We start from the raw sequence: 144,179 nt of genomic DNA, 5'->3' as shown, positions 1-144,179 counted from the left end.
CTTTCCAATGCCCTCTAGCTTATTAAATAATTTCTAAAATTCTTAGCTAAATGTCAGAGGCCTTCTTGATCCATTCCTTACTCTTAGTTTGGAATACTATAACAAAATATCTTAGACTGGGTAAATTATAAATAAGAGAAATGTATTTTTCCACAGTTCTGAAGGCTGGTAAGTCCCCGATCAAGGCATTAGCAGATTTGAGTCTGGTAAAGGCTTACCCTCTGGTTCATAGATGACATCTCTTGCTGTGTCCTCACACGGTGGAAGGGGCAAACTCTGTGTCCTCACATGGCAGAAGGGCAAAAGTGGGGACAAATGCTGTGCCATCACATGGCAGAAGAGATGGAAAGGCCAGGAAGCTCTCTAATGGACTTGTAAAAGGCCATTATTAATTCCATTGTTTGAGAGTTAATCACTTTCCCAAATGCCCCACCTCTTAATACCACCACAATGAGGATTAATTTTTTTTTTTTTTCAGCGTGGAGTTTCACTCTTGTTGCCCAGGCTGGAGTACAATGGCACGATCTCAGTTCACTGCAACCCCTGCCTCCCGTTTCAAGCCATTCTCCTACCTCAGCCTCCCGAGTAGCTGGGATTACAGGTGCGCGCCACCACGGCTGGCTAATTTTTGTATTTTCAGTAGAGACAGGGGTCTCACCATGTTGGACAAGCTGGTCATGAACTCCTGACCTCAAATGATCCACCTGCCTCAGCCCTGGAAAGTGTTGGGATTACAGGCATGAGCCACAGCACCCAGCTGGAGATTACATTTTGACATGAATTTTGGAGGGATGCAAATAGTCAAACCACAGCACTAGCCAACATTTTTAGTTTCCATATTAGTTGATTAATCTCAACAGAGTCAACCATCCACTCCACTCCATCTGTATCTACTAAACTCATTAAATGCCTTGTGTTTTCCTGCCTGAATATCTTGGCCGTGCCATTTTCTATATCTGGACAGCCTTTCTCTCTCTCTTCACTATCTCCTCCTATACATCTTCCTGTGGATTGCAGCACACACTGATGTCTCTCTTTTCTCTCTTTAGTAATTATTGTAAATCTCTCTTTTACTTCTCAGCAAATAACTGTCTTGGAATTATTTTTCCACTTTCCTATGTCTTAGTTTCCAGCTAGATTGTACATTCCTGGAGTCAGGGACTATGTCATTTACTTATTCATTCCATAGTGACTGAGTACCTCTGGAATGTTTTTGGCCCTGTGCTGGGGTTACAAATTGGTTTGTAGTGTGCTCACTGCTTTTAAGTTGCTTACATGGGGATGTAGACACAAAGGCAAATTATTACAATTCAATATGATAATGGCTTTAGTGGAGCCACAGACGGAAAAAGAATAGCTAACCTTACCTAGGGGAAATGAAAAGGGCTTATAGTTGACATTTCCACATTGACCAATGACCCACTAAAGAATCACATAAATTCCTTGTAGGTGATAACTCATGATTTTCACAATTGATTTTTCTGTCACTCTAGAGAAATCATTAGTCTTTTCATGAATTTGTCTGCAGTATTCACATGTGTAGATGTTTTTAAACTACTGATTGTTAGGAAAAATTGTCAGGACCTAATGAATTAGAATGTTTTTCCGCAATTCAAATTTACAGTGGGTACATATGGACCCCTACCTTGAAGACGGTGTTCCAGGAGTCAGGAAAGTGCTGCAGTACATGGTCTACTTCCCAAAGCCTGGATGATTGGTGAAGAATGGATGTTTGGAGAATAAAGTGATAGTATTCAAGTCCAGGCACAGTGGCTCATGCCTGTAATCCTAGCACTTTGGGTGATTCTCTTGAGCCCAGGAGTTCAAGACCAGCCTGGACAACATGATGAAACTTCATCTCTACAAAAAATACACACACACACACAAAATAGCCAGGCATGGTGGCATGTGCCTGTGATCCTAGCTACTTGGGAGGTTAAGGTGGGAGGATTGCTTGAGGCCAGGAGTTGGAGGCTGCAGTGAGCTATCATTGTTCCACTGCACTCCAGCCTGAGTGACAAAAAGAGATCCTGTCTCAAAAAAAAAATACATAAAAATAAATACATAAAATAAAAATATAATAAAAAGAGGATACTATTCAGGTAACACCCAGCACTCAAAAGAAAAGATGGTAAAACTTTTAAAGATTATGTTATTTTTGATGGGGGGACGTGTCTTGGTGCATTCCTGCTGCTATAATAAAATGCCACAGAGTAATTATAAATATTAGAAATTTATTTCTCCTAGTTTTGGAGACTGGGGAGTCCAAGTTCAAGGCTCAGACACATTTGGTGTCTGGTGGGGACCCACTGCCTGTTTCCAAGATGGCACCTTGTTGCTATATCCTCCAGAGAGGATGAACGCTATGTTCTTACCTGGTGGAAAGGATTGTAGGATAAAAGAGACTAAGATGCTCTCTTCAACCTTTTTTATAAGAACACTAATCTCATTCCTAAGGATGGAGTGCTTATGACTTAATTGCTTCCCAAAAGGCCCCCACCTCTTACTGTTATCACATTGGGTATTAGGTTCCAACATGAATTTTGGAGAAAACACACATTCAAATCATAGCCAAGTGGGAATCTTATATGTAGATATTTTCATTTCTCTTCCCTTCTCATAAGGGCCATATCTCAAAGGCTGCTGATTTCATCTGTTAAAGAAGGAAAACCCTTTTCTGCCTCTGAAGACTTTTGCCTAGAGTTCAGTTAATTAGGAAAGGGGAAAAACTAGTCTTGAGAATCTGCCCCTAATGGGATGACATCCCAGCTCTTTAATGCTGCATCTATGATATTCCTCATGTGTACATCCAGTTAAATGAGACCATTTATTGCTTTATTCAACAGTTATTTGTTGAAGGTCTATTGACTGCCAGAGGCTCAGAGTAAATCACTGTTAGTCCATTTGTGCTGCTATAAAAAAATATCCAAAACTGGGTAATTTATAAACAAGAGAAATTTATTTCTTACAGTTCTAGAGGCTGAGAAGTCCAAGATTAAGGTGCTGGCAGGGTCAGTGCCTGGCGAGGGCTGCTCTCTGCTTTCGGATGGTGCCTTGTTGCCCTATCTTCCAGAGGGGATGAATACCATGTCTGCACATGGTGGAAGGACAAAAAAAGGGGCTCTGGAACTCACTTGAGCTTTTTTTTATAAGGAGATTTATCCTATTCATAGAGCCCTCATGACCTAATCACCTCCCCAAAGCCCCACCTTTTTTTTTTTTTTTGAGACAGGGTCTCACTCTGTCAACCAGGCTGGAATGCAGTGGCATGATCATGGCTCACCGCAGTCTCAAACCCAAATGATCCTCTTACGTCAATTTCCTGAGTAGCTGGAACTACAGATGTGCACCATTATACCTGGCTAATTAAAAAAATTTTTTTTTGTAGAGATGGGGGTCTCACTATGTTGCCCAGGCTGGTCTTGAACTCCTGGGCTCAAGCAAACCTTCCACCTTGGCCTCCCAAAAAATGTGGGAATTACTGGCATGTGCCACCAAGCCTGGCCCAAGCCCCACCTGTTGATGTCATCACCTTAGGGGTTAAGTTCCAAGATGAATTTTGGAGGGACACATACATTCAAACCATAGCAATCACAGGAATGGTGTTTACCTTTTTGGAGCTGACGCAGATAAAATAGAGTCACAAACAAGAATTAATTAGAAACAGTGATAGGTTTTATCAAGGAAGCACAAACATCAGCAACAGAGAAAAATTAGGTAGGACTCTCCGTGTTTGCTCAGAGAAGTGTATTCCAAGGAGGTGACATTAAAGTTGGCAGGAAGATGAGGAAGAGCCAGGCAGCCTTAGAGTAGAGGGAGTGTCCCAGGAAAGAGAGAACTGTGTGTATGAGAGGGTCCCAGGATGGGGGGACAGGGAGAGAGGAGGGCTGGAGAGCACTAACCCCATCTAACTGGCAGGGATATGACATGGGAGTTAAAGAGTACAGACTCAGGAACCAGACTGACTGGGTTCAAGTCTCCACTCTGCCTCTGCGAACGCTGTGATTTCATGTAAGCTTCAAGTTCCATTCCTCAGTTTTCTCATCTATAAAATGGAGGTTAAACATAATACTTGTCTCATAGGGTTTCAGGAGGAGCCATAATCCCACATTTTTACATGAACTCTCCCAATTTTTAAATTTTGGTCACTTATTTGGAAAGATTAAAAAAAAAAAAACTGAGTAAATTGGCCAGGCCCAGTGGCTCCGGCCTGTAATCTGAGCACTTTGGGAGGCAGAGGCGGGTGGGTCCCTTGAGTTCAAGAGTTCAAGATTAGCCTGGGTGGCCAGGCGTGGTGGCTCACGCCTGTAATCCCAGCACTTTGGGAGGCCAAGGCAGGCAGATCATGAGGTCAGGACCTGCCTGGCCAGCATGATGAAACCCCATCTCTACTAAAGATACAAAAAATTAGCCGGGCTTGGTGGTGCGCACCGGTAATCTCAGCTACTCGGGAGGCTGAGGCAGGAGAATCAGTTGAACCTGGGGTGACAGGGCAAGACTCCGTCTCCAAAAAAAAAAAAAATTAGCCTGGGCGACATGGCGAAACCCCGTCTCTACAAAAAATACGGAAATTAGCCAGGTGTGGTGGCATGTGCCTGTGGCTGCAGCTACTTGGGAGGATGAGGTGGGAGGATTGCTTGAGCCGGAAAGGTTGAGGCTGCAGTAAGCTATGATGGCGCCACTGCACTCAAACCTGGGTGACAGAGTGAGACCCTGCCTTGAAAAAAAACAAAAACGAAAACAAAAAAACCCAAACTGAGTATTTAACTCCATTTGTGAACTCCTTATGACTTGGGGGGGTCACTAGTTTACAGTCTTTTATTTGGTGCCTCATATGGCCCATAGTTTGGATTTTTTCCCTCAAGTTGTATGGGAATTCATTGAGGTGACATAATCTGACCTATGTTTTAAAGATGATGTGACTGCAGACCAGAAAATGGATTAGAGAGGGCAACGGGGAAGCAGTAAGACTGTTAAGACTTGGATGCAATTTCTAGAATGACCCTAGAATGCTTTAATGACTCAGCTCAGCTGTTTAGTTACTTCCTTTTCCATTTGCTCCCACCCCCAAACTCCCATTAGTCCAGAGTCATTCTGAGACTTTCTTAAGGCTTCATCCATTTACATTTGGAAGCCTCTGCCCATATTATCTATGTATTTGTTCATTCATCCATTCATTCAAGACACTTATTTAGTATTTTTCTCTGTGGCAGGTACTGTTCACTGTTCTAAGCACTTGACATTTACTTCTCACAGTCTTCTAGAGGTAGGTACTATTATTATCCTTTTTTTTTTTTTTTCCGAGACAGAGTCTTGCTCTGTCACTCAGGCTGGAGTGCAGTGGCACAATATCAGCTCATTGCAACCACCACCTCCCAGGTTTGATTCTCCTGCCTCAGCCTCCCAAGTAGTGGGGACTACAGGCGTGTGCCACCATTCCAGGCTAATTTTTGTATTTTTAGTAGAGACGGGGTTTCACTGTGTTGGCCAGGCTGGTCTTGAACTCCTGACCTCGTGATTCGCCCGCCTCAGCCTCCCAAAGTGCTGGGGTTACAGGCATGAACCACCGCGCCGGGCCTATTATCCCATTTTACAGGTGTCTTGTCCCAGTCAACACTGCTAGAATGAGGAAGAGCTTTTAACCGGGCAGTCAGACTCTAGAGTCTGATTAGAGTTTGCCTTTCATGGTGATCTTTTGCTGCCATGGCATCCTGCATTAAATAAAAGTACACATAAGCCTGTTAGGGAGAAATGGTGGGGATTGCTATGACTTTGCCTTTGAAAATATTTATTCCTGAATCTTACTAAATTTATGGCAGACCTTGAGTTTCTCAGCAATCACCAGGCATAATACAAAAATCTTGCAATTCAAAAAATCTAACCTACAACTGATTTTCAAATGTGGTGAAATGTTTATGAACACTAATTAACAGTGGGCTGTGTGAAGTGGCTCATGCCTGTAATCTCAACACTTTGGGAGGCCGAGGCAAGAGAGTTGCTTGAGTTCAGGAGTTCAAGGCCAGCCCGGACAACATAGCAAGACTTTGTTCTCTACAAAAAAAATTTAAAAATTAGCCAGGTGTGGTAGCACACACCTGTAGTTCTAGCTACTAGGTAGGCTGAGGTGGGAAGATTGCTTGAACTCGGGAGGTGGAGGCTGCCAAGCTGTGACTGTACCACTGCATTCCATCCTGGGTGACAGAGTGAGACCCTGTCTCTTAAAAAAATAAAAATAGGTCGGGCTCGGTGGTTCATGCCTGTAATCTCAGCACTCTGGGAGGCTGAGACAGGTGGATAACAAGTCAGGAGTTCGAGACGAGCCTGGCCAGTATGGTGAAACCCCGTCTCTACCAAAAATACAAAAATTAGCCGGGTGTGGTGGCAGGCGTCTGTAGTCCCAGCTACTCGGGGGTCTGAGGCAGGAGAATTGCTTGAACCCAGGAGGCAGAGGTTGCGGTGAGCCAAGGTCACACCACTGCACTCCAGCCTGGGCAACAGAGCGAGACTCTGTCTCTAAATAAATAAATATAAATTAATAGTGGGTGGGTGTGGTGGCTCACACCTGTAATCCCAGCACTTTGAGGGGTCAAGGCGGGCAAATCACCTGAGGTCAGGAGTTTGAGACCAGCTTGGCCAACATGTAGAAACCCTGTCTCTACTGAAAATACAAAAATTAGGCAGGCGAGGTGGTGGGCGCTTGTAATCTCAGCTACTCGGGAGGCTGAGGAAGGAGAGTTGCTTGAACCAGGGAGACAGAGGTTGCAGTGAGCTGAGATTGCGCCACTGCACTCCAGCTTGGGTGACAGAGCGAGACTCTGTCTCAAAAAATTAAAAATAAAATAAATTAATAAGTGAGTGACAGTGACATAATGCAATGTGTTTTAGACATTTAATTAACCATTTATTAATTTTGATTTTGCCAATTAAAATTTGTTTCCATGTCTTAAATTACTTCCATGAACCCTGGAACCCCTAAGTATCTAAAGTCCTGACCTCAGTGGCCTGAGGGATGGGCTGGCCTCACAGTGCTCCCAGTCTCTATCGTCCACCTCTGATCCTTTCCTGTCTGTATCTGGGATCCTGGCCCTTACTGGTTCAGGCCCTGCTGACTGAAACCCTGCTGTAAATCCCTGCCCAGAATTGAGCTCCTGCTGCTTTGCTTTTCTCTTGCCAGTCCTGCCATAGGGCACTGGAGTTTTGCCCTGCAGATCAGGGGATTGAGTTCCAGATCCCCTGGCCTCACCTGCCCTCTGTGTACTGTCTGCTGCTGGATTCCCTCTCATTTAACCTACCTGGATTGGAAGTCACAGGAGCTGACCATTTCTGAACAAAGCCCTGAGAGCCAAATCTGTTGTGTTTCTTGGACATTGTGCCAGCCCAGTCAGTACCTCATTAGGCAGCTCTGTCGTGTCAGCCTCCATTCCACCCTGGAACTCAGGGCGGGTGATGAATCCACTTTGTTGGTTTTTCTGCCTTTTCTCCCACTGTCTCTGATGGACCTTCTGGGTACTGAGTAGAACTTCCTTTACATTTGCTTATGTGATTATTTGGATTATTTATGTCTTCCTTGTTACTCATAAGTTCTGCAAAGGTGGGGCTCAACACTGATTTTGCACAGCATTGTATCCCAGAATCTAACAGTGCCAGGCACTTAGATGGTGCTCCGCATATTTTTATTGGATAGATTAATGACACTGAGGTGCATTTTCTATTTACCCTTCCTGTTCTGTTCCCTTTTTTTCTCTTCCCTTTTTCATTTTTTCCTAGTTCCTCTACTCTCTTGGCTTCTTCAAATTCTTAATCTTTTTATCTGATAAGAGATGGTTCTCCTTTCCCTGTTCATGTATTTTGAATCAAAGGGCTGCTATTTCCCATTTCCATCTTCATTTTCAAATGTGTGGTCATACAATGCTGTTCCAAATATATATATCTGGAAGACCAAGTTAAAGGCTCAGACAGATTTGGTGTCTTGTAGGAACCCTGTCTCTGTTTTCCAAGATGTTGCTTGGAAACAGCAGCCTTGTTGCTACATCCTCCAGAGGGAATGAACACTATGTTCTCATGCGGTGGAAGTGATGGTAGACAAAAGAGACTAGGGTGCTCTCTTCAACCTTTTTGTTTTTGACAGAGTCTCCCTCAGTTGCCCAGGCTGAAATCTGAAGGCGTGATCTTGGCTCACTGCAAACTCTGCCTCCTGGGTTCAAGAGATTCTCCTGCCTCAGCCTCCCAAGTAGCTGGGATTACCGGCGCCTGCCACCACACCAGGCTAATTTTTGTATTTTTAGTAGAGACAGGGTTTCACCATGTTGGCCAAGCTGGTCTCGAACTCCTGACCTCAAGTGATCTGCCTGCCTCCACCTCCCAAAGTGCTGGGATTACAGGCGTGAGCCACCGTGCCCAGCCACCTTTTTTTTTTTTTTTTTTTTTTTTTTTTTTTTAATAAGAACAATAATCCCATTCATAAGGATGGATATGGCCAGGTGCAGTGGTGCATACCTATAGTCCCAGCTACTCAGAAGGCTGAGGCAGAAGGATCGTTCGAGCCCAGTAGTTGGAGACCCAGCCTGGGTAACAAAGCAAGAACCTGTCTCAAAACAACACCACCACAAAAAACAAGCGGCAGCTTCAGCAAATGGAATTATAAGGTGGATGTATAGTACTCTCAAACACCATAACACTGAAAAAAAAAATCAAAGGAAAAAGAGAACAAAACTCTGCACTGGAAAAAAGGCAGTAGGTAGTATTTTTCAAATGTCTTGACATTCTAGAAGTCTCTCAACAGTTAAATATGATTTTCTTTGGAAACTGCCTGTGAAATATTTTCATATTTAAGATTTGTTTTGGTTATTAAGCTTATGTAACATGCCAAGGCAGAAATTAAGTTACAAAATTCTTGTCACAGTTGGATATGACAACAACCCATTAAGTCTAGACCTTAAAATGAAACTATTTCATACAGTAATTTTTTTTTTTGAGACAGGATCTTGCTCTGTCATCCAGGCTAGAGTGCAGCATGCAATGCCAGCTTACTGCAACCTCTGCCTCCTGGGCTTAAGCCATCCTCTCACCTCAGCCTCCCGAGTAGCTGGGACTACAAGCGCATGCCACCACAACCAGCTAATTTTCTTTTTTTTTTGATGTTTTGTTGAGACAGGGTCTCACTATATTGCCCGGGCTGTTCTCTAACTCCTGGGCTCAAATGATCCTCCTGCCTTGGCCTCTCAAAGTGTTGCAATTACACGCGTGAGCCACCACAACCCACCCATAATAAATATTTCTAATTTCTACGATGCTTGTCATCTGCAGCCCTCCAATGACCAGCAAACACAAATAGTCTTATTTTCCTGTGGGTGAATACATTTCATAACACCTGGTAGCCAAGCTTACTCTCAGCCCCATGAGACAGGAAGGGAAGTATGTACTTAGATCAAGACACTTTGTATCTTGCAAGAAAAGAAATGGATGCTAAAAGGTCAAGTGACCTGACAACATTTCCTAGAGAAATGCATGAGGTATGGGGAACTCTGAGTAGAGCCCAGATTTTTCTTCTGGGAATCATCAGCTCTGAGGAATTAAGGGAAAGGTGAAATCATGGTTTGTCCTATGTTGAAAAGTTTAGTAATCTTTCAACTCACATATCATACTGGACTATTCCCTACTTTTTTTTATTTTTTTATTTCTTATTTATTTATTTATTTATTTTGAGACAGAGTTTTGCTCTTGTTGCCCAGGCTGGAGTGCAATGGCATGATCTTGGCTCACCACAACTTCTGCCTCCCAGGTTCAAGCAATTCGCCTGCCTCAGCCTCCAGAGTAGCTGGTATTACAGGCATGCGCCACCACGCCTGGCTAATGTTTTGTATTTTTAGTAGAGACAGGGTTTCTCCATGTTGGTCAGGCTGGTTTCGAGCTCCCAACCTCAGGTGATCCGCCCACCTCGGCCTCCCAAAGTGCTGAAATTACAGGTGTGAGCCACCACACCTGACTTTTCTTTTTTTCTTTTCTTTCCTTTTTTTTTTTTTTTTTGAAAGAGTCTCCTTTTGTCACCCAGGCAAGAGTATAGTGGTGTGATCTCTGCTCATTGCAACCTCCGCCTCCTGGGCTCAAGAGATTCTCCTGCCTCAGCCTCCCGAGTAGCTGGGGCTACAAGCATGCACCACCACGTGGGCTAATTTTTTGTATTTTTAGTGGAGACAGGGTTTCACCATGTTGGCCAGACTGATCTCGAACTCCTGACCTCAGGTGATCCGCCCCTCTCAGCCTCCCAAAGTGCTGGGATTACAGGTATGAGCCATGGTGCCCAGCCAGTTCCCTACTCTTTTATACCATTAGGATATAAACCAACAGACTGGTTGATTTGCACATTTGGAACAGCTTTTCTGGTACTTAGTGTCTGTCAAAATATGGAGAAAACAATGTAACAGAATCAGTGGTCAGCTGAGTTCACTTGAGTCCTGGCCCTGCCAACAAGTTAGCTATGTGCCCTTGGGCATATCTCACTGTCAGACCTCAGAAGAGGAAGGAAGAGAGGGAGAGAGAGAGAGTGATTGAGAGAGAGAGAGAGGAAAGGAAGGAAGGAAGGAGGGAGGGAGGGAGGGAGGGAAGGGCGGGTGAAAAAAGAGAAGTGAGGGAAAGAAAGAGAGAGTGATGAAGGGAGAAAGGGAGTAAAGGAAGGAGGGAAGGAGGAAGAAAAGAAAGGGCGGGATGGAAAAAAAGATGGAACAAAATGATTATGAATTTCTATTTCAGTTGTAATAGTCAAAACCACGATTCTTTTTTATTTCCTTTTCCTTTTTCTTCTTTACAACACAAGAGCAACTTCACAAGAAAAAACGCGAAGTCACAATTGATAGATACACATGGCTTTCTCCCATCTGGTTTTGGCAGGACATCCAATGATTCCTTTGTTCTAAAAAATTATTTAAAATCATAGATGATAAAAACAAATGGAAAAACATTCCATGCTCATGGATTGCAAGAATTAATATCATTTGAATGGCCATACTGCCCAAAGCAATCTACAGATTCAACACTATTCCTATCAAACTACCAATGTCATTTTTCACAGAATTAGAAAAAAACTATCCTAGAATTCTTTTTTTTTTTTTGAGACGGAGTCTTGCTCAGTGCAATGGTGTGATCTCGGCTCACTGCAACCTCTGCCTCCCAGGCTCAAGCAATTTTTCTGCCTCAGCCTCCCAAGTAGCTAGGATTATAGGAACCCACCAACATGCCCAGCTAATTTTTGTATTTTTAGTAGAGACGGGGTTTCACCATGTTGGCCAGGCTGGTCTCGAACTCCGACCTCAGGTGATCCACCCACTTTGGCCTCTGAGGCTGAGGCACGCTTACAGGTGTGAGCCACTGTGCCCGGCCCTAAAATTCATATGGAACCAGAAAAAAGAAAAGAAAAAAACAAAAGCTTGAATAGCTACAGCAATCCTAAGCAAAAAGAACAAAGCCAGAGGCATCACATTATACAACTTCAAATTATACTATAAGGTTAAAAAGAACCAACACAGCATGATACTGGTATAAAAACAGACACACAGACCAATGGAACAGAATGAAAACCCCAGAAATAAAGCTGCACACCTACAACCATCTGATCTTCAATAAAGTTGACAAAAACAACAATGGGGAGAGGATTCTCTATTTAATATAATAAAAGGTGCTGGAATTACTGGCTAGCCATATGCAGAAGAATGAAACTGGATCCCTCCCTTTCACCATATACAAAAATTAACTCAAGATGGATTAAAAATTTAAGTGTAATACCTCAAACGATAAAAATCCCGGAAGAAAACCTAGGAAATACCATTCTGGACATTGGCCTTAGCAGAGAATTTTTGACTAAGTCCTCAAAAGCAATTGCAATAAAAAAAAATTGACAAGTGGAACCTAACTAAACTAAAAAGGTTTTGCACAGCAAAGAAATTATCAACAGACTAAACAGATAACCCACAGAATGGGAGAAAATTTTTGCAAACTATGCATTTGACAAAAGTCTAATATCCAGAATCTGTGAGGAACTTAACAAGCAAAAAACAACCTCATTAAAAAATGAGCAAAGAACACGAACAGACGCTTCTCAGAAGAAGACATGCAAGTGGCCAACAAACATATGAAAAAATGCTCAAAACTACTAATCTTCAGAGAAATGCAAATCAAAACCACAATGAGATACCACCTTATACCAGTTAGAGTGGTTACTATTAAAGAGACAAAAAATAACAGATGCTGGCTGGTTGCAACGGCTCACGCCTGTAATCCTAGCACTTTGGGAGGCTGAGGCAGGCAGATCATCTGAAGTCGGGAGTTCGAGGCCAGCCTGACCAACATGGAGAAACCCCGTAAACACTAAAAATACAAAAATAGCCGGGCGTGGTGGTACATGCCTGTAATCCCAGCTACTAGGGAGGCTGAAGCAGGAGAATCGCTTGAACCAGGGAGGCAGAGGTTGTGGTGAGCCGAGATCATGCCATTGCACTCCAGCCTGGGCAACAAGAGCGAAACTCGGTCTCAAAAAATATAAAATAACAGATGCTGGAGAGGCTGTGGAGAAAAGGGAATGCTTATATACTGAAGGTGGGAATGTAAATTGGTTCAGCCTCTATGGAAAGCAGTTTGGAGATTTCTCAAAGAACTAAAAATAGAACTACCATTCCATCCAGCAATCTCATTACTGGGTATATACCCAAAAGAGAATAAATTGTTCTACCAAAAAGACACAGGCACTTGTATGTTCATTACAGCACTATTCACAATAGCAAATATATGGAATCAACCTAGATACCCATCAGCAGTGAACTGGACAAAGAAAATGTGATACATATACAGCATGGAATACAATACAGCTGTAAAAAAGAATGAAATCATGTCCTTTGTAGCAATATGGACGCAGATGGAGGCCATGATCCTAAGGAAGTTAACACAGGAGCAGAAAACCAAATACTGCATGTTTTCACTTTAAATGGAAGCTAAACATTGGGTAGATATGGACAGAAAGACGGGAACAGTAGACACTGACAACTGCTAGAAGAAGGAGAGACGGAGGGAGGCAAGGCCTGGAAAATGACCTATAGGGCACTATGCTCACTACCTGGGTGATGGGACTATCTGTACCCCAAACCTCAGTGTCATGCAATATGTCAAGTAAGAAACCTACACATGTATCTCCTGAAAATAAAATAAAAGTTGAATAAATGCTTTGCGTTGTGTTTCCTCACAAGAAAGAAGCAGCTAACCAGTCTGGGTCATCAGAGAGTGCCTCTCCTACCCAGTGGAAGGAAATCTTTTCGCTCAGCTGGGGCAGAATTATTAGCTGGCAGGTACAGAAACTGCAGGGGCATCTGGACATTGCATTCTCTTATCTCATTTTTGCACTTTGCCCGTATTAACCAACTACCTAGACCTTCACTGCATACCGCATGGACTGTGAATGGCTGCTTTCACTTGCTTTGCTGTTAAGTCATATTAATATATGTGTATCAAGTTTCTAGAAAATAATGTCCTTGCAGTATAGGGAATATGCTGAAACCAATGGCACTGTCCCTACCCTAGTGAGATTTGAACGGGCATAGAGAAATGTGCTCTTTCTCTTCAAGGCATGCAACTTGGCCTCCCCTTTCCTTCTCTTTGTTTGGATTCTTGTAGTTGCAAAGGCCAGAAAAACTCTATTAATAAAATTTCCCATAGCAAAATGGGGAACTCTACTGGCTTTTAACACAGACCAGTTTGCACACGGCCGGATTTCGGGATTCAATTATGTCACTGAGTCAGGTCCATCTCTTGGCTAGAATTTCCCTCATGTACACTTTACTCTCTGGAAGGTCCTTGTCAGAAAGGTGAAGGCCAGCAGAACAGCTGGCCTAATCTCCACAACTTTCATCCGGCAACAAAAAAAATAATACCTGTTTTCTGGTCCCTTCAGCAATAGTTGTGGGATTGGTTCAGAGTGGGTCTGATTGGATGGGTGTCATTCCTGAATCAGTCACTGTGGCTAAGGGAAGGGATGCTCCTATTGGTCTGGTCTTAGTTAACAGTCAACAAAAGGAGCTGAGAATGTGGTTGACCCCACTCACTCAGCTACAGGGACTGACAATGGGCAGGGGGTAAAATTTCCCAAGAGAAAGGAAGGACACCTTTACTTAACTCCAAGAAGAGTGAATGAATACTGGCCAGGCTATGTGAACCAATATCCACATTATCCCATAACATGAATCTTCTGAATCTCTTCATTCAGAAGTATAAGGGAGACTAAGCAGGCAGAGGGACGATGAGATCAACCAGGTTGAAGTTGGATACTTGACCAACCCCAGTATCATTTTATCCTAAGGACCAACTGAAGCAAGTACTAAGTAGACTGTCCACTTTTCTGTTTATCTTTGTCATATATATCACAAGTTAGAATTCTTACAAATCCTTAGGAAAGCTGCTCCTTACAATGTACACAGGGTTTTGCTACATTATTGTTTAAATGTTGAAAAGAGTTTCTTTTTTCATCCCTCATTGCATTTTGGTTTTTCATAGTGTGTAATTTTGCTGCATTTATAATCATTATGTACTTTGTTTCGGGAGAATGCATTTTATCATAAAAGCTCTTCACACAGCAAGAGGAATGATCAGCTTCACGATCAATATCCCAGGACAACCTGTTTTTTTTCCTCCCTAAAAATATTTAAAATAAGTTGTAAAACTATATGTATAGAAATTGAATAAAGAAACTGAAACCAATTTGATTCTTTTAATCAAGAAATAATTAATGTGTGCATGACAATATTAGAATATTATTTTTAAAAGGCTGGATGTATTTCTTTCGCTTTTCCTTTCACAAAGTTGCCATTTAAATCTAGCTTTGTTTGTGATATAATAATGCAGCGTTTGTGCACAAAGTGCAACAAAACTAACAGAAAGACTTTTCTTATGAATAGGAAAAATGAATGTTTTTTAATTTAAAGGAAACTGTATTTAAAATTCAATTTTTGAAAAATATAATAAAGTCAAATATAAATATTGTGAACAGATGTTTCTTAAGAAGCTTCTGAAATGAATAGTCACCATCTGGAACCATTTACAAGGAGAAGAAGGTAAGCAAGCACCTGTTTCTTTCTTTAAAAAGATGTAATCTCTGTCCCAAATTATAAAGAAGTATGGCAGTTACCATAAAAATATAATATTCAATTTGTCAAACTGTTTAGAAAAATATTGATAAGAATGTAGATGGTTTAGAAAAGTGTGCTTCTAAAAGGCTTAATCTGTTTTCAGATTTGTTTATAATTTTTTAAAGATAAAACTCTTTAAAGTGGATGCATGTTCTAAGTTTCAAAAAATACGCACAAAACCTCAATAGACACTATCACTGCTGCTGCCACCACTATCATCCAAGGTATCTATTTGCCCATTATTACATTTTAGATACTCCACAACAAAAGTTGAACCCATATATTCCTTCCAGTTAATGTGATTGATTGCATTAGTGGCTTTAATTAATGCCCTTCCTGTATCCATGCCCTTTGCAACATGGTATTGCAGCAGCTTTCATCAAAAAACGGAGTTTTTGGCCGGGCGTGGTGGCTCACGCCTGTAATCCTAGCACTTTGGGAGGCAGAGGCCAGTGGATCTCCTGAGGTCAGGAGTTGGAGACCAGCCTGCGCAACATGGAGAAACCCCATCTCTACTAAAAATACAAAAATTAGCTAGGCAGGGTGGCGGGCACCTATAATCCCAGCTGCTTGGGAGGCTGAGGGGCAGGAGAATCACTTGAACCTGGGGGGTGGAGATTGCAGTGAGCTGAGATAGCGCCACTTCACTCCAGCCTGAGGGAAAGAGTGAAACTCTGAAATGGAGACTTGTTGCCCATCCTTTGTGTCTGGGCTGAACTTGTAACTGGCCAAGAGAATACAGGAGAAGAAACAGCATGCCAGTTCCAAGACTAGATCTCAAGAGGTTTTGTACTTTCTCATTCTCCCTCGTGGAGCCTTGCTACTCCCATGTAAATAAACTTGGACTATTCTGCTGGAGGAGGAGAGATGACACAGGGGAGAGCCTTGCAAAGGCCATCTTAGAGCAGTAAGACAGCAAGCCAAGATCAGCAGAGCAGCCTTACTTAGCTGTTTGCCTGCAGCAGGAGGCTTTTAATTTCTCCCTGTCTTAGGATTGAGAGGGTGATACAAAAGTTGCTAAAAGATTTTGGGAACTTCTGGCTACTGTCCTTGAACTGTAGGGAGGTAGGCACAGTTGCAGGGACATAGTGCAAAAGAGAAGATGCTGGGATTTACAGATAGATCTTGATTTGCAGATTGGAGGCTCTAAATAAAATAGGAAAAACTCATGGGGTTTGTATAGAATTACAATTAACTTATTGAGGAGGATAATCTATTTTAAATAATTTTGGCCTATTTTTAATATAATTACAAACGAGGCTAATCTCTTTATCAAAACTCTTCCTTCCTATAAACGAATTCTTCTTGTTCAATAGTTAGCTCCACATGCTGTATGTTCTTCTAAAATACTCAACTACTTTATCTGTAAGTTAATTCAATTTGTTTCCTAGCTAATTCATCTTAATTAGAATACTTTTACCATAAGTGAATTAATTGAGTTGTATTAACACCGTTAGTAAATTTATCTGAAAGTTCTTGAAACAAAATTTCAAAGAGTGAAGCAATGAAGAGTTACTTTTCACCGGGTGCGGTGGCTCACGCCTATAATCCCAGAACTTTGGGAGGCCGAGGTGGGCAGATCACGAGGTCAGGAATTCTACACCAGCCTGACCAACATGGCGAAACCCCGTCTCTACTAAAAGTACAAAAAAAATTAGCCCAGTGTGGTGGCGGGTGCATGTAATCCTAGCTACTTGGGAGGCTGAGGCAGGAGAATCGCTTGAACCCGGAAGGTGGAGGTTGCAGTGAGCCAAGATCATGCCATTGCACTCCAGCCTGGGTGACAAGAGCAAGACTCTGTCTCAAAAAAAAAAAAAAAAAAAAAAAAAAGAAGAAAAAGAAAAGTTATGTTTCATATTGGTAATGATCATTTATTGGTTACTTCCCTGGCATCTATCTTCCAGTTTTCCCTTTACCTTTACTCCACAACGTGAAAACCTCCACAATGTAAAACCCTCATTCCTGGTCATGTGATTTGGGTGGAACCAACTTTACTCCAAATGACAGAGGTGGGCTCTGATTGGCTTATGTCCCATGGTCGCTTGTGTTGGTTCTGGGGTGATATGCTGCACAGTCAGAGACAACAAGATGCAAGGAGATGTTTGTTGGCCTTCTGTTGTGGAAAAGCTGAGCAATTTCCCTGCATGGTATGAGAACTAGAATTGCGCCGGGCGCGGTGGCTCACGCCTGTAATCCCAGCACTTTGGGAGGCCGAGGCGGGCGGATCACAAGGTCAGGAGATCGAGACCGTCCTGGCTAACACAGCGAAACCCCGTCTCTACTAAAAATACAAAAATTAGCCGGGCGTGGCGGCGTGTGCCTGTAGTCTCAGCTGCTGGGGAGGCTGACACAGGAGAATGGCGTGAACCCGGGAGGCGGAGCTTGCAGTGAGCCGAGATTGCGCCACTGCACTCCAGCCTGGGCGAAAGAGCGAGACTCCGTCACAAAAAAAAAAAAAAAAAAAAAAAAAGAGAACTAGAATTGTGGAAGTTTCCTTCCTTTCCTCCCTCCCTGCTTTCTTTCTTTCTCTCTTTCTTTCTTTCTTTTTTTGACTGAGTCTTGCTGTATCACCCAGGCTGGAGTGCAGTGGGACGATTTCGGCTCACTGCAACCTCCGCTTCCTGGATTCAAGCGATCCTCCTGCCTCAGCCTCCTGAGTAGCTGGGATTACAGGCATGCACCACCAGGCCCAGCTAATTTCTGTATTTTTTTAGTAGAGATGGGATTTCACCATGTTGGCCAGGCTGATCTTGAACTGCTGACCTCAGGTGATCTGCCCACCTCGGCCTCCCAAAGTGCTGGGATCACAGGTGTGAACCACCAGGCCCAGCCAGAAGTTATTTTTCTATAAGCAGAGGAGAGGAGATCCTAGAGTTGCCAGAGAGCCACAAAGTGGAGTCTAAGGGTAAAGCCAGACCATAGAAGGCAGAAAAGAGACATATAGAAAAAAAATGGATCCTTGGAAACATTATTCAAGCTGCTAGATACAGCCTTGCCTGAAGTTAACATTGCCTCTGGAGTTTTCGCTGATGGGACCGATAAATTTCTATTATTATTTAAACCAAATTGAGTTGTTTTCCTTACTTGCAAGTGAAAGATCACTGAAACAATCTGTACCTCTTAATTTACAGGTTTGCCTCAAGCACCCTAGTTCAGGCTCTCTTTCTTCTTGCCTGGACTACTGCACTCTCTTAACTACAGGCCCTATTTCAAGACTCTACCTTCAGATCTCTACTTCCCTACTGGGTTAGTATCTTTTTTTTTTTTTTTTTTGAGACACAGTCTTGCTCTGTCGCCAAGGCGGGAGTGCAGTGATGTAATCTCTGCTCCTTGCAACCTCCGCCTCCTGGGTTCAAGCGATTCTCCTGCCTCAGCCTCCTGAGTAGCTGGGACTACAGGCACACACCACCACGCCCATCTAATTTTTGTATTTTTAGTAGAGACAAGGTTTCACCATATTGGCCAGGCTGGTCTTGAACTCCTGACCTCATGATCCACCCGCTTCGGCCTCCCAAAGTGCTGGGATTACAGGCGTGAGCCACTGCGCCAGCCCATGGGTTAATATATCTTGAGCACATCTGCAGTCATATCCCCTTGCTCAAAGACCTTCAGTGGGTCTCCAGTGCTGACTGGACTGTACTAAAAACAAACATCTTCTTTTGACATTCCAGGCCCACCTCCGTGTTTCCCAAACATTCTCCTTAAGGCTTCCCATGATCTCCATTCAATGTTGGTAAGTCAGAAAATATCTTTTCACTTTTTCTTTTGCTTTTTTTTTTTGAGACGGAGTTTCATTCTTGTTGCCTAGGCTGGAGTGAAATGGCGCTATCTCGGCTCACTGCAACCTCCGCCTCCCAGATTCAGGCGATTCTCCTGCCTCAGCCTTCCTGAGTAGCTGGGATTACAGGCATGTGCCACCATGCCTGGCTAATTTTGTATTTTTAGTAGAGACGGGGTTTCTCCATGTTGGTCAGGCTGATCTTGAACTCCCGACCTCAGATGATCCGCCTGCCTCGGCCTCCCACGCCTGGAATTACAGGCGTGAGCCACCGCACCGGCCAACTTTTTCTTATTTGACGTCTCATTAGTGTTTAGCATTGTTGATGGCTCTCTACTAAGATATTCTCTTCCCTAGTGTCTGTAATACAGCACTCAGATTGTTCTTCTCTACTCAAACATTAAATGTTGGACTTTTTCAGATTTGTATTCTAGTATTGCTTTCTTCTGAGTTCACATACATCACATTTTCTGGACATCTCTCATCTATTCCTATGACTTAAAATTCCCCCTTTTTGTCTTTTCTTTCTTTCTTTTTCTTTTTTTTTTTTTTGAGACGAAGTTTTGCTCTTTGCTCTTTTCATCCAGGCTGGAGTGCAGTGGCGCGATCTCAGATCACTGCAACCTCCACCTCCCCAGTTCAAGCAATTCTCCTGCCTCAGCCTCCCAAATAGCTAGGATTACAGGTGCACGCCACCATGCCCAGCTAATTTTTTGTATTTTTAGTAGAGACAGGGTTTCACCATGTAGGCCAGGCTGGTCTCAAACTTCTGACCTCAAGTGATCTGCCCACCTTGGCCTCCCAAAGTGCTGAGATTACAGGCGTGAGCCATCGCTTTTCCTTTTTTTTTTTTTTTTTGAGACGGAGTTTTGCTCTTGTTACCCAGGCTGAAGTGCAGTGGCACGATCTCAGATCGCTGCAACCTCTGCCCCCCAGGTTCAAGAGATTCTCCTGCCTCAGCCTCCTGAGTAGCTGGGATTACAGGTGCCTGCCACCACACCCAGCTAATTTTTCATATTTTTAGTAGAGAAGGGGTTTCATCATGTTGGCCAGACTGGTCTCGAACTCTAGACCTCAGGTGATCCACCCGCCTTGGCTTCCCAAAGTGCTGGGATTACAGGCATGACCCACCGTGCCCAGACTTTTTAAAAAAAAAAAAAAAAAAAAAAAGAAGATGAGGCCTCACTATGTTGCTCAGGCTGGTCTCAAACTCCTAGGCTCAAGTGATGCTCTTGCCCCTTGGCTTCCAGAGTCCCTGGGACTGCAAGGTGCACCACCACACCTGGCTAAAATACCTTTTAAATGCCAATGACTCCTAAATCCAAGGCTCCAGCTGAGACTTCTCTAAGTTTCAAGTCCCAACATCCATTTTTTCCATTGGACATCCTCATCTCAGCCTTTCCACGTTACCCTTTCCTACTCCCATAGTTATCACCACTTATCTAGGTGCTCATGCCAGAAATTTCGAAATTATGCTGGTCTCTTGCACCTTTTTAAGGTGCAAATCTAATCAAACACTTAATCCTCTCAATTCTACCTGCTAAACGTCTCTTGTCTTTGTTACTTCTCTCTGTTCCCTACCGTCACCCTCTAGGAAAAGCCAAAAAATCAACTGTCCTGAACTATTCAATAGTCTCCTAACTGGTTTCCCAACTCCCACAACCTTTCAACATTTACTGGGGGGCTTAATTAAAAATACTAAACACAAATTGGGCTGGACGCAGTGGCTCATGCCTGTATTTACTTTTTTTAAATTTAAATTTAATTTCTTTTATTTTTTTAAACAGAAATTCACTCTGTCACCCAGGCTTGAGTGCAGTGGTGTGATCTTGGCTCACTGCAGCCTCTGCCTCCCAGGTTCAAGCGATTCTCCTGCCTCAGCTTCCTGAGTAGCTGGGATTACAGGCACACACCACCACCCCTGGCTAATTTTTGTATTTTTAGCAGAGATGGGGTTTCACCATGTTTGACAAGCTGGTCTCAAACTCCTGGCTTCAAGCGATCTGCCTGCCTTGGCCTCCCAAAGTGCTGAGATTACAGGCATGAGCCACCATAAAATACTTCTTAAAATTTTAAAAATACAGAAGGAGTCTCACTATGCTGCCCAGACTGGTCTCAATCTCCTGGACTCAAGCAATCCTCCCATCTTGGCCTCCCAAAGTGCTGGGATTATAGTTGTGAGCCATTGTGCCAGCCTCATGTCTGTAATCCCAGCACTTTGGGAGACTGAAGTGGGAGGATTGCTTGACGCCAGGAGTTCAAGACTAGCCTGGGCAACATAGCCAGACCTTGTTTCCACAAAAACAAAAAACTATCCAGGTGTGGTGGCGCATGCGTATCATCCTAGTTACTCAGGAGGCTGAGGTGGGAAGATCGCTGGAGCCTAGGAATTTGAGGCTGCAGTAAGCTATGATTGCCACCACTGCACTCCAGGCTGAGCAACAGAGTGAGACCCTGTCTCTTAAAAATAAATAAATAAAACAAACACAAATTCTGTCTTTCCTTTTTAAAATGTCGTGCTTACATGTGCGTGAAGATTGAAAATAAATTAAAAAGGAAAGTAAATGTTTTGCATAAAATAAATTTCTCAAAGTATATTCCTAGCTTGTGAAATAAAGAAGCGGATACAGATGCCCCTTTTAAAATAATATTTTAAAACTATTATTTAAATAAGTCTCTTACAAGGGAGTATATTTGAGAAAGAAAGAAGTAAAAACCCTCAAACCTCTTAGCATGTTTCTATCTTTGTATCTATTTGCTACAGTGGAGAGAATTGCTGACAAAAAAAAAGTTAGGTATTATAGGTCATGTAAATAGGCAGTTGCTAATGACAATGTTACAAGTTAAAAATTTGAATTATAAATGTTGAGTTAATTTTCATTGCATGTGGTTTCTTTTGATAAGATCCTTTTAAATGTAGTCTAAATTTTAATTTATTGCACTTAAAAATAAAATCAATGCCATTTATTAAAAGAAAATGTGGGCTGATTGTTAATTCAGCCTTTGTGTTTGGGGTAAATGAGTCAGAACCTCCTAGCATCTAAGCTTTTCTTAGGTGGTAAAGGGAAATTCTTGGAAACCTTTATTAACTTTTCCTAGCCACATGAACATGTTCAAAAAGCTACAGTTCGAAAGCTGTGCTAACAAAGAAGAATGCAGGGCCCAAACTCAAACTGATTGCACTGTTCAGTTCACTCAGTAAACAGTCATTTCCTACATTAGTCAGTTATCAGAGCTTTAGGAGATATGCCAAATACAGATAATTAGTTTTTGAAAACTTAGTACATAATAACTGCATTTAAGGCCAAAAATATACTAAACGTAATTTTAGGTATTTGTGAACTTAATAATTGATACTGTTCATAGCATTATGCTACATGCCCTGCATGCACTATCTCATTTAATCCTCCCAACAATTCAATGTGATATGTACTATTATTCTCTATTCCCTTTACACAATGAAGGCAATTGAGGCTCAGAGTGGTTAAGTAACTTGACCATAGCCACACAGCTAGGGGGAGCTAGAATTACGGGCCATGGAGCTGGGTGTGGTCGTGGGTGCGTATACTCCCAGATGGGAGGATCCCTTGAGCCCAGAAGCATGAGGGCAGCCTGGGCAACAAAAATAAGACCCTGTCTCTGAAAAACAAAACAAAACAAGCCATGTTTTCTGACTCTGAAGCCAGTAGATTTAGTCACAATCGTGTACTACTTCTTTTTAGATTACAAATTTGAATATTCCTGTCCTGTAAGGCGTGGAAATGATAATACCAATTTCTGATTATACAATAATGAAAAGCTGAATTCGATGTCATATTTAACTTTTCAGATTTCTCACAGGAAATATATTTTTCTCACAGAGAGAGTTTTAGCCATCAAAAAACAGTTCTTCCAGGAAATGGGTGGACTTCTCTTATCTCAGGACACTTGGTGGCTTATCAGTATCAACTTGATTTCCCAATACTTGTTTTAGAGTAATTTAAATTCTATTAATGCTGATAAGCCCTGCCCATCTCCCTATCAGTTACAGGATGGGACATCTGGGAGGCAGGCTCTGTTTGATGGGGACAGCCCAGTGGGGATTTGCCTGGGGGAAGAGGAAATAAGTGCACCTTAAGCAGAGAATTGAGAAAACTAGAGTCCAGCTCACTGCAAGTTTGTTTGTTTCTTGAGACAGGGTCTCACTCTGTTACCCAGGCTGGAGTGTGGTGGTGCAGTCATGGTTCACTGTAGCCTTGGCCTCCCTGGCTCAAGCAATCCTCTCACCTCAGCCTCCCAAGTAGCTGGGACTACAGGCACACAACACCATAACCGACTAATTTTTGTATTTTTGGGGTTTCTCCATGTTGTCCAGGCTGGTCTCAAACTCCTGAGCTCAAGAAGTCCTCCTGCCTCAGCTTTTCAAAATGCTCAACAGTTATTAAAGGTGGAGCATCCCTGACCTGAAAATCCAAAATATGCGATGCTTCAGAATTTGAAAACTTTTGAGCACCAACATGATGCCACAAGTGGAAATTCCACACCTGACCTCATGAGATAGGTAGCACAGATTATTTAAAATATTGTATAAAATTACCTTCAGGCTATGTGTCGAAAGTGCATATGAAACATAAATGAACTTTGTGTTTACATGTGGGTCCCCTCCCCAAGGTATCTCATTATGTATATTCCAAAATCTGAAAAAATTCCAAATTCAAAATACTTTGGGCCGGGCGGGGTGGCTCACCCCTGTAATCCCAGCACTTTGGGAGGCCGAGGCAGGCAGATCACCTGAGATCGGGCGTTCGAGACCAGCCTGGCCAACATGGTGAAACCCCATCTCTACTAAAAATACAAAAATTAGCCAGGTGTGGTAGCACACATCTGTAATCCCAGGTACTCGGGAGGCTGAGGTAGGAGAATCGCTTGAACCTGGGAGGTGGAGGTTGCAGTGAGCTGAGATTGTGGCACTGCATTCCAGCCTGGGTGACAGAGTGAGACTTCATCTCAAAAACAAAAACAACAACAACAACAACAACAAAAAACCCACTCCAGTACCAAGCATTTTGGATAAGGGAATAAGGGACACTCTACCTGTTCCTGTCATGTGTTAGGCACTGTGCTCCTCATTTTTATCTGGTAATATTGGCTTTTACAGTTGAGGAAACTGAGGCCCAGAAAGGTGTGACAGCCACAGTCACAGTAGTGCAGAACCCTAATGTGTCCGACTTTTATCCAACACTCTGCTCTGCAGTACTGTCGGGTGAAGGCATGCACAGAGGCTGGAATCCAGCACTCACTGCCTGTTCAGAGTCCCAGGACAGGGCAACTCCAAGCCAGCACTGTGAGGGCTGTAAGAAACATGGGACATTGCTGCCTGCCTTTCAGAACAATGCAGTTTTGCTTCCTCTGGGATCAAGCCCAACAACGACTGTACTTCTCAATCTCCTCTCCCAGTTTATTAACAGACTCAAGTTTTCTTATCCAAAAAAATAAAAAACCTTTCCTTGACCTTGCTACAATTGGAAGCAACCCCCTTATCTTTCAGCTCTTCCTTGCTCAACCTCTCTTAAAAGGGGTTTACACCAAGGCCAGGCGCCATAGCTCATGCCCGTAATCCCAGCATTTTGGGAGGCCAAGATGGGCAGATTACTTGAGGTCAAGAGTTCGAGACCAGCCTGGCCAACATGGTGAAATGCCATCTCTACTAAAAATACAAAAATGAGCTAGGCATGGTGGCACATGCTTGTAATCCCAGCTACTAAGGAGGCTGAGGCAGGAGAATCACTTGAACTTGGGTGGTGGAGGTTGCACTGCACTCCAGCCTGGGTCACAGAGCAGACTCTGTCTCAAAAAATGGTGAGGCCAGGGGTGGGGTGGTTACACTAGCTGCCATGGGTAGGGTGGCCCTGGGTTACCCAGGACATAGGAGTTTCCTGAAATGTGTGACTTTCCGTGCTAAAAAGGGGACAGTCCTAGATGTATTAGGACAGTTGGTGACCATAATACCAACAGGATCCTCTCCTCACTCTGGGCTTATGTTCAGATTTAACCCTGGGAATCTGCCTTTCTCCTCCATCCACTGAAACCAACACTAACACCTAAACTCAGTGGGTTTTGTTGTGTTTTCTTAGGTCTGCAGCATTTGACTGGTGAACTTTTCCTTCTTGAAATTCCTTGGTTTCTTTCTTCGCCCTCAGTAGCCCCACAACATTGTAATTTTATTTCTTCTAGGTGGCTCACGCCTGTAATCCCAACACTTTGGGAGATTGAGGCGGGTGGATCACTTGAGGTCAGAAGTTCGAGACCAGCCTGGCCAGCATGGCAAAACTATGTCTCTACTAAAAATACAAAAATTGGCCAGGTATGGTGGGGTGCTTCTGTAATGGTATGGTGTATGGTATGGCCGGGTAGGGTGGGGTGTTTCTGTGCTACTCGGGAGGCTGATACACGATAATTACTTGAACCTGGGAGGTGGAGGTTGCAGTAAGCCGATATCACACCACTGCACTCCAACCTGGATGACAGAGTAAGACTCTATCTCAAAATAAATAAATAAATAAATAAATAAATAAATAAATAAATAAAATAAATATATAAGCTGGGTGTGGTGGCTCACGCCTGTAATCTCAGCACTTTGGGAGGCCGAAGTGGGTGGATCACGAGGTCAGGAGCTCGAGGGCAGCCTGGCCAATATGGTGAAACCCTGTCTCTACTAAAAATACAAAAAAAAATTAGCCGAGCGTGGTGGCACACGCCTATAGTCCCAGCTACTAGGGAGACTGAGACAAGAGAATCACTTGAACCCAGGAGACGGAGGTTGCAGTGAGCCAAGATTGCACCATTGCACTCCAGCCTGGGCAACAGAACAAGACTCCGTCTCAAAAAAGTAAAAATAAGATAAAATAAAATAAAAATAAATATATAATTTTCTTTCTCCTAACAACTTCTCTGTCTGTTTCATTGACTCCTTTGACTACCAAATTCTGACATCAAACAGCATGGCATCAGGTGGATCTGGGTTCAAGATCTAGTTCTTTACTTGTGAGTTCTGTGAACATGACAAGTTATTTAATTCCCCTGAACCTTAGCTTTCTGGTCTGCAATATTGAGTTAACAACACTTACTTACACTGTACCATAACGACTGGGAGAGAAATATTTAGAATATTTAAGGCAGCTGTTGGAAGAAAGCAAGCCTTATTAAAAGGAAGTTATAGTTATGACTGTGGTTCATCATATCTTAGGGCTTCAACTTTCATTTCCATGCAGCTTGACAGACTGCAGCCTCAAGTACTCTTTCTACTTCTATGACCTAATTTCTAATTGCTGCCTTTCCCAGGTTGTCTTCCAGCTCTATCAATGAAAAATACTAGAGGATAAGGTGGCTCACATCTCTCATCCCAGCACTTTGGGAGGCCAAGGTGGAAGGATCCCTTGAGCTCAGGAGTTTGAGATTAGCCTGGGCAACATAATGAGACCTCGTCTCTACAAAAAATTAAAAAATTAGCCAGGCATGGTGGCACACACCTGTTATTCCAGTTACTCGGGTGGATAGCAGGACCGCATGAGCCCAGGAAGTTGAGGCTGCAGTGAGCTGTGATCATGCCGCTGCACTCCAGTATGGGTGACAGAGTGAGTTCCTGTCTCAAAAACAAATTTAAAGAATTAAAATTAAAAATATTTAAGGCCAGGCACAGTGGTTCACACCTGTGATCCCTGCATTTTGGGAGGCCAAGGCAGGTGGACCACCTGAGGTCAAGAGTTCCAGACTAGCCTGACTAACATGGCGAAACCCTGTCTCTACTAAAAATGCAAAAAATTAGCCAGGTGTGGTGGTATGCACCTGTAATCCCAGCTACTTGGGAGGCTGAGGCAGGAGAATCGCTTGAACCCAGGAGGCGGAGGTTGCAGTGAGCCAAGATGGCGCCACTGAACTTCTAGCCTGGGCAACAGAGTAAAACTCTGTCTCAAAAACAAACAAAAAAACAATTTAAGGCCAGGCGCAGTGGCTCACACCTGTAATCCAGCACTTTGGGAGGCTGAGGTGGGTGGATCACGAGGTCAGGAGTTCAAGATCAGCCTGGTCAACATGGTGAAACCCCATCTCTACTAGAAATACAAAAAATTAGACAGGCGTGGTGGCGCATGCCTGTAATCCCAGCTACTCAGGAGGCTGAGGCAGGAGAATCGCTTGAACCCAGGAAGTGGAGGTTGCAGTGAGCCGAGATCATGCCATTGAACTCCACCCCGGGAGACAGAGCAAAATTCCATCTCGAGAAAAAAAAAAAAAAAAGCAATTTAAGACCAAAGCCATCATCTTCCCCTCAAACTAAATCTAAGAAACGGTGTCTCCTCCTAGGTAACAGGATTCTCAGGAATCCAGGTTGAAACACTCCTGGCTAGCTTTGACTTATTCTCTGATTCTTCTCTCTCCCCATCCACATCTAATCAGTTCCAAATCGGACTCATTTTCTATGGTATGGTTGTTGATTTTCCTTCCTCTTGTATTGATTCCCAGTGCCACTGCTCTTCCCACTTCTGCCCACCCCCTAATCCCTGGCTCCCGTCTCAGTGTTTCATAAGCTCGTACCCAGGCTATTCCAGTAGTCTTTTTACTGACTCCTCAACCCCCAAGATCTTTTGTGCCTGCTTTTGCCGGATTAATTTCCTAATGCAAGACTCAAAAAGACCTTCAGAAACAAATAAGGCACAAACTCATTAGTCCGACTTTCAAGGCTTAAAGGTTCAAGACTTTCAAAAATGACTTAGCCCACATCATTTGATTGCTTAATAAGTGCTTCTTGAGTATTCAGATTCAAGCAATTCCTTGAGAAATACTATGATTATTTCCTCAATTCAAATCAGGATTGGCTGGGCATGCCTGTAATCCCAATACTTTGGGAGGCCAAGACAGGGAGGACTGCTTGAGGCCAGGAGTTCAAGATCAGCCTTGGCAACATAGTGAGACCCCCATATCCATAAACAATAAAAATTAGTCAGGTGTGGTGGTGCACCTGCAGACCCTGTTACTCTGGAGGCTGAGGCAGGAGGATAGCTTGAGCCCAAAATTTTGAGGCTACAGTGAGCCATGATTGCACCACTGCACTCCAGCCTTAGTGACAGACTGTCTCCAAAACATTAAAAAAATCAGGATTTTGTCCCCACCCTCCAATAACATTTCTGTTTGCAAGTTCACCTATAACCTTACACTCCCAAACCCAATGCTACTCTTTTTTTTTTTTAGACGGAGCCTCACTCTGTCACCCAGGCTGGAGTGCAGTGGTGCAATCTCAGCTCACTGCAACCTCCACCTCCCAGGTTCAAGTGATTCTCCTGCCTCAGCCTCCTGAGTAGCAGGGATTACAGGTTCGAACCACCATGCCTGGCTAATTTTTGTATTTTTAGTACAGGTGGGGTTTCAACATGTTGGCCAGACTGGTCAGGTGATCTGCATGCCTTGACCTCTCAAAGTGCTGGGATTACAGGCGTGAGCCACTGTGGCTGGCCCCAGTGCTACTCTTCTTTGCATTCAAGCTATCCCACCTCTTGACTGTAGGGCCTCACCCTCCTTTACACATTTCCTCTCCTCTGCCACAAGGAATGGATTAAGAATGGTTCCAAAGTGTTTGATCTGAGCAACCAGAAGAATGCAGGTCTGAATATGGGAAGGAATGAGCTGGAAATATAAAAATGGGATGCTTGATTGATGCTATAGAAAAAGGCTTAAGAAAATGTTAAGAACGACAAAACCTAGAGAGGGCCATGGGAGTGTATGGTTAAGATAGAGTAGAGACAAAATTATTAAAGGTGAGGAGATTAAGAAAATGAGCCATGTGTGGTAGTATATCCCTGCGGTCCCAGTAACTCCAGGGGCTGAGGCAGGAGGATCCCTTGAGCCCAGGAGTTCAAATCCAGGGGTTTGAGGTCAGCCTGGACAACATAGCCAAGCTTCCACCTCTAAAAAAAAAAAAAAAAGAAAAGAAAAGTAAAGAAAAAATGAGGCTGGAGGCTGGGTCCAATGGCTCACACCTGTAATCCCAGCACTTTGGGAGGCTGAGGCAGGCAGATCAGTTGAGGTCAGGAGTTTGAGATCAGCCTGGCCAACATTGTGAAACTCCATCTCTATCAAAAAATACAAAAATTAGTTGGGCATGGTGGCATGTGCCTATGGTCCCAGCTACTCAGGAGGCTGAGGTAGGAGGATCTCTTGAGCCCCAGAGGTGGAGGTTGCAGTGAGCTGAAATTGCCCTGCTGCACACCAGCCTGGGTGACAGAGCAAGACTCCATCTCAAATAAATAAATAGGCTGGGTGCATGGCTCATGCCTGTAATCCCAGCACTTTGGGAGGCTGAGCTGGTAGATCACCTGAGGTCAGGAGTTCGAGACCAGCCTTGCTAACATGGAGAAACCCGTGTCTACTAAAAATACAAAAATTAACCAGGCATGGTAGTGGGCAACTGTAGTCACAGCTACTCAGAAGGCCGAGGCAGGAGAATCTCTTGGACCCGGGAGGCAGAGGTTGCAGTGAGCCAAAATCGCACCACTGCACTCCAGCCTGGGTGACAGAGCGAGACTCCATCATCAGAAAAAAAAAAAAAAAAAAAAAGATGAAATTAATATTGACGTTGCTAGTATCTCATATTCACACCCTATTCAAGTTTTGCCACTTAGATCAAAAGGATTCAATTCCAAATCAAGCATTACGTTTCGTTTATCATGTTCCTTTAACCTACTCCATTATAGAAAGTTTCCTTGGTCAGTGCCTCTGCCTGGCTGCCAACCGTCTGGGAAGTGAGGAGCGCCTCTGCCTGGCTGCTGCCCCGTCTGGGAAGTGAGGAGCGCCTCTGTCTGGCCGCCAACTGACTGGGATGTGAGGAGCGCCTCTGCCTGGCCGCCAACTGTCTGGGAAGCGAGGAGCGCCTCTGCCTGACTGCCAACCGTCTGGGAAGTAAGGAGCACCTCTGCCCGGCCACCCCATCTGGGAAGTGAGGAGCGCCTCTGCCCGGCCGCTGTGCCACCTTCCAAGTGTGCAGTGACAGCCTTGTGTGTGATCTTTTCTGTCTTCCCCAAGTTTGCATTTTCGACATTAAAGTTTACTTTTTAATTAAAAGTTTTAAATTGGAGAATATATATATATAAAAGAAAGATTCCTTGGTCTTCTATTGACTTTCATGACCCTGATAATTTTGAAGTATGTAGTTAGCTTATTTTGTAAAATGCCCTTCAATTTGGGTTTTTCTGATATTTCCTTGTGATTAGATTTATGTAGCAGGATGATCACAGAAGCGATGTCGTGTACTTGTCATTGTACGGTACCAATGGTGCACAGTTTCAATTTGTCCCATTACTGATGTCAAAAGACAAAATCGTGAGTTTAGTTATAGACCTAATTGGCTTTTATTTGGAATTTATGAGTTAAGATAGCCTCTATTCTACAAAATAGAAGAATAGATTGGCAGGGGGCAAAAGAGAAGTGGGTTTTGTAAGGTGAGAACAAGGAAACAGAACAATAGAAATAAAGCTGATTGACCAATGTCAAGTTACTTCAGGTTACTTTTTTCCTTTTTCTTTTTTTTTTTTTTTTTTGAGACAAAGTCTCACTCTGTAGTCCAGCTGGAGTGCAGTGGCATGATCTTGGCTCACTGCAACCTCCTCCTCCTGGGTTCCAGCGATTCTCATGCCTCAGCCTCCACAGTAGCTGGGACTACAGGTGTGTGCCACCACACTCGGCTAATTTTTGTATTTTTAGTAGAAGTGGGGTTTTGCCATGTTGGCCAGGCTGGTCTCAAACTCCTGGTCTCAAACGATCCACCCACCTCGGCTTCCCAAAGTGCTGAAATTACAGGCGTGAGCCACCACACCCGGTCCAGGTTACCTTTTTGTAAGGGTTAAAGCAGAGGGGACTTCCTTATCATGCTGTATAAAACTGGCCTGTTTAGGGATTTGGCTATTTTTCTTTCCTGATTTCTTGGAAGGTCAGACAAACAACTTAGTTTTGGCTTGGTTTAACTCCATTTTGTTCTGTTAGGCCTAGGGTAGGAGCCCAGTATGAACCAATGCCCTCCTATTAAGTTTTATTTAATTAACACCGATGATGTTCATTTTGTATAATTTTTTTTAACACACTCTAAGAAACCAGAATAATGTTGTTGTTTTAGAGATAGGATCTTGTTCTGCCACTCAGGTTGGAGTCTAGTGCCATGATCGCAGTTCACTGCAGGCTCAAACTCTTGGGCTGAAGGAATGATGATGTTCAGCTGGATCACATGATTACTGTGGTGTCTGCCTGATTTTTCACTGTAAAGAGACTCTCTTTTCCTTTATAATGAATAACTATGTAAATGTCCCATCCCTTCAAACTCTTAATTTACTCATGTTTTAATGCACATCTGCATGGGCTCATGATTTCTATTTTAGCAAATAGATTATAATTTGTTACTATAATTATTTAATTTAATGTTCAAATCCTGACCACACCGGCCAGGGGAAGCCCATTCAAGTTCAGTTCTGTGTCCTTTGACAGATCCTCATCATTGTTGGAGTACTGTCTTGATTTCTGGTACAAGATGTTCCAGGCTCATCGTGTACATTCTCAGTCTTAACTCTAGAATCTGCCAGCTCTCCAAGAAGTCCTCGTTCCTTTTAGTGAAAAACAATATTTAGAAACCAGATCTGAGCACTAGGTGTGTTCACTGCTCATGGGGTGTCGCTGCTCTCAGCACACGGAGCTAGGGAATAGAAATGTATATACATATATACACATTTAAAACTATATTATTCGTTGATCTCTATATATGAAAAACTTTAAGTTTTCACCAACACATCTAATTCTGGTTCAACAATTCAGAATTTATCCTAGTTTTCTCTATTTCCATAGAGACCTGGCTGTCATTATTCTTATCACATTTATTTATTTGATCAATCCTCTGGAGTATGGCTAATCTCCCATCTCATTCTCCCATGTGACAGGCTTTCTCTCCTGTTTGAGTCCTGACTCCCCATGCCAGAGGCTGCCCTGCTTCATGGACAACTTGCTCACCTCTCTGGGTGCTGACACTCCACATCCCTTCACCTGGCATCCCACTTATGCATCCTGCCCAGGCTCTGCTTCCTTATGCTGGGCCACTGTGGATTCCTCTGTCTCCCAACCTTGGAGGTCTACCATGCTCAATTTACCTAAAAAATAGAGGGAGGGGGAGAAGAGAGAAGGGAGGTAGAAGTGTAGGGAAGTGAGAAGTGGAAGGCAGATGAAGGAGGGAGGGGAGGGAATAGAAGAGAAGTGGGGTGGGTAGAAGGAGAACGGAAGAGAGGAGGAAGAGGAGGGAAAAGAAAGAGAATGAAGAGGGAGGGAAGGGTAAAGAGAAGGGTGGAAGAGAGGAAAGGTGAGGAAAAATGTGTAATTTTTAATCTCTTTAAAAAAGGCAATGGCTAGGCTGGGCATGGTGGCTCATGTCTATAATCCCAGCACTTTGGGAAGCCAAGACAGGTGGATCACTTGAAGTCAAGAGTTCAAGACCAGCCTGGCCAACATGGTGAAACACTGTCTCTACTAAAAATACAGAAATTAGCTGGGCATGGTGATGCATGCCTGTAGTCCCAGCTACTCAAAAGGCTGAGGCAGGAGTATTGCTTGAACTAGGAAGGCGGAGGTTGCAGTGAGCCAAGATTGGGCCACTGCACTCCAGCCTGGGGGTGACAGAGCTAGACTCTGTCTCAAAAAAAAAAAAGGCAATGTCCAGGTGCGATGGCTCATGCCTATAGTCCCAGCACATTGGGAGGCCAAGGTGGGACGATCACATGAGTTTGAGACCAGCCTGGGCAACATAGTGAGACTCTGTCTCTACAAAAAAAATTTTTAATTAGCCTAACATGGTGGCATGAGCTTTAGTCCCAGCTAATTGGGAGGCTGAGGTGTGAGGATCCCTTGAGCTCAGGAGGTTGAGGCTGCAATGAGCCATGTGGGCCACTGTACTCTAGCCTGGGTGATAAAGTGAGAGTCTGTCTCAATCAATCAACCAATCAATAAAAATTAAAAAGGCAAAGGCAAATAGGATAAAATGTTAAGTTTTGACAAAGGCTGGGTAATGGCTAAATGAGCGTTGGGTGGGTTTTTTTTGTTTCTTTCTTTTTTTGTATCGTCTGTGGTTTGCTTGTCATACTATGTGTGATAAGGTTTCCTTCTTCTTGAATTATTTCCATGCCATTATGGACTGATATTCTTATAAATATACTAAAAATGAATAACTAGAAAAGTGAAATAGCAAACCAAAGACATGTAAAACATAGGCTCCCCAATTTTTATTATTAGATTCAAGAGACATAAGATTATTCTGTGAAAACGCTATGAAATTTTCTAAATGCATTCTCTCAATTTCTTCGTTTCTCCACTGACCAGTAGTAAGAGCCATGAGGAGCACTGTCTGTTAGCAACCCACAGTTTGAGTAACACTGTAGTTTAGATTTTCTCTTGCCCGACATATGACTTTTAAAAATAAGATGAAAAACAGGCCAAGTGTGGTGGCTCACACCTCTAGTCCCAGCACTTTGGGAGACTGAGGTGGGCAGATCATGAGGTCAGGAGTTCAAGACCAGCCTGGCCAAGATGGTGAAACCCCATCTCTACTAAAAATACAAAAATTAGCCAGGTGTAGTGGTGGGTGCCTGTAATCCCACCTACTCGGAAGGCTGAGGCAGGAGAACTGCTTGAACCCAGGAGGCAGAGGTTGCAGTGAGCCAAGATGGTGTCACCGCACTCCAGCCTAGGCGACAGAGTGAGACTCCATCTCAAAAAAAAAAAAAAAGATAAAAAACAAAGACTAAGAGCCTGGCTTCTGCTTTGAAAAGTCACAGCTGTGTTCATGAATTTGTGGGTGACTAGGTGAGGCCTTCTGCAGGTATTCATTCTACTGCCAAAGCATCCTGCCAAAATAATGGTGTTTAGGGACTGGTAAGCTGCCATGACCTTGACTTCCTGGAACCTAGGGATGAAAGAAACGAAAGAGACAGAGAGTAGACTGGGAGAACCAAAGGGACGGAAGCCCAGGCAGACAGAAGCCCATTAGAAGGCTCCTTACAGAACACAAAAACTTCTAAGCAGAGAGAGGAGATGGGCAGGCCGTTGTAGAGATTACTTTCAAAAAATTGCATCTGTGTGTCTGGATCTTCCCCAGACAAGGCAGTCTCCTTTCCAGTCATTCCTGGTCCATGAGCCTGAGTAACTTGGAGTGTTGGCAGCTACTCTGAACACCACGCCTTTGGCTCCACGTTTTGCAGACAGTGACTACCCTCTGAGAGCCTTGTCTCCTGTCATCTGTGTGGAGATTCTGCAGTCCCCATTGTTCTGGGATTCTGTAAACAAAATCACAGTGGAAGAGGGGAGATAAGGAACAGATGTGACCAGCACATCTGAAATACAAAACAAAGCACAACAGAAAACAAGGGTGCTGCACAGTTTTCTCCACAGTGGGGATCAGGTTTCTACGGGGTTTGACTTCGCCTTGGCACAGGGCGCTCCGAGTGGGTAGTGAGCATGCTCAGCACAGGAAGAAAGGGGCTCTCTGCGGTGTTCATTTTGAAGGTTTATGTTTTTAGAGCAGCCATTTTGATTTGAAAAATGTGTCAGCTTAATGCCCTCTCCCCAGGGGCCTGAAAGACCATTTCTTTAAGTGTGAATTTCCCAGCAAAATATTTACTAGATTTTTGGGCTTTTTTTTTTTTTTTTTTAAGTACAGTTAACCTGGAATTTTCCCTAATAGTTAGAAGTGTTTTTTTCTTTAAATGAACCCTTTAGCGCAGTCGTGTAGAAAATATTATTCTTCATATTTCCGCGGCTAGAAGGCTTTAGGTTGTATTTTCCTTCCCCCGATGGCATTTTTATCCATGCCTGACAAGCCACTTTGACAGGTGGCCCTGGGAATTCTCTAGAGGCCAGGATGAGGTCTGGATACCATTCTGGGTGGTCTGAGAGCAGGGTATTTAAAGCTAACTCTTCACATTCTGGGTCTGGAATTGTTTCTGAATCCATTCCTCAGAGGTCTGCTGCTTGTTCTATGAGACTTTTCCTTCCAGTGTATGAACTGGGATTTTGGCTGCATGTGCTCATTAAGAAAACCATGTCACTTGTCTCAAGTGTAAAAAAGAGTGTTTCAAATGTTCCTGGAAAACTTTCAGCTGGTCTACCTCCATGCCTAGGTCCTTCTTATAATTTCCCGTATTCCTCCCTGCCCGGGTTGTCCATCAGAGTTATTTCTGAGGCAGAATGACTGCCACGGTTCAGCCAGGCAGACTGGCTGCCTGTAGGTGATGGGTAAAGTCATTGATTTGGATGACTGACTGACACTGTAGAGTTCCTTAGGGAAGGGGCTCGGGGGTGAGGGAGGTGTTCCTAGGCTGGATTTCTATTAGTTTGGCCAAGACATAAGATTTATAACAACCCTTCAAGGATTTAATACCCTTTTGTGGATATGATCCCAGAGGATCTTATTAATACAGAGGCTCATTCTGAAGTGAAGAAACTCAATAGACATAAAAGCAGGGGGGAAGAAACCTAGCCTTTATTCCCAAACATTTACTTAGGATGGAATTTTTTTTCTTTTTTTTTGAGACAATGTCTCGCTTTACTACCCAGGCTGGAGTGCAGTGGCACGATCTCAGCTCACTATAACCCCACCTCCCAGGTTCAGGCAGTTCTCTGCCTCAGCCTCCCAAGTAGCTGGGATTACAGGTGCCCACCACCACGCCTGGCTAATTGTTATATTTTCAGTAGAGATGAGGTTTCACCATCTTGACCAGGCTGGTCTCGAACTCCTCACCGCGGGTGATCCACCCGCCTTGGCGTCCCAAAGTGCTGGGATTACAGGCCTGAACCACCGTGCCTGGCTAGGATGGAATTTTTTTTAATGAAGCCCCATTCACGTGTAATTTCTTAAATGTTTTTGAGCCTATTTACCTATTTTATTTTATCTTCTATTTTTTAATTGACAAATAAAAATTGTATATATTTATGGCATACAACATAATGTTTTGAAATTTGGAGTGGCTAATTCGAGCTAATTAGCATATGTATTACCTTACGTTATTTATTATAATTTTTAATTAAAAAATGTTTGGTGTGATCCTTTTACATTTGTTGTCAGCATCAGCATGGCTATGAACATACACAAGTAAGCACTTAGAGACTGTTATGAGGTCTTCAGGATATTTTTTTCTGTTTTTTCTTTTCTTTTCTTTCTTTCTTCTTTTTTTTTCTTTTGAGATGGAGTCTCGCTCTGTTGCCGAGGCTAGAGTGCAGTGGTGTGATCTCGGCTCACTGCAACCTCCGCCTCCCAGGTCCAAGTGATTCTCCTGTTTCAGCCTCCCAAGTAGCTGGGACTACAGATACCTGCTGCCACGCCTGGCTAATTTTTGTATTTTTAGTAGAGATGGGGTTTCACTATGTTGGCCAGGCTGGTCTTGAACTCCTGACCTCAAGTGATCCACCCGCCTCAGCCTCCCAAAGTGTAGGGATTACAGGCATGAGCCACTCTGTTTTTTCCTTTCTCATCTATTTTGTGAAAGAAGGTAGTCCTAAAGCTATGGCACTGGGCAACACCGACCTCAGGGAATTAAGGACTATTAACCTGCATTCAAAACAATATCACTCTTCTTTAAAATAAATAAACAAATAAATTGAAACAGGGTCTCACTCTGTTGCCCAGTTTGGAGTGCAGTGGCATGATCATGACTCACTGCAACCTAGACCTCCAGGGCTCAAGCAATTCTGCCCCCTCAGCCTCCCGAGTAGTTGGGATTACAGGCATGTGCCACCATGCCCGGCAAACTTTTGTTTTTTGTTTTTGTCTTTTTTAATTTTTTTTGGTAGAGACAGGGTTTTGCCATGTTGCCAAACAGGTCTTAAACACCTGGGCCTAAGCAATCCATCACCTCAGCCTCCCAAATTGCTGGGATTAGAGGTGTGTCTGGCCACAGTATGACTCTTAAGGGAATGAAAAGACAAGACTGGGAGAAATTCTTTGTAAAACATGTATCTGATAAAGAATTTAGGCCAGGCTGAGTGGCTCATGCCTTTAATCCCAGCACTTTGGGAGACCGAGGTGGGTGGGTCATGAGGTCAGGAGTTCAAGACCAGCCTGGCCAAGATGGTGAAACCCCATCTCTACTAAAAATACAAAAATTAGCCAGGTGTGGTGGTGGGTGTCTGTAATCCCAGCTACTCGGGAGGCTGAGGCAGGAGAATTGCTTGAACCCGGGAGGTGGAGGTTGCAGTGAGCCGAGATCGTGCCACTCCACTCCAGTCTTGGTGACAGAGCAAGACTCCATCTCCAAACATAGATATATCTATAGATCTATAGATCTATAGATATATCTATAGATCTATAGATACATAGACATATCTATAGATCTATAGATATGTCTCTATAGCTATATAGATATATAGACATATCTATAGATATATAGATATGTCTATATAGCTATATAGATATATCTATAGCTATATAGATATATCTATAGATATAGATATATAGATATATCTATAGATATAGATTTATAGATATATCTATAGATATAGATTTATAGATATATCTATAGATATAGATATATAGATATATCTATAGATATAGATATATAGATATATCTATAGATATAGATATATAGATATATCTATAGATATAGATATATAGATATATCTATAGAGATAGATATATAGATATAGCTATATAGCTATATCTATAGATATAGATATATAGATATATAGCTATATCTATAGATTAGATAGATATATAGATATATAGCTATATCTATAGATATAGATCTATCTATAGATATAGATCTATCTATAGATATAGACATATAGATATAGATCTATCTATAGATATAGATCTATCTATAGATATAGACATATAGATATAGATCTATCTATAGATATAGATAAATAGATATAGATCTGTCTATAGATATAGATCTATCTATAGATATAGATAAATAGATATAGATCTATCTATAGATATAGATATATAGATATAGATCTATCTATAGATATATCTATATCTATAGATCTATCTATAGATATAGATCTATAGATATATAGATCTATCTATAGATCTATATCTATAGATCTATCTATAGATATAGATCTATAGATATATAGATCTATCTATAGATATAGATCTATAGATATATGGATCTATCTATAGATATAGATATATAGATATATGGATCTATCTATAGATATAGATATATAGATATATGGATCTATCTATAGATATAGATATATAGATATATGGATCTATCTATAGATATAGATATATAGATATATGGATCTATCTATAGATATAGATATATAGATATATGGATCTATCTATAGATATAGATATATAGATATATATATGCATAGATATATCTATAGATCTATAGATATATCTATAGATATAGATCTGTAGATATATCTATAGATATAGATCTGTAGATATATCTGTAGATATAGATATGTAGATATATCTGTAGATATAGATAAGATATATAGATAGATATAGATATATAGATATATATATCTGATAAAGAATTTGTATCCAAAATATACCAAGAACGCTTAAAACTCAGCAATTAAAGATTTTAATTAAAAATGGGCAAAAGAGCTGAACAGACACCTCACCAAAAGTGATATGCAGATGGAACAAACATGAAATGATGCAATACATTATATGCCATTAAGGAATTGCAAATTAAAACAACAATGAGATATCACTGCACACCTATTAGAATGGTAAAAATATATTTAAAAAAACACTGACACCACCAAATGCCGGGTGAGGATGTGGAACACCAGGAACTCTCATTCATTCCTGGTTGTAAATGCAAAATGGTACAACCATTTTGGAGGACAGTCTGGCAGTTTCTTACAAAGCCAAAGTCTTACTACATGATCTAGCAATTGTGCTTCTGGGTTTTTACCCAAATGAATTAAAAAATTATGTCTACTCAAAAAGTTGCACATTGATATTCATAGCAGCTTTATTTATAATTGCCCAAAACTGGAAACAATCAAGATGTCCTTTGAGAGGTGAATGAGTAAATGGTAGTACATCCATAAAATGGAATGTTATTCGGTGATAAAAAGGAAATGAGCTATCAACTCATGAAAAGACATGGGGGAAACTCAAATGCATATTTCTAAAGGTAGCTAGTCTATAAAGGCTACATATACATACTTTATGATTCCACATATACGACATTCTGGAAAAGGAAAAGCTTAGAGGCAGTACAATGATCAGTGGTTGCCAGGGGTTGGGGAGGAGGGAGGGAGGAATGGTTGTGGGTGAAGCATCACTATTCTGTGTGATATTACAGTGGTAGATATATGATGGTATGCATTTGTCAAAACCCATAGAACTGTACAACACAAAGAGTGAATCCTAATATAAACTATGGCCTTGGCCAGGTATAGTGGCTTACACCTGTAATCCCAGCATTTTGGGAGGCTGAGGCAGGAGAATCACTTGAGGTCAGGAATTTGAGACCAGCCTGGCCAACATGGTGAAACTCTGTCTCTACTAAAAATACAAAAATTAATCAGGCATCGTGGCACACAACCTGTAATCCCAGCTACTCGGAAGGCTGAGGCAGGAGAACTGCTTGAGCCCAGAGGCGGAGGTTACAGTGAGCTGAGATTGCACCACTGCACTCCAGCCTGGGTGACAGAGCGAGTCTCCATTAAAAAAAAAAAAAAAAAAAAACTATGGCTTTTGTTAATAACAATATATTCATATTGGTTCATCAATTGTAACAAATGTACCACATTCATTCAAGATGTTAATAATAGGGAAAACTAGGGGAGGTGGGAGTATGTGGAAACTCTTCGTACCGTCTGCTCAATTTTTATGTAAACCTAAAACTGCTCTAAAAAGTAAAGTCTAATAATTTTTTTAAAAAGAGACTGAAAATGATCAGTTTTCATGATGAAGGGAAACTCTATCTTCTACTATATCTCATATCTTTGCTGGTTCCTCAAGGGCCCTGGTCTAGCTTGTTCACCATCGTATCCCCAATGGCACATAGATGCTCAATAAAGACTGCTAAATCAGTATGTTCAAAAGGCTTAGCCATTAAAACCTGCTCTTGGCTGGGAGCGGTGGCTCACTCCTGTAATCCTAACACTTTGGGAGGCTCAGGTGGGTGGATTGCTTGAGGTCAGGCGTTGGAGACCAGCCTGGCCAACATGATGAAACACCATCTCTACAAAAAAATACAAAAATTAGCCAGCTGTGGTGGTAGCCACCTGCGGTCTCAGCTACTTGGGAGGCTGAGGTGGGAGGATCGCTTGTGCCCGAGAGTTCGAGGCTGTAGTGAGCTGTGATAACACCGTGATCAGCCTGGGTGACAAAGTGAGATCCTATCTCAAACAACAACAACACTTTTGTTCTTATCACTTTATACTCTGTTTCACAGACAGACCTGGACCAAGCACAAACCACTGAATTAATTGTTATTATGTATGGAACATTTAATGTGTATCAGCCGTTTTTCTAGAATCTTGACATGTAGTACTTAATAATTCATTTATTCCTCATGAGAACCCTGTGAAATAGTACTTGTTTTACAGATGAGGAAACTTGGCCATAAAGAGTTTAAATAGGCCGGGTGCGGTGGCTCACACTTGTAATCCCAGCACTTTGGGAGTCTGAGGCAGGTTGATCACTGGAGTCAGGAGTTCAAGACCAACCTGGCCAAATGGTGAAACCCCATTTCTACTAAAACACACACACACACACAACAAAAATTATCCAGGCGTGGTGGTGCATGCCTGTAATCCCAGCTACTTGGGAAGCTGAGGCATGAGACTCGCTTGAGCCTGGGAGGCAGAGGTAGCAATGAGCCGAAGTCACATCACTGCCACTCTAGCCTGGTCAACAGAGCAAGACTCTGTCTCCAAAAAAAAAAAAAGTTTAAATGACGTGTTCAAGGTTACAGAATCTGTGAGTTATAGAGCCAGGATTCTAACTCAGAGTCTAGCTCCAGAGGCCACACTTTTTGACAACTCACTACAATAAAGCTGTGAGAATAAAGACGTGTACCTCCTCACTTAAGGAGATTTCAGTATACCAGGATAGTGAAGCATGAAGACTACAGACTATTGTACAGAGGGCTGATCTCTGTCCTCTGGAGGGCTCACCCAGCACAGCTCTAATGGATACACCTCAGCGGGGTGGCTAGTTTATCTGCATCCTGAGCCTAGTTTTCCCTTCAGACACTATCACAGTTGACATTACTTACTGATCCTTTCTTCTGTGTTCATCATTTCCCCCAATTAGACTCAGACTCCTTGAGGTCGGGGATGACTTCTTATAATTGGCTCTCTACCTGCATGGTGAATGGTTGTCTTAGTCAGTTCAGGTTGCCATAACAAAATACCTTAGACTGGGTAATTATAAATAACAGAAATTTATTTTTCACAGTTCTAGAGGCTAAGAAGTCCAAGATCAAGGCACTGGCAGGATCCCTGTCTGGTGAAGGCTGCTGTTTGCTTCCAAGATGGCACCTTGTTGCTGCGTCCTCACATGGTGGAAAGAGGGCAAAAGACCCAGGGAGGTTTCTGAAGCCTTTTCTATAAGGGTATTAATCATATTCATGAGGGCTCCATCCTCATGGCCTCCTCACCTCCTAAAGTCTCTAGCTCTTAATACTATCACATTGGCAATTAAGTTTTGACATATGAATTTTGGGGGACATATTCAGACCCTAGTAGTGGTTAATAAATACCTTTGGATTGATTCACTGTTGGGAGAACACTCAATAAGACAACAAATTCAAGTCCAATTTTGAATAAAAATAGAGTTCAAAATTTATTGGGTTTGTGTTTGTTTTTTAGGATGTTTGGTAGCAGATTTCCACTTTGTTTACATTTGGTTAACTGTGAAGTCATAGTGTTTGATGTTAGCCATACCTTTGATGGCCCATTAGGGGGCAAATGCTTGTGTAGACCATTCATACAAAAGCAGAGAGGGGTCCCCACTGGATCCCAGAGTTAAGGGGTCAGGAATCACCAGACTTGGTGGAAGGGGTCAATCTTCGGGGAGTTGGAGAGCTATGTTTTAGCCTAATATCGTCATTGGTGCTGTCTCTGGGGTAGGTCATTTAACTTCTCTAAGCCTCAGTTTTCCCATCCATGACATGAAAGTTCACTTTTTTTGGTGGGTGGACAGAGTCTCGCTCTGTCGCCCAGGGTGGAGCGCAATGGAGTGATCTCAGCTGACTGTAACCTCTGCCTCCCTGATTCAAGCGATTCTCCCGCCTCAGCCTCCAAGTAGCTGGGATTACAGGCACACGCCATCATGCCTGGCTAATTTTTGTATTTTTGTAGAGACGGAGTTTCACCATGTTGGGCAGGCCGGTCTTGAACTCCTGACCTCAGGTGATCCACCCGCCTGGGCCTCCCAAAGTGTTGGGATTACAGGTGTGAGCCACCACACCTGGCCAACGGGAAGATAATTTTACCTGCCCTGCCTACTTTTCGTGTCAACTGAGATTTTGGTAAGTAAAAGATCAGGATTTTATGTAAATTTAGAGAGAACATGGTAGAAAAGGATAGTGATTGAATATTTTGTACTTCATTTGACATTAATTCTGCATTAGAGGCTTATTGTTTGAAACAGGGCATTGTATAAACACCTTTTTTTTTTGCTGTTGTAGGATATGTTAAGAGCTTCTGAAAGAGGGTTTTGGTCATCTGGGTTAGCTGTTGAGGAACACCAACTGAATGTCCTCTTTTCTCTCTAAATAAATTTCCCTCTGCTGTGAATGGTGGCTCATGCCTGTAATCCCAGCACTTTGGGAGGCAGAGATGGGAGGATTGCTTGAGGCCAGGAGTTTGAGACCAGCCTGGGCAACATAAGGAGACCCCCATCTCTACAAAAAAATGAAAAGAAAAATTAGCTGGTCTTCGTAGCACACATCTGTTGTCTCAGCTACTTGGGAGGCTGAGGTGGGAGGATCACTTGAGTCCAGGAGGTCAAGGCTGCAGTGAGCTGCGATCGCACCACTGCACTCCAGCCTGGGTGAAGACGAAGACCTTGTCACACACACACACACACACAAACATAAAAATAAATAAAATAAAATAACATATATAAAACATCCAGCCCAGTGTCTCACATGTAGTAAGAGTTCGCTGGTTGTTATTATTTCACATGACAGCCATGTTAGGGTTATTTGCATATATGCCAGTCAGTCCTATTTGATTATAAGTCCCCTGGGGGCAGGCTCTGAGTGTACTTACCTTTGTCTTTCTTCTTCTGGAACTGAGAACTCCCTGAAGGCAGGGACTGTCTCTTATTCTTTTCTTTTTTTGTTTTTTTTTTTTTGAGATGGAGTCCCGCTCTGTCACCCTGATTGGAGTTCAGTGGTGCCATCTCAGCTCACTGCAACCTCTGCCTCCCGGGTTCAAGTGATTCTCCTCCCTCAGCCTCCCTAGTAGCTGGGATAACAGGCGTTTGCCACCATGCCCGGCTAATTTTTGTATTTTTAGTAGAAACAGAGTTTTACCATGTTGGCCAGGCTGGTCAGTTCAGGTTGCTATAACAAAATACCTTAGACTGGGTAATTTATAAATAACAGAAATTTATTTTTCACAGTTCTAGAGGCTAAGAAGTCCAAGATCAAGGCACTGGCAGGATCCCTGTCTGGTGAAGGCTGCTGTCTGCTTCCAAGATGGCACCTTGTTGCTGCGTCCTCACATGGTGGAAAGAGGGCAAAAGACACAGGGAGCTTTCTGAAGCCTTTTCTATAAGGGTATTAATCATATTCATGAGGGCTCCATCCTCATGGCCTCCTCACCTCCTAAAGTCTCTAGCTCTTAATACTATCACATTGGCAATTAAGTTTTGACATATGAATTTTGGGGGACATATTCAGACCCTAGTAGTTGTTAATAAACACTTTTGGGTTGATTCACTGTTGGGAACACCTGACCTGAACACCTGACCTCAAGTGATCCGCCCTCTTCGGCCTCCCAAAGTGCTGGGATTACAGGCATAAGCCACTGCACCCAGCCCATTTCTTATTCTTGTAGATATTTGTTCTTAGCAAACGGCAGGCACATGGTAAGCAACATAAGAACTAGGTTGAATGAGTGAATGAATGAATGAAGGAGTAAATGAATGGATGGAAACCCACAAAAATGAAGAGAATGGAAACCCAGGAATAGAGTGTGATTCCATATGCCTATTATTTTTGCTTGAAATTAATTCTCAGATCTTCTCTGCTGGGATCTTGGCTGACATGCATTTGCTGGAGTTGACTGGATTATATAATTGCTGTTTTCTGTCTCTACTGTGATTATGACTGAAACAGTGGATACATTTACGGTACTACATAAATAATAATTATTTTAATTATGGTTTGACCTGTACAACACATTCTAGCAACGTAGCTGACTGTGCATTTGTGTATGTGCTCCCTTGAGAGTCCTGGAGAAGACTCCTATTGTGAGGGTACAAAGGAATCTCCCCTCTTTGCACATGGTAATTTTACAATTATAACATAGAGAATTACAATACCACTGTAATTATAGCAAGTTTTCAGAACAAAATGGCTTTGAAATAATATATAATCTAACTGTATTGTACATATGTAGTATAAAATTTAACAATGTTTTATTTTTGGTGCCAGGAAAAATGGATGTATGGCCATTTTTCAGGCTTCCTATAAGAGTACAAAAGTGACTTATAAATTTTAAGTGAGACTTAAGCAACATGGTTTGTGTAACATGCTTAACTAAGTGCCCGGCATGTAGTAAGTGCTCAATAAGTATTAGGTAACTGAACTTAACTAACAACAATGATAAAAAAAAATAGGTATCATTTGGTCATAGTGTATCTAAGTAAGCATTTGATATAAATGATGGTGTCTCTGCATTTTAAAAATGATCCTAGGGAACTCAGATTTGGTCCACATGCCACCTGTAGACCCTCACCAATTCAGTGAACTTTTTTTTTATCCCACTTGTAGCGCATGGGGGATCATGCTAGACACTGGAGGGCTTGAAGAATGGTTTAGGCCCATGGAGCCCATGGGTAGGACACAAAGATAAATATGATAAGAACTGCTGCTATGAAACTGACAATGTAGTGAAAGAGACAAGACAGTCATGGAAAAATAGAATTCTCACTGGGCACTTACTACATGTCAGACAGTGCTCTATGATTTTACTCATGAAAAATCATTTAATCTTCACAGAGATGAGGAAACGGAGGCATAGAGAGTTAAATAGGGTGTTACAGATAAGCAGCAGTTGAGATTCCAACTCAGGCTGTCTGATCGGAGTCTACACTCTTGACTGCTACATTATGTTTTCCCCTTTACACCTCACACTTTTAGTGTGCAGATAGCAGTTATATAAATATAATTTGCAGAGAGGGGTAAGAGAACTACTGTGGGAACATTACAGCCAAGATATTGGGACTACTTCTCCAAGGAGTGGCATTGAGTAAGAAAGAACAGCTGCCTAGAGGTTTTGACTGACACTCCCCATTTCCATCAAGTCTGGGGTAGACTACTCCTATGGGATCCCACAACAACTATAATTACCCCTATTGGAGCCCTAAGTACGTTTTACTGCAATTGCCTGTTTATCTGTCTCTTGGCCATTAAATATATAAGCTCTTTGACCTGCTTGGACATATTTGTATCCTGAGCATCCAGGAGACCCTTAAGAGTTCACTGAGGGCTGGGCAGAGGGGTTTGCATCTGTGATCCCAGCACTTTGGGCGGCCCGGGTGGGAGGACCTCAAGCCCAGAAGGTTGAGGCTGCAGTGAGATATGATCATGCCACTGCACTCCAGCCTGGATGACAGAATGAGACCCTGTCTCTTAAAAGAAAAAAATTTACTGATATGAACTGTCACCATTTTTTTCCCTGAAATTAGATATTTTACACAATAAAATGAATACGTTTAATATAAAAGACCAGATGCCTTGCAGAAATGTTCATTTATATAGTGCTAAGATTTGTTGAGCGTGTAGCTCAGGATTTGAAACAGTTTTGTGGCTAAAAATCAGTAGGATTACTGGAGCCAAAGTAAACCTTTTAAATGCATATGTCATGGAGAATGAATATTTCCCAATTATCTGGAAAGTTAATATGGCATTTTAAATGAAATAACAATAAATCCTGCTCCTGTTCTCATTCGAATGCTCTGTGCTTTTCTATTCTATTCACACATAGAGGATGTTCAGCCTTTCCAGTCCAGTAGGAAATACATAGCCATGGTTGCCAGATGGGTGCTATTTAATTGAGTAGACAATAGAGGGAAATCAGGTTCACACAAGAGAGGATGACCATATTTCAGAAATGAACAAAATTAACAATTTATGATAATTAATGTATTCTCAAATTCCTTCCAAGGAATACTATTTTTCATGTTATCAAATTCTGTCTCCATTGTTATTGAAACGTTAGAATATTAGAAGCATATTCTTTCTCACACCAAAGTTACTGGCTTCAGGATCTGAGCCAGCTGATTTCTAAGGGCACTCTCTCCTGGAAAACATTAGGGTGCTTTTTGGAGACATGGAGGGCTATGTCTTTAGTTTTAAAAATTCATTTCCTAGGCCAGGTGTGGTGGCTCACACCTGGAATCCCAACACTTTGGGAGGCTGAGGCGAGTTGATCATCTGAGGTCAGGAGTTCGAGACCAGCCTGGCCAATATCGTGAAACTCTGTGTCTACTAAAAAATACAAAAAATAGCTTTGTGTGGTGTCGCACACCTGTAATCTCAGTTACCTGGGAGGCTGAGGTAGGAGAATCCCTTGAACTCGGGAGGTGGAGGTCACAGTGAGCCGAGATCGCACCACTACACTCCAGCCCCAGCAACAGCATTAAGACTCTGGCTAACACAAACAAACAAACAAACAAACAAAAATTTATTTCCTAGAAGACCCAAACCCTCCCCCAGGACTTAAGCCATACTCTGCTTCTTCAAGAGCCCTCTTTGGGTTCCCCCTGATGCTTTTTTCTCGAGGCTCCTGGCTCACAGACAAGCTCTGAGCTGCCTGTCTATGCATTGCTTGGTCTGCCACTCAGGCCCTTACCATGTCCACTTTTGGCCATTTTTTCATGCATCTTCAGTGAGTGTCAAAACTCCATCCCCAAAGGTGATATTTGACATTATTTTGGCTGGGCACGGTGGCTCACACCTGTAATCCCAGCCCTTTAGGAAGCTGAGGAGGAAGAATCGCCTGAGGTCAGGAGTTTGAGACCAGCCTGGACAACACAGTGAGACTCCCGTTTCTACAAAAAAAAAATAATAATAATAATAATTAGCTGGGCATGATGGTTTGTGCCCATAGTCTCAACTCCTAGGGAAGCTAAGGCAAGAGGATCGCTTGAGCCCAGGAGGTCAAGGTTGCAGCAAGCCATGATCACACCACTGCACTCCAGCTTGGGCGACAGAGCAAGACCCTATCTCAAAAAAAAGAAAAAGAAAGAAAATATATATATATATTACACATTGTCTGAAATAGACTGTATTCATTCATTCATTCCTTCAAAAAACATTTGATGAATGCCCAGTATATGCCAAGCACTGTCTGGCAGGCACAGGCACTAGAGTGGCTTATGAAGTAGTGAGGCTCCTTGTTTTCATGAACTTTATACTCTAAAGAGAGGAACAAACAAACAAACCAAGCAGATGAATATGTACCTATAAACTGTGATCAGTGCCATGTGGTAGCCCTATGATGAGAATAAGAACGGGAAGGAGGGGTCAGGGACTTCCTTCCTAAGGACAGACATTAAATCTGAGATAGGAGTGGTTGGGAGGAAAGCTAGCGAAAGGGTGGGAGAGAACGTGAATGGAGAAAAGTTTTCCAGGCAGAGGAAAGCAGTGTGCAGATCCAGAGGTGGGAAAGAGCTTGATGGATTTTAAGAAGGAAAAGACCATTGTGGAAAGGAAAAAGAGTGGTATGAGATGACATCAGAGAAGGTAGGCAGAGCAACATTTAGGTGTCTGGGTTTTGTTCTAAATTCAATGGGAAGCCATCGAAGTCCACTAAGTAGGAAGTGACACTAATCAGATTTACGAAAGAGCACACTGCCCATGAGAATGGCTAAGATTAAAAAGACATCAAGTGTTGACAAAAATACAGAGCAAATGGAACATTCATATCTTTCCAGTAAGAGTATAAATTGGTATAACTACTTGGGAAATTGGCAATATCTACTTAAGTATGCATATCCCATGCCGAACAATTTCATTCCTAGGTATATTTCAACAGAAATGCATACATACACTCACCAGAAGAAAGGCATGAGAATGCTCATGGCAATATTATTCATAATAGTCAAAAACTACTTGAAAACTACTCAAGTATCCATCAAGAGTAGAATGGGTAAATAAATTGTGGTAAATTCATACAATGAAATACTTCCCAGGAATAAGACTAAACAATCTACAACTATAAGCAACAACAAGGATGAATTTCATCAACAAAATGTTGAATAAAAGATGCCAGGTACAGAAGAGGATGCATGGGATGATTCTACTTACATAAAGTTTTAAAGCAGGAAAAACCAGTCTTATGGTGTTGGAAGTTAAGATAGTGGTTCCCCAACCCAAACGCTCATCAATAACAGACTGAATAAAGAAAATGTGGCACATATACACCATGGAATACTATGCAGCCATGAAAAATGGTGAGTTCATGTCCTTTGCAGGGACATGGATGAAGTTGGAAACCATCATTCTCAGCAAACTAACACAGGAATAGAAAGCCAAACACCACATGTTCTCACTCATAAGTGGGAGTTGAACAATGGGAACACATGGACACAAGGAGGGGAACATTACACACCAAGGCCTGTTGGGGTCTGGGGGGCTAGGGGATGGATAGCATTAGGAGAAATGCCCAATGTAGATGACGGGTTGATGGCTGCAGCAAACCACCATGGCACGTGTATACCTATGCAAAAAACCTGGGCATTCTGCACATGTATCCCAGAACTTGAAGTATAATAATCATAATAGTAAAAAGATAGTGGTTCCTTTGGAAGGAGGGAGTGTGGAAGGGGCATGAGTGGACGTCTGGGATGCTGGTCATGTCTTATGTATTGATCTGGCATTGGTCACATGAGTATGCTCTTTTATGTAAAACCACTGAGTTATACAATATGGTTTGTGTTTCTTTGTATATAAGTTATATTTCAATAACATACATATAACTTGCATAAAAATAAGACTTTATTATTATTATTATTTTTTGAGATGGAGTTTCACTCTTATTGCCCAGGCTGGAGTGCAATGGCGCAATCTCGGCTCACTGCAACCTCCACCTACTGGGTTCAAGCAATACTTCTGCCTCAGCCTCCCGAGTAGCTGAGATTTCAGGTGTGCACCATTACGCCCAGATAAGTTTTGTATTTTTAGTAGAGACGGGGTTTCAACATGTTGGTCAGGCTGGCCTTCAACTCCTGACCTCAGGTGATCCATCTACCTCAGCCTCCCAAAGTGCTGGGATTACAGGCATGAGCCACCACATCCAGCCAAAAATAAGACTTTATGTTTTAATAAGGGTACCCTGATTGCTGTGTGGAGAATGAATTGACAAAGGCAGGAGTTGATGTAGGTAAGCAATTGGAAGGTGACTCCTTGAGAGAGGAACCTCTTGAGATTAGGTGGACGCCGTGGAGCAACAGAGGAGTGCACAGATTTGAGAGACTCTTGGAAAGTAAAAATCAATAAAACTCGCTATTGGCCAGGCACAGTGGCTCACGCCTATAGTCCCAGCACTTTGGGAGGCCGAGGCAGGTGGATTGCTTGAGGTCAGGAGTTCGAGACCAGCCTGACCAACATGGTGAAACCCAGTCTCTACTAAAAATACAAAAATTAGCCAGGCATGGTGGTGCACGCCTGTAATCCCAGCTACTTGGGAGACTGAGGCAGGAGAATTGCTTGAAGCCAGGAGGTGGCAGTTGCAATGAGCCAAGATCATGCCGTTGCACTCCAGCCTGGGCCACAGAGTGAGAATCCGTCTCACACAAAAAATTAAAAATTAAGGCCAGGCACGGTGGCTCACACCTGTAATCCCAGCACTTTGGGAGGCCGAGGTGGGTGGATCATGAGGTCAGGAGATCCAGACCATCCTGGCTAACACTGTGAAACCCTGTCTCTTCTAAAAAATACAAAAAATTAGCCAGGCATGGTGGTGGGCGCCTGTAGTCTCAGCTACTCGGGAGGCTGAGGCAGGAGAATGGCGTGAACCCAGGAGGTGGAGCTTGCAGTGAGCCAAGATCATGCCACTGCACTCCAGCCTGGGCAACAGAGCAAGACTCGGTCTCAAAAAAAAAAAAAAAAAAAAAGAAAAATGAAAAAAAATTAAAGTGGCCGGGCGTGGTAGCTCACACCTGTAATCCCAGCACTTTGGGAGGCCGAGATGGGCGGATCATGAGGTCAGGAGATTGAGACCATCCTGGCTAACACGGTGAAACCCCGTCTCTACTAAAAATAGAAAAAATTAGCCGGGCGTGGTGGCGGGCGCCTGTAGTCCCAGCTACTCGGGAGGCTGAGGCAGGAGAATGGTGTGAACCCAGGAGGCAGAGCTTGCAGTGAGCGGAGATCGTGCTACTGAGCTCCAGCCTGGGCGAGAGACCAAGACTCCATCTCAAAAAAAAAAAAAAAAAAAATTAAAGCTTGCTATTGGCCTGAATGGGAGTTAAGAGAAAAGGAAGAAGAAAGTAAACTACTAGATCTGGGGCCTGGGCTACTGAGTGGTGGTGTTATCATTTGAGATGGGAAAGTCTCGGGGATAATCAAGCTCGGGTAAAAATCTACAGTTCAGGACTCAAGGCTTCCCATCATGTCTATTGGTGCAAGGCAGATTTTAGATGAAATGGAGAAAATCAAAATGACTCAGAACACCTATAGCTTTGCCAGCTTTGACAAGGACTCTCTGGACAAAAAGAGGGAACATTCACATTGAAAAGAATTTTCTTCCCAGGATTTCACAGTCTCTCCTCCAACTCTTCTCTACTCCTTTAGCTCTGGATCTGACAAGCAAACTCCTGCCACCAGAAAAGTGGTGAGGATATCGTTGCATTCCTCTCTCGGCCAGAAAGTGGAAAATTCCCATGTCTTCTTTTTAGGTCAGAGTGTTGCAATTAAAGAAAAGACTTTTCCTAGGATAAGAAGGAAAGGAGACAAAAGTACCAACCAAAGAACACAAAGTGGAAGGAAAACGAAGAGTGTTTTCTGAGCTGCCCGGGTTCTGACCCAAACAACACAATGTTGAAAGAGCTTCGATGCTGGAGCTGCAGGGTGCAGGCGGGGGTGTCCACGGCAAGGCAGGAGAGGGCGTCAGGGATCCTATATTATATGGTAGGCATGTTAGGCTCTGCAGAGGATTCCGGCACTCAAGCTTATAGTCATTGAACAACTTTGAATGACTGAAATGTTCAACTTTGAACACTGAAATGCAGTGTGGTCTGCATTTCAGAAGGATCCTTATGGTAGGATTGTGGCGGGTGAGGAGAAGAGGTGAAGGTCGGAATTGGGAGATGCAGTTAGGAGGCTGTGACCATAGTCTGGACAAGAGAAGGAAAGGACTTGAACTAAGGCCCTGGAGGCAAGAAGGAATGAAAGAAAGACTTGGTGCCAAGAATGATTTGGGAGGTCAATCTGTAGATTTCCCAGTTTAGGGAACTGGGCAGATTCTGATGGGGAGGGGGATGGGCTAGTCAAGGACAACGTCCAGGCTGAAGGGACCCTTGGAACTGTGACATCAACAACTGAGATAATACAGGACAAGAAGGAGGTTTACCGGAGCTTGAATAGGATTTGTTGACTCCTGTGATCTGGTGAGAGCCTAAATCCTGTTTCTGCAGAAGTCGTCATTGTTCTGGTCAATTGATGCCCCACCCAGGCACTGAGTCACTGGTTCCATGCATTTGTTCATATGCTAACTTGTTCATAAACTTCTGGGAAATTACTTTCTATTTCTTATCTCCTTGCTGTTTCTTCCTGGTCACCAAATACTCAGCCTTGCACGTAGAAGGTACTGTATCCAAATTACCTTTTGAATTTAGTGGCTTTTATACAGTGTGAACCATAATGCTAGGAAAAAGACACAGGAGGCCAGGCATGGTGGCTCACGCCTGTAATCCCAGCACTTTGGGAAGTGGAGGCCAGCAGATTGCTTGAGCTCAGGAGCTAGAGACCAGCCTGGACAACATGGCCAGACCCCATGTCTACAAAAAATACAAAAATTAGCCAGGTGTAGTGGCACATGCCTTTGGTCCCAACTACCCAAGAGGCTGAGGTTAGAGGATCGCTTGAGCCCAAGGGTTGAGGCTGCAGTAAACTGTAATTGCACCACTGCACTCCGGCCTGGGTGACAGAGCGATACCTTGTCTGAAAAAGGAAAAAAAAAAAAAAGACAAAGGAACACTAAAGCCCACCCCATTTAGATGAGAGGAGAAAAAGAATGTTTTCCTTTGAGTTCTTTGGTTAGCAACTCTGTCCCCATTATGTGCACGTAAGTTATTTCAAATGGCAAAGAGCACAATGATGTTTGAGATATCATTGCTGGGAGCCAGGAGGGTCCCTGTTCTTTCCTTATCTGAGTATGACAGTAGCTTGAGTAAATCAGTGACCTCTCCTACTCAGTTTCTTTTTTTTTCGGAGACAGAGTCTTGCTCCATCACCAGGTTGGAGTGCAGTGGTGCCATCTGGGCTCACTGCAACCTCTGTCTCCCAGGTTCAAGAGATTCTCATGCCTCAGCCTCTTGAGTAGCTGGGATTACAGGTGTACACCGCCATGCCAGGCTAATTTTTTTTTTTTTAATTTTAGTAGAGACAGGGTTTCACCATGTTGGCCAGGCTGGTCTTGAACTCCTGGCTTCAAGTGATCTGCCCACCTCAGCCTCCCAAAGTGCTGGGACCACAGGTATGAGCCAGTATGCCCAAACTTCTACTCAGTTTCTGTGTGCAAATGGTGATAGATTGCTGCCCTTTCTTTCCGTGGCTGTCAGGAGCATGAAATAAGCTCTTATATTCAGATATGCTTTGGAAGGAGTAAAATGGCATTGGAAATACCGGGGCATATAAAACGGAAGAGCAAAACTAAACTGAAAGGAAATGACCTGTATACTTCTATTGGTCCATCTGGATTTTGGAAGTATCAGGGTAATTGAGATACTTATTTTTCATTCAACCTTCAGGTAAAATGTAGAGCCAGCTGGTGTTTATCCTCTAGGTGGTGTGTGTGATTGCACGTGTGACACAAGGATGAGCTATTTGTCACACAGCTTTAGAATGAAACTTGAAAAGGTCACAGAGAGGGCTGTGAATTTTAAGCTGTGCTCCATGATGGAGTACTAAGCAGCACCTATCAGAAAAGCTCTTCCTTTGTCCTCCAGGTGGGGTGAAGAGGGAACTCTTGAATCTCCAATGCCACTTTCTCAGGTTCTATTGGTGGCTTTAATGAAAGCAAACAGGACTCAGACAGGCAGATAAGATAACCACTATCTGAAGTGTGAGCCTGCAGTTTTAAATTGCCTTTTATTTGGAAATACCTTCAATCTCATTTGGATGCTAAGGGCAAAACTTAAATCTATCACACATAGCCCTAGACAACTTGTTTATTAAATGTGCAGAATAAAGATTTGATGCGAACTTCTATGGCAATAAACTAGGTTCATGGGTGGGTATTAGGTTAAACCAAACGAATCGCTGACATTCAAGGAATTTTTGGCTGCAACAGTTACATAGGCCAGAACTGCCTAATCTAATCCAGGTTCTGACACTAGCAAATTCGAATCACCTACAGGAATCTTTGATGGAATTTATATTAGTCATTCCTTACTTTTTGTGTGTGTGATAGTCTGGTGTGTCTCTAATTATCTCAAAAAGTATTGAAGTATATCTTAAATCAAGTTTACTTTCATGTATCTTTACAAATAAAAATATGTCAATGCACTCTTATTTAGTACAATATGTGTTAGTGTTAGAGAATGAACACAAAGCTTGGAAATCATCACGATCATGCCTGAATTTGACCAGAATAGAGACAGGCATTAAATCTGAATTATCAATATTGTGGGTGTGTGTGTGTGTGTGTGGTGCTACTGGTGTCTGTAGCAACATAACTCAACCACAAATACATGAATCTTGTAGTTGGATAAATCATTTTGGTTCAGCCAAACTTTATTTTCTCAAGTGAACAAAATGCAGCTTCCCTCAACAATATCAGGTTTTTCACAGGGCTGCCATAGGATATTATTCGATAATAAATATTTTCTATAATGCATACTTGTTTTAGAATGTTATTTTTATGGAAGAGCCTCAGAAAGTTAAATCTTTTAATTCCACAACGAAGGCTAGTCTGTCAAAATACTGTTTTTGTGATAACAAATGCAAAACCTACTATGCCATTTCTTACCAGCAGCCAAGATTTTTTTTTTTAAATGTTTGAGAATTTCAGCAGTTGATGCAAAGTGGACATTATGAGCCACGGATCTATGTTACAGGAGCCAATTTTAGACATTTTAATTTGAGTGGAATTTAAGTTCAGCTCCTCCCTTATCTCTTTGAAGTTGTTGGGGCCCTGTTGCATTTTAAATCTACTCAAAAGTGCCCATAGGAGCAAGACTCACCGGTCGCAGCCACTGATGGAGTTCATGGCCACCCCTCTCCCTGCTCTTGTCCCTATGCCTTTGTTCATGCAGTTCCCTCCAGAAGAAACACATCTCTGGTCGTTCTTCTCTCTCTCTCTCTTTTTTTTTTTTTTGAGACGGAGTCTCACTCTGTCGCCCAGTCTAGAGTGCAGTGAAACGATCTTGGCTCACTGCAACATCCATCTCCCAGGTTCAAGCGATTCTTGTGCCTCCAGCCTCCCAAGTAGCTGGGACTACAGGCATGCGACACCACGCCCGGCTGATTTTTATATATTTAGCAGAGACGGGGTTTCTGCATGTTGGCCAGGCTGGTCTTGAACTCCTGGCTTCAAGTGATCTGCCCACCTCAGCCTCCCAAAGTGCTGGGACCACAGGTATGAGCCAGTATGCCCGAACTTCTACTCAGTTTCTGTGTGCAAATGGTGATAGATTGCTGCCCTTGCCTCAAGTGATTCGCCTGCCTCGGCCTCCCAAAGTGCTGGGAATACAGATGTGAGCCACCTCGCCCGCCCCGTTCTTCTTACTTTTTTTTTTTTTTTTTTTTTTTTTTTTGAGACGGAGTCTCCCTCTGTCGCCAGGCTGGAATGCTGTGGCTCGATCTCTGCTCACTGCAACCTCTGACTCCCTGGTTCAAGCGATTCTCCTGCCTCAGCTTCCCAAGTAGCTGGGATTACAGGCACGCGCCAGCATGTCCAGCTAATTTTTGTATTTTTAATAGAGACGGGGGTGTCACCATGTTGGCCAGGATGGTCTCGATCTCCTGACCTCGTGATCCGCCCACCTCGGCCTCGCAAAGTGCTGGTATAACAGGCGTGAGCCACTGCGCCTGGCCCGGTTCTTCTTACTCTTAAAGACAGCTCAGACAGCAGCCCAAGAAGCCCCCCGCCCCGCCCCCCAAATCTCTTAGTTTGGGTAAAGTGCCCCGATTCCGTGTGGTCATGGCTTTATATTTGTCCCTCTTCCTGTTCAAATAACTTGTGCGCCTATATAGGGCCTGGCCCGCGGTGCAATGGACGCGGCTGCAGCTGGAATCGCATCACTCCCTCCTCCCCTCCCCCAGCACTGACATACGAGCCCCAGTGTCCTGAGGATGACTCCAAACAGCGTCGGACCTTCAAGTGGAACTTCAGACTTGTTGAGGAGTGGCTGGAACTGCACCAGATTTTAGGGGTGCCTGGGGAGGCTTAGAGATGGGAGACGCCCTGACTTGGTTCCTTTCCAGAACATTTGGGAACACTTGGCTTGGTTTCAGTCACCAAATGCGGACTCGCCCCGAGTGGACTTAGTTCTGAGGTGGCCTCTTGCTCCCTCTAGTGGTGTAGAAATTACTGCAGGCGGGTCAAAGACGGTTCTGGTTTTTCTCCGAGGAGGAATCCGCATTAACCATTTAGACATCTGCTGCGCAGTGAAGTCAATTCATGACTACGTTTCTGAGCAATCCAATAATTAACCAAATGCACACACAATAAGGACTTTGGACCGTCTTGTGGATCCTTGGAGGACCTTGGGTTCATTTTATAATGCAAACCTAACAGGCTGTAAGTACCCGAGGGATAATTGAAAATATGCTTTAATCAAAGGCAATCACCCTGTCATTGTCAGCCTGTGAAACATTAGCTCGTGGAGCGGGATGACAGCACGCAGTTCTCTTATCGCTCCAAGATAACTCCACCAGGATGACAGAAAAGCATCAGATTTGGAGATGTCACCAGTCTGGAGTCTCAGTTACATTCAAATTTCATGATAGCCTATCCTTGGGGAACTGAATTGTCTCTTTTGAACAAAGACAATTTCTTAGTTGAGTGAGTTCAGTCATTTTGTGATTCAATATCAGATCATTACAGTTCCTTTGGGACACAAAAACTATCGTTTCCAGAGACAGAGGAGTGTACTTTGCTATGTTTGTACCTGCCCTGCACACAAACTTCTTATGTGACATACGTTTTCTGAATGACTTAAAAATAATAGCTGAATATGGCATCTTTCTTCAGAATTGCACGAAGCTTTAAATATCACCTACTGTGGGGTGCAGCGGCGCATGCCTGTAATCCCAGCACTGGTAAGGCTGTAGTGGGAGAATTAGGCTTGATTTTCGGAGTTTGAAACCAGCCTGGGCAACATAGAGAGACACTGTTTCAATTATAAATAAATAAATATCACCTCCTCAGAGGAGATTTCCTGAGGCACCAGACCAGCTTGGGCTTCCCACAGTGACGATGGCCTCCCACAGCACTGGGTGACCACAGAGCACTAGTCACGCCTGCCATTTAATGAGGGCCTGGTTTGTTTTCTGTCTGTCTCCTCTGTCCAAAGCTGAGCTCCATAGTTGGTTGTTTGTCCATGACAGCATCCCAGAGTTTAGCACAGCGCCTGGTATAAGAGGTGCTGAATAAATATTTGTCAACTGATACAATCTAGGGGGGTAAATGCTGAGGAGACAGAGAGCAGAGGTGAGCTGGTGCTGTTTTTGTTTTGTTTTGTTTTGTTTTTGAGACAGGGTCTCACTCTGTCACCGAGGCTGAAGTGCAGTGGTGCCATCTCGGCTCACAGCAACCTCCGCTTCCCAGGCTCAAGCGATTCTCCTGCCTCAGGCTCCCAAATAGCTGGGATTGCAGGGGGTCACCACCACACCTGGTTAATTTTTGTATTTTTAGTAGAGATGGAGTTTCACCATGTTGGTCAGGCTGGTCTTGAACTCCTGACCTCAGGTAATCCACCTGCCTCAGCCTCCCAAAGTGCTAGGATTACAGGCGTGAGCTACCGTGCCTGGCCTGATTCTTATCTTAGGGCTGTGAGGGAACCCTTCATTCAAATTATGAGCAGAAAAAAATACCTGATTAAAGACTCAGGAATAGTGAGGTGAAGGGCTGAGATTAGCACCCAGTTGGCCAGTACACATCTGTAACCACAGTGCAGCGAAGAGGAGAAAAGCCCAGAATTCTCCCATTCAACTCCCAAGTCAAGCAGGAATCACCATCTCCTGGCTTGTGGAGCTGCATTTCTTTGCCAACAGCCTGATGGAAACTGGCCTAAGCTCTGGGGGATGGTTTAGCAGCAGGACTGTCCTATTATCTTAATATGTGTGGGATGTTTACCTTTCCAAAGGCATTTTTTTTTTTAAACAGGCTGGAGTGCAGTGACATGATCTCAGCTCACTGCAACCTCAGCCTCCCGGACTCAAGAGATCCTCCTTCCTCAGCCTCCCGAGTAGCAGAGATGGCAGGTACATGCCACCACACCCAGCTAATTTCTCTACTTGTAGGTGAAACGGGGTTTCACCATGTTGGCCAGGGTGGTCTGGAACTCCTGACCTCAAGTGATCCACCCTCCTTGGCCTCCTAAAGTACTGGGATTACAGGTGTGAGCCACCATGCCTGGCCTCTAAAGGCATATTTTTAAAGCACTGAAAATTAAACAATAACGAAATACCTGGAAGCTCTGGAGGCAACAAAGACAGAAGGCCAAAAGTGTGCAGACTGTAAGAATAGAATACAGAGTAAGGGTAAGACTATAAAGAGGAATGAAAATATGAGGCCAGGAGAAAAGATACAGAAAAGAGAACGAATGTGTTCCTTCTTGTGTGTCCTTCAGCTTTCCTTCTTTATCACTGACTATCCCAAGAGAAATTTAGTTAAACAGGCAGCAAGTATGAATTGAATGCTGGGAAAGACACACATACATTTAAAATCCCACAGGAAAATTATAAATGTGAGTAGGTCAGCAGGGAGGCACCCAGCCTTGGTAGGCCTCCTGGGATGTCATGTAGCTGGGTGTGTGTTTTCAGCCCTGCTATACCCCAGATTTCATTTTTGAGTGAGGGTGATTGTATTTGGAGTTAGAATGAGTAAACCCTTTTTGACTTTATTAGTCAGGATTGTTAAGGTTGGCCGTAAGTAATAGAAAAAGAAAATCAAAATAAGTGGCTTAACAAGACAGAGAGAAGGTAGAATTTTAGGCCAGGCACTGGCCTAAATTTGTGGCTCACACCTGTAATCCAAGCACTTTGGGAGGCCAACGCAGGAGCTCAGGAGGTCGAGGCTGCAGTGAACCATGATTTCACCAAGGCACTCCAGCCTGGGCAACAGAGTGAAACCCGGTCTCAAAAAAAAAAAAAAGAAAAAGAGGCCCGGTGCAGTGGCTCACGCCTGTAATCCCAGCACTTTGGAAGGCCGAGGCGGGTGGATCACCTGAGGTCGGGTGTTTGAGACCAGCCTGACCAACGTAGAGAAACCCCGTCTCTACTAAAAATACAAAAAAAAAATTAGCCGGGCGTGGTGGTGTGTACCTGTAATACCAGCTACTCGGGAGGCTGAGGCAGGAGAATTGCTTGAACCCGGGAGGCAGAGGTTGCAGTGAGCCGAGATTGCGCCATTGCACTCCAGCTTGGGTGACAAGAGCAAAACTCCATCTCAAAAAAAAAAAAAAAAAAAAAAAAAAGACGATTTTCTCTCTGCTGGCATGGCCGACTCACGAGGGCATCTCAGAAAGACAAGAAGCCCAAGAGGTCAACCTGGAAGTTTAATTTGGACCTTACTCATCCAGCAGAACATGGAATGTTTGATTCTGGAAATTTTGAACAATTTCTACGGGAGAAGGTTAAAGTCAATGGCAAAACTGGATATCTCGGGAATGTTGTTCACATTGAATGCTTCAAGAATAAAATCACAGTTCCTTCTGAGAAACAGTTCTCTAAAAGGTATTTGAAATACCTTACCAAGAAATACCTTAAGAAGAGCAATCTTCACGATTGGCTTCGAGTGGTTGCATCTGACAGGAGACTTACAAACTTTGTTACTTCCAGATTAGTCAAGAGGATGAATCAGAGTCAGAGGACTAGGCAAAGGCTTCCCTTATAGGGCTTTGCTGATTAATAAAATAAATGAAGTATACGTGAGAAATACCAAGAAATTGGCTTTTAGTTTATCAGTGAATAAAAAAAATTGCACTCTTAAAAAAAGAGAGACAATTTTATTTGTGCTACATTTTCTTTTCTTTTTTTTTTTTTTTGAGGCGGAGTCTCGCTGTTGCCCAGGCTGGAGTGCGGTGGCGCGATCTCGGCTCACTGCAGGCTCCGCCCCACGGGGTTCACGCCATTCTCCTGCCTCAGCCTCCCGAGTAGCTGGGACTACAGGCGCCCGCCACCTCGCCCGGCTAATTTTTTTTTTTTGTATTTTTATTAGAGACGGGGTTTCACTGTGTTAGCCAGGATGGTCTCGATCTCCTGACCTCGTAATCCGCCCGCCTCGGCCTCCCAAAGTGCTGGGATTACAGGCGTGAGCCACCGCGCCCGGCCTTCTGCTACATTTTCAAGAAGGCAGGAGGTAGCTTATCGAGGTTTGTTTGGGGCTTAAGGGTGAGGGATCTTCTACTTGATAGTACCACAGTGTGCAGTTTCCCTTTTCAAGGTGGCCTCGTCGTCTAAGTTGGCTGCTGAGGCCCCACTCACACACCTGCTTTCTACTCAGCAAAAAGACCAGACTGAGAAGGATGCATCCTTTATTTTAAAGACGCTTTTTAGCAGTTGCACCCACAACTCGTGCTTATGTCCTGTTGGCCAGAACTTTTCTTCATGACACATTTACCTGCAAAAATGGTGAAAGGAAGACTTTTGTTCCGGGGGGAAAAAACAAACTAAAATTAAAAATCGAGGACTCTATTACTGAGAAGGAAAGGAGAATGATTACTGGAGGACAATATGCAATATGCAATCTTCTTCACTGGAATCGAACATATTTTTTTTGTTCCTGAAAATGAGTCTTGCCTCAGTCTCTCCAGGGCATGGTGAGGGGTGGGAGTGGTAGCTGGTAGAAAGCTAGTGTCCTTAAGACAAGGATTGGCTTTAATGCTGCTTTGGGTCTTTGGATGATCTGAAATCCAAATGTGGATACAAATGTCTACTTTTTTTGTTTGTTTGATTTTGAGACAGGGTCTCACTCTGTCACCCAGGCTGGAGTGCAGTGGCACGATCTCGGCTTACTGCAGCCTTGACCTCCTGGGCTTGGGTGATTCTTCCACCTCAGCCTCCCCGTGTAGTTGGGACTACAGGCGCTCGCCACCACGCCCAGCTAATTTTTTGTATTTTTAGTAGAGTTGGGGTTTCACTATGTCACCCAGGCTGGTCTTGCATACCTGGACTCAAGCAATCCACCTGCCTTGGCCTCCCAGAGTGCTGGGATTACCGGCATGAGCCACTGCACCTGGCCGCAAAAGTCTATTTAAGAGTACAAATGAGGGAAAAATAATCTAGTTTTGCCAATTATATTATCACTAAAGCTCTTACGTTGTTGTAAAATCACCAGACATGTTGTATAATGTCACATCTTTCTTTCTCTTTCTTTCTTTCTTCCTTCTCTTTCTTTCTTCCTTTCTTTCTTTCCTTTCTTTCTTTCTTCCTCTCTCTCCTTCCTTCCTTCCTTCTTTTTTTCTTTCTTTCCTCCCTCCCTCCTTCCCTCCTTCCTTCCTTCCTTCTCTCTCTCTCTCTCTCTCTCTTTCTCTGTAGAGACAGGGTCTTACTCTGTCACCCAGGCTGGAGTGCAGTGGTGTGATCATAGCTCACTGCAGCCTTGAACTCCTGGGCTTAAGCCTCCTCCCGCTTCAGCTTCCCAAATAATGTTGAATTTAGATGATAAGTTTACACAGGTCTTTAAATTCAACCAACTCTCATCCTGTGGATTCAGAGACAACAGCTGACTATCCAGGAGATAAAGATTCCTGGCTGTTCCTTCTCACAATCTTCTTTGCTTATTGGAAAATGCTGGAGTTACCCCAAATTCTGTCCTGTTTTTTTTTCTTTCTCTCATTTTAATCCTTCTTGAGCTTTTTCAAATGTGTCATGTTTAAAAGTGGACTCATCCTTTCTTTTCTTTTTTTTTCTTTCTTTTCTTTCTTTCTTTCTTTCTTTTTTTTTTTTTTGAGATGAAGTTTTGCTCTTGTTGCCCAGGCTGGAGTGCAATGGCGCGATCTTGGCTCACCGCAACCTCCCGGTCCTGGGTTCAAGATATTCTCCTGCCTCAGCCTCCCAAGTAGCTGGGATTACAGGCTACCGGCTAATTTTGTATTTTTAGTAGAGATGGGGTTTCTCCATGTTGGTCAGGCTGGTCTCCAACTCCCGACCTCAGGTGATCCGCTTGCCTCAGCCTCCCAAAGTGCTGGGATTACAGGCATGAGCCACCATGCCCAGCCCATCCTTTCCTTTCTAACCCACTTCCTGGTTGTCCCCCTGCTGAGTAGACAGCACCAGCCATGGCCTCAGCCAGGCACCCCACTCTCCCTTACAGTTCACATTTTCAGTGAGTGCTAGGCTTTCTACTTCCTTCTCTCTAATTCACTTTTCACTTTCTCCAAACTCCTGCCATCCCCAGGAACAGGGAAGCATCCTCTCTTGCTAGATTATAGCAGGAGCCTCCCTATCTCCTCAGATCATCCAGGCTGATCTTGCTAAATGTTCAACTCTGTTCCTGTCTTGCCCCTCTTTAAACCATATACTTCCATAGAATTAAGCCCAGGTTCTTTTGTCAATTGTTTTCCTTTTTATTAATTAATTAATTTTTTTTTGAGATTGAATCTCGCTCTGTTGCCCAGGCTGGAGTGCAGTGGTGCGATCTCGGCTCTCCACAACCTCCGCCTCCTGGGTTCAAGTGATTCTCCTGCCTCAGCCTACTGAGTAGCTGGGACCACGAGCACACGCCACCATGCCTGGCTAATTTTTGTATTTTTAGTAAAGACGGGGTTTCAGTGTTGGCCAGGCTGGTCTTGAACTCCTGACCTCGTGATCTCCCCAACCTCAGCCTCCCAAAGTGCTGGGATTACAGGTGTGAGCCACTGCACCCAGCCTTATTAATTTATTTTTTAGAGATGGTGTCTTGCTGTGTCTCCCAGGCTGGAGCGCAGTGGTGCGATCATAGCTTACCTCAGCCTCGAACTCTTGGGCTCATGCATTCCTCCTGCCTCAGCCTCCTGAGTAGCTGGGAATACAGGTGTGCACCACCACATCTGGTCAATTTTTAAATTTTTTGTAGAGATGGAGTCTCACTATGTTGTCCATGCTGGTTTTGAACTTCCGGCCTGGAACCTTCCACCGATCCTCCCATCTCTGCAAGCCTAGACATTTAATATGGTCTAGAAGGCCTCCATGAGCTCCATCTCACCTCTTTTTTGCTCCTTCCCCTCCAGACCTTTACAAGTTTCGGCCATTCCAAACTCCTTTCACTTCTGATTATCTCATGTTCTCTCTCACCTCCCCGCCCATGCAATGAGGTTCCTCCCCAAATAGATTCTTATTCCTCTTAGATTCTCAGAGAAGCCTTCCCTGAAAGAAGCCGTCTCCCATCTCCCAGATTGGGTTAGGCTTCTCCTGTGTGCTGACTTCATTGTCTCTCTCCAACATTGCTTAGAATGCTAAGTTGCAACTTTATGTCTAATTGATTGCTCCACTAGTCCATAAAACCTAGGAGGAAAGGGCTGTATCCTTAGCCCTTGACACATGGCCTTGTACATCTTAAGTTTGCATATGAACCGCTTTATTTACCTGGGATATTATCTTATTTAATCCCCAAGACAACCCTATACGTTGCGCATGATTATTCCAATTGTTGTCATTGCTGTTATTTTAAATAGAGATGGGGGCTCACTATGTTGCCCAGGCTGGTCTTAAACTCCTGGGCTCAGGTGAACCTCCCACCTTGGCCTCCTAAAGTGTTAGGATTACAGGCGTAAGCCACCATGCCTAGTTGATTATCTCCCTTTTAATGGATGAGCAAAGAGTTGAGGTTCCACTGGTTTTCCACTGCAGTGTCTCTGCTGAAGGATTAAATAAAAAAAAATCACAGGGCTGTGCTGGACTCCTGGGACTTCCAGAGGACAAGGCCCTCTCTTCAGTGAGGCTGACCTACACAGAGCCAGCCCTCCTTCCCCTCCCAGCCACAGCTGTGTGTTGGAAAGCTGGAGGCCTGGGCCCCTAATAAAGAGCAGACCTCCCAATCTCCTCGTTCCCTCCCCCTCCCCTCATATGGTTTTTCAAATTAAAAGCAACTAAAACCAAAGACCCAAGGAACAGGAGAGGGCAGAGGCACAACATCCCTAAACTGAGGAAGGGGGCTCTCTCGCGAGGGAAGGGGTATCCAAAAGCCAGATCCAGAGGGTTCCAGTCCTACCAGTCTCTCCCAGGCTTTAAGGAGTGTATGGCCCACCGGGCTGGGCTGGACCAGGAAACAAGCTCTTGTTCTCAGGTCTGTAAACAGGCTGTGGTGTTAGGAACCCTCTGCTTCTACTTCCTGAAGAGCAAGCCCCCCAAACCCAGAAGAGAGGCCGCACCTTGAGATCCAGCCAGCAAGGTGGGTGCGGAGTCCTGGGGAGGGTAACTTTCACCTCAAGCTGCACACACCCATCTTGATCTTTTTGGAGAATTCCTCCTTTTCCAGGACGAGTGCCGTTCTGAATTCTGAGCGTGCAAAGAGACTCCTTAGAGCTAGCTTCCGAGCCTCAGCTGGGGCAGACCAGAGGCCAGGGCGTCGCTCTCTCTGCGGGGACCCCCCACATCTGTGCGTCACCTCCACCACCTCCGGGCAAAGGACCCTTCCTCGCTGGACCCAGGGAGGTGGCTATTCCAGATGCAGCCAAGGGTTAAAGGGGGTGGGAGAAGGAGCTGTTAGCACCGTTTGCTTTTGCAAACCACCAAACAGGCCCTTCATTTTCAAATTGTGAAGCCAGAAACATCCCCCGTTCCCTTGCCCCGCCCATCACCATTTGAAAAAAAAATTCACAAGTTTAAACGTGATTTTCACAACTAACGGCTTTGATAACTGTTAAATTCGTACGGCTTCTAGAGCAAACGGACCTGAATTCTTCAAGGAAAGTAGAATTGGCGGTGGAGCTGGGGGGCAGAGGAGGAGAAAACACAAAAAGTCAACTCAGTGGGAAGAGCCCTCAAAGCCAAAGGTGTGGCGCTGGGAGCTGCGGCCGCCCTCGCCCGGGAGTCGGGGCCAGGAGAACGGGCCCTGGAGGCAGGGCAGGGCAGGGCGAGATTTTGTTTTTGTTTTCAGTGACCGTTTTGATCTGGTTGTAAAAGGTTTACGAGGCCCTCTTTCTGAAGGTCAGCTCATCGACTGTACCTTTTTATACCCTTGCCCCGAATTTCATGTCGCCTGCTGGCTAGACGCGCAAGGCCGAGGACAGAATTGTCACAGTCCCTACCCTTTTCTCCCAACTTCCCGGCCCGGCGCAATTCGGGAGTTGGGCCTCCTTCCTCTCGGCTCGCAGCCTCCCCGACTCCCACTTTGGGGAGAAAACCCACATGCTTAACCCCTTGATAATCCCTCAAGGAAAAAACAAAACAAAAAACCCCAAGAGGTTGAAAATTAGAATGCGGGAGCGGGTTGAGATCTGCGCAGAGCTGCCCAGGCCGGTGCATGTCGCTCCTCTCCTCCGGGTACATATGGTGGCCTGGTCCCCTCCCCCCACCCCCCACACGTTGCCCAGTGAGAAGCACAAGAAGGGGAGAAAAGACCCGCAGCCCGCCTCAGGAGGGCAAGGTTTCTCGCCCCCTGCGGCTCCGGGACCACCCAGGACCCGGGGCGTCGAGGGACCGATCTCGAAGGATCTTAGAACAACACTGGGAGAGCGCGGCAAGAACTCGCCCCACCTTCCCCCGACGCCCCGGTCTGACTGCCGGGCGCAGACCCGACTTCTCCCGAACCAGCCTCGGACCAGCCTTAGAAGGCGGAAAACAGGATTCAAACCCGCCTATGAGCAGTGGTAGGGGCGGGGGCTGTGGGGGCAGGACTTGGTTTAAGGAATCAACCGCCTCGGTTCGAGGGCCTCCTGTCCGGAGGTTGCTTCTGACCACTGGGTTTATTTTGCTTTTGCAGAGGAGGCAGATGTTGACCTCTCTTCTTTGCACACTCTCCGCAAAATCTTCCCCCAACCATTTGCTTTCTTGCGCCACCCCCCACCGGGGCACTATCCCTGGAGTCAGCTCCTCAGGCCTTTAAACCTTCCAGAATGTCACACATGGAAACCTTTAGCAAATGTTTGTTAATGATCATAACAAAGGCATCATTCAAATTAGGCAGGTAATTACTACCAGAAGGACAACTGGGTGCTCGCTTGCTCATCCATTGCTTTCTGCTTTAAACTCCCGAGGAGTCGCTGCCTGGAGACACTCCCGCCCGGGCTGCTTTTCGGGCCCCATTAAACGGCTCTGAAATGAACTGTGAAGTTACCATTTGTGGGCGGAGAGCGCTGGGGCCCTGCGGACGGAAGACCCTGGCTTGACCGGGCTAGCAGTGTCGCCGAAGCAAAGCAGCCCCTCTGGGTAGGCTGTCTGTCTCGCCTCCTACCCTCTGGGGCAACTAGCCTAAAAACCCGGTTCTCAACTTAACAGCATGTGACCCAGCACCCGCTTTTGCCTTTTATTCCGCACTCTGATTTTTGGGAGGATCGTTTGTTCCCGCTCATTTTCTACAAACATTACGGTATCCTGTTAGCATTCCGAACAAGGGGCTGTTCATATATTTGCCTTCAATGATTTCCTGAAGGAACATGTGGAAGTAATAGCGAGCGGTGCAGTCACCCAAGCTGAAGATGCACGACAGCGGGTCGCGTAGAAGAGCTGGGGCAATGGGGCCCCCAGCGCAGCCCCAGGGGCCTTGTTTTCGAGGCTGACACCCCAAGATCCTGTCCTGGTTAGGCACAGCACCGCGCCCGTTGGAGTACTTCTCTGTGACTCTCCTCTGTCCACTGCACTGTGTCCACCCTTCTGGTGAAGGAGGAGACGGCTGTTGGACATGCCAGTCCCAACCTGGCCACTTTGGCCATTTTCAGAGTGCGTGTGTGGGGGTGGGGTTGAGGGAGAAGGATGAAGAATAACCCCCAACCCCAACAGGAGAATTCAAAAATCAGAGAGCGAGGAAGGTGAACGCTCTCCCCTCCCCCGCTGTCGCTGGGAAGCCCCACTCTGCCCAGGTCTGGTTCCTGGAGCATCAGCGCCCCCTTTCCCTCGCCGGCAGGATCGTTTGCTCCCGACACTGGCCTCTCGCCTTGGGCTCAGGGTTTGGGGCTCAGCTGTCATTTCCAAGGCATTCGTAGGGTTCGACCCACGCGGCGGGAGGGAACGGAGGGAGAATCAAAAGGCACCCTCCCCCACGACGCGGAGGCGATGGCACGATTCCTCAAACGCCCAAGCTTGAGCTTTTTTGTATGCGAGATAGAAGCCAGGGCAACCTCGCCCAGATAACCCCGAAAACAAAGGCACGACCAGATAAGTGACTTCAAGGGAGTAAAGGTCGTTCTATCGGAGAACGTTCCAAACCTACACAGACCCTCTTTTCTTTGTACCCTATTTCAGACCACCCAGTCTTGCGCACACACACACACACACACACACACACACCACAAAAAACAAAAACTCATCATTGTCATATTGGACTCAACTGTTAGCCTAATCCTATTAAATAACTAGCAACTATATAGCCCTTCCCCTAAAAGACCCCTAGTTCAAAACGGCGCAACCGCTTGGAGATTTCTCCCGAGGGCCCTATTTCTAGTTGGGCCGAGTTTGTAGAAGGGACATTTCTTGATTCTAGATTTATATTCTCTCTGGGTATTAAATGCAATTTTGTATGTTCCTTTTCTCCTTTTCAAAGAGAATACATAACTATAGCAGTCTAAGAAAATAACCCCAAAATGGGGAGGCAAACTCATTCTGGAAATGATGGGCTGTTTGTAGTTTCACAAAACCTCTTTCCCGGCAGAGCACCAACACCTCCCCCTTCCACCCCCCCATCCCATCTGGTCTGCTTCTCCCCGCCCCCCAGTTGTTGTCGAAGTCTGGGGGTTGGGACTGGACCCCCTGATTGCGTAAGAGCGAAAAGCGAAGGCGCAATCTGGACACTGGGAGATTCGGAGCGCAGGGAGTTTGAGAGAAACTTTTATTTTGAAGAGACCAAGGTTGAGGGGGGGCTTATTTCCTGACAGCTATTTACTTAGAGCAAATGATTAGTTTTAGAAGGATGGACTATAACATTGAATCAATTACAAAACGCGGTTTTTGAGCCCATTACTGTTGGAGCTACAGGGAGAGAAACAGAGGAGGAGACTGCAAGAGATCATTGGAGGCCGTGGGCACACTCTTTACTCCATGTGTGGGACATTCATTGCGGAATAACATCGGAGAAGAAGGTAAGGGAAAAGAAAAAATGATTTTATGTTTATAAGGGAAGTCCCTGATCAGACTCTGGGACTGGAGAAAGCGAAGTAAATTCAAACTTTGGGCGACAAGAAAAAAAAAACGGAGCTGGATTCCAGTTGTGTGTCCAGAGAGTAATTTTTTTTTTTTTCGGAATAAACTTCACTTGGGGATGGGTGGGAGATAACCATAGAGTTAGAAAGTCTAGGTATTTTTTTTAAACACACATTTTCCAGACCTATTTTTAAAAACAATGTTTTTCTAACAACCCTATGGCCTCCCAAAGAAATTGTTTAGGCTTACATTTTTGAGGTTTCTTTTGGGAGTGGGGGTGGTGTTCGTGAATACTGGGCCGAACACCAAGGAACTGGGGGGGTGGAGGCAGAGGTGTTTGCCCTCTTCTTGGCAGTGGGTCCTGGAAGGCGACAGGTTTTAAATGAGTGTTTTCATTCCTCGCCTGCGGTTTGGCGGGACAGCGCTGCAGCCCGTGGTGTGGAGCGCGGCTGGGGGAACAGGGGAGGTGGGGAGAGGGGAGCGTGGAGGGGGGCGCGGGAAGGGGTTGCGGGGCGCAGGAGGCGGTCAGGGCTCGGCTGGAGACCGGACCTCCGTGCTGGCTTGCAGCACATGGAGTCGGCCGAATGCGCTTGATTACTGGACGGCGCTGCTCTGGGTGAGAGTCGGGGCCAGATTTGGCGCGGCGGTGAGGCGGCTGCGGGACAAGCAGAGGGGCGCGGGCGTGGGCAAGGGTTTGGGGCGCTCTGGAGCGGTTTGTTGGGTCAGTGAGGTGCCAGGGAGAGCGGGTGCCTGCGGGGCAGTGCGCTCGGGTTGCACGCCCTAGCGCGGGGGCGACAGCGGCGGCGCGGGCGGGCGGTCTGGAATAATGACAAACACATTTGGCCCTGAGTGAAGAAGTCGTCGTCGCCTCGCATTCCAGCAACTGGGATTTGAGGAATTTCGAACCGCACACCAAGGGGCCCTCATTGTGCGCCGTGGCCCCCGCCCCCGCCCGTCTTCCCGCGCCCCCTCCTCGGTGGAATCATTTCTGCTTTGCCCCGGGGCTCTGCTGCCGCTCAGTTCTCGCCACAGGCAGGAAAAGAGGAAAGGTCTCCAGGAAAGTGCCGAACTTCTTGTGAGGAAGTTAGGGACGACTTAGAACTGGGGAAACTTGTTTGCAGGTAAGACAGAAAGGTGGGAGGTTAACCACATTCTCCCTCCGGGCACCCGAGCCCTGGACCCCCCCTACCCGGCGCCCTTCTCCGCGCGGGGGTGCGTGGCACTTGCCGTCTGAGCTCGACCAGCGCTGCTCTGTCCTCTCTAGTTGCCCTTTTTTCCATTCCTCTCCCTGCCCGCTTCAGAGCCGTCTGTGCGTACTTCTCCTTCCTCTGCTGTTTACCCCCATGGAAACCAGCTTTACACACGAAATTAACTCCGCCCGGCTGCGCCCAGGGAGCGGGCGGCGTCCATTTGGCATTGAATATGTGGGATCAGCTGTTCTATTCCGGGAGGGTGTCGGCCAGGTCGGAGCGACGAGTGTGGCCCAACCCGAGTACGGTTGCCGGAGGGAGCCAGGAGCCGGGGCCGGGCCAGGTGTGCGAGAGCTGCCGATGGCCTGGCCTCGCGTCTTGGTCGGGAAGGACTTGCTGGCCCGGCAGGCTGTCCGTTGTGCATCCCTCCCGCAGCCGGAGCGCTGGTCCCGCACTTCGCTCCCCGAATTGTGCTAAGACCTCAGGATGTGCGCAAGGAGTGCCTGGAAGAACTTGCCACTCACTCCATCTCCCTGGGTGGGAGGCAAGCATGGATGGGGCCCCTATCAGGTCCCTACCGCCCCACGTCCGAAAAGCCCCGGGCTGGGCGGTGTGGGAAATGGCTTTTTGGCTCCGAGGCCGAATTGCTCAATGTTTTGGACCGACTCGCCTTGCCGCGGTCGCTCCTGACAAGAACTAGACAGATTTTTGGAGCAGGGAGCATCCAGGGCAAACGCACGACAGTCCTCCGCAGTGCATCTCACCGGACAAACATCCCCGGAGCCACAGGAGGGGAAGAAGGGGCTCTCCGGGCGTGCGCACCTCCCCAGCCGCCGCGCTGTCCCACCCCCGACCCCTAATCTGGTCAACCTGGACCCCGGCATTGCTGAATTGCATCCGCCTCCCTCTTCTCCCTCTCTCGTCGGCCTCCTCCTTTCCACAACCCTCACGATGAGGAGGCCCTGCCTCGACTCCCCGACAGGCGCAAGGCCGACCAGCCTCGCTTTGACGTCCTGGTCAGGCCCTGCTTCGGAGCTTGCAGTTTTGGGTTGACCCAAGTGCAGCTGGACCTCGTTCACAAGAGTGAGGGGACACCAAGAATGAACCCGTCGTTAGCCCCCGGTGCCCTGGCTCTTGTTTAAATCCTTAGATCGAGAAGGACTTGAAGGAGAGCCCAGGCTCCCAGCTCTCCGCCCCTGGGCCAGTTTCCTCTTGGGACGCGGACTGAGGGATGTAGGGGGAGGGACATTGGGCTGGGCTTTCCAGCTGCAAACACGTCTGGCGCCGAGGCGGGCCCATTTTGTGCCTCCTGGGGACGGACCGTGGGCGGCGCGCAGCGGCGGGACGCGTTTTGGGGACGTGGTGGCCAGCGCCTTCCTGCAGACCCCGCAGGAAAGGACTCCCTCTGACCTCCGGGGAGCTGCGACCAGGTTATACGTTGCTGGTGGAAAAGTGGCAATTCTAGGAAAAGAGCTATAAAAGCCGGATCGGTGACCGAAAGGTGTGGGTCTCAGGGTACCCCGGGTCTAACTCGCCGGGTCCAACCGCAGCATCAGCCTTGGGGCGGCAGATGATCTTTCGGTCTCGCCTGGGGCGCAAGATGCAGGATCGGGGGCAAATGGCTTCTCCCAACTTCTCCCTAATTCGGGTTCTGCCAGATGGTTGTCGTTTGCTGAAGTGGCTCGGCGGCATTTCCTTTTGTTTTAAACTGATCAATGAGCGAACCCGGGATAGGCTGAAAAAGTAGATTGTAGGAGGGAATAATGGGAAACCCGACTTGGGGCGCCTCTTTCCCTGCCTCCTACTGCAGTTTCTCGGTCCCCGCGAAAGGGGAGCGACAAGGGGGGGTGGGCGCGGACTCGTGAGTGGGCAGAGGAGACTATGGCGCGTGTCGGGCAAGGTGGCACCAGAAGGCACTTTTGTGTGTGTGTGACAAGAGTCTCGCTCTGTCGCCCAGGCTGAAGTGCAGTGGTGCGTTCTCGGCTCACTGCAGCCTCAGCCTCCCAGGTTCAAGCGATTCTCCTGCCTCAGCCTCCCGAGTGACTGGGACTACAGGTGCCCGCCACCACGCCAGGCTAATTTTTGTATTTTTAGTAGAGACGGGGTTTCACCATGTTGGCCATGCTGGTCTCGAACTCCTGACCTCAGGTGATCGGCCTCCCAAACTGCTGGGATTACAGGCGTGAGCCACCGCGCCCGGCCAGGAACGGTTCTTAAATGCCGAGAGAGCGCAGGCTAGCTCTCCCCAGCATTCCCGGTGAGCCGCTACCCACGGTCGTGCGGCTCTCGTGCCCATAGGAGGCGCTGGCGAGCGCCTGTAACCCTAAACCCCTCGGCCCCTTTCCCCCCACCCGCCCGGACTCTCTTCCCGCTCTCCCCCCTCTCCCCACACCCCGCCCGGCCCCCTCTCGGGTCTCAGTTGAAAACAATGCAAACGTCGAGCGTCGTGCCTGGGGCGCGGCGGCCTCTGCAGCTCTGAGGTTCAGAGCGCGGCGCGCAGGGGCGCAGGGGCGCAGGTCTCCGAAGCGGCTGGGCATCGCCACCAACCCCGGGACAACCGAGCCGCCGAGGGCTTGGTGGAGGTGGGAGGGAGAGCGGACCGCGCAGTGTTCCTCTGGGTCCAGGGGTCAGAAACCGGACAGTGGCGGGGGCTGGACCGTCCGAGCGCAGAGCCTCCCGGGCGAAGTCTGCGCGCAGCACTCCCGGCTGCGCTGTCGGGGACCAGGAGCCTGGGCTGCGGGCGAGCTAGCTGGCGAGCCGGGTAAGATTCGCGGGGCTGTCGCGCCCTCTAGTGGCCTCCGGGGGCGCATCCCGCTTTCCTCAGCCCCGGGCGGTCGGCGCCGCAATCTCAGTAGAGCGCAGCGCTGGAACCCCGGGGGCCCGGAGCGGAGGATAACCTGGGTCACCTTTCCCCTCCTCCGGGCAGCCAGTGGACGCCTTGCAGGCTCTGTGTGGGCCCGGGAGGCGCCGGGTGGACAAGAGGGGGCCGAGGTCTCTGGGTTTGGATTGAGAATGGGACGTCCTTGTAATTCAATGTGGGAGAAGCAGGGGAGTGTGGAGGAGGACGGGTCCCGTGCGTTCTTGGGGGGCAGGCGCCGTCTTCTGCGTTCCAGCCCCTCGCCAGCTCCCTTGCCCCGCGGGCGGCCTGTTGCTGTTTGTTTGTTTTACGACCCTGCGTTATTGTGCAACGGGAACAGTCGTTTCCAATCAGCTGCGCGGCCGTCGCGGCCCTCGCCAGGCTAGTTTATGGGGACGGCGGTGGCGCACGGACAGATAGGACAGCGCGGCCCGGGAACGGCGTCGAGGCCCAGGCCGTCCCCCCGCCCCGAGGGGGCGGAAATGCTGAGGTGGCGAGAGCGTGGGTTGCACAGAACCCTAGTAGCGAGTCCGGCTGAGCCTCTGCGGCCTAGCCCAGCAGCGTCGTCTTCCCGGCTCTGAAGACGTCTTCCCGAAGCCCGGCTGCCCCGGCGCACCCGCTCCCGGTGATGGGGATGATGATGGGGATGATGAGGATGATGAGGATGATGGGGAGATGTCCCCGAATTCTCCTGGGGTCCCGAGGAGATTTAGCCATTTTCAACAGCAGTTTTCCTATTTCTGCTTAAACCCCGCGGGCTTTCAACTGAGGTCACCACGAAAGCTAAAAGTACAACCTAAGGAAGGAAGAGACTGGAAGTTAACATTTGGGGTAGTGGAGCTCAGAATTCCTCGCAGCGGCGTCTGTGTCGCAACCCCTGGACGCACGTCCTTGGACCAACACTGCCATCTGCTGGCCACTCTCAGAACTACTGCGACCCGCTGTGTGAGAATGGGCTTCGCGGAGACCATTAGGAAGGTGCTTTTTTTTTTTTTTTCTTCTCAGTAGGACCGTAATAGGTGACTGATTTTCTTTTGCTGTGAGGCTACAAGAATTGCTGGAAGACAACATTTTTATTTCGTGGAAATTTGTGTTGTGTTTCGCCTTGGTTGTTAATGCTTTGCATTTACATAGTGAACATCTTATCAGAGCTGGCCTGTGAGGAAGGTAGTGGGGGGTATTGATGTTCCCGTTTCTGAGTGAGGAGACCTATGTCGGGGCCTTGGTGACCTCAAGCCGAATGCTCAAACTGCTACTGCTACTCCTAAGGTTGTGCCATTAGGAGTCACACCCGTTTGGTGACATTCAAAAGGATATGTCATTTTATTCTCCCGTGGTTAAATATCTGGTGAAAGGAGAGCAGGCATGTTTATGAGCCCAGATTGTCCCATAAAACGCTCCTGTGTAAAAACACTCCAGCCCCCTCCCATTACTGGAATGTCTGATGGAGCTCCGGGAGATCAAAACAACAAAACAGGCTCTGGTAGGGTGCAGAGGTCCTGGTAAACACACCCTCTGCTGGAAAACAGGGAGAAGTTTCCACCAGTGTAGACCTGCACTTGGTTTGCCTGGGCTGAAGTTAGGAGACTGCGTAGAAAAAGGAAGATGTGTAATTTTCACAGTTAGAATTAACTTAGGAGAGCTGAAATTAACTGAACCTCGGAAATCTGAATCTTGAAGTCACCAGTGGCTTTTGGGGCTGTGAGAGAGTCTCCTGTGGTCTTTAATCATGTGTGGGTGGGGTGAAATTCAATATTCAGTGGTTCTGCAACGGGATGCGCTGTGCAATTGGTGATTGAGAAGCCAGCTCTCTGGCTTTAGGAGAAGAATGTCTTGCTGTTAGTCCTTCTGGAAATAAAGCCTTGCATTGCCTGCTGTCTGTTTACACTACCTTTGCACATTGCCGTTGGTTATAGAGTCACGTCCAGTGGCTCTTTACTTCTGTTTGCAGGGCAGGAGATGGCACCCTGTTAAAGAGAAAGGATAGTAGCTGCAAAATCATTTGTTTCTCTGTTTCTGTGACTGTATATATTGGCTCATCTTTGAATGGTCTTTATAGCCACACCAGGCTGGAGGTAACAGGGTCATGGGAGTGGACTGCTGGTGTAGGCTGAATCAGAGTTCAGATCCATGTCTCCAAGAGGTAGGAAGTGCAGGGCAAGTCATGTGGCTTCTAGGGCATCCCTCACTTTCTTAGTTAAGGAGAAGTTGAAGTAGTCATTCTGAAATATTATGGGAGTCTGCAGAAAAAGTCATGAAAATCAAAGCACTTTCAATTAAACTATATAATTTAATCCTTACAATAATGCCACAGGGCAAGCAACCAGTCAGACCTTACTAGTCGTGCTTCCTACAAGAAAAGACTGAGGTTCAGAGAATTGGATAGAGTGTCAGATTTGGGATCAGTGGCTAGTCCAATGTGATTTCCATCCTTTCTTCTGAGAGAAAGCATAAGAAGGCCAAGAGGATGGCAGAAAAGCACAAGTCACTTGCCTGAGAGTCAACAGGGCAGGGGTTCTCTCTCAGTTTGTGTCTCTAAGTTATGGCAAATGCTTTTTGAGCTGTGATTATTGAGAATGGGGGCTGAAGTTCAACATGTAGTTGGCATGAGGGAAGTAATTATGATTGAAGAAAAGATTTGGATGAAATCCATTGTTCTTCCCTGCAAAGGGGGTTGTTCTCACTGAACCTTATAGTGCCATGTTTCTCAGAATTTGTAGCTTCAATTACTTATATTTGCACACCTGACTTTAGATGAGCTCCAGAATAGCAGTTACTAATTAAGGATGAGCATTTAGAGTAGATCAAAGTGGCAGGAACAGCAAGACTCACTCCCAGAGAGCCTCACTACAGGTCTAATAGGTGAGGAAAGTCCCCATCTTTCCCATTTTTCTTCATTACCTCCCTGTGGGGCAAGCACTGCCATTATTCATGAGTAAACTGTCTGAGTTATAGATAAGTAATGACATGAAACTTCACAAACACGCTGAGCACAGTGGCTCACGCCTGTAATCCCAGCACTTTGGGAAGCCGACGCGGGTGAATCACGAGGTCAGGAGTTCGAGACCAGCCTGGCCAACATGATGAAACCCTGTCTGTACTAAAAATACAAGAAATTAGCTGGCCATGATGGTGGGCACCTGTAATACCAGCTACTTGGGAGGCTGAGACAGGAGAATCGCTTGAACATGGGAGGCAGAGGTTGCAATGAGCTGAGATCATGCCACTGCACTCCAGCCCAGGTGGCAGTGCGAGACTCCATCTAAAAAAAGAAAAAGAAAGAAAGAAAAAAGAAAAAAAGAAACTTCACAAACAGGCCTAGATTTCTACCCAGGGAACCACTGTTATCAGAGATGGGAGTTTGGAATCTTAAGCAACAAACACATGTTGGTTCTCTTCCCTCCTGATGGCTTGCTCAGAGGGTCTGTTTCCATTGCCCACTTTTTTTGAGACGGAATCTTGCTCTGTCACCCAGGCCGGAGTGCAGTGGCGAGATCCTGGCTCACTATAACCTCTGCCTGCTGGGTTGAAGCCATTCTCCTGCCTTAGCCTTCCGAGTAGCTGGGATTATACGTACCTGCCGCCATGCCTGGCTAATTTTTTGTATTTTTAGTAGAGATGGGGTTTCATCATGTTGGCCAGGATGGTCTCGAACTCCTGACCTCAAGTGATCTGCCCACCTCAGCCTTCCAAAGTGTTGGGATTACAGACATGAGCCACCACGCCCGGCCTCATTGGCCACTTTATATGTCAGTAAATAATCTTTCCTGGCAGAGGGTCCACTGTATCTGGAGGCACTGAAGGAAATCTGGGAGTGTCTGGCCAGGGCAAAGCACTGCTTAGAGCTTGCACAGGAAAAGCAGTGAGTCCTTCTTTTAAGCTGGAGAATGCTTTAAAGATGCATCTTTGGCAAGTCTTGCCAAAGAAATATGGGATCTAAATGTGATAAAATCAAAGACATCAAGCTGGCTCTGGAGGCGTTCTTTGAAGTTTGCTGAGTGGATTGTCAGTGGGAGGCTGATATTTATATGTACAAACACACAAGCATTACTGCTAATTGTGGTAAATCAGGCTGGCCAGCCTGGCTCTGGGGCCCACTGTACCTGCCACCGCAGCAGTGTGGAAGCCTTGCATCCCAGGCACATGTCAGGATCCTCAGAGGCCATCAGCCAGCCAGCCAGCATTGTGTGAATTGCATTTGGGTTCACAGCACTGTAATTGTGTTTCTCCTGCTGTGGTGAGCAAAGGAAGAAAATGAAAGGAGGAGGTGTAATTTGCCCTAGGAAATAGTCAGGCAGGTGGCACACAGGGGTGGGATATGGCTAAAACACAGACCTTCCCTTGAGAGAGACCATATGGTGAAGGGGAGAGGTCATGGCCTTTGTATCACACGACCTTGTGTTCGAATCCTGGCTCTGTCACTGGCTGTGTGACTTTGGGTCATTTGCAAAACCTCTCTGAGCCTCAACTGCCACTTCTTAAAATCAACTCTAAGTAATCACAGGGTTATTCTTCACAAACACAGCATGCACATGCAAACTTTGGCTTAGTAAATAATGGTTTCTCCTTCTCTTACTTTGTTTTCTACGTACCCCACTCCCCTTCCTGTTAGGAGCCTTCCACCTTTTACTCTGTGTTCTCTTCCTCTCCCATTTTCCTGGTAGCATTCAATAAAACAGAAATCTGATTTCTGCAAAGTAGGCCATCTTACAGTAGAAATACATGATTAGGCCCCACCAAAAACTTTGTTTAGGCTATTATCTTCTGGATCCTGGATCCCCTCCAACCAAACCAAACCCAACTAGGGCTAAACACAGCAATATATGAATACATTGAATTTCTCTCTCACTCTTTCTTTTTTTAAACCAGTTTACTCAGGAATCACATGCACACATATTTTAGTTTCCAAAGTCAATGATGGAACAAATTGTGTCCCATTAGGGTCACTCCATTGTATGAGTTAGCATCAGAGGAGTTCATACCAGAGTGACCTCATCTTGAATAGGGCCTAGGTAAGAAGAGGATGAGACCTGCTGGGCTGCATTCCCAGGAGGTTACGCATTTGTAGTCACAGAAGAGAAAGGAGTTGGTATAGGAGTTGATAGATACAGGTCATAAAGACCCCAGTGATAAAACAGGTTGCAGGCCAGGTTTGGTGGCTCATTCCTGTAATCATAGTACTTTGGGAGGCCAAGGCAGGAAGACTGCTTGAGCCCAGGATTTCAAGACGAGCCTGGACAACATAGTGAGACCTTGTCTCTACAAACAATAATTTTAAAAACATGAGCTGAGCATGATGGTGCAGGCCTATAGTCCCAGCTACTGATCTGAGAGGCGGTTGGGGGGCAGGCTGAGATGGGAGGATGGAGGCTGCAGTGAGCTGAGATCAGGCCACTGCACTCCAGCCTGGGTGACGGAATAAGACCCTGTCTCAAAAATAAATAAATAAATAAATAAGCCAGCAAAACCAGGATGTAGTGAAGAAGCTGGCCAAAACCCACCAAAACGAAGATGGTGATGAAATTGACCTCTGGTCATCCCCACTGCTTATTACACACTAATTATAATGCATTAGCATGTTAAGAGACACTCCCACCAGTGCCATGGCAGTTTACAAATGCCATAGCAATGACCAGAGATACTCTAAATGGTCTAAAAAGGGGAGGAACCCTCAGTCCTGGGAATTACCTGTCCCTTTCAGGGAAAACTCATGAATCTTCTACCGCTTGTTGAGCATATAATCAAGAAATAACTATAGGTATACTCACTGATGAAGCCATACAGTTGCTGTGCCCATGGAGTAGCCACTTTTTTATTCTTTTATTTTCTTAATATATTTGCTGTCATTTTACTCTTTTGGCTTGCTGTTGAATTCCTTCCTGCATGAAGCCAAGAACCTTTGTGACCTCCCAGGCCAAACCCCAATTTCGAGGTTCACCCTATGACATTTTTCTGGTGACCAATGAAGGGACAATGGTAACCTCCCGTTGACTTTAAATTAAAACTGATTGGCACTGTTTGGGCTTCATTGGTGGGTGAGTCTCTCTTTGCCCAGATTCAACTTGCTAACATTTTATTCCCTTCAATTTTGGCTCCTTTGTCCTTTCTAATGTTCTTTATTTTGGACAGTTGGGAAAGTGGCTGTGAGGCCTCTGGCTTAGCAGCCTGATAGCAGCCTCCTATTGTCTGGGTGCCCCAGATGGCAGCACGCCTGACTGGCCACATCTTTTGCAACCCACCTTGTCATCCCTTCTCTGGGACTTTTTCTCTTAGTTTGTTTTTTAAAAAATTTTTTAATTATTTATTTATTTATTTATTTTTAGAGATAGCATCTCGCTGTGTTGCCCAGGCTGGAGTGCAGTGGCATAATCATGGCTCACTGCAGCCTGGACCTCACTGGCTCAAGTGATCCTTCCACCTCAGCCTCCCAAGTAGCTGGGACTATAGGCATGCACCACCACGCCTGGCTAAATTTTGTATTTTTCTTGTAGAGACAGGGTTTTGCCATGCTGCCTAGACTGGTCTTGAACTCCTGGGCTCAAAAGATCTGCCTGCCTCAGCTTCCCAAAGTACTGGGATTATAGGTGTGAGCCACTGCACCTGGCCTCTCTTTAGTTTTTAATGACTGGCTGTTTGACTTCTCTGCTCTTCAGGCTGAAATTCTTATTTCATGTTTGTAGTCTTTGCCTTGGCTATTTGGCAACTGTTTAAGGCAAGACACTTGGTTGTGAGAGTTCTCCCATTGTGTTGACCCTGGGACACCAGGGTCATTGTTCTGTAGCTCCAATTATGTTAGGTCTCATGCTTTTGGGTTTCACTATTGGCCACCCCCCAGATGCTCTGGGGTTTTTGGCATTTGGTGTGGGGACCCTTGTTAGCTGATACTCTGGGTTTTTTGGCATTTGGATGCTCCAGGGTGTTTGGCACTGACATTCCCCTCTAGCATTGTGGGTTAGAGTCTCACCCAAGGGGAATCTTGGTCTTGCCTTTTCTTGTTTTCTACTCTAAAGTTATCATTTTCTGTAAAAACATTTTCTTTTCTTATTGTCACTTTGTTTAATGCTTTGCTCCAGGAGGTGGGAATTTGCTGGGGAAAATAATTGGGCTCTCCCTATACTTAGAAAAACTTCTGTGTCTAGTAGAGATCCTTGTTAGACAAAGGGACAGTGGTGAGTCCCAGAGGACTCGTCACTAGGGTGCCTTTTAGGCAATTGGAGCAAATTCAAGTTAGCAAACTAAGTTTGGCCATTTGGATAAGTGCCAGTTTTGTCAGGGAAATAATTTGGGTCTAGCTATCTTTTATAGAATAGTGCGTTTGCGTTCCTATATTATGGCTAGAGCTCAAAGATAAAAGCTATTAGATCTTTGTTTATGTGTGTGTATAAATGTCTAGATGTGTTTATGTGTATGTACATTTATTATGTTATATATTGTGTCTACAGGGTACCAAATTGGCTTATAAATAAAAGAGTGCTCATAAAAAGAGTAAATAAGTCCAAGCATTTCTCAAGCTCATGTAACTTAAGTTTACTGAAATTTAGAGTTACTAAAAATTCATATATAACTCTGTATAAATGTGCCAAAGAAGATATGCTCTTAGTGAAAATAAATTCTTTTTGGCCAGTTCAGATGTCATTTATATGTGGGGTTTAAAATATGAATTTAGAAAGAAAATAAAAACAAGTAGAAAGAAATAAACAATAAGCAGTGGAGAGAGATGTGAGGAAAGTTATGAAAATGAAGATGTATTTTTGGTAAGGAATGTTATAAAGAAATTTTATGAGAAAGAATCTTATATGATAAATTCTTGTCCTGAGGTAGAATGACTGATTGTTTAGAAAAGCAGGAAATATAGGACAAGTCAGAAAGTCCAAGCATGTTGTAGATGACCTATGTAAGTCACAATAAAGTTTATAACAGAATTTATTAAAATTTAGATGTAATTAGCCATAACTGAAAGGAAATTTATTTATTTATTTATTTATTTATTATTTATTTTGAGAAGGAGTTTTGCTCTTGTTGCCCAGGCTGGAGTGCAATGGCATGATCTTTGTTCACTGCAACCTCCGCCTCCTGGGTTGAGGCGATTCTCCTGTCTCAGCCTTCTGAGTAGCTAGGATTACAGGCATGCACCACCACGCCTGGCTAATTTTATATTTTTAGTAGAGATGGGGTTTCATCATGTTGGTCAGGCTGGTCTCAAACTCCTGACCTCAGGTGATCCACCCACCTCGGCCTCTCAAGGTGCTGGGATTACAGGCATGAACCATCTTGTGTGCCCAGCCAGGAAATTTATTTATAATAGTCTATCTAAATTTTGGTGCCCTATGTTAAAACAAGTTTTTCTTCAAGTATTGGTTTGCTTTCAGTAAGATTGCAAGAAATATTGACTTTTAATTCTAGAATCTGTTTCCTTTGAAGGCCTCTCAGATTTATATCTGTTCCTTTTCCCTTGAAAAGGTATGTCCTTTGCAAGTTCAAAACTGACTTCCCTAGACTCCTTTTAGGAAAAGCAATACAGTGCTTGTTTCAGGCAGTGGCTCAATAGCTAAGCCTTTGTTCTTTCATGGTGGTGGCCTGGGTTCAGTTCCTGGCTTAGGGAATGAGAGGTTTGCAGTTTGCTACTTCTGGGACTTTTGTCATTTATTTATTCTTTTTGTCTCCGTCGACAGCTTCTGATTTTCTCACTTGAATTTTTTTTTCTGTGAGCTACCTTAAGGGTAATGCTGGATCTTGTAAAAATTGCTTGCCATCTCTTTGGAGACACCTCTTTTGTCCATGGTTAAGTTATAACCTTGGTTAAGGCCTGTTGGTTTCACTAGGGAAAATACCTTTAAAAAAAGGCTTAAAAGCCAGAGATGTTGGCTGTTTGTCCTGGCTAGAGTCTGGTATTAAGGAATTTAAAAGGATTTTTTAAAAGGACCTCTATAGTTATAAATCAGCTTAATTAAAAATGGATATTCCATATTCATATATATATATATATATATATATATATTTAAAAGACCTGTATGATTTTTTTTTCTTCTTGGAACTTATTTTTTTGAGAGAAAGTTTTTTGTGTGTTTGTTGTTTGTTTGTTTTTCTTCTCAGTGGACTGAATTATTTCTCCATTCTGTCTTTTTACCCCCTTTAATGCCCGTATTAGAGGACCTAAGATAATTTCTGACAGCCTGGGACTCCTTGGGAGGAAACAGAAGGTTCCACAGACCTCGTTTTGGAAGAAACCTCTGTTTTCTTCATGGAACCCCAAGAACTGTAAGCAGACAGGTCTCCCTCAGAATCCAAGGCTCTACTCTGTTTTACCTCACATTACCTGACCTGTGTGACTTTTGGGGGCATCAGAAATTACTTTGCATTATGAGAGAACCTTTAGCATTGGTGTGTATTACCTAGGTAGGATGTGTACTTTTAGGGATTGCAGTTGCTTACATGAGTGGTTATTACTACAGGCCAATACTTCTTTCTTCTCGCATTTAAATGAAAAAAAAGCATGCTCTTGGGCATCCACCTATGAATGGAGGATGGGCTGATTTGCTTTAGGTTGGCCACCAGCCTTTGGGGAACATCCTTGCAGTGAAATGCTTGGTGAAAGCATTGTACCGTCTGGTCACATAGTGTTCTATTTTGGGGGATCCAGTATTTGGTATAAATATGGGATTCTTGATTTTTGGAGATCTGTTTTGCCTTCCAGCTGTGCCTCCTTATTTGGACCTAGAAGCTGCATGCTTGAAAGAAAAACTTAAAAACTGACAAATGAAAAAAAAAATCCTATAACTACTGGATCTTCTTCTGTGTATTTATATATGTTCTGTGTGATATTTTTATAAAAGAGCTCTAATTCATTGGTTTAAGGAAAAATAAATGCTTAAATCAAATACAGTGTCAGAAAAATTGAAACTTTAATGCCTTTGAGTTCAAGTGACTTTAGTAATCTTTGGGAAATAAAGACAGTTTTAAAGATCATGGTAAAATAAAAATGTCTTCAAAATTTGGACATGTGGTCCAAATTAGGCAGGTTAGATACTGTTTTTTACCAAACAACATAAACTGCTTCTCTGAGTTTTGATAATTGTTCAACTTACCTGATTTGGAGCATTAGATGCTAGGTAAGGCCTGGGGACATGTGGAGTTAACTATGCCTCCTAGCTATGCTGGAAGGAGACCTTATATGCACTTCTGTCTGGTGTCCTAGGCTCAACACCTGCTACATAATTAAGATCACTTACTTACCAGGTTTTTAATCAAAATGAAATATTGCTAAGAGTTAACATTGTAGCATATGTAATTGAGATTATTGGAGAAACAGTTTTACCTATAAGATATGTAAGGAAAGCAAAATGTGTTTTTGGTAAAAGATTATAGGAAGGCGTGGGAGTATAATTTTTTATTTTGCTTACTTTAGTGGGTTAAAGGATTGTTTTAAGTTTGATAGGAGAAAGCTGAAGCATGAGCAAGTTGTGGAAGGTATATGAAAGATTAACATTTTAAAAGAAATTCTGTGTGTAAACTTTGGCTAAAGTTAAAGGGATATTATTATTATTATTTTTGTAAGTTAAACATTAGGATTAAAAAGCACAACAGAGTTTTCTAGAGCACTGATCTGCTCTGTAACAGAAAATTGTAAAGGGTTATAAAAGGTTTATGAGAATCTTACCTTATGGTCAAACTGATTAAGATTGGGAAGATTTGTCTATAAAGTTTTATTAAGAATTGGGTTTGACATTAATAATACACTAATGCAAAGGTGAAATTTGGCTTTCTCTCTTGAATAAGATTTTCATGTATTATTACAAGATAATGAAAGATTTTTGTTTGCTTTTTAAATAAACTATAGGAAAAATAAGGGAGAGAGAGGTGACAGATCATTTGGAAATCCAAGTCTCCCCTATAACAATGAGTAAAAGTTTTTACCTTTTTGAAATATTTGAGTTATCATTTTGGCTAAATAAATGCTTTATGGTGACCTGGGATTCTATTTTGTAATATCAACTGTTTAAACCTTTTGTATTTGACAAACGTTCCAAACTGAAATTCTAAAGTAAGTCTTTTTCTGACCTGATTAGTCTTTCTTGATATTAGGTCCCCTAAAGTCCAAAAGTGACATATTTGGCTTATTTGGTATATTAAAATCATACAGGATGCACTGTTAAATATAAAATACTATTTGGCTTTCTTTGGACTATACTTATATAAATGTGTTATTGGTATGTGTTCCAAAATTATGCAAAACTCCTATAATTCTGATATGACTTAGTGTACATTATCAGTAATAATTATAGTTCTTATGTTACATTATTGTGTGCTACAGAGTTAACCAAATTTCTTTGTCAATTGCATCTTTAATCGGCTGTCCTAAGACTTTTGTCACCCACAGACAATTGTTGTCTTGTTTTAATCCTTTTCAAAAGGTGGTGGTTTATAATCAGCTATAGGACTCTGATGGGTACTCTAAAAGGCAAGCCTCTGATAACTTTGAAAATTGTGCCATTGGCTGGGCATGGTGGCTCACAACTGTAATCCCAGTACTTTGGGAGGTTGAGGCAGGCAGATCACGTGGGGTCAGGAGTTCAAGACTAGCCTGGCCAGCATGGTGAAATGCCATCTCTACTAAAAATACAAAAATCAGCCGGGCATGGTGGCATGCACCTGTAATCCCAGTTACTCGGGAGGGTGAGGCAGGGGAATCACTTGAACCTGGGAGGCAGAGGTTGCAGTGAGCTGAGATCGCACCATTGCATTCCAGCCTGGGCTACAAGAGGGAAACTCCGTCTCAAAAAAAAAAAAAAAAAAAAAAAATAGAAAAAGAATATTGTGCCATTGAAATAGAAAAGAAAACACAAATAAACTTCCAGGATCCTCATAGAAACTTAATATATTCATAAGGAATGTGGCCCAATATCAGGCAAAACAAGAGTTAACAGCATGGACTAAACTAATAAGAGACCAAAACAATCTTTTAATGACTTTTTGCTTAAAACATTGCACATCCTTTCTGTTTTGCTTTTCAGAGTCAAGAAAACTTTTCCTTTGGAAAGTATTTACTGCTTTTAACAATTGAAAAAAGTATACTACTATAGACAAAATTTGGAGCATATGTCTTTCTTTTTACCTGATTTCTCCAGAATTTGAAAACTATTTGGGAGTATTCTTAACTAATGGCAATATAGTTATTTGCATAAGTGCAGTAAGAATCTTTTCTTTTGTAACAGGACACAATTAAAGAAACTGCTTATTTTATGAAGGCTTTGACTAGAATGGTGTGCTTTCAGATACAGACAGACTGCTTTAAGGGATCAAAGTTGATTTATAGAGCCAATAAAAGCCACTATGGAAAACTGGCCTCATTCCTTGTCTATGCAGTCTCTGTATGGAGTTCCTGACCTGTGGTAAGTGAAGAATGTCACTTTCTGACAGGCCCAGGAGCCCCAAGTTATCTTGGGACATCAAGAAGAAAGGAATGCACCCAACTTATACAGGTATTTGCAGGCACAGATAAATCTGTGGCTGGCTCAAGGCTTTAAGAAGCCTAATGTGAGATTCTTTATAAATTGAAGTTCCATTGAAACCAATTTTAAAAACAGCCTATGTGGCAAATAATTATTTTTGCCGCACTTTATACAAATAATCAGGCCAAATATAATAAGATTAAAACTTTATGGCAAACAAATTTGTCCCACTGTGATTTGTCTTTGGTGAAAATGGAAGGTAGGGAGAGAATTTGTTTCAAAAACTATGATACACCAGTTATTAGATTCTAGTCTCGTCTGTTGTTTTTGAGTTTCTTCTGCAATTTAGGCAGACCCTGCTTATTCCTGAGAATCAACCAGTGATCTATGGCTGTTGCTCAGAAGAAATAAGAGGGATGGCTAACGTAAAGATCTGGATTAGTATTCTAATTCTGGGCATGTATCAGAATTGGCTAGTGACCCCATATCAGCTTGGTTTTAACAATTACCCAGTTTATGGAAAGCCTTCTTATTTAGTTTACCTGGGATAATTGTGCTGATTTTGCTTTACTGTTGTGGAATATATTGCTGTTATCCTCTGTGTAGGAATGCAGGATAAGCTTATTTACCATTTTCTTAAATTGAACACTTATTAATCTTCCAGATTTCACCTTTTGTCAGAACTCAGAGTTATGATTTGCCCTCACTGTACTGACAACAGGCTCTGGTAGGGTGCAGAGGTCCTGGTAAACACACCCTCTGCTGGAAAACAGGGAGAAGTTTCCATCAGCGTAAACCTGCACTTGGGTTGCCTGGGCTGAAGTTAGGAGACTGAGTAGAACATTTGCTGCAGAAAAAAAAGAAGATGTGTAATTTTCACAGTTAGAATTAACTTAGGAGAGCTGAAATTAACTGAGCCTCGGAAATCTGAATGTTGAAGTCACCAGTGGCTTTTGGGACTGTGAGAGAGTCTCCTGTGGTCTTTAATCATGTGTGGGTGGGGTGAAATTCAATATTCAGTGGTTCTGCAACGGGATGCGCTGTGCAATTGGTGATTGAGAAGCCAACTCTCTGGCTTTAGGAGAAGAATGTCTTGCTGTTAGTCCTTCTGGAAATAGAGCCTTGCATTGCCTGCTGTCTGTTTACACTACCTTTGCACATTGCCTTTAGTTATAGAGTCATGTCCAATGGCTCTTTACTTCTGTTTGCAGGGCAGGAGATGGCACCCTGTTAAAGAGAAAGGATAGTAGCTGCAAAATCATTTGTTTCTCTGTTTCTGTGACTGTATATATTGGCTCATCTTTGAATAGTCTTTATAGCCACACCAGGCTGGAGGTAACAGGGTCATGGGAGTGGACTGCTGGTGTGGGCTGAATGAGAGTTCAGATCCATGTCTCCAAGAGGTAGGAAGTGCAGGGCAAGTCATGTGGCTTCTAGGGCATCCCTCACCTTCTTAGTTAAGGAGAAGTTGAAGTAGTCATTCTGAAATATTATGGGAGTCTGCAGAAAAAGTAATGGAAACCAAAGCACTTTCCATTAAACTCCATAATTTAGTCCTTACAATAATGCCATAGGGCAAGCAACCAGTCAGACCTTACTAGTCGTGCTTCCTAGAAGAAGAGACTGAGGTTCAGAGAGTGGGACAGAGTGTCAGATTTGGGATCAGTGGCTAGTCCAATGTGATTTCCATCCTTTCTTCTGAGAGAAAGCGTAAGAAGGCTAAGAGGATGGCGGAAAAGCACAAGTCACCCGCCTGAGAGTCAACAGAGCAGGGGTCTCTTTCTCAGTTTGTTTCTCTAAGTTATGGCAAATGCTTTTTGAGCTGTGATTATTGAGAATGGGGGCTGAAGTTCAACACATAGCTGGCATGAGAGAAGTAATTATGATTGAAGAAAAGATCTAGATGAAATCCATTGTTCTTTTCTGTAAAGGGGTTGTTATCCCTGATTCTTTTTTTCTTTTATCTTTTTTAGATGGAGCCTTGCTCTGTCGCCCAGGCTGGAGTGCAGTGGTGTGATCTTGGCTCACTGCAACCTCTGCCTCCTGGGTTCAAGTGATTCTCATGCCTCAGCCTTTCCAGTAGCTGGAACTACAGGAGTGTGCCACCATGCCCGGCTAATGTTTGTGTTTTTAGTAGAGGTGGAGTTTCACCATGTTGGCCAGGCTGGTCTTGAACTCCTGACCTCAAGTGATTCACCCACCTTGGCCTCCCAAAGTCCTGGAATTACAAGAGTGAGCCATTGTGCCTGGCCTGTTCTCACTGAATCTTATAGTGCCATGTTTCTCAGAATTTGTAGCTTCAATTACTTATATTTGTGCACCTGACTTTTAGGTGAGCTCCAGAATAGCATTACTAATTAAGAATGAGCATTTAGAGTAGAAAAAGTGGCAGGAACAGCAAGACTCACTCCCAGAGAGCCTCACTACAGGTCTAATAGGTGAGGAAAGTCCCCATCTTTCCCATTTTTCTTCATTACCTCCCTGTGGGGCAAGCACTGCCGTTATGCATGAGTAAACTGTCTGAGTTATAGATAAGTAATGACATGAAACTTCACAAACAGGGCTAGATTTCTACCCAGGGAACCGCTGTTATCAGAGAAGGGAGTTTGGAATCTTAAGCAACAAACACATGTTGATTCTCAGTATTTGCCTCCTGATGGCTTGCTCAGAGGGCCTGTTTTCATTGCCCACTTTATATGTCAGTAAATAATCTTCCCTGGCAGTGGGTCCACCATGTCTGGATGCACACAGGGAAATCTGGTGGGGTCTGGCCAGGGAAAAACACTCCTCAGGTTTTGCAGGAAAAGCAGTGAACCCTTCTTTTAAGCTCGAGAATGCTTTAAAGATGCATCATTGGCAAGCCTTGCCAAAGAAATACGGGATCTAAATGTGATAAAAGCCACGACGACATCAAGCTGGCTCTGGAGGTCTCTTTTGATGTTTGCTGAGTGGATTGTCAGTGGGAGGCTGATATTTACATGTACAAGCACACAAGCGTTACTGCTAATTGTGGTAAATCAGGCTGGCCAGCGTGGCTCTGGATCCCACTGTGCCTAACACCAGCCCTGCATCCCAGGCACATGCCAGACTCCTCAGAAGCAATCAGCCAGCCAGCATTGTGTGAATTGCATTTGGGTTCACAGCACTGTAATTGTCCTTCTCCTGCTATGAGGAGCAGAGAAGGAAAATGGGAGGGAGGGGTGTGTAATTTGCCCTAGGAAATTATGGGGGAGGGACAGGCACGGGGGGCGTGACATGGCTAAAACACTGACCTTCCCTTGAGAGAGACCATATGGTGAAGTGGAGAGGGCACAGCTTTTGCATCACACAGGCCTTGTATTAGAATTTTGGCTCTGACACCAGCTGTGTGATCTTGGGTCATTTGCAAAACCTCTCTGAGCCTCAACTGCCCCTTCTTAAAATCAACTCTAAGTAACCACAGGGTTATTCTTCAGAAACACAGCATGCACATGCAAACTTTGGCTTAGTAAATAATGATTTCTTTTTGTTCTATCTACTCCATGCTCCTTTCCCATTAGAAGCTTGCTACCTTTCACTCTGTGTTTTCTTCCTCTCCCATTTTCCTGGTGGCATTCAATAAAGCAGAATTCTGATTCCTGCAATGTAGGCCACCTTAGAGCAAAATACATGATCAGACACCACTAAATTAGGCTATTATCTACTGGATCCTGTCTAACCAACCCAAACCCAAATCAGGCTAAATACAGGAATACATGAAAACACTGAATTTCTCCCCTTTCTTTCTTTTTTTTTTTTTTTTTTTGAGACGGAGTCTTGCTCTGTCGCCCAGGCTGGAGTGCAGTGGCATGATCTCGGCTCACTGCAACTTCCGCCTCCTGGGTTCACACCATTCTCCTGCCTCAGCCTCCCGAGTAGCGGGGACTACAGGTGCCCGCCACCACGCCTGGCTAATTTTTTGTATTTTTAGTAGAGATAAGGTTTCACCGTGTTAGCCAGGATGGTCTCGATCTTCTGACCTCATGATCTGCCTACCTCAGCCTCCCAAAGTGCTGGGATTACAGGCGTGAGCCACTGCGCCCTTCCCTCCTTTTTTTTTTTTTTTTTAAAACAACAACAACAACAACAACAACAAACAGTTTGTTCAGTAATTATGTATATGTATTTTAGCTTCCAAAGTCAGTGATGGAACAAATTGAGTCCTATTAGGCCCACTCCGTTGCATGAGTTAGCATCAGAAGAGGTCAAACCAGAGTGACTTCATCTTGAATATGGGCTAGGTAAGAGGAGGATGAGGCCTGCTGGGCTGCATTCCCAGGAGGTTAGGCATTTGTAGTCACAGGATGGATAGGAGTTGGGTAGGAATGGTTTCACAAGATATAGGTCATAAAGACCCCAGGATGCAGGCTGGGTGTGGTGCCTTATGCCTGTAATCCCAGTACTTTGGGAGGCCAAAGCAGGAGGATTGCTTAATCCTAGGAGTTCAAGACCAGCTTGGGCAACATAGTGAGACCTCATCTCTACAAATAATATTTATTTTATTTTATTTTATTTTTTGTGATGGAGTCTTGCTCTGTCACCCAGGCTGGAGTGCAGTGGCACGATCTTGGCTCACTGCAACCTCTACCTCGTGGGTTCAAGCGATTCTCCTGTCTCAGCCTCCCGAGTAGCTGGAATTACAGGGGCACACCACCACGCCCGGCTAATTTTTTTGTATTTTTAGTAGAGATGGAGTTTCACCGTGTTGGCCAGGCTGGTCTTGAACTCCTGACCTCAGGTGATCCACCCGCCTTGGCCTCCCAAAGTGCTGGGATTACAGGCATTAGCCACCGTGCCCAGCCTCTACAAATAATTTTTGTTTTTTTTTTTTTGAGATGGAGTCTCAGTTTGTCACCCAGATTGGAGTGCAATGGCACGATTTCGGCTCACTGCAGCCTCTTCCTCCCTGGTTCAAGCGATTCTCCTTACAAATAATTTTTTAAATATGAGCTGGGTGTGGTGGTTTCACAAGACACAGGTGATAAAGACCCCAGGATGCGGGCCAGGTGTGGTGGCTTATGCCTGTAATCCCAGCACTTTGGGAGGCCAAGGCAGGAGGATTGCTTAAGCCTAGGAGTTCAAGACTAGCCTGGACAACATAGTGAGACCTCATCTCTACAAATAATTTTTTAAAAATGAGCTGAGTGTGGTGGTGCAGGCCTGTAGTCCCAGCTCTTGGACTGGGCATGGGGGTCAGCTCAGGTGCGAGGATTGCTTGAGCCCAGGAGTTCAAGGATACAGTGAACTATGATTGTGCTAGTACACTCCAGCCTGGGCAACAGTGCAAGACCCTGTTTCATAAATAAATTTAAAAACCCCAAAAACCCAGGATGCAATGAAGAAGGAAGCCCAAACCCACCAAAACCAAGATGGTGATGAAAGTGACCTCTCGTCATCCTTACTACCCATTATATGCTAAATTATAATGCATTAGCATGCTAAAAGATACCACCAGTACCATGACAGTTTGCAAATGTTGTATTAATGACAGGAAGTTACCCTATATGGTGGAATAAGGAAGGAAACTTCAGTTCTGGGAATTTCCTCCCTGTTTCTGGGAAAATCATGAATAATGCACCCTTTGTTTAGCATATAATCAAGAAATAACCATAAGTATACTCAGTTAAGCAGTGTGCCTGTTCTGCCTATGGAGTAGCCACCCTTTTTAATTCCTTTACTTTCTTGATAAATTTGCTTGAATTTCTTCCTGGGTAAAGCCAAGAACCCATGTGGCCTCCCATGGTGATCTCCAATTTTGGGATTCACCCTGTGACATTAGGAGCAACTTAGGGATCCAGTGCATCCCAGGCCAAGACTAATGTGGTGATTTTTGGGGGGTTATGTTAAAACTGGGGGCTCTGCCCAGGCCCCTCAGCGTGGCTTCTTGAGTCAATACCTGGGTACTTACTGGCCCTAGTGCCTACAAGTTCATTCACAGTTCCTTCTCACTGACTTCACCAGTGACCGCTATCAGTGACTTCAAGGGAGAAATGAGGGGGGAGATAAAATAAAGTGAATGGGGAAGAGAAAAAGAAGAGAGGTCTTTTCGCAGTTTGCCAGAATAGTCCCTTCAGTGGTTTTACCCCAAGTGCAACAGGGGCCCCCTTTTAATTTCTTTCTCTCTTTTAATTTTCTTTTCCCTTCCCTCCTTTCTTTTTGCCCATTTTTTGCCTTATTTGTGTCTCACTCAATTTCCATCTTTTTCTCTACTTCGTCATTCCCAGATTTGGCTGTAGAAAATTAGAAAGTTCTTGAACTTGGTTTGCACGGGTGCTTTTACTTTAACATGAAAATGAATGATCAGCCTCCTTCTAATTTTATCCTAGTCTACTGCATCCCTCCTACTCCCTGCACAGGAATTTAGTTGCACTTATCTCTCCCACTTTCTCTCCCTTCTTCACTTTCTCTATTGCTCCTCCTTTCATGCCTGTACCTGGTTTTCCATGCCCTGTTTAGCCTGGCTTGGGATCCAGCAGGTTCTCCAAGGGTTCCTGCAAGAACCCTGGCTGGGTGCCCAGGTCTGAGCCTGGTATGTGCCTCAGTATCACAAAGTTCCTCCTGTAAATGACATCCATTGTTGGAAGTTTCAGAAATTCTAGGTCAAAATGGCACTTAAATATTAAGGTATTTACTCCAACCCAAGCAACTTTTCTAAAAGTTGTAGAGGGTGTGACCTCTTTATTAATTGAAACGTGAAAATCAGCTCTAGTTTGGAAGCTGAGAAAAAAAATATATATATATATTTATTTCTTTGTTGTTTGAATTCTTAATATAAATGGTTTAAAGGACCATTGAAAACTGCATGCAATCACGGAAGGTTTTGGCTTCAGGCAGCTCCCGTCATGATCTTGGGGCCCCATTGATTCTTTCATCTTTCAGGCGTCTTACTGTTTGAACCTTAAATTTTAACCTGGGACATGTTTGACTAAAATGATGCTGTTAATATTTTCTATTGTGCAAAACACAAAGAGAACTAGGCTCCAGGGTTGTTTCTATTTGCTAATGCTCTTTCTGTTGACTTTTGACTTTTCTAGTTTCCCAGAGCTATGGGGACTTCCCATCCGGCGTTCCTGGTCTTAGGCTGTCTTCTCACAGGTACGGAGCCCAGTCCTCTCTGAGTTCCTTGTTTGGGTGTCTCGTTTTCTAAGCTTTGTGCTGCATGGGTTTATTACCAGTACTCTGCATACACAGTCCAAAAGAGTGAAAAGAAATAGAAAACTATAGTACATTATCCAGAATGACCACAAACCTTCAGTTCCCTTTGCTGTATTGCACTTACTCCATTTCAAAAGGAATGCTCTCCAGTGGCAGTTTTAGTACATATATAATGTTGGCATTGAAATGTTGTTAGTAATAATGTCTAAATTTACTTACTACTCTCTTCCTTTTCCTAGGACAAGGCTTCTATTAGAGCTGGATTAGATAAATTCAGGAATGGTCAGCTGTGGGAGGTGGCACATCTGTCGTCCCAGCTCCTTGAGCAGCTGAGGTGGGAGGATACCTTAAGGCCAGGAGTTCAAGGTTGCAGTGCACTGTGATTATGCCTGTGACTAGCCACCACACTCCAGAAACATAGCAAGACCTCATTTTAAAAAAATGTTCAAAGGAAATAAATAATAGAAAATTCTTGCCCAAGAAATCATACTTGTCTTAAATCATAACTCTCTTGATGAAAGATGCTTACATTGCTTCCAAATCTCAGAGTCAACTTTATCTTCTCTAGGAATCAAATTGATAGATGAATGTTTGGCTCTTGAAAAATCTTAAAAACTTTCCCACCAAAAGGATCATTGGGGTAATTTGTTGAAGTGTGTATTGGACTGTCTTAGTTTTCCTCCAGATATTTATGCACTGCAGATGTTCGCCATGAAACCAGTGCTCTTCTATTCTGAGGAGTTAGCTCAGCCCGTTAGTGTCTTTGTCTTACCTATTTGGATATGGTAGAATTGAGCAAGACCAGAGATTCAACAGTTCTAAGCTCCACTAAGTATACCCCATCTACAGAGTAATAGGTGATCCAGATGTACTTACAAATCCTATCTTAACAAGCTTTAGGAATTATAGTGGTCATATATTGAAGTTGGGTGGGAGTCTCACACCAGGTTCCAAGGGAGATTACAAATCATTAATTAATAATTAAGTCATAATATCTCTTCTGTCAGTCTTAGGTTTCTTGTTTTCTAAGTTCTGTGCTCCATGGGTTTATTATCTGTACTCTGCTTACACAGTCCAAAAGAGTGAAAAGAAATAGAAAACTACAGGACGTTATCCAGAATGACCACAAACCTTCAGTTCCTTTGCTGCACTGCACTTACTCTGTTTCAAAAGGAATAAGTGCAATTTCAGTCTAAATAAGCGAGACTGAAATTTGAGCTTCAAAGATGAACTTAGAGTTTTCACTCTTGGGTTTTACTTACCAATTGTGAATTAAAATCCATATCATCTGGCACCACTGCACTCCACCCTGGGTGACAGAGCAAGACTCCATCTCATAAAAATAAATACATAAATAAACAAATAAATAAATCCACATCATCCTGCTTTGGCCCTGGAAGTCATGAGGGAGAGATGGCATGCCCGAGGGCTATAAGAAATGGAAGATGTGGAATTATTGAGCACAGATGTGCTTTGTGTTTTGTTCAGTCCATGTCCTTGCCTCCATTCTCATTCCATGTGGGTTTTTTTTTTTTGAGACAGGGTCTCTTGCTTTATTGCCCAGTCTGGAATGCAGAGGCTCACTGCAGCCTCAATCTCCTGGGCTTCAGTGATCCTCCCACCTCAGCCTCCGGAGTAGCTAGGACTACAGGTGTACACCAGCACACCTGGCTAATTTTTTTATTTTTTTATTTTTTGTGGAGACCAGGTCTCACTACGTTGCCCAGGCTGGTCTCGAACTCCTGAGCTCAAGCGATCCTCCCACTTCCACCTCACAAAGTGCTGGGATTATAGACATGAGCCTCTGCACCCCAGCCTCATCTCATTTTAACTAAAGGAAACCTTTGCAGTAACTGTGAACCATAAAGAACCCATATGTGCTTGAGCCCGTGCCATCTTGGGATATTTTATGGTTACACATAAGAGTCTGAGATATGGAATTGGAATCAGACATCCTCTGTCTCTTTGAGTGTTTGGAGGGGTGAATCTAGTGGGGCTTGGTGGAGCTATTTGGAACATTTGCTGCTTTCAGCAGATGCAGTGGCTGTTATAATGGGGGAGCTTTCATGGGCATCCAGGCTAACGGATTTTTGTGTAGAAATGGTCATTGTTGATCTAAGCTGCTACTGTTGCTTCTCTCAGTTATCGGGATGAGACTGTCCTTTCTGACTGCATCCTATTCAGAGCGTGCTTCCTTTTGCAGGGATGAGCCTAATCCTCTGCCAGCTTTCATTACCCTCTATCCTTCCAAATGAAAATGAAAAGGTTGTGCAGCTGAATTCATCCTTTTCTCTGAGATGCTTTGGGGAGAATGAAGTGAGCTGGCAGTACCCCATGTCTGAAGAAGAGAACTCCAATGTGGAAATCAGAAATGAAGAAAACAACAGTGGCCTTTTTGTGACGGTCTTGGAAGTGAGCAGTGCCTCGGCGGCCCACACAGGGTTGTACACTTGCTATTACAACCACACTCAGACAGAAGAGAATGAGCTTGAAGGCAGGCACATTTACATCTATGTGCCAGGTGAGTTGGCTGGGTCCCCAAGACCAAGCTTCTTCTCTTCCTGTCTCTCCTGTTAAATGTACTAAGGTTTTAAACATATATATAAATAATTAATATTTATTGCGGGAAGTTTGAAAAATGTAAGCGAACACACACAAAAATCATTTGTAATATTATCAAAAAATATTCATTGTTAGCATTTCAGAGCTGTATTAAGTTTGGAAGGTCATCTTTGTTATGACATGTCCTGTATTGATACTGTATAAACAATCTGAAATATACTCATCTCTATTCAGTTCATTCAAGTTGCACACATACTCACAGTGTGTCCAGCACTGGGCTAAGTGTTGAGTACACAAAAATTAATAGGTAAGCCCTGTCTTGGAGTTGCTGATAGTTCATTATAATATCTTCCAAATAAACACTCGATTTTTCAGATTCACTATCAAGATACATTTATTCTCGGAGAGTTGGAAGGAATTTTCTTTTTCCTTTTAAAAAAGTTACATATATATGTACATATATATTATATATATTATATATGTATATATACACATATATAATATATTATATATAACATATATGTATATAATATATTATATATAACATATATGTATATAATATATATACACATATAATATATATGTATGTATATAATATATATACACATATATAATATATGTATATATATAATATATACATACATATATATTATATATATACATATATAAATATATATATTTTTTGGTAACAGGGTCTCACTCTGTTGCCCAGGCTGGAATGCAGTGGCATGATCATCATAGCTTACTGCAATCTCAACTCCCCTGGTTCAAGTGATCCTCCCACTTCAGCCTCCCCAGTAGCTGGGATTACAGGCATGCATCACCATGCCCAGCTAATTTTTATATTAGTTGAGACAGGGGTTTCACCATATTGACCAGGCTGGTCTTGAACTCCTGACCTTAAGTGATCTACCTGCTTCAGCCTCCCAAAATGCTGGGATTACAGGTGTGAGCCACTGTGCCCGAATTTTTATTTTTATTTTTGTAGAGATGGGGTTTCACTGTGTTGCCCAGGCTGGTCTCAAATTCCTGGGCTCAAGTGATCCACACCCACCTCAGCCTCCCAAAGTTCTGGGATTACAGGCACGAGCCACTGGGCCTGGCCTACTCCTGCATTTTAATTAAAAGGACAAAAGGGTCGAGCACAAGTGATGGCAATTTCAGTATGCAGTTGGGTAAATTAAAAAGGACTATGGCTAGAATCCTTGGTTTTAGAACAAAACATAAACTGTTTACGATTCTTGCTATCCTTGCTGTTTTGGCATAGGTGTGTCTTCCTACCTTTCTGCCTTTTCTTTTTCAGTTTTTAATGGTCTCCTCTTCCTACCCGCTATAACTACAGGTGTCCCCAGGGATCTAGACCCTCTTTACTTCTTTCATGATACTCTTATTCATATGAACCTTCCTTCTTAACAATTAAAAAAAAACAAAAAAACTTTGTTTTGAAAAGGGAAGGTATTTAGAATGTCACTCCAACTTCATTCACACTTAGATTCCTTCAGGAAAATCCTCTAGGTGTGGAGGGATTTTCCCCTGCTGTGAAGAGAATGGTAGGAATGTGAATGTGTTAAAGGCACACGAGTCCCTGAAGTTTTAATCCGTGTAAGATTGTCCAAAAATTCTTCTTGTTACAGCACAGACGCCATCCAAGTAGCCCCTGCATCGCTGTCTGACAGAGATCTTTTTATTCGCAATAATGGAGATTTAGGGGCCCTTTCTGCAGCTGATGTTTGAGACTCTTAGAACTTCTTACCACCGTAGCTTAAGTAGCTGTTTTTCTTTTGGAAAGGAAATTCTCAGCCTCCTTCTCCCTCTCCTTCTTTAAATTTTATGTATTTCTCAAAGGATTACTTTTTAATAAACAGATTTCTGTGCTACTTTTCAATCATACTGACTATAGGTGATGAGTTTTTAAAAGCATTTCATAATAAAACTAGAAATATTTTTTCCTGTTTTAAACAGAGTTGGACTCTATTATTTTATTGTTCATTTTTGTTTTTAGTTGTTTAAATTTTGATTTAGATTCCTGGTTAGTATTTATTTATTTATTTGTAGAGACAGGGTCTCTCTATGTTGCCCAGGCTGGTCTCAAACTCCTGAACACAAGCAACCCTCCCACCTTGGCTTCCCAAAGTGCTGGGATTACAGGCATGAGCCACAACTCCTGTCCAGTATTGATATTTATCATCAGTATTATCCATCAGGAGACAGGCAATTTGGTATTATTCATACTTAAAAATCACTTTGTGGCTGTCATGATAACTAATGCCAGTGGGGCACTTCTTCTGGATATATGTGTAAAGGTGAACTTCATACCTAATATCAATAATGCCAGTGGGATAGTTTTTCTGGATTTATGTGTAAAGGTGAAATTAATGTCTGATAGAGTCTTCATTCTTTTTTAAACCACAGACCCAGATGTAGCCTTTGTACCTCTAGGAATGACGGATTATTTAGTCATCGTGGAGGATGATGATTCTGCCATCATACCTTGTCGCACAACTGATCCCGAGACTCCTGTAACCTTACACAACAGTGAGGGAGTGGTACCTGCCTCCTACGACAGCAGACAGGGCTTTAATGGGACCTTCACTGTAGGGCCCTATATCTGTGAGGCCACCGTCAAAGGAAAGAAGTTCCAGACCATCCCATTTAACGTTTATGCTTTAAAAGGTACTTGTATCATCTCCTTCCTTCTTTAAATAAGAGTAACAGGCAAAATCATCAGGTGCATGTAGGATTTTTTTTTTTTTTTTTTAAATCATCATCACTGGTGATCCTAAATTCTGATTTGGGGATTTAGGACCCCAGCTAATACAATGTCTGTGGCTATAATAATAAGCTTAAAATTACTAAAGGCCAAAGCTTGATTACCCATGCAAGATTTCATGTTTCATCAGTTGACTTCAAAATACCGTAAGGAATTCTTTTCTTACATAAGCCTCTTACTTTCATTCAAATTCCTGACTATGGCAGCCCTAAAAACAAACATACACCCAGGGGGTTAGATGCCTAGATTAATTTCAGTAACTTAAGAAAAGTGATTTGAAGAAAGTAGTTTAGACTTCAACCGTTTGATGTCCGCAGTTAGTACGCTTGGGGAAGTATAATACATGCTGAGGTCAACAGATATTTCCTGAACACTATTCTACGTGGAGGAATGGGTAGCAGCAAGAGTACACTGTTTTAAAATCAGAGCACAGCTAATTTTGTGCCAGGCACCGTGCTAGGTTCTGGGAAAGTACTGAGAATAACTGAGGAGCAGAGTGGAAGAGAAGAGAAGAAACAATTGGATAGAAACAAAGTGTCTAGAGCAGTGTGGATCAGCAAAGGTTGGTTGATTAAATGAATAAATTTATTAGTCAAGGAGATCGCAGACGAGTATAACCATAACTAACCCACTGCTGAGGAATGCGGTGTTCTATTTGATTGGAATTTATTTTTATTGTTATTATTTTGTAATTCTGTATTATAACTTATGCCTAATTGTTGTACACCATTTCACAATCAAGCCTTGTGAGATTTTCCAAATTTTATCTTGATCAAACTGGTTTGCAAATTATTTTTCAGGGTTTTCTTAAAAAAAAAAAAAACAACACCCAAACTTTTTAAGATCCTGGCTGTCCTGTGGATTTTTAGGCCCTTGTATTTGTTCTTTTTTATAGCAACATCAGAGCTGGATCTAGAAATGGAAGCTCTTAAAACCGTGTATAAGTCAGGGGAAACGATTGTGGTCACCTGTGCTGTTTTTAACAATGAGGTGGTTGACCTTCAATGGACTTACCCTGGAGAAGTGGTAGGTACCCTCAAAACGTGCAATGGCTTGGAGCAGAACAGCAGGGCTCAGAAGACCTGCATTTGAGCTTGGTCTGTCACTGATGGGCACATCACTGAGTTTCTCTAGACCTTAGCTTCCCACCTCTGTGATGAACACATTTGATTAAATGGCCTTTAGGACTCCTTGATCAACGGGAGAGTTTCAAATGATAGTTCCTGGACCAGGCCCTTCAGAATACATAAAGAGTGTGCAGTAAGCCTCCTTTTTCAGAAGTCAGACAGAAATAGGAAGGTTCTTTGGCTACAAGATATCAACCAAAAAATTAGAAGAGCAAAAAAAACCACTGGATTTTACTATTGCGGAGACAGTGATTGATTCTCATTGTCTTGGCTTCTGTGCCCTGAGGTTTGATTCATCTGATAGTGTTGATTGCCCGCACCCCTTCCTCTTCTGCCTTGTTGGCACCCAGGACAATGTGTCTTCCTGTTCCACCTCTTATGTGCCTGACCTTTGCATGGCTCACCTTCAGTGAACAGTTATCATGTAATCATTCAGCAAAGGTTTAATGAAGTTTGCTCAATCCCAAGCACTGTACCAGAAGCTGGTTCAGTATTGCAGGAAGAAGGGAGGAGGGGAGATGGAAGTGGGGAAGGGGAGCCACCATGCTGCCTCTTGGTCACTGGAGATTTACACAGAGTCTCAGTCATTCTAATGTATTGTCACTAAGTGTGTAAGACAGCCATGTGTAAGAGGCTATGCATGCCCAAATGCAGGAATGACTAATATTCTTATGGAGAACAAAAACGAGATATATATATATTTCTTCCCTCCACTCCTGACTTGTAAATTTCTGCTCCCTGTTCTTTTAGGCATTTGACAGCTTTCTGTCCTTCTATCCATTGATCTCCTTCCTTTTATCCGTTTCTCTCTCCCATGCATTTGCCGCTGCTTTTCATTTGTCCTGGGGCATCTGACTGGAAGTTGGGCATTTTCACTATTGCCTCACAAACTTCACACAGTGAAGGGACATTTACAGTCCAACAAATGTACATCTTCCCTGAAATATGAAGTGATTTGGTTCTTCTGTTCATATTTGATTGGCTTTAATCCTTAACACATAAACACTGCTTTTTATTTATTGGAGACAGCAATGTTTTTTTCCAAACCAAAGTACATGCTATTTGGCTTACAAATATATAATCAAAGTATTGTTTCATACAGTATGTTTTTTCTGATTATAATAGTAATGCAGGTTTATTGCAGAAACTTTGTAAAATATGGAGAGACAAAGGAAAGGCTACTTCCCAGAGCATCACTGTTTATATTTTAGGGAGATAAAGCTTTTATTTTTCATTTGTATTTCTTTTTCTTTTTTCTTTTTTTGTTGTAGAGATGAGGGTCTCACTACATTGCCCAGGCTGGTCTCGAGCTCCTGGGCTTAAGTGATCCCCCCACCTTGGCCTTTCAAAGTGTTGGGATTACACATGTGAGCCTCTGAGCTTGACTGAGATAAAGCTCTTTAGTATTTCTTATCCATAGATAAACTTTGAATAATTAATAGGTGTTATTCTTTAAACGGTAATTTATTACATTCTTTATCCTTCAGCAGTATAGCACAAACACCTTATATGTGTCATTAACTGTCCTTTTAAAAAATGGGCTGGGTGTGGTGGCTCATGCCTGTAATCCCAGTACTTTGGGAGGCTGAGGCAGGAGAGTCACTTGAGGCCAGGAGTTTGAGATCAGCCTGGGCAGTGTATCGAGACTCTGTCTCTGCAAAAAATTTTTAAAAATTAGCCAGGTGTGGTAGCATGAGCCTGTAGCCCCAGCTACTCAGGAGACTGAGGTGGGAGGATCGCTTGAACCCAGGAGGTTGGGGCTGCAGTGAGCCATGATTGTGCCACTGCACTCCAGCCTGGGCAGCAGAGCAAGATTCTGTCTCTAAAAAAATTAAAAACAAAATAAAAAATCTCATGATTTTCTAAGCAGCTAGCTTTTTTTCTTTAGGTTTTATCTTTTAGAGCAGTTTTAGGTTTACAGAAAAATTGAGAGGTACAGAGATTTCCCATGTGTTTCCTACACCCACACATGCATAGCCTCCCGCCTTGTCAACATCGCTATCATCCGTTTGTTATAACTGATAAACCTCCATTGACACATCCATATCACCCAGAGTCCATAGTTTACCTTAGAGTTCACTCCTAGGAGCGAGCTTTTTAAAAGTCGGTTTTCTTCCCCTTTTGCTGTAGAAAGGCAAAGGCATCACAATGCTGGAAGAAATCAAAGTCCCATCCATCAAATTGGTGTACACTTTGACGGTCCCCGAGGCCACGGTGAAAGACAGTGGAGATTACGAATGTGCTGCCCGCCAGGCTACCAGGGAGGTCAAAGAAATGAAGAAAGTCACTATTTCTGTCCATGGTACATTCCGCTTTCTAAAATGTCAGTTGTCCATGCTGCTCGGGATCCATATGTGGTAATCATTATTTAATGGAAACTCTTCCCTGTGCAGAGAAAGGGTTCATTGAAATCAAACCCACCTTCAGCCAGTTGGAAGCTGTCAACCTGCATGAAGTCAAACATTTTGTTGTAGAGGTGCGGGCCTACCCACCTCCCAGGATATCCTGGCTGAAAAACAATCTGACTCTGATTGAAAATCTCACTGAGATCACCACTGATGTGGAAAAGATTCAGGAAATAAGGTAAAGAAACTCTCTGCCCAAGTATGCCTTTTTTTAGTGTGCATCAGAGGCGGACTGAGGTTTGTGTGTGTCTTACAACCCAGACCCAAAGTCAGTCTAGAAAATGTAACAATCTGAGTTAAGAGATGCTTGAAATCACATCCCTTCAATGATAACATTGCAATGTGGTATTAGTATGCTAGTAAGTATTTAATGAGAAGATGAGAAGAAAGAACTAAAAGCTCTGGCCCCTGGGGAAAGACAGGTCACTGGATTCAGCTAGGGTGGAAGAAAGGAAGTAAAATTGGACTCACCAGGATTGAATAGATTGAATATATTCCCTGATGTTCATCATCCATATTGCAAGTAGACATGTATGGTGATTACACCCATGAGGCAGTTATCACATCACCTTACGTGAAAGTTAACATCATAGGCTTAATCTGGACCCATTGAGGACTCCACAGGAAAGAAGAGTAGAGCCTGGCTAACTTTAATCAGGAGAGAGACGTGCAGTGAGTTGCTTGGATCTCTACCTTTTAATGAGAATGGTAGATTGCTCTCATCTCTTAACTAGTGGTGGAGTTTTGAGTGAGTCACTCCTCAGCCACAGTTTCCTCATCTACAATGTAGGATAAACAATACCTTATGTCCTTCAAGGCAAGGAATTGGATCAGATGATATCACGAGGCCTCTTGAAGTTTTAAGCTGTGATTAGAACCCAAGAGTCAGAAGGTACATCTCGCAGCACCCAGCTAACCAGCCCTATACTTTTGTCAGAAATCATCTCAGAAAGACAAAGTCAGTCCTGTATTTCAAGCCTTCAGGAGGAGGAAGAACAGAGCCTTTCTCATCAGTTCAGTTTGCCTCAGGATTTGCTTTCTTCTTTCTGAACTAAATTCCACGTGTAATTGAGAAGCAGTGTCTGAGAAAATGGAATTTTACAACCTCTATAGATAGAATAGTAAAGGAAAAATGAAGTGGGATACTGAATCTGGAAGGCTTTCTGTTGACACAAAATGAAGGTGTACAACAAGGAGGGCAGCTTTCCACGAGGAACTTCCATGAGGCTGTGCAGCCAGAGAGGAATAGGGTAACCCTGGTACAGCTAACACCTCCAACACGTGTGTGAGCACTGACTGCAAGCCATAATCCATAGCAATGACAGGACAGGCTCGCCAACTGAGTGGTTCTGGAAAGCTGCCTTTTCCTTTTAGTGATTCAAGGATCCTTCAACGTGTATTTTTTAGTTCCTGTTATGAGCCAGTGAATACAAAGATGAACATGGTAGATGGGGGATCTGGCTTCCTGGAGCTTAAAACTAGTGGACTCACTGGTTTTCTTGGCCGAAGAAGTGTAGACAACAAACAGCAGAGGATAATTTGGTAATCAGCATCCCAGTGCGCCCCAGGGGACTCTCTAAGGAAATCCAGTCCTGGAGCACACCCAGTATGGTCCAGCCTGCTCTCTTCGTAGGTCTGAGTGCCCCAGCATTTGCAAAGTGTTTTGGAGCCTATGAAATGCTTTCACACATACAGTCTCCTTTAATTAACTCTCACAATGACTCTGTGCTATGTGTACAATTATCACGTTTTACACACAAGGAAACTGAGGCATGGAGAATTCTAATAATGCCCGAGTTCTTCTTACTCCATGACCAGTGCTTTTCTTCTCCATTCCAGTTGCTTTTTCACACTGTGATGATTTATAAAGGACAATCAAATGGGCACATACTATATTTACACACATACATGCACACACACACACACACACCCACAACCAGATGTCATTTATAATCCATGTAAAATATTTTTGGGGAAGCTTCTCTTTAATAAAGTTTGAAGAGGCATATTTTTTCTAACTTTTTTTTTTTTTTTTTGAGATGGAGTCTTGCTCTGTCACCCAGGCTGGAGTGCAGCGGTACAATCACGGCTCACTGCAACCTCTGCCTCCTGGGTTCAAGCGATTCTTCAGCCTCAGCCTCCTGAGTAGCTGGGATTACAGGCGTGTGCCACCATGCCTGGCTAATTTTTTTTTTGTATTTTTAGTAGAGATGGGGGTTTCGCCATGTTGGTCAGGCTGGTCTTGAACTCCTGACCTCAAGTGATTCACCCACCTTGGCCTCCCAAAGTGCTGGGATTACAGGTGTGAGTCATCATACCCAGCCTATAACTTTTTTTTAATAGGTGATAGAATCCCATGCTTGAAAAATAATCAAAGAAAAAGAGAATGCATTGTAAGAAGCCTCACTGTACTCCTGTCCCCAACTGCCCAGTTCTCCCCTCCTCCCCACAGGGAAACATCTTTATTAGTTTCATTAGGTTCTTATGAAACCTTCCAGAGTTTCTTTAAGCAAAATACAAGCAAGTAGGAATGTCATATCCTGCGGACCACTACATACCAATATGTAGAAAGTGTCCTCATTTTATCCTCCAATGATATTCCATTTTTTGGCTGAACCACCTAAATGATGAATATTTAGGAGAAGCAAGTATTTTTTAAAAAAGGTAAAAATCAAAGGTTTTTATTTATTTATTTTTTTAAGAAAAGCTGATAGGCTGTGTTTATTCATTCAGAAGTCAGGCCCTGGATGAACTGATAGGTCTTGGAGATGGCCATTGCTCATCTCTGAATGTCTGGTTTTCTCTTGTAAGAATTGTGTGTATGATCCAGACCTTCAGTGTGTGCACTGTGTATTGAGAATTCCAGAAGAGATGATATGGACAAGAAAAAAAAGATGACTTTACTTTTTACAGTAAAAATAAAACAAATTGAAGAGTACAATTGTTTAAACAATTGGAACTTACTTAGCTGCTGCTTGTTGAAACAAAATCCTTTTTTTAAAAGGTATCAAAGCAAATTAAAGCTGATCCGTGCTAAGGAAGAAGACAGTGGCCATTATACAATTGTAGCTCAAAATGAAGATGCTGTGAAGAGCTATACTTTTGAACTGTTAACTCAAGGTATGTAAAGGGAGTATAAAGATAATGCTAGCTCTGTAGATGAGTGTCTTCCAAGGAAAGCCTGGCACTTTTCTCCCAGTTTATGGAAGAAAAGCAATACTTAGAGGAGAAGCAGTGTCTGCAGATGTCACATATCGGGGATACCTCTGCTGGACTCATGAATTCAGGTATTTCTGGGAGGTTCTGGGTTACTCTAGAGTAGGCGAGGAATCCCTAGGCTCCACTAGCTTTCTTTATTTTTGTAGAGATGGAGTCTTGCCATGTTGCCCAGGCTGGTCTCCCGGGTTCAAGCTATCTTCCCACTTTGGCCTCTCAAAGTACTGGGATTACAGGTGTTAGCCACTGCACCTGGCCTGCACCACCTTGCTTAGCACCTGCTTCTCAATCTGAGAAGAAGTAAGTGATACTTTTTGGTCCAGATGACCTTAGATTGTTCTGGAGAGTTTTGCTACAAGTTTTCGTTGTAGACATTGTACAGTGGTCTTTACCAGAATGGAGTGCCCAAGTCTGTTTACATTCGGGCTCAGCACCTATCCGGAGTCCCAGCCATGTGCCAGGTGCTGTCTGAAGTGTGCTCATGTGATCCTCACAGTAAAACCTGTGATACAAGCATCACCATATATCTAATTTATTTGACCACAGATTTAGAAAAGAATTTTTAAAACCTAATAACATACCACAGATGCATTTTGGTAAATGGTGCTTTAGATTATACTTTAGCTGAATCCATTAGTTGAATCCTAAGCTATAATATAATTTTAAGAACCTCCTTGCCTTTCAAGCCAAATAACCAAGGGACTTTCTCTCTCTCTTTCCCTCCCTCCCTCACTTCCTTCCTTCCTTCTCTCCCTCCCTTGTTCTCTCTTTTCCTTTCCTTTCTATCCTTCCTTCCCTCTTCCTCACTCTCTCTTTTCCTTTCTCTCCTTCCTTCCTTCCTCCCTCCCTCCCTTGTTCTCTTTTCCTTTCCTTTCTTTTTTCCTTCCTTCCTTCCTTTCTTCCTCCCTCTCTTTTCCTTTCTCTCCTTCCTTCCTTCCTTCTTTCCTTCCTTCCTCCCTCACTCTCTTCTTTTCCCTTCCTTCCTTCCTTCCTCCCCCACTCTCTTTTTTTCCTTTCTCTCCTTCCTTCCCTCTTCCCTCACTCTCTCTTTTCTTTTCCTTTCTCTCCTTCCTTCCTTCCTTCCCCCTCCCCTCCCCTCCCCTCCCCACCCCTTCCCTTCCCTTCCGTTCTCTTCCCATTTTTCTTCTCACCATGTTGCCCAGGCTTGCCTCAAACTCCTGGGCTCAAGTGATTCTCTTCCACCTCAGCCTTCCAAGTAGCTGGGGCTACACGTGTGGGGCATCACAACCATGGACTTTTCACTTTCTTCACTGCAAGTTAAAACCATCACAGGGATAAATCTCAAAACACCAAAACTGTGAAAATGCTGCTAACCACGTGGGTCTGTCTAAACTGGAGTGTTAATTGTACAACTGGTTTCAGCCCCTCTGGAGTGGTTTGAATGCCACATGAATGAGTTGTGAACTCATATTCCAACTTGTAGTCCCATATGTTCTGGGACATGAACTATTCCATTCTGACTTCTTTCTGCCTCTTGCAGTTCCTTCATCAATTCTGGACTTGGTCGATGATCACCATGGCTCAACTGGGGGACAGATGGTGAGATGCACAGCTGAAGGCACGCCGCTTCCTGATATTGAGTGGATGATATGCAAGGATATTAAGAAGTATGGAAAACAGATGTGTCTTCTTCTTTCGTGGTCAGAATCTTTCTCCCTTGACACAAATGATGTCAAATACATTTTACTTATTGACTATAAGATAGGGTTTTGGGTGTGATAGCTTCAGAGTATGTATCTTTTGTCACGAATAGCTGTGAGAAGAAGGTCCAGGGCTCTCATTAGACCTTCAAAATGTCTCCAATCTAAAAAAAAGAGTGAATTTTAAAAACCACTGATCTAAGAAGATTTTTACTACCCTGGCTCACATATCTTATTTGGTGAACTTTGTTTGGTAGTCGGACTGCATGTAAACATAAATGTGACTGCTTAGTCCCGTATCTGCCCACCTGCTGTTTGGTGGGTTAATTCGCCATTCCCTCCTCCCTCCGCCCAGTCCTCAGCCTTCTTAAATGGGCACATGAGCAGTGTGTTTACACTTCATCCATGGTAACTGGTTGTGTTCAGAAGCCTCAGTTGTTTCTTCCTCTAGACAGAGACTCCTCATCTTAACTTCTCCCAGGGCTAAGGACAGACTTGGATGTTGACTGGAGTTTCTAGTAGATTCCAGTGTGGAGCAGGAATCTAGGTCTTATAACTCAATCTGAGGATCATCGCAATCCTAGCGACACCTTAGGGTCTCTTCCCAGTGTGGGTGTTGAGAAGGGAGGGCTCCAGGCCTTTCTGAAGGGGTGGGAGATTGAGATCATGAAATATGGTTGAACTTGAACTGTTCAGTTTGCTCATAGGTTCAAGATTGGGGAATAGTAGTCATATTTTATTAAACTTGTTTATCTCTGCCTGCTATGTAAACACGTAGCTTTCAGTTGTTCATGTGTGAGTTATTCCCTCTTCAGCACATGCAGACAAGTTTTAATGTTCATCTGCACGTAAAATAAATCAGTGTGTATTGCCCCGAAATATAGGCAAGGTCCCAACTCCTTGCCATCTTAGAGTGTTCCCGTGGCTCCACTCATTGCCATGACTCTCAGGAATTGGCCCTATACTTAGGCCCTTTTTCTCTCTAGATGTAATAATGAAACTTCCTGGACGATTTTGGCCAACAATGTCTCAAACATCATCACGGAGGTCCACCCCCGAGACAGGAGTACCGTGGAGGGCCGTGTGACTTTCACCAAAGTGGAGGAGACCATTGCGGTGCGATGCCTGGCTAAGAATCTCCTTGGAGCTGAGAACCGAGAGCTGAAGCTGGTGGCTCCCAGTGAGTTGCTCAACAGTCAGGACAACTCATCAGCTGAGCCGCATCTCCCCCAGGCGGATCTTTGAATCCCAGATAGGGGTCATATAGAAAGGAAGGTCCCAAGGCAGAAATTCAGTTATGAATGCTCTTAAAGGCATGTGGGACTTTGTTTTATTTTGTTTTGTTTTTTGAGACAGTCTTGCTCTGTTGCCCAGGCTGTAGTACAGTGGCGCAATATTGGCTCACTGCAACCTCTACCTGGGACTTTGTTTTAGATTCAGATCCAAAACTGCATTTTTGCAGAGGCCCCTCAACATTTTGCTTGTCTAATAATATAGCTACAGACTCTACTTTGAATGTCTGTGTATGTGGATGGAGTGTGGGGAAGAAGGATCTTCTGTCTCATTGCTCCTTAAAAGATGGATGAAGCCAAAAGCAATATAAGCAAAATGCAACTTACAAAATAAGCTTTATAATAAAGCATATGAAGTAGAGGTGTCTGCCCATATAGTAGCTGTCAATTGCATGTATCCTATTCAAATTCTGTCCACAAGGTTACTGTTGGAGCAACTTTGGAGAAAATACTGAGTTCTCCTGATTGAATTTTGCCCCCTTCTTGTATAAAGAAAGAGTTGATGTAGTTTCCTGGGTGTAGATGGTTTGAGAGATGGTACTGCCTATCCCTAAAATGAACCAGGCAGCCCTCACACTTCCCCACCAGCAGTGAGAGATTCCTGGCTCAGACACAGCCACACTACCTTGCTGCCCCTGTGCATGTCTGCCAGGAAACTTTTCATTGTGCCTCTTTCTCTTGTCACTTAGCCCTGCGTTCTGAACTCACGGTGGCTGCTGCAGTCCTGGTGCTGTTGGTGATTGTGATCATCTCACTCATTGTCCTGGTTGTCATTTGGAAACAGGTAGATATTTTCTCATAAAACTAAAGATCTTTGAAGCCAATGAGAACAAGAATAGCAACCTAGTTCAGTGCTTGGCACAGAGAAGGAGCTCAGCAATTACATGTGGAGTGAACGTTGTTGGACTCTACTATGTCCAGTCACTGTGCTGCTTCAGTGAAGCTCTGATGCACTGGGACTTTGGTAATTCACCAGTTACCTGTCCTGGTCATTTATAGAAACCGAGGTATGAAATTCGCTGGAGGGTCATTGAATCAATCAGCCCGGATGGACATGAATATATTTATGTGGACCCGATGCAGCTGCCTTATGACTCAAGATGGGAGTTTCCAAGAGATGGACTAGTGCTTGGTAAGTTCCATGGGGTGACCTCCCAAGACCCCCTTTTCCCTTGCACACAACTTTGCAATTTATAGGCCTTGGCAGAATAGAGATCTGAGCTTGTGCTTAGTAAGAACTAGGCATGGAAATTTGCTTTCAGAAATACATTTCTGCCTTGACAATAAGTTAATTGGATCATTGCAATGATTTTTTAAAATCTCTTTCCATAACAAATTATAGTTAAGGAAAATTTTACAAAAGGAGAAGAGAATATGAAGAGGGCTGGCAAAGATACCCACCAAAATTGCTTTTCTTTAGAAATGACACAAATTGAAAATGAGATGAATTTCTGTGACTAAAAATGAGCAGATGAGAAATGAATGTGGACAACCACAAAATGTATTTTGATTCAGTACATTCTGAAGATGGATTAGATACTCCTTTTTATATATTTGGAATATGGAATATAAAAATATAGGTACATTTTAAGGCAAAATATGTAAAAATAAGCAAGCCAACTTATCACAAGCATTTCAAGTATTTCAATCCTGGGCTGAGACCAAATATATGAAGCTTTAGTCCAAGGGAGTATTTCTTTTTTAAATCACATTTCTAATGAATGAAAGCAAGACAAAGGCAAATGAAAGTAGAGGTAGAGGTTGTGTTTTGATGAATGATCTAACAGTATATATGTTAAAGAATGCCAAATGCAGGTTTTAATTATCCCCCTGTCTCATTGCAAAATACAGAATAGTTTAAGTCTTCTTAGAGAGTTAGGTAAACCGAAATCAAGCAAGGCACCAGAGTGAAATCACCTTTGCAAAAATTGTAACTGAGGAAATTATGACAGTGAATGAGATATGACCTAACCAACTCCATTTTGCTTTAGCCTCCAAGTTGTCCTTGTTCCTTCCTGGGCATAGGCTGAACTAACTTTGAGAGGAACTTAGTTTATAGTTTGACTTTGAAAAAAAGACAATAATAGCCCTTTGCCAAAACAAACCCTCTTTTTGCCTGGGAACTAGACTGCCTTTGCGGGACTAACAAATTAGCTACAAGATTAGAAAGTACGGTTTAGGGGTCACTGTTGTAAAACCTGAGGTCAGTGCTTGAGATATTTTGGAGACCCTGTATTTCGTTGCACCAGCTGACACCACCCAGGTCAATAAACTGGCTCATCTGATCTTGTGGCCCCTACCTAGGAACTGACTCAGTGCAAGAGGACAGCGTCAGCTCCCTATGATTTCATCTTTGACCCAACCAATCAGCACTCCTCATTTCACCCCCTACCCACCAAATCATCCTTAAAAACCCCATTCCCCCAGTTTCAGAGACACTGATTTGAGTAATAGCAGAATAGTAGAAATTGCCCCAGTTTCAGAGACACTGATTCGAGTAATGGTAGTAATAGTAGAATAGGTCTCCTGTACAGCTGGCTCTGTGTGAATTAAACCCTTTTTCTATTGCAATTCCCCTGTCTTGATAAATCGGCTCTGTCTAGGCAGCAGGCAAGGAGAACCCATGGGGTGGTTATAAGAGCTGCCCCCAATTTCAAATATTTATATCTAAGCTTTCTTTATTTTCCTGCCTATTTCCCAAAAAGGGATGAGGAGCTTAGGGAGTTAAAAAGTAGTAAAATATGGGGAAAAGGGCATAATTCCCATTATACCAAGAGGCATTGCTGGTGAAGCAATACTTTTCCACGTACGATTTTCAGTAACACAGATGTGCAGTAAGAGGCAGTGTTGGCTGTTAGTGTCTTTTATGAGCGAAGTCTTTCCCTGGCTTGGCTATCCGTGGTGAGACTGACACCCCGGGAAATGTTTCTCTCAGGGTGAGCTCTTTCAGGGTGGGACAACAGCTTCAATGTCTTTACGTATGCCTCCTCCCAACATGAAGCGAATTGCTGTGCTCTCGGGCATGTTTAGCTCTTGCTAGCGTGGCTTTCCTAACAAATAGGGAGCAGTGAGCCCAGCCTGAAGTTTTTATTTAGTCACTCCTTGGAATCAGTGATATTTTGAATACTGAAGTATTTCCAGTGGCTAGTAATTTACTAAGGCAAAAGATGCCCCTGTTTGCATATGGAAAACAGAAGGGGAGAGAACCAGGGGGTGTGGGTGAGAGCCCCCGAGGGCAGAGGATCCCAGGGGCTGGCCCAGCACGGAGCTGGTAGACAGCGCGCTCACACCAGGGAGGGCTGCACCCTCCTTTCTCCCGTCTGTGTTTTCTTTCCCTTGCAAATGTTATTCGACAAAAGCAATTATGCTAATTTCCTTCCCTGTGGGCTCAATTCCGTTTTTGACACGATGACTTGGAGGAGTCATTATGCTTACTCCAAACAGGAAAGACACCCGCCCAGCTGTCCACCCGCAGAGAGCTGGCTACCGTGCAGAAAGCTGAGGAGGCGTCTGGAGTTTTGGGTGTTAATGACTCTGCCTGCCCACAGGTCGGGTCTTGGGGTCTGGAGCATTTGGGAAGGTGGTTGAAGGAACAGCCTATGGATTAAGTCGGTCCCAACCTGTCATGAAAGTTGCAGTGAAGATGCTAAAACGTAAGTGCTCCTTCCTGGGGATTTTTTGAGCATGGGGATATTAAGGGAATTTCTCAAAATCATACAGCTAGTAAATAAGACATTTAGGACTAGGTCCTGATTATTTTGACTCCAGGTTTTATGTGTATTTAGATTAGGTTTATTTAGATTGCTCTTGCTGCCCATATGTTGGAAAATTAAGAGCTTGTTATTTCCAGTGACTTCTTTTTACTAGAAAGACCAGGAATTAGTTATTAGCATTGAGGCCAAGTAGCTATCTGCTTCTTTTAGACTTTTGGTAAATAGAATGATATCCAATCACAGGATTAGTCATATTCTTGGTTTTTTTCTGAGAACAGGAAGTTGGTAGCTCAGCTGGACTGATATGTGATTTATTCTTTCAACAGCCACGGCCAGATCCAGTGAAAAACAAGCTCTCATGTCTGAACTGAAGATAATGACTCACCTGGGGCCACATTTGAACATTGTAAACTTGCTGGGAGCCTGCACCAAGTCAGGTGGGCTCACTGACCTGGAGTGAGGATTTTCATTGGACACATGTGGTTGTGAAAACTGTTCAATCAGGCTTAAAGCCTCCACTCTCCATCCCCACACATGGCAGGGAATAGAAGTCCCTTGAATGGAGCTGACTGGTCCCTTGATTGATGGAAGCTCATTGTTTTTTGAGCAAAATCTGTTGCTAGTCCAGCCATAGCCATTCATGGCTCTTTTTAAAAAAGAAAAAAAAAAACTTTTTTGGTATCTTATTTTTTTCTGCCCCATATGGTCTGCAGGACAATTCGTGGCTTTTCTTTTCTTCATTTTCATACCTATCTCCTAACGGCTTTTGTCCCCATAGGCCCCATTTACATCATCACGGAGTACTGCTTCTATGGAGATTTGGTCAACTATTTGCATAAGAATAGGGATAGCTTCCTGAGCCACCACCCAGAGAAGCCAAAGAAAGAGCTGGATATCTTTGGATTGAACCCTGCTGATGAAAGCACACGGAGGTGGGTGCAAAGAGAGATGTTGCTGTCTATCATTATCTTACAGGCATCACAAATAGAAAGACCCATGTCCTCATAGATATCATGTCTGCAGGTTCAGTGCCCAAGGTAGCAAGACTTAGAGTCAAACCACCCTGTCCAGTCTTTCCATGATCATGCAGAGAGATGCATGATGTCTAAAGGTGTTTTGGACTGGGGTGTCACATGGGAAGGCCTTGCTGATAGGTTTGAATGAGAGTGAGTTAGAATGACTCTGGGAGCTCTTCTGCTATTTACATGTGATCCACTTAGACCTATAAAATGCAGCTCTGGCCAAGGATGCTTGAGTTTTGGAACCTTGCGAGAACTGTCTGTGGATCTCCAAGCTCGAGGTCCTTGCTGAACCTGGACCTATAAATGACGCCAATGATAGTGATCCCTACTGCAGAAACCTACTAGTGTCTATAAAGAGCTCTGTAGATAAGAAGTTCTGTAAGATCAGAAAGTACAATGAATTTACTTCATAATAAATTACTTGGTGGACACCAAATGGGTGCTAAATTGATTGGGTAGAAGGAATTGTATGCCCAAGCCACATGGCCACACGGCTCAAGTTCCAACCAAGGCTTGTAAGTTGAAAAACTGAGAAAGAATAATGACCAACTTAATGTAGTGAATTCTTCAAACTTTAAGTGTAATGGACTTACAGGTCCATGGGAGCACAGCCCCACTGTCTTAGATGTGGCTCTTCAGGATGTGCGGACTCCTGCTAAAGATGTGCAGGGAACCGGCTCTGAAAACAAGTGAACAGTAGTCATCATGGCAGCTGACATTTGTGGAGTCCTTTGTATGTGCCAGGTGCCATGACAAATATTCCCCTAGTCTTTCCCATCTTTGTCAGTGGGATTCATTCTACGTCTTCTGAAAAGTGCTTCCTTGACCCCCAGATCAAGTCATTTTTCTTACAAGCTATTGAAAACTTTCTTCCTTCACAGCATATCTGAGTTTGAGTTGATCTGTGTATTTATTTTGTTTGTTTTTTACATTTCTTTTTTTCCCTATTTAAAAAATTTTTTTATTTCCATAGGTTTTTGGGGAACAAGTGGTATTTGGTTACATAAGTAAATTCTTTAGTGGTGATTTGTGAGATTTTGGTGCACCCATCACTGGAGCAGTATACACTGAACCCAATTTGTAGTCTTTTATCCCTCACCCACCTCTCATTTTTTCCCCCTGAGTCCCCAAGTCCATTGTGTCATTCTTATAACTTTGCATCCTCATAGCTTAGCTCCCACTTATGAGTGAGAACATACGATGTTTGGTTTTCCATTTCTGAGTTACTTCACTTAGAATAATAGTCTCTAATCCCATCCAGGTGGCTGCGAAAGCCATTAATTCATTCCTTTTTATAGCTGAGTTATATATATATATATGCATACCTACACATACATATGTATAGATACATTGCAGTTTCTTTATCCACTCCTTGATTGATGGGCATTTGGGGCTGATTCCACATTCTTTCAATTGTGAATTGTGCTGCTATAAACATGTGTGTGCAAGTATCTTTTTTGTGTGACTTCCTTTCCTCTGGTAGATACCCAGTAGTGGAATTGCTGTGATGCATGTATTTGAGTGACTATTTGATTAATGCTCATTTCCTTGACTAGATCACCTCATGTGAAGGGTATGGATTGGTTTTGCTTTTACCCAGTTAGCTCCCATGCCTACCTCAGTACCTGGCACATTGTAGGTCCCCCAAAATCATCATCTACTGAAAGTGGAATGACCACTTCAGAAGGGCACCCTAGGTAAGATTTCTCTTTCTGTTTTTACAGCTATGTTATTTTATCTTTTGAAAACAATGGTGACTACATGGACATGAAGCAGGCTGATACTACACAGTATGTCCCCATGCTAGAAAGAAAAGAGGTTTCTAAATATTCCGACATCCAGAGATCACTCTATGATCGTCCAGCCTCATATAAGAAGAAATCTATGTTAGGTAAAAGTGTCTATACTCACTCTGGGTGTTGGGACTTTCCAGTGGTTTAATATGATACTTAAAGTATTTAGAGGGAAGTGTATAGGGATGGCAAGTGAACCTGGCAGCCCACGTGGTCTCTAAATGCAGGTCTGCACAACCAGTTCTGTGACATGTTTCCAGATTTGTGGCCTGTAAATTGAAAAGAATAAAAGCTGACAATGTAACAAATTTTTTAAACTTTAAATTTAATAGTTTTTAAAGAATTTTCCTGGTGTGTTCCTGCAGTAAACATTTTTTAAAAAAATAATTATTTATTCTGAAATAATGAACTTCCTTTTTTATTGCTGTCTTTTTCTTTTTTAATGAAAATATGTTGATTGATTTTTTTTTAATGCCCTTACTTGGCAGAATTACAAGTTGGCTGTCTTATGTTAGTTCCTCACATTGCTTTTTTTCCCTTAAGTTTTAGAAGTCTCTGATGTCTATGAGTTCAGTAACCCTTGCTTTTACTTTTCCTAACATTCAATTTGTGATAGGAACTCTAGAGTAGATAATTTGCAGTTATATTTTCTGGACCAGTGTTTCTGTTTAATGTATTTTGAAGGTGGGTCTATCTGTTTTTCAAGTACATGAATATGTGGCAGGGTTAAATTGATTTATAAACTCCAGGGAGTCCAGCTGATGCCCAGACCAGATGGACCACTTCACATCTGCTCAGGGTGGTTCCTCCAGAGCCCTGGACTGGTCACAGACATGAAGTTGGAAGTCTGACATTGGCTTGTCCTGTGAGCTTGCCTTTTTGGGTCTGAGCCCTCCCATTAGTCAATGCAAAAAATGCGTTGAGCTGCCCTGGACATTGTTTTGGAAATTATTGATGTGCTCTGAATGTTTTCAGGTTCTTAAGTGAAAGGTACAATCCATTTAAAAAAGAATGTGTTTGTTTTGCAAAGCTCAGTACACAATATTTTCCATTTCTGCGGTTCCAAGTTCCATTCACTTCTCATTGCCAAATGGGTGAACTTCCAAGCGCTTTTAAAAGATTAGCCAGTGAGAGTTATCGGAACCAGTACTTCCTCTCCCCTCCCATATTGTTAAAAATAGTTTACATTGCTTCCCAGGCTGGGCTGGTGGAGTTGGCACGAGATGTCAGAGGAACCTGAGTCATGCTCAGGCCCAAGCCCTGTTGGTAGGCAGACCACTGCTTTCTGGCCTTCTGTGGCTATCTGAAAAAATTGTGAATGGCTAGAGCTACTCTTCACTTGCTGAACATTTTCAAAAAGAATTGAGAACTTCTGGATTAAATTGCCTTCTTCCTCGAAAACCCTGGGACCCTTCCAGATGGGACTAACTGGGGAAAGTGGACAAGTTACAAACAAAGAAACTCAAAGCAAAGTCATTGGCACTGATCTCTAAGATGCTATCACATGTGATTGGTGGTTGATTTTATTAACAAATTATAAGCAAAGTACTACAAAGGTGGCTTTAAAAAGAAAATAAAGCAATTCACAGAAACTACTTTTTCATGTAGCTTGTATGTGTGCTCCATGTATTTCATCATGGAAGATTTTAGTGTGTGTTTATGTGTATGTGTGTTTTAAAGGTAGCTGAGATGATTTGCTAATTATGGTTGAAAAAAAGAAATTTAGGAGGTAAACAAAATAATTATGTGTAAGATTGGTCCTTGTGGCTGTGTGTGTGTTTTGTGTGTGCGTGTATGTCTCTGTGTGTTTTAGGCTGTTCTTTTATTGCTATAAATAAATACTTGAGACTGGGTAATTTATAAGGGAAAGAGGTTTAATTAGTTCATGATTCTGCAGCTTTATAGGAATCATGATATTGGTAGATTTGCTCAGTTTCTGGGGAGGCCTCATGAAGCCATGAAGTTGTGGCAGAAGGCAAAGCAGTGCAGGCACATCACATGGCCAGAGCAAGAGCAAGAGAGAGAGAGAAAGAGAGAGGTGCCACACACTTCTAAACAGTCAGATCTTACAAGAAGTCACTTACTATTGCGAGGACAGCACCAGAAGGATGGTGCTAAATTGTTCATAAGAAATCTGTCCCCATGATCTGTTCATCTGCCACCAGTCCCCACCTCCAATACTGTAGATTACAATTCAACACGAGATTTGGATAGGGACACATATTCAAACTATATCATATTGACCCTGGACCCTCCCAAATCTCATGTCCTTCTCACATTTCAAAATACAATCATCCCTCCACAATAGTCCCCTCAAGCCTTAACTCATTCCAGCATCAACTCAAAGTCCAAAGTCTTATCTGACACAAGGCAAGTCCCTTCCACCTATGAGCCTGTTAAATAAAGAACAAGTTGTTTACTTCCAAGATACAATGGGGTTATAGGCATTGGGTCAACATTCCCATTCCCAAAGGGAGAAATCGGCCAAAAGAAAGGGACTACAAGCCCCACAGAAGTTCAGAACCCAGCAGGGCTGAAAGCTCCAAATAAACTCCATTGACTCCATATCCCATATCCAGAGCACACTGGTGCAAGGGGTGGAGCTCTTGGGAGGGGTGGAACTCCCTGTGGCTTTGCAGGGTTCAGCCCCTGCAGCTGCTCTCAGGGGCTGGTGTTGAGTGCCTGTGGTTTTTCCAGGTGCAGAGTGCAGGCTGTTGGTGGATATATTATTCATGGAGGATGGTGGCCCTCCCCTCATAGCTCCACGAGGCAGTGCCCCAGTGGAGGCTCCGTGTGGGGACTTCAACCCCACATTTCCCCTCTGCAATGCCCTAGTAGAGGTTCTCTGTGAGGGCTCCACTCCTGCAGCATGCTTCTGTCTGGACACCCTGGTTTTTTAATATATCCTCCAAAATCTAGGCAGAGGCTCCCAAGTCTCAACTCTTACACTCTGTGCACCCACAGGCTAACACCACATAGAAGTGGCCAAGGTTTATGGCTGTCACAAGCTGAAGCAGCAGCCCAAGCTGCACCTGGACTCCTTTGAGCCACGGCTGGAGCTAGAGTCATAGGGATGCAGGGAGCAGTGTCTCGAGGCTGCACAGGGCAGTGGACCCTGGGTCTGGCCCATGAAACCATTCTTCCCTCCTAGGCCTCTGGGCCTGTGATGGGAGGGGCTGCCATGAAGGTCTCTGAAATGCCTTATAGGCCTTTTTCCCATTGTTTTGGCAATCAGCCCTTGCCTCCTTTTTAGTTATGCAAATTTCTCTAGCAAGTGGTTGCCCAGCAGCCCTCTTTAATTCTCCCCCAAAAAAGCTTTACTTTCTCTGTCACATGGCCAAGCTACAAATTTTCCAACCTTTTATGCTCTGCTTCCCTTTTACTTTTTTTTTTTTTTTTAAAGAGATGGGGTCTCGCTATGTCATCCAGGCTGGTTTGAACTCTTGGACTCAAGCAGTCCTTTCACCTCAGCCTCCCAAAATGTTGAGATTATAGGTGTGAGCCACTGTGCCCAGTCTCTACTTCTCTTTTAAATATAAGTTTCAACTTCAAGTCATTTCTTTGCTTCTACATCTGAGTGTAGGCTATTGGAAGCAGCCAGGCCATATCATGAACACTTTGCTGCTTAGAAATTTCTTCCACCAGATATCCTAGGTCATCACTCTCAAGTTCAAACTTCCACATATTCCTGGGGCATGGACATAATGTGGCCAAGTTCTTTGCTGAGGCTTAACAAGGGTGACCTTTACTCCAGTTCCCAATAAGTTCTTCATTTTCATCCAAGACCTTGGCAGCCTGGATTTCATTGTCCATATCATTATCAGCATTTTGGTCACAAGCATTTAACCAGTCGCTAAGAAGTTCCAAACTTTCCTTCATCTTCCTGTCTTCTTCTGAGCCCTCCAAACTCTTCTTATCTCTGCCTGTTACCCAGTTATCTTTACAGCAATTCCCCATTCCTTGATACCAATTTTCTCTATTAGGCTGTTTTTGCATTGCTATAAAGAAATACCTGAGACTGAGTAATTTATAAAGAAAAGAGATTTCATTGGCACAAGGATTCTGTAGGCTATACAGGCATTTGCTTCTGGAGAGGCCTCAGGAAGCTTCCAATCATGGTGGAAGGTAAAGGGGGGAGCAGGCATATCACATGGCCAGAGCAGGAGCAAGCGAGACAGAGAGAGAGAGAGAGAGAGAGAGAGAGAGAGAGAGAGGTGCCACACAGTTTCAAACAGGCAGATCTTGCAAGAAGTCACTCACTTTTGCAAGGATAGCACCAAGGGGATGGTGCTAAAACCATTCATGAGAAATGCACCCCCATGATCCAGTCACCTCCCACCAGGCCCCACCTCCAATACTGGGGATTACACTTCAACATCAGATTTGGGTGGGGACACATATCCAAACTATATCATTGCGTGTGTGTGTGTGTGTATAATTTTTAAACCAGATATATGTTTCTGCATATCTCTTTTCTTTCTTTCATTCTTTCTTTCTTTTTTTTTTTTTTTTTTTTTTTTGAGACAGAGTCTCACTCTGTCACCCAGGCTGCAGTGCAGTGGTGTGATCTCAGCTCACTGCAACTCACTGCAACCTCCTCCCCCCTGGTTCAAGCAATTCCCCTGCCTCAGCCTCCTGAGTAGCTGGGATTACAGGCACATGCCACCATGCCTGGCTAATTTTTTTGTATTATTAGTAGAGATAGGGTTTCACCATGTTGGCCAGACTGGTCTCGAACTTCTTACCTCAGGCAATCCACCCACCTCGGCTTCCCAAAGTGCTGGGATTGTAGGCATAAGCCACCATGCCTGGCCTATATATCTATTTTCTAAGATAGAATCTTTGCATAGTGATATTCATCTGTGAGATCTAAACATTCTACAAAAAAATTAAGAAAATATTTTTGGATGTGTTCTTTGGGCATGCCTCTGCAACCTGATGATTTCCTGCTGCCTGCCAGCACCAATACATTTAATTTCTTTTCTGCAGACTCAGAAGTCAAAAACCTCCTTTCAGATGATAACTCAGAAGGCCTTACTTTATTGGATTTGTTGAGCTTCACCTATCAAGTTGCCCGAGGAATGGAGTTTTTGGCTTCAAAAAATGTAAGTTCAAGGAACAGAGACCTTTTTAGACCCAGATTTCAGTGAGTGGAGTGTGGAAGGAGATGCTAGGAGATAGATCTTGGAAAGGCCGTTAATAACAGGGGCCTCTTACTTACCTGTCTCTCTCCTTCATCCCTTATGCAGGGCAGGGAGTCCGAAATCATCAGGCATCTACTCTTCTCTAGAGCTTTCCTTCTGTTGGGAGTGGGTGGAGTGAGAACCTGGGGGAAGGCCAGCCCTTTATATCCAGGCAGACAGCTCCAAGTGCCACCATGGATCAGCCAGTCTTGCAGGGGTGATGCTGGTCAGCTACAGATGGCTTGATCCTGAGTCATTTCTTCCTTTTCCATGCAGTGTGTCCACCGTGATCTGGCTGCTCGCAACGTCCTCCTGGCACAAGGAAAAATCGTGAAGATCTGTGACTTTGGCCTGGCCAGAGACATCATGCATGATTCAAACTATGTGTCAAAAGGCAGTGTACGTCCTCACTTCCCTCAATGGGCATGCTCACCCTCCTTCACTTTAATCTCTGAAGTCAGGTGTTGCTTCTAGAGATTCGGTGCCTGTTTTTTACAACATCAATAGACTACAAGGGGTCAGTACACAGTCTTGGCAGCAGATTGCCCAGGTGTGAGTGCCAGCTCCACCACTTACTTAATTTGGATTTGGGGCTAGATACTTGACTGTTCTGCCCCTCTGTCTCCCTGACTGTAGTGGGAGGTGATAATAGTACCTATTTGCTGAGTTGCTATGGGGATTAAATCAATGAATTCATGTAAAGTGCTTAGGACAGTGCCTGGCTTATAGAAACAGCACTCAATAATGTTAGCTATTTTATTTATTTATTTATTTATTTATTTTATTTATTTTTTTGAGACAGAGTCTCACTCTGTCACCCAGGCTGGAGTGCAGTGGCGCAATCTTGGCTCACTGCAAACTTCTGCCTCCCAGGTTGAAGCAATTCTCCTGCCTCAGCCTCCCAAGTAGCTGGGATTACAGGCATGTACCACCATGCTCAGCTAATTTTTGTATTTTTAATAGAGACAGGGTTTCACCATGTTGCCCAGACTGGTCTCGAACTCCTGGCCTCAAGTGATCCCCCTGCCTCAGCCTCCCAAAGTGCTGGGATGACAGGGGTGAGCGACTGCACCTGGCAAGTGTTAGCTATTAATATGTCAATCGCATGTATGCATGGACAAGCATGCGTTCCCAAGGATGGTGTCTTTATATTTTAAGCTTTTATCAGATTTTCAAAAGCCATCTGTGACCCCTAAAATATTGAAACCATTTGGGTTTATGTATCTTGGAGGCACAGTTTCCTTAAAGATACTCATTTTGTTGTCTACTTGAACCATTCTTCCCATCCCTTCCACTTCTCAGCAGATGACATAGCTCCCTGTGGGGATACATCTGCTCCCTGTAGGTACAATTCCAAATCATCTCACTGCACTGGACGTGAGACAGCTTATGGCAGCTGCTGCTTCCACCTAGAGAAAGACATGGGCCTGCATCCATGCTATGTGTGATTCATGTACTCATGTGGCCGTGATAGCTGTAATCGGCTCATAGATCATTGGATCTGTTCTTAATTTTGTTCCCAGGAATATCTAAAAATAGGAAACGGGTCCATTCAGGGCTTACACCTTTTGGGTGAAAATTCAGGTTTAATGTTTTTGGATATTATTCCTTTGGAGGACATAAAAGGCAATATTGACCATTCATCATTCATCTAGTATTTGTTGAGCACCTACTATGTGCCAGGGACTGAGAGTTCAGTAATGAACAAAACACATGTAAAAGACACTCAAATGGGACAAGATAATTAGCACAAGTTATTAAGATCCCAAGGGGAACCCTTTTCTATTTCCACTGCTGTGGCTCATCAGTGAGTAGACATGGGTTTAACTCTCTCCCTCCTTCCTTGCAGACCTTTCTGCCCGTGAAGTGGATGGCTCCTGAGAGCATCTTTGACAACCTCTACACCACACTGAGTGATGTCTGGTCTTACGGCATTCTGCTCTGGGAGATCTTTTCCCTTGGTATGGGCCTGACATCGCTGCTTATTTGGGCTGTTGTGAAACACCACTGGAAGGAAAATGTGTTCTTTCATGCCCCAGGATGTAGACAGTGTTAAGATAACCTGGTGTGAGGCCAGTATGCTGCAGCCGCCTCAAACCACATGTTGTGCCTTATTGTGTCTGAGATAGGCCCATGCAGGTGGAGATGGGGGTTTTTGTTGGTGGTTGCGTGTCACTCCTGGCCTCTGCCCCTCCTCTCCTTTGGGCTATGCCAGAGTGACTTCCTCCCACTGGAAGTGGTCCCAATGACATTCGCATCTCAGCTGCTTTTTCATTTTGGGCTTTGGGTCACATGGGTTCGCCCATGGAGAGTGAGCCCTCCCTCACCTGGTGGCGACTGATGCTCAGGTGAAAAGGGGTATGTGGAGGGAAGGGCAGGGCTCTCATTCCTGGTTGTCATTGGCCAGTCTTGACAACCCAGGTGCTGAACAACCCAGGTGCCCTGGGCTGTCCAGTGAGGTCCCTAAGAGAAGGATGAGCCATAACCCTGACATCTGGATGGTTCATCTGGGGAGATGAGACTTACACACTTAGGGATAAACAGTGTGGTGCTGATTTAAAATTGTAATTTGAGTTTTGAGTAAAGACAAAGGAGTCCTGGAATAGTGTAGGAAGGCTTCAGAGAGGGAACTTAACTTGACCTGGCCTTGGCTTTGAAAGTGTGAAATGTTGCATGAATTTATGTGTGATCAGGATGTAATAGTAAAGTGTGTCTTCCTGCCCCGTCTCCTTTTTCATCCTAGTTCTCGCTCCATGGATGATCACAATGGATCATCCCCCAGTGGCTTAATGGAGTCCTGTACTTCCTTAAAAGCAGCGAGGCCGCCACTTTGATTTTTGCTTTAGCTATTTGAACATACCTGGTGAAAAAGACTCTCTGGGTTTTAATGATTCAGAATTTCTCCTTGCTTTTCTAGTTCATTTTGTCTGTGTTGATCCAATAGTCATACACATTGAAAAACACTTGAACGCTTATTTCTAAAGATGTAGAATTTTTGTGATGGTACTTGGACTTGACCAACCTGGAGTCCTAATTAAACTTAAAGTTTGAGCTGGTCTCTGAAGTCAAGGAGATGATGACACTGAATTTTCTTGAAAAAACCAGTGCTTCAAGGCTATGGGATCTGAAAGGTTTTCTAACAGTGTTCTATCATGCCAAGTGTTTCAACAATGCACTGAGCGTTTGTTAGTCCTGGTGTTTTATTGTTTGGCTTTTAGGTGGCACCCCTTACCCCGGCATGATGGTGGATTCTACTTTCTACAATAAGATCAAGAGTGGGTACCGGATGGCTAAGCCTGACCATGCTACCAGTGAAGTGTGAGCTCCTTCCCCATCCCGGCGGCCTGTGTTCACAGTCTGTGGGTCTGGGGGAGGGAGGGGCCCTGAGACTTCCCCCTGTGCCCACTCTTGAGTTCTGTCCCCACAGCTACGAGATCATGGTGAAATGCTGGAACAGTGAGCCGGAGAAGAGACCCTCCTTTTACCACCTGAGTGAGATTGTGGAGAATCTGCTGCCTGGACAATATAAAAAGGTGTGTTTGGATCTGTGGGTGGAAAAGTCTGGATAAAGCTGGAAGTTATACCAGTGAGCTGTGCTGTTCCGCAGTTCTAGAGGAGCATTTTCAAAAGAGGCAAAAGATTGTGTGATCCAGTGGCTGGGCTTCATGGTGGTGCTCTACACGACCCTAGTAGCAATGATGAATGAAAACCCTCCCCTTCCCGTGGGGCTTTCCTTTCATTTTGTATGTGCAGTACCTGTAAGCACTATTCTCCAGATGTTTGAGTATCAGAAGTTAGTGTGCAGTTAGAAGACTCAGGGCATCCATGGCCATTACATCACTAATTTGAATGCACTTAAATCCATGCGAAATTGGCTTTTACCAGCTGACTGGAAGGAACAACCTCAGCTGTTATCTGTGGCACCAGCTGGTTTTTTGTGGAATAGGAAGCATTGTTCAAAGGAACAAATGTAATTTCATGGAACCAAACAGGATATGTAAATGAATGAAACAACTTTCTGCTGAGGTGTTGAGAGGAAAACTCAGACGTAACCTCAGTTTCTTGATTCAGATTAGTCCCTGTGTAGACTTTTTATACTTATCATTTTTCTTCCTTCTTCTCAAGGAGGAATAGCGTTAGGAGATTGTGTGCCGGACTGGAAGTTAAATACTTCTGTCTGTTAATTATCTCACTGCCCACTACAACTTTTACAGGTGAGGCAGTGAGGAGGCAGAAGGAAATTAACCCTCAGTTGCTCAAAGATGTTCTGACTGGTGGAAATGTGTTGGTGAGAAGAAATTGAAGTTACTGTTGAAAATTGGGTCTTTTCACATCCAATGTTAGACCTCTCCAATGTTTAAGGATCATGAAGGCTTTGGGTATTATCCACCCAATAGAAGTCCTCACTGCCTCTCTATGGGACCCATCCAAGCCCTGGAAAGGCAACGTGATGGGGACCAGAAGGGTTCTCGGTTGTAGCTGCTGACTTGGAGAAGGGGCTACTGGTATCTTAGCACCTAATGGCAGAAGCTCTTTACCATTGGTGGCCCCTTCTTCATGTTCTATGTCTCTGGGGATAGTTGACATGACTCTCCTTCAACTAAGTCCCACATCTTCCAGGTAGTTTGGAAATATGTACAGTTAAATAATAGTAAGTTCTGAGTGTCTCTATTCATTTTTGAGGTTTGGTTGTTAACACTTGATTAAATATGTTCAATGAATGTTTATAGAGTTATGAAAAAATTCACCTGGACTTCCTGAAGAGTGACCATCCTGCTGTGGCACGCATGCGTGTGGACTCAGACAATGCGTACATTGGTGTCACCTACAAAAACGAGGAAGACAAGCTGAAGGACTGGGAGGGTGGTCTGGATGAGCAGAGACTGAGCGCTGACAGTGGCTACATCATTCCTCTGCCTGACATTGACCCTGTCCCTGAGGAGGAGGACCTGGGCAAGAGGAACAGACACAGGTAGCTGTGGGGGCAGCCTCAGTGTCTCACCTTTCCCCTCCCCCATAGGCCCTGAAGGAGAGGACCCATTGTCCCTGATAATGGTGCACTCCTGGTTAGTAAATATGTACTCAGGGACAAGTTGCAGAATGCTCAGGAGGTCCGCGTGGTTTCGAAAATTCTTCCCAGATGATTCTAATATGTTCCCCCTGGGGCTGGGAGAGGGATGTGCATGTTGTGGGGAGAGGGACATGCTTCCCTGGTGGAGAATCTTTGAGCTAAATTCTCAGGTAATTTGATCAAATTGATACAGAACTCTGATTATTGGGATCATATAAGCCTCTCCTGCCATTGTCTTAAATAGTCATTGAACTAGGGAAAAAGTGAAGAGAGGCAGGACTGGGTCCTTTGATGCTATACCCTACCTGTGAATTGGAATCACCTGCAGAGATTTAAAAACTGCTGATCTACAAGCCTCACCCCAAATAACAAATTAGAATCCCTGGGGGTGGTGGCCAACTGCTCCCTGGCTGATTTGTTTCTTCTTTCTTTTAAATTTTATATTATGGAAGATTTCTAACATGTGCACAATTCACATAGTATAGTGAGCTGTTCAGTATCTGTCACCCAGCTTCAATGACTATGCACTCTGCCAGCCTGGATGCACGCATGGCCATGTCTGTCTCTCCTCAGCCTCCTCTGGACTGTTTGGACGCAAATCCTAGACACCTTATCATTTCACCCATAAATATTCCAGTGTGTGTCTCTTAAAGATAAGGACTCTATTTTAAAGAAGAACAACAGTTATTAAAAATAACTACAATGCCATTATCTCACCCAAAACAGGGACAATAAATCGTTAAGGCATCAGACAACCAGTTAAAGTTCAAATTATCTCACAAATATTATCGTACTCCACTAAAAAGTGGGCAGAGGACATGAGCAGACACTTTTCAAAAGAAGACATACATGCAGCCAACAAGCATATGAAAAAATGCTTAACATCACTGATCACTAGAGAAATGCAAATCAGAACCTTGATGAGATACCATCTCACACCAGACAGAATGGTTATTATTAAAAAGTCAAAAAATAACAGATGCTGGTGAGGTTGTGGAGAAAAGGGGAAGCTTTTACACTGCTTGTTGAAGTGCAAATTTGTTCAGCTATTGTGGAAAGCGGTGTGGTGATTTCTCAAAGAACTTTTAACAGAATTACCATTCGATCCAGTAATCCCATTATTGGGTATATAACCAAAGGTATATAAATCATTTTACCATAAAGACATGCATACGTATGTTCACTGCAGCACTATTCACAATAGCAAAGACATGGAATCATCCTAAATGCCCATTGACAGTAGACTGGATAAAGAACATCTGGCACATATACACCATGGAATACTATGCGTTGATAAAAAAGAACAAGATCTGAGATACCATCTCCCACCGGTCAGAATGGCTATTATTTAAAAGTCAAAAAACAACTGATTGTGGCGAAGTTGTGGAGAAAAAGAAACACTTTTACAATGTTGGTTGGAGTGTAAATTAGTTCAACCATTGTGGAAGACAGTGTGGCGATTCCCCAAAGACCTAGAGGCGGAAATACTGTTTGACCCATCAATCCCATTACTGAGTATATACCCAGAGTGATATAAATCATTCTATTATAAAGGCACATGCACGTGTATGTTCACTGCTGCACTGTTCACAATAGCAAAATCATGGAATCAACCTAAATGCCCATCAATGATAGACTGGATAAAGAAAATGTGATACATATACACCATGGAATACGATGCAGCCATAAAAAGGAATGAGATCATGTCCTTTGCAGGGACATGGATGGAGCTGGAAGCCGTTACCCTCAGCAAACTAACACAGGAACAGAAAACCAACCACCACATGTTCTCACTTATAAGTGGGAGCTGAACGATGAGGACACATGGACACATGGAGGGAAACAACACACACTGGGGCCTTTCAGGGGTTGGGGGTTGGGTGGAGCATCAGGAAGAATAGCTAATGGATGCTGGGCATAATACCTGAGTGATGGGATGATCTGTGCAGCAAACCACCATGACGCAACAAACCTGCACATCCTGCATATGTAACCCTGAACTTAAAAAGTGGAAAATACAAAAATGAAATTAAAAAAAGAACAAGATCATGTCCTTTGCAGCAACATGGACGGAGCCGGAGGTCATTATCCTTAGCAAACTAATGCAGGAACAGAAGACCAGATACCACATGTTCTCACTTATAAGTGGGAGCTAAAACAACGAGAACACATGGACACAAAGAGGGGAACAACACACACCAGGGCATAGCTGAGGGTGCAGGGTGGGAGAAGGAAGAGGATCAGAAAAAATACCTATCGGATACTGTGCTTATTACTTGGGTGATGAAATAATCTGTACATCAAACCCCCATGACATGTGATTTATCCATGTAACAAACCTGCACATGTGCCCTTGAACATAAAATAAAAGTTAAAAAAAAATATCGTACACTTGTTTTGTTCTGTTTGAGATCCAGATAAGAGTCACACATTGCACTTGGTTGCTATGTCTCTGTAAGTTCCCTTTGCCTCTTTTTTTTTGCCCTCTTACATATTATTTGTGAAGAAACCATAGTGTTTGCCTGTGGAGTTCCCACAATCAGAATTTTGCTGATTACATCCTTGAAGTGTCCTTCTCAGGTACTTCTGTCTTCTCTATGTGTTGTTAACTGGTAGTTCGTCTAGGAACTTAACCTGACTCAGGTTAGATCTTTGGCAAACATGCTTCAAAGATGATTCTGTGTGCTTCTGTCAGGAGGTATGCACTGTCCAGTTGTCTGCCTTTTGTAACATTATCAGTCATTGGGTGATCATTACCTAGAATTTCTTTTTTTTTTTTTTGAGATGGAGTCTCGCTCTGTCACCCAGGCTGGAGTGCAGTGGTGTGATCTCAGCTTACTGTAACCTCCGCCTCCTGGGTTCAAGCCATTCTCATACTTCCGCCTCCTGAGTAGCTGGGATTACAGGCACATGCCACCATGCCCAGCTAATTTTTGTATTTTTAATAGAAATGGGGTTTCAGCATGTTGGCCAGGCTGGTTTTGAACTCCTGACCTCAAGTGATCTGCTGGTCTCGGCCTCCCAAGGTGCTAGGATTATAGGCATGAATGACCTCACCTGGCCTAGATTCTTTAACTCAGCACCAAGGTGGAGCTAATGCCCAGGGAGGACTGAGAATCACTGGTTCACGTGGTCAGATGGAGGAGACCATGCCCCAGTTCTCTGCTCTCTTTGCATGGCCCTTGGACAGAGGTAGGAGAAGGTGATGATAGTGGCCCCTAGTTCAAGGTCCAAGTTTCTTGTGTGTGTGTTTTTTTTTCCTCTTCTTTCCCATCAGAGCATTATTTTGGAGGCTTATGACTGTGACCTTTGTTAACCAATTTAGGTATAATATGTAGACAGCCCTTGTTTATTTGTATGTACTGGGTAATTTTAAAAGTATGGCTTTTCTATTTTGTTTTAGAATATGTTATGTGATTTGAAGATGGGACACAGTGGCCCATCAGTCTTCGGTTTTTTATTATGCTTTGCTCAGGCCAGTTTTTATAACGTGTTTATATCTCTTGAGCAAATGGTGTTCCTCCAAGTTTTGGGGGTCTGCGATGGAACTTCACGGGGGTCAGGGAAGGCTGGGCAGTGAATCTAGGGCTCTCTGTCTCAGATCTTTTCTCAATTTGGTTACTTTGTATCTGTGGGCTCTGAATAATATTTGAGTTGTAAGAGGGTTCTGCTTTTATATAAAGTTAGAAAGTCACATTGGAATAAATAACATGAGAAAGGTGCCCAGAAGTTTTCTAGGGCTACAACAGGCTGAGCTGCAGAATTTGACACACCAGGAATTGAACTTTCTCAGTTGAAGTTCACGTTCAAGTTAAGTAACTTGTGTGGCATCACACAGCTAGTAAGTGGGGGGACCACTCCAGACCTAAGGCTTTCTGACTCCAGAACTCCCTTTTCAGCCACTTCTCTAGTATGTAAGGAGCCGTCACCTGGGCCTTCAAGTTGAGGGGCCGGTTGGGGGGCATTGGATGTCAAGAGAGAGGTGGAGAGGGCATTCCAGGCAAGTGGCAGGAGATCCTGAGAACATAGTTTGGATGCTCAGTAGGCTTCCGGGAGAGCACCTGATGGGCCTGGCTGCAGCTTGCACCCTGATGGGCCTGACTTCACCCCCTGCTCTGCCTTCCCAGGCCTTTGGATCAGGCATTGCTTATGTTCTCTTCCACTAGGATTGAGTAGGGAAAGTAGAAATTCTTGCAGCTTGTCAGTAACTTTGATGAAAGACCCGGCAGAAAAGCAGGAAAGCTGAAGTGTAAAAGTGATGGGTGGACCTTGGTTTTCCACATGGCCTACCACAGCATGTCAGGCCTGGGGGCAGAACCTTGCCATAGTGTGCAGCCCAAATTTGAATGCCAAAGGCTTTCTTTTGTCTCTGGGGGGCCACAGTCTAGTTCTAGTTCTGTGCAGGAGTTGTAGTCTTTGCTCTTCTCTCCCTCCTCCAGCTCGCAGACCTCTGAAGAGAGTGCCATTGAGACGGGTTCCAGCAGTTCCACCTTCATCAAGAGAGAGGACGAGACCATTGAAGACATCGACATGATGGACGACATCGGCATAGACTCTTCAGACCTGGTAGAAGACAGCTTCCTGTAACTGGCGGATTCGAGGGGTTCCTTCCACTTCTGGGGCCCCCTCTGGATCCCGTTCAGAAAACCACTTTATTGCAATGCGGAGGTTGAGAGGAGGACTTGGTTGATGTTTAAAGAGAAGTTCCCAGCCAAGGGCCTCAGGGAGCCTTCTAAATATGAATGAATGGGATATTTTGAAATGAACTTTGTCAGTGTTGCCTCTTGCAGTGCCTCAGTAGCATCTCAGTGGTGTGTGAAGTTTGGAGATAGATGGATAAGGGAATAATAGGCCACAGAAGGTGAACTTTGTGCTTCAAGGACATTGGTGAGAGTCCAGCAGACACAATTTATACTGCGACAGAACTTCAGCATTGTAATTATGTAAATAACTCTAACCAAGGCTGTGTTTAGATTGTATTAACTATCTTCTTTGGACTTCTGAAGAGACCACTCCATCCATCCATGTACTTCCTTCTTGAAACCTGATGTCAGCTGCTGTTGAACTTTTTAAAGAAGTGCATGAAAAACCACTTTTGAACCTTAAAAGGTACTGGTACTATAGCATTTTGCTATCTTTTTTAGTGTTAAAGAGATAAAGAATAATAATTAACCAACCTTGTTTAATAGATTTGGTCATTTAGAAGCCTGACAACTCATTTTCATATTGTAATCTACATTTATAATACTACTACTGTTATCAGTAATGCTAAATGTGTAATAATGTAACATGATTTCCCTCCAGAGAAAGCACAATTTAAAACAATCCTTACTAAGTAGGTGATGAGTTTGACAGTTTTTGACATTTATATTAAATAACATGTTTTTCTATAAAGTATGGTAATAGCTTTAGTGAATTAAATTTAGTTGAGCATAGAGAACAAAGTAAAAGTAGTGTTGTCCAGGAAGTCAGAATTTTTAACTGTACTGAATAGGTTCCCCAATCCATCGTATTAAAAAACAATTAACTGCCCTCTGAAATAATGGGATTAGAAACAAACAAAACTCTTTAAGTCCTAAAAGTTCTCAATGTACAGGCATAAACCTGTGCTGAACATAACTTCTCATGTATATTACCCAATGGAAAATATAATGATCAGCAAAAAGACTGGATTTGCAGAAGTTTTTTTTTTTTTCTCTTCATGCCTGGTGAAAGCTTTGGTGACCCCAATATATGTATTTTTTGAATCTATGAACCTGAAAAGGGTCAGAAGGATGCCCAGACATCAGCCTCCTTCTTTCATCCCTTACCCCAAAGAGAAAGAGTTTGAAACTCAAGACCATAAAGATATTCTTTAGTGGGGGCTGGATGTGCATTTGCCTGGATCCTCAGTTCTCAAATGTGTGTGGCAGCCAGGATGACTAGATCCTGGGTTTCCATCCTTGAGATTCTGAAGTATGAAGTCTGAGGGAAACCAGAATCTGTATTTTTCTAAACTTCCTGGCTGTTCTGATCGGCCAGTTTTCAGAAACACTGACTTAGGTTTCAGGAAGTTGCCATGGGAAACAAATAATTTGAACTTTGGAACAGGGTTGGAATTCAACCACGCAGGAAGCCTACTATTTAAATCCTTGGCTTCAGGTTAGTGACATTTAATGCCATCTAGCTAGCAATTGCGACCTTAATTTAACTTTCCAGTCTTAGCTGAGGCTGAGAAAGCTAAAGTTTGGTTTTGACAGGTTTTCCAAAAGTAAAGATGCTACTTCCCACTGTATGGGGGAGATGAACTTGCCCCATCTCCCGTCTTCTGCCTCCCACTCCATACCCCGCCAAGGAAAGGCATGTAAAAAATTATGCAATTCAGTGTTCCAAGTCTCTGTGTAACCAGCTCAGTGTTTTGGTGGAAAAAACATTTTAAGTTTTACTGATAAGTTGAGGTTAGATGGGAGGATGAATTGTCACATCTATCCACACTGTCAAACAGGTTGGTGTGGGTTCATTGGCATTCTTTGCAATACTGCTTAATTGCTCATACCATATGAATGAAACATGGGCTGTGATTACTGCAATCACTGTATGTGCTATCGGCAGGTGATGCTTTGGAAGATGCAGAAGCAATAATAAAATACTTGACTACCTACTGGTGTAATCTCAGTGCAAGCTCCAACTTTCTCATCCAACTTTTTTCATAGTAAGTGCGAAGACTGAGCCAGATTGGCCAATTAAAAACGAAAACCTGACTAGGTTCTGTAGAGCCAATTAGACTTGAAATACGTTTGTGTTTCTAGAATCACAGCTCAAGCATTCTGTTTATCGCTCACTCTCCCTTGTACAGCCTTATTTTGTTGGTGCTTTGCATTTTGATATTGCTGTGAGCCTTGCATGACATCATGAGGCCGGATGAAACTTCTCAGTCCAGCAGTTTCCAGTCCTAACAAATGCTTCCACCTGAATTTGTATATGACTGCATTTGTGTGTGTGTGTGTTTTCAGCAAATTGCAGATTTGTTTCCTTTTGGCCTCCTGCAAAGTCTGAAGAAGAAAATTTGCCAATCTTTCCTACTTTCTATTGTTATGATGACAATCAAAGCCAGCCTGAGAAACACCATTTGTGACTTTTTAAACGATTAGTGATGTCCTTAAAATGTGGTCTGCCAATCTGTACAAAATGGTCCTATTTTTGTGAAGAGGGACGTAAGATAAAATGATGTTATACATCAATATGTATATATGTATTTCTATATAGACTTGGAGAATACTGCCAAAACATTTATGACAAGCTGTATCACTGCCTTCGTTTATATTTTTTTAACTGTGATAATCCCCACAGGCACATTAACTGTTGCACTTTTGAATGTCCAAAATTTATATTTTAGAAATAATAAAGAGAAAGATACTTACATGTTCCCAAAACAATGGTGTGGTGAATGTGTGAGAAAAACTAACTTGATAGGGTCTACCAATACAAAATGTATTACGAATGCCCCGTTCATGTTTTTGTTTTAAAACGTGTAAATGAAGATCTTTATATTTCAATAAATGATATATAATTTAAAGTTATACTAAGGTTTCAGCATTTTTGTTTTTAGTTTAATCATAAGAATTAAAGCAATCCTGTTCTATTTACTTTCTTAGCAACATTTGTAGGACTCTATATTAGGCTTTTCTTTTTTTTCCTGAGACGGAGTTTTGCTCTTGTCATCCAGGCTGGAGTGCAGTGGTGTGATCTCAGTTCACTGCAACTTCTGCCTCCTAAGTTCAAGCAATTCTTTTGCCTCAGCCTCCCAAGTAGCTGGGATTATAGGCACCTGCCACCATGCCTGGCTAATTTTTGTATTTTTAGTAGAGATGGGGTTTCATCATGTTGGCCAGGCTGGTCTCGAACTCCTGACCTTAGATGATCTGCCTGCCTCGGCCTCCCAAAATGCTAGGATTACAGGTGTGAACCACCACGCCTGGCCTATATTAGGCTTTTGATGAACCAATAGAATATCTAAGGTTTAAGACATTATATGAGCTAGATTGTTCTACAACACAGTATTTGACTTAAAGATGATTGGCACTTGGCTCATCTTTGGTCTCATCTTTTTTTTGATTGTTCATCTTTATCCCGTGGTGTTTTCTTCCCCTGCATAAGGAATACAGGACTGCAGTTACTCTGTACAACATTCAACTGTCGTAAAAGTGTAGGAAGTAAAATGTTAAATTATTTTTTTCACCGCGTCTTCTTCCCCGTCCCTGTCCTGTTTCCAAGAGGCAGAGCTGCACCATTTGGTGTGTCTTTTAAACTTCCAGTTCCCTTTGTATGCATCTGTGTATATACATTCCCATACACACATCTCTACGTTTGCTTCCTATCTACCTAAATGGGATCTCATTTTATGTAATCCTTTGTAATGTTCTTTTTCCCTTTTCTTTTTATAACTATTTATTGAAGCAGTTTTAGATTTGCAGTAAAATTGAGTAGAAGGTACAGAGATTTCCCATGTGTGCCCTGCCCCCACACCAACATAGCCTCCCCATCACTAACATTCTCCACTTTTGCTACAGCTGATGAACCTACATTGCCAAATCATTACCCATAGCACAGTCCACAGTTCTGTTTTTTTTTTAATGCTGTTTTAGCGATCTCTGTGAAAAGTATATAGAGGCAGACTGCTCTCATTTTTATTAGCTTCATTGGATCCCATTATGTAAATGTACCATAATTTATGCAATCATGTTCCTGTAAAATGGATTTATAGTTTCCAGTTCTTTGCTATTAAAATGATTTCATGAACATCTTTGCAACATACATATTTGCACACAAAAAATGTGTTTTGTAGAATGGATTTCTACAAATGAAATTGCTAGGCCAAAGGGTGTGCAGAAATAAATTGATGTTGAGCTCAAGTTTTCAGATAGGATTGCTACATAAGTTCTTGAGCATCTGCATGTGAATCACTGGCTTTGCACATTACATGCAGTTTTCTAGTCTCCTTTGCTGCACATTGCCCAGGAATCATGGTCTTCAAAATAGGATTGGAAGAAATACAATGTGGTAAGTGTGAGAGAATGTGGATTTTGTGTTCTGAAGCATACTGAAGCAAGTGACTTTAGGAATTTAAAAAAATAGTACAACTCACCTTATTTTGAGCTCACGGATAATGAAAATTGATTATGTTGTTAATAATCAGAATATAGCACCCTATTCCAATATAACTCCTTATCCAAATTCAAGTAGCCTGCAGCTGGAAGCATACTTCTTTGGAGTTAAACCTCCAAGGAGGGATTCAGAAGATCATGGCATATGAGAGGCAAGACTAGATTGCAGCTCAGGACAGAGCAGCATGCAGTGGCTTGCATTGTGAATTTTAGCTCCAGATTGATTGCAAGGACAAACCAGCAATCCTGAGAGGACCCACAAACCCTCTGATGGAAGTGGACTTCTCCTGCAGGACCGGAGAGACACCCCAAATATTGTGAGTGCCCCAACTGCGGAAGTGGGACAGGGAGACCCTCCTCTACCGAATGCACAGTCCCACTGGAGAAGCTGAAGATTTGCTTGCGGGAGAAGTTTCCGACTTTACCTTGAGCTGAGTCAAGTTAGAGAGCTGAGCAAATACAGGGGTAGAGGAAGCAGCAGAAAGGCCCTGGGAGCTCGCTGAGTCCCCAACCAGCCCATTCCTGCCTGGCATCACAGGGATCCATAGGGAGGGTGGCCAGAGGAGCAGGGGGTAAAACTCCACAGGGAGAAGGAAATCTCTAGCTGAACTTTGTAACAATTTGAAAGGGGCAAGAAGCCTCCTGGCCAGAACTCGGGGGAGGGTGCAAATCGGGCGTGCAGACTTCACAGGCCGAGGAAGAACTAAAGCCCTTTTCTCTCCCAGCTGGGAGGAGGATAGCCTTGGGCAAGTTTTCAAGCCCATCTTGCCCTCTGCCTGGAAACAGACTCAGGGCTGTTGAGGTGGGCAGGGTGGGAGTGAGACAAGCCCTTCGATTTGTGGGGGAGCTGGGTGAGGGTTGTGACTGCTGGCTTTCCCCCACTTGCCTGATAACCTGCATGACTCAGCGGAGACAGCCATAATCCTCCTAGGTACACAACTCCAGTGACCTGGGAATCTCACCCCCATTTCTCCCCAGCAGCCTCAGCAAGACCTGCCCAAGGAGAGTCTGAGCTCAGACATGCCTAGCCTCACCCCCACCTGATGGTCCTTTCCTATCCGCACTGGTAGCATAAGACAAAGGACATAATCTTGGGAATTCTAGGGCTCTGCCCTCCACTGGTTCCTCTCCACACTACTATAGCTGATGCTTCCTGGGAAGTACCACCTTCTGGCAGGAGGCCAACCAGCACAAAGATAAAGCATTAAACCACCAAAACTAAGGACCCTCATGGAGTCCATTGCACCGTCCACCACCTCCACCAGAACAAGCACTGGTATCCATGGCTGAGAGACCCATAGATGGTTGACATCACAGGACTGTGTGCAGGCAACCCCTGGTACCAGCCCGGAGCTGGGTAGACTAATTGGGTGGCTAGACCCAGAAGAGAGAAAACAACCACTGCAGTTTAGCTCATAGGAAGCCACATCCATGGGAAAAGGGGGAGAGTACTACATCAAAGGAACACCCCGTGGGACAAAAGAATCTGAACAACAGCCTTCAGCCCTATACCTTACCTCTGACAGAGCCTACCCAAATGAGAAGAAACCAGAAAACCAACCCTGGTAATAGGACAAAACAAGGCTCTTCAACACCTCCCAAAATCACACTAGTTCACCAGCAATGGATCCAAACCAAGAAGAAATCCCGATTTACTTGAAAAAGAATTCAAGAAGTTAATTAAGCTTATCAGGGAGGGACCAGAAGAAGGTGAAGCCCAATGCAAGGAAATCTAAAAAATGATATGAGAAGTGAAGAGAGAAATACTCATGGAAATAGATAGCTTAAGGAAAAAACAATAAAAAATTCAGGAAACTTTGGACACACTTTTAGAAATGTGAAATGCTCTGGAAAGTCTCAGCAATAGAATTGAAGAAGTAGAAGAAAGAACTTTAGAGCTCAAAGTCAAGGTCCTCAGATTAACCCAATCCAACAAAGACAAAGAAAAAAGAATAAGATGCAGCCATAAAAAAGATGAGTTCATGTCCTTTGCAGGGACATGGATGAAGCTGGAAACCATTATTCTAAGCAAACTATTACAAGGACAGAAAACCAAACACTGCATGTTCTCACTCATAGGTGGGAGCTGAACAACAAGAACACATGGACACAGGGTGGGGAACATCACACATCGGGGCTTGTCAGGGGGTGGGGGGCTGGGGGAGAGATAGCATTAGGAGAAACACCTAATGTAAATGACGAGTTGATGGGTGCAGCAAACCCTCGTGGCACATGTATACCTATGTAACAAACCTGCATGTTGCGCACATGTACCCTAGAACTTAAAGCATAATAATAAAAAAAAGAAAAAAGAATAAGAAAATATGAACAAAGCCTCCAAGAAATCTGGAATTGTGTTAAACAACCAAATCTAAGAATAACTGTTGTTCCTGAGGAAGAAGACAATTCTAAAAGCTTAGAAAACATATTTGGGGGAATAATGGAGGAAAACATCCCTGGCCTTGTGAGATACTAGACAGCCATATACAAGAAGCACAAAGAACACCTGGGAAATTCACTGCAAAAAGATCTTCACCTAGGCACATTGTCATCAGATTATCCAAAGTTAAGACCAAGGAAAGAATCTTAATAGCTGTGAGACAGAAGCACAAAGGAAAACCTATCAGATTAACAGCAGATTTCTCAGCAGAAACCCTACAAGCTAGAAGGGATTGGGACCCTATCTTCAGCCTCCTCAAACAAAACATTTTATCAGCCAAGAATTTTGTATCCAGCAAAACTAAGCATCATATATGAAGGAAAGATACAGTTGTTTTCAGACAAATAAATGCTGAGCAAATTCACCATTATCAAACTACCACTATAAGAACTGCTAAAAGGAACCCTAAATTTTGAAACAAATCCTGGAAACACATCGAAACAGAACGTCTTTAAAGAATAAATCACATAGGGCCTGTAAAACAAAAATACAATTTAAAAAGCAAAAACAACAAACAAAAAACCAAACCACAGAGGCAACAAAGAGCATGATTAAAGCAACAGTACCTCACATTTCAATACTAACATTGAATGTAAATGGCCTAAATGCTCTACTTAAAAGATACAGAACCACAGAGTGGATAAGACTTCACCAACTAATGATCTACTGCCTTCAAGAGACTCACCTAACACATAAGGACTTACACAGAATTAAAGTAAAAGAATGGAAAGGGGCATTTTGTGCAAATGGACACCAAAATCGAGCAGGGTTAACTATTCTTATATCAGAAAAAAACAAACAAACAAACAAAAAAACACTTTAAAGCAACAGAGACAAAGAGGGACATTATATAATGGTAAAAGGCCTTGTCCAACAGGAAAATATCACAATCTTAAACATATATGCACCTAACACTGGAGATCCCAAACTTATAAAACAATTACTAATAGACCTAAGAAATGAGATAGACAGCAATGCAATAATAGTGGGGTACTTCAATACTCCACTGACAGCACTAGACAGGTCATCAAGACAGAAAGTCAACAAAGAAACAATTGATTTAAACTATACTTTGGAACAAATGGACCTAACAGATATATATAAAACATTTCATCCAACAACCTCAGAATACACATTTTATTCAACAGCACATGGAACTTTCTCCAAGATAGACCATATAATAGGCCATAAAATAAGCCTCAATAAATTTAAGAAAATTGAAATTATATCAAGGACTCTCTCAGACCACAGTGGAATAAAGCTGGATATCAACTCTAAAAGGAACCTTCAGAACCGTTCAAATACATGGAAATTAAATAACCTTCTCCTGAATGAGCAGTGGGTCAAAAACAAAATCAAGATGGAAATTTAAAAATTCTTTGAACTGAATGCCAATAATGACACAACCGATCAAAACCTCTGGGATACAACAAAGGCAGTGCTAAGAGGAAAGTGCGTAGCCATAAATGCCTACATCAAAAAGTTTGAAAAAGCAAAGACAACCTAAAGTCACATCTCAAGGAACTAGAGAAACAAGAATAAACCAAACCTAAACCCAGTACAAGAAGAAAATAACCAAGATCAGAGCAGAACTAAATAAAATTATAACCAAAAAAAGATAAATGAAACAAAAAGCTGATCCTTTGAGAACATAAATAAAATAGACCATTATCAAGATTAACCAAGAAAAGAAGAGAGAAAATCCAAATAACTTCACTAAAAAACAAAACAGGAGATATTACAACTGACACCACTGAAATACAAAAGATCATTTAAGGCTACTATGAACACCTTTATGCATATAAACTAGAAAACCTAGAAGAGATGGGTAAATTCCTGGAAAAATACAACCATCATGGCCTAAATCATGAAGAATTAGATACGCTGAACAGACCAATAACAAGTAGCGAGATTGAAATAGTAATTAAGAAACTATGAAACAAAAAAAGTCCAGGACCAGATGGACAGCAGAATTCTACCAGACATTCAAAGAAGAATTGGTACCAATCCTTTTGACACTATTCCACAAGATAGAGAAGAAGGAACCCTCCTTAATTCATTTTATGAAGCCAACATCACCCTAATACCAAAACCAGGGAGGACACAACCAAAACAACAACAAAAAAACCAAAAACAAACAAACAAACAGAAAAAACACTACAGACCGATATCCTTGATGAACATAGATGCTAACATCCTTAACAAAATACTAGCTAACTGAATCCAACAACATTTCAAAAAGATAATCCACCATGATTAAGTGGGTTTCATACCAGGGATGCAGGGATGGTTTAACATATGCAAGTCAATAAATGTGCTACACCACGTAAACAGAATTAAAAACAAAAATCACATGACCCTCTCAATAGATGCAGAAAAAGCATTTGACAAGATCCAGTATTGCTTTATGATTAAAACTCTCAGAAAAATTGGCATACAAGGAACATACCTTAATGTAATAAAATTCATCTATGACAAACCCACATCCAACATAATACTGAATGAGGAAAAGTTGAAAGCATTCCGTCTGAGTACTGGAAAAAGACAAGGATGCCCACTCTCACCACTCCTTTTCAACATAGTACTAGAAGTCCTATCCAGAGCAATAAGACAAGAGAAAAAAATAAAGGGCATCCAAACAGGTAAAGAGGAAGTCAAACTGTCACTGTTTGCTGATGATATGATCATTTACCTTGAAAACCCTAAGTAAGGACTCCTCCAAAAAGCTCCTAGAACTGACAAAAGAGTTCAGCAAAGTTTCTGGATACAAGATTAATGTATACAAATCAGTAGCTCTTCTACACACCAACAGCGACCAAGTGGAGAATCACATCAAGAACTCAATCCCTTTTATAATAGCTGAAAAAAAATACTTAGGAATATACCTAACAAAGGAGTCAAAAGACTTCTACAAGGAAAACTACAAAACACTGCTGAAAGAAATCATAGATGACACAAACAAATAGAAACACATCCCATGCCCATGGATGGGCAGAATCAATATTGTAAAAATGACCATACCACCAAAAGCAACCTAGAAATTCAATGCAACCTCCATCAGAATACCACCATCATTCTTCACAGAATTAGAAAAAACAATTCTAAAGCTCATATGGAACCAAAAAAGAGCCTGCATAGCCAAAGCAAGACTAAACAAAAAACAAATCTGGAGGCATCACACTACCTGATTTCAAACTACCCTGTAAGGCCATAGTCACCAAAACAGCATGGTACTGTTATAAAAATAGGCAGATAGACCAACGGAACAGAATACAGAACCCAGAAATAAACCCAAAAACTTACAGCCAACTGATCTTTGACAAAGTAAACAAAAATATAAAGTGGGGAAAGGACACCCTTTTCAACAAATGGTGCTGGGATAATTGGCTAGCCACATGTAGAAGAATAAAACTGGATCCTCATCTCTCACCTTATATAAAAATCAACTCAAGATGGATTAAGGACTTAAACCTAAGACCTGAAACTATAAAAATTCTAGAAGATAACACTGGAAAAATCCCTCCTAGACATTGGCTTAGGCAAGGAATTCATGACCATGAACCCAAAAACAAATGCAATAAAAAAAAAGATAAATAGCTGGGACCTAATTAAACTAAAGAGCTTTTGCACGGCAAAAGGAATAGTCAGCAGAGTAAACAGACAACCTACAGACTGGGAGAAAATCTTCACAATCTATACATCTGACAAAGGACTAATATCCAGAATCTACAACCAACTCAAACAAATCAGTAAGAAAAAAACAAATAATCCCATCAAAAAGTGGGCTAAGGGCATGAAGAGACAATTCTCAAAAGAAGATACACAAACGGCCAATAAACATGTGAAAAAATGCTCAACATCACTAACGATCAGGGAAATGCAAATCAAAACCACAAAGCGATACCACCTTACTCCTGCAAGAATGGCCATAATGAAAAAATCAGAAAATAGTAGATGTTGGTGTGAAAGCCATGAACAGGGAACAGTTCAACACTGCTGGCAGGAATGTAAACTATGACAGCCACCATGGAAAACAGTGTGGGGACCCTTTTTTTTTTTTTTTTGAGACAGAGTCTCACTCTGTCACCCAGGCTGGAGTATAGTGGCCAGACATGGCTCACTGCAACCTCTGCCTCCTGGGTTCAAGTGATTCTCCTGCCTCAGCCTCCTGAGTAGCTGGGATCACAGGCACCTGCCACCACTCCCGAGTAATTTTTGTATTTTTAGTAGAAACGAGTTTCCTCATGTTGACCAGGCTGGTCTCGAACTTTCTGACCTCAGGTGATCCACCCACCTCGGCCTCTCAAAGTGCTGTCATTACAGGTGTGATCCACTGTGCCCAGCTGAGATTCCTTAAAGAACTAAAAGTAGAACTACCATTTGATCCTACAATCCCACTACTGGATATCTACTCAGGGGAAAACAAGTCACTATTCGAAAAAGATACTTGCATACACATGTTTATAGCAGCAAAATTCACAATTGGAAAATTGTGGAACCAACCCAAATGCCCATCAATCAACGAGTGGAAAAAGAAACTGATATATATATACACACACATATATATATACACATATATATATACACATATATATATACACATATATACACACATATATACACATATATATACACATATATACACACATATATATACACACATATATACGTATATATGTAATATATATGTATATGCATATATACATATATAGTATATATACATACATATGTGTGTATATATATGCATATATGAGATATATATGTATGATGGAATACTACACAGCCATGAAAAGGAATGAATTAACAGCATTTGCAGTGACCTGGATGAGACTGGAGACTATTATTCTAAGTGATGTAACTCAAGAATGGAAAACCAAACATTGTGTGTTCTCACTGATCTGTGGGAGCTAAGTTATGAGGACGCAAAGGCATAAGAATGATACAATGGACTATGGGGACATGGGAGGAGGCAAGGGAGGAGGCAAGGGATAAAAGATTACAAATATGGTGCAGTGTATACTTCTCGGGTGATGGGTGAACCAAAATCTCAAAAATCACTACTAAAGAACCTAATCATGTAGCCAATACCATGAGTACTTCAATAACTTATGGAAAAATAAAAAAATAAAATAAAATAAAAACCTCCAAGGAACTAGCTGTAGGTGGGATATTGGCTGTATCTCAGTTCCAGCTCCAGGAAGAAGACAGATCATTGGGAACAAGAACCCTGCTGATTAAACAATAGCTGCCTAATACGGCAGCAACACAGGGTACTCCAAACTTGCTTGGATCATTTTGTCCTTTTAAAATGTACAATTCTACTTCTTAATACAATGCAGACAACTCCATCTACTTTATACTTTATCTAGTCATAATAAAATGAAAATGACTTTTACTCTTCAAATATTTAAAACTCGTTCAAAGATTCTTTCACATCTACTTCTTTTGATTCTTACAAAGGAAGGGAAGACATTTTATAGATGAGGAAGCCAAGATAGCACAAGACAAATGACTTTTAAAAAATTGTGTAACTGAATACTGACAGCACTAGGATTAGAAACTGCAAAAATACCAATGCCAGTGTCATTTATACTACAACAAACCATGGGAAAAGGAAGAGGTACAGAAAAATATCTGTGCTCAGAAGTAGGTTGCTTGCTTCTTGAGATATTTCAAAAGACAAGTGATGAGCTAGTCAGCCTGTGGAACTATTCTACACGTTTATAATCAGAACAATTTCTTTTCAGGGTATAATACACCAGTTCTAATAATGGGTATTTTGATTTTAATAGCTATGTGCTTCACAAAATGCAGTTCAGGAAAATGGCTAAGAATATCCGAATCCATCATAAACTAGGCAATTTTCCCTGGGATAACAGTGATAGAAATGTTTCATTATCTCTCGTTCTAAATACGTGTAAGGATTAAATCCAACTACATTGTTATAGCAAAATTAATATACTGTGTTTATAACAGACACAATTTCTTACCCCCTCCCATTAAGATATATGTGAAAATACATATGTGGCTTTAATTAGCAGATTATAACATTCTGTTCCATGCAGTTAGATACATAGCACCTGTGTCTTAAAGAATAATGAATATATTCTCCAAAATCTATTCATCTATGGGTAATGTTTCCATCACTCCCACTTTCGTTTACATATAAAGTGATGGAGACATCAAGGACACATGGTCTCACATGGCAGAGGGAGCATATTTGCTCCCTGTTTCTGGTTTATAGGCTAATTGGAATTTTAAAAAGATTTGCCACATTATGCTGGCAGATGGTATTTTGCTTTATCATTATTCATGGGTATTAATGACTTCCCTCTGGAGCATGTGTATCCTGTCTATTTTGAATTTCATTACATTTCATGCTGACTGCTCTGAACAGAATCGGATCCAGTATTTTCTGTGTGGTGTTTGAGCTGCAGATTGTGTGGCTGGTCAAAGTTTTAGACTTGATTAAGAATTAAGTAACTATTTGAAATAAAGAAAACCTTTTTGGTCTCTTTCCTGAGTATTCCATCAGACTTCTCATTTTGTTCAGCTTGCTATCCCACAGGGTTGCATATAATACCAGGTGTATATGAAGGCAATTCCAGAGTAGATGCATCTTTCATTAGCCTGAGATTATTAGACATCCTTTCCTTCTTTCTAGAAAGACTAGGATTTGGTTTCCTAAAAGGAGAAAATGCATGAAAACATGCTGTAATAATCCAGTCACGGAAAGTCACCTTTTATTAACTCCTTCAACAAATATTTATTAGAGAACAGCCTCCTCTTTGTTTAGCTGATCTCCGAAATGCCTAAATGAGAAAGCTGGTACAGTTGATTTCAACCAGCTAATTACCTGAGGGAAACACTACATCATAGAGAAGAAAACTGTGGTAGGTGGAGGCCACAGTCCTTCCTTAGAGTGAAAAAGTAGAAAACCGATGGAGTAGGATAAAGAATAAAGCTTACTGGAGCCTTCTGATAAAACTGAAGCATTCCTGCAACCAGAGAACACAAAGTATGGTTGCAGAATTTGAGAACAGGGAACTAAGTAAGGCCGGGGTAACCAGACCTGGTAGCTTTACTTCTGCAGTCCCTGTCTTTGCTTTAATTCCAGATACTTTCATGGCCACCTTCACATCCTTCCTCCCTAACTATTCTTCAATGTTATTGAGCTCTGCACTGTTTTAGGTCCTGAGGTTTGGTAATTAATACAACAGACAAGATTCCTCTCTATCATGGAAGAAAGAGAGAGTCCCTCTCTGGAGCAGAGAGCAGATTTGCTTGAAGTAGGTCCTGAGGTTTGGTAATTAATACAACAGACAAGAGTCCTCTCTCTCACATGGAAGAAAGAGAGTCCCTCTCTAGAGCAGAGGGCAGATTTGCTTCATGTGCAATATAATAAAGATGATGTCTCCTTCTGGGACAAACGTTTGTCAGGTTTGCTTGCAGCTCATTATAAAAGATTGGGGTTTCCTAAATGTTGTAGCTTTTAGTGCACTTATATATATATATATAGTTAACTTATTTATAAGTATTTCATGTTTTTAGCTGATGCTATTGTAAATGGTATTTTTAAAATTTCTATTTCTATCCAGTTTACAGAAATTTAATTGACCTTATCTTCTGCAACCTTGTATATTCCTCAGAATTTTAGATGTAGACAATGATGTTAACTGCAAGTAAAGAAAATTTTGTTTTTTCCTTCCCAACATGGATGTATTTTATTTCTTCTGCTTACTGTACTGCACTGGCTAGGAACTCCAGTACAAAGTGGAATGGAAATGGCAAAAGCCACATCGTTGCTTGATTCCTGATATTAAGGGGGAAAGTATTCAGTCTTTCACCATTAAATATGATCTTAGCTATAGACTTTTCATGGACATTGTTCATCAGTTTAAACACATTTCTTTCTGTTCCTAGTTTGGTGAGAGTTTTTTTATCTGGAATGGATGTTGGGATCTGTGGAAAGTGTTTTCTGCATCTCTTGAGATTATCACATAATTTTCATTTTTTCATTTCTTAATACAGTCAGCCTTTGAATCTGCAGGTTTCACATCTCTGGATTCAACAAACTGTGGGCGAAAAATAATTTTAAAAAACAAATAAAAAATAATAATACAGCAACACAAATAATACAAATAAAACAATCTAGTATAACAATTATTTGCATGGCATTTACATTGTATTAGGTAGTATAAATAATGTAGAGATTTTTAAAGTATATAGGAGGATGTGCATAGGTTTTATACAACACCACACCATTTTACATAAGGGACTTGAACATCCTCAGATTTTGATATCTGCAGAGGTGTCCTGGAGCCAATCCTTCACACATACTGAGGGATGACTGTACGGTAAATTACATTGACGGGTTTCCAAATGCTAAAGCAATTTTGCATTCTCCAGTTCACACCATCTTAGTTATGATATACCATGTTTATATATTGCTAGATTCAACTTGCTAATGTTTTGTTAAGGAGTTTTAACTCTATGTTTATGATCGATATTGACCTGTAGTTTTCTATTCTTGTCATGTTTTTGCCTTCATTTGGTAACAGAGTAATAATGGCATCACAGGATGGGTTGGGAAGTTTCCTCCTTTTCTATTTTCTGGAACAGTTTGTGTAGAATTGGTATTTCTTCCTTAAATGTTTGATATAATTTACCATTGGATCCACCTGGACCTGGTAATTTTTTGTTGAAAGTTTATAAATTACTAATCCAATTTCCTTAATAGACATGAGGCTATTCAGGATAATTAATTAGTTAATTAATTACTTTTTAGTGATGAGCTCTCCCTCTCTCATCCAGGCTGGAGTGCAGTGGCACAATCATAGCTCTGCAACTTCCACCTCCTGGGTTCAAGCAATCCTCCTGCCTCAGCCTCTCCTCAGTAGCTGGGACTACAGGCATGTGCCACCAGGGTCAGCTAATTTTTAATTTTTTGGAGAGACAGGGTCTCTCTGTGATGCCAGGGATGGTCTCAAACTCCTGGCCTCAAGCAATCCTCCCACCTTGGCCTCCCAAAGTGCTGGGATTACAGGCATGAGCCATCATGTCCAGCCAGGATATTTACTTATTCATGAGTAAGATGGGATAGTTTGTGTTTTTCAAGGAATTTGTTGATTTCATATGTTATTGAATTTATTAGCATGAAGTTGTTGATAACATTATTACTCATTACTATTGTAGGATCTGCAGTGTCCCTTCATTCATTCATGATACTGACAATTTGTGTGGTCTCTCTTTTTCTTTTGATGATTTTGCCTAGAGGCTTATTAATTTTAGA

The 144,179-nt window shown here is 43.2% G+C and overlaps 1 protein-coding gene across 6 annotated transcripts; it reads left to right on the top strand.

The window, feature by feature from the left end:
* The first annotated feature begins 67,510 nt into the window (after window positions 1-67,510).
* Window positions 67,511-130,863, top strand: PDGFRA (platelet derived growth factor receptor alpha). 6 transcript variants are annotated; one of them, XM_054486172.2, is made up of 23 exons: window positions 67,511-67,759; window positions 91,369-91,429; window positions 93,693-94,010; window positions 96,464-96,724; window positions 97,717-97,847; window positions 100,079-100,250; window positions 100,342-100,531; window positions 103,358-103,473; window positions 105,071-105,197; window positions 106,217-106,410; window positions 107,212-107,306; window positions 107,522-107,654; window positions 110,071-110,175; window positions 110,562-110,672; window positions 111,014-111,167; window positions 112,982-113,148; window positions 118,040-118,155; window positions 118,510-118,632; window positions 120,083-120,194; window positions 121,452-121,551; window positions 121,661-121,766; window positions 122,964-123,205; window positions 127,744-130,863. In XM_054486172.2, exons 2-23 carry the CDS (start codon window positions 91,381-91,383, stop codon window positions 127,889-127,891), a joined length of 3,270 nt encoding a protein of 1,089 aa, XP_054342147.2. In that variant the 5' UTR covers window positions 67,511-67,759; window positions 91,369-91,380; the 3' UTR covers window positions 127,892-130,863. The 6 variants fall into 6 exon arrangements, with proteins under 6 accessions (XP_054342147.2, XP_054342148.2, XP_063519754.1 ...); XM_054486173.2 differs by lacking the exon at window positions 67,511-67,759 and adding an exon at window positions 68,155-68,436; XM_063663684.1 differs by lacking the exon at window positions 67,511-67,759 and adding an exon at window positions 68,837-68,941.
* Window positions 130,864-144,179: the final 13,316 nt, after the last annotated feature.

This window comes from Pongo pygmaeus, chromosome 3, assembly GCF_028885625.2.
Source record: "Pongo pygmaeus isolate AG05252 chromosome 3, NHGRI_mPonPyg2-v2.0_pri, whole genome shotgun sequence".
NCBI classification, from domain to species: domain Eukaryota; kingdom Metazoa; phylum Chordata; class Mammalia; order Primates; family Hominidae; genus Pongo; species Pongo pygmaeus.
This window is presented reverse-complemented; position numbering and strand designations above follow the sequence as displayed.

What these genes read in the sequence shown, in the direction of transcription:
- PDGFRA (XM_063663682.1), top strand. Translation starts at nt 72,543, where the DNA reads ATGTCCCCGAATTCTCCTGGGGTCCCGAGGAGATTTAGCCATTTTCAA. An exon ending in TAACGTTTATGCTTTAAAAG is followed by an intron (nt 96,725 to 97,716) that starts GTACTTGTATCA and finishes TCTTTTTTATAG; the next exon opens with CAACATCAGAGCTGGATCTA. An exon ending in GCTGATGAAAGCACACGGAG is followed by an intron (nt 111,168 to 112,981) that starts GTGGGTGCAAAG and finishes CTGTTTTTACAG; the next exon opens with CTATGTTATTTTATCTTTTG.